Source organism: Corvus cornix, chromosome 9 (genome assembly GCF_000738735.6).
Source record: "Corvus cornix cornix isolate S_Up_H32 chromosome 9, ASM73873v5, whole genome shotgun sequence".
Taxonomy (NCBI): domain Eukaryota; kingdom Metazoa; phylum Chordata; class Aves; order Passeriformes; family Corvidae; genus Corvus; species Corvus cornix.
Genome location: NC_046339.1, coordinates 21,446,488 through 21,587,699, shown reverse-complemented (window position 1 = coordinate 21,587,699; position 141,212 = coordinate 21,446,488). Strand labels below are relative to the sequence as shown.

The following is a 141,212-nucleotide window of genomic DNA, read 5'->3' as shown; positions in this document are numbered from 1 at the left end:
GTGGGCTATGTGGTACTCTTTGTAGGTGGGCTGAACGAGAGAGTCATGAGATACTTTCCCTTTGTCATGAGGATGTCAACTGAGTGAGCCTTCAGTCACTCATCTAGAACTGGATGAACTTTAAGTTCCCTTCCTACCCAAACCATTCTATGATTAATTTTTCTATCAGCCAAAAGTGTGCAGCTGATACGACAATGAACTATTGTTTTTTCACATTGAATCCTAAGCAGTTGGTGGAAAATACAGTTGTGATTTTATATGGAAATTAGAGATTCTGACCATTAATAGGACATCCTTGGAGTGCCAGGAGCTGGGAGGCAGAAAACACCTCCACTATTAACAGAGATCTGAAATTACAGTTGGAAGTGATTTACACGCCTGAGTTTTCATTCCTTCCCTTCCATTTTGTGACAAAAGTATAATTCAACAGTTTTGAATACTACTGTCTGCTTAAGGTATTAACTGTTTTGTGACTCAGCTATAGATGCAGGGCATGACCCTGAAGCCAAATGCATAATTGCATCAATATTGCTCACACACTTTTCAGTGGATGCAGGATTGAGTGAGCAAAAATAATCACCTTGTTTTGCCTGCCCCAGACACCATAGCAACAGAAATACCGTGCTTAAAATTATCATTGGTTTTTCCTTCTATCTTTTTGTTCCATATGGTGCACCCTGTCAACTGTCTTAACATCCAGTTCCATGGATGCCAGCTATCAGTGTGACAGGAAATGAAATGTGCACAAGATTTGATGACTGATGCTGAGTTTCATGAGCTGTCTGCTTCGTTACTTGGCATGCCCTGAGGCAGCATGTCCATGGCACAGCAGGGCTTTCTGACTTCCTGCATGGTGAGCTGTGCCCTTGCTCCTGTGGAGGGAAGCTGCACTGCTGTGGGCTGGTAGTGCTGGGAAGAAAATGAATACAATAATGCCAAGTTAGGTGGGCCTATAAAAAAACAAAAATCAGCTTTTCTTTTGGTCACACCACCCCTGGAAGAATTTGAAATGTTCCTGCTCCACAGTCCAGATCCTTCACAATTCTCTCATTGCAACCCCAGCTCTGATACTGAGATCTGGCATTAAAAGCAGCACAGTGCAGCAAGAGTGTGCGGGCCAGGAAACCAGGAATTGGTCTCCAAATGGACATTGGAAGTGCCAAGTCTGCTGTAGGGTATGCTGGTTCATGACAGTGTATGTCACTCATCCCAGACAATGCACAGATTGACTGGAAGGCTGCAATAGGTGAGAATTCAGTGTTGTGTATCATGCATGAAAAAAGGTAGGGGAAGGTTTATCATTCATGAATAACGTGGATTGATTCACTGAACCAAAAATGGTTTTCATCTACAAATAAGATCATTTCGTTCACTAGAGTGACTGTGCTACAATTTTACAACAGGATTGAGAGCATTTTTGATTGATCACTTCAAATCAATTGTGTTGTTGCATACAAATTGGTACAATCACATTTATGACTCTTCTACATCAGTACACATGGTATGTTGCTCTGTATCATCGCATATTTGTTTAATCAGGTTAATATTTCATCTGCCTCATTGGAGTGATAATGTGATGAGAAAAAACAAATTACTGAAAATGATCAGCCCATTCACTTCTGTTCATAGAGCTAGCTGAGGGATTTAGTCTTTTTTAAGCCACCCAGAGATTCATTCTCTTTTCTAAACATTAGGTTTTGCAGAAAGAAAATAAAATCTCCTCTTTAGGCAAAACCATTTTTGGCACCACAGAACTCACTTGAACTTTCTGTCCTTGAGGAGAGCTGGTAGAATTGGCTACAGAAATCACTTTGCTTCCATGGGCTTTTTGCATCCTCTGCTTCATTTGCCTTTCTAAGGACTCAGCATAGAAGATCTGCTTTCTCCAAGTCAGACAATCATCCCAAAATCCTAAGGAAATGGACTTCCCTGGCTGTGCCTCAGTAAGGAGAGCAAATGGAACTGTGCACCACCTCAGGGAGACAGAGTTCAACAGTTCCTCAAATTTGGATGACACAACTTTGCTCTTTTTGCTGGAGGAATGGTCTCTCACCCCATCAGGCACAAACATGAAGATGTTTTTAATCTCTCCAGTTGTCTGCCTCGTGGCAGGTGTCCTCATCATCCCTACCATCTTATTTGTGATCTTCTCTCGGTTTGACATCCGTCAGGAAACAAGGTACATGCTGCTGGGAAATACTCTGCTTTCTGATCTGATCTACCTGTTGGTTTACACCCTGTCAGCTGCTCTCAATACAGCACATCTACACCTCCCAAAGGAAGCTTGTGTCCTCCTCTTATTTTTGCTGGCAGTGGCTTACTGTGGAGGACTGTTCACAGCTGTTGCAATAGTCTTGGACACGTACATAGCTGTTTCATTTCCTTTGCGCTACATTGTTATTTTGCCTCCTTCACGAACTAAAAAAATCATTGCATTACTATGGATGTGTTCTGGAGCTTTCTCTGGGATTTTCTTCTGTGTGCTATGGACTACGCACAGCTTTGTGCCCTGTGTCCTGGAAACATGCTCAGTTCCAGTAATACTAATATTAACTCTGAATGGGACTGAAACTGTGAAACTCTGTTTCTGGGTTTCTACCACAGTTATCTTTCTCTGCCTGTCTGTAATATTTGGTTGCTATGCTATTCTGTATTTTAAAACCAAACACTCGGGTATATGGGAGAGCATCTGCTCCAGAGCCAGTGTGACATTCTTAATGCACAACACTGTGTTATTTTTTTACCTCTTTCCACTCTTGGCTCTTTTTATAGAATCATTCTTGAGTGTTAATGTTGCCATCAGACTGCAGACAGGAATCCTGGTCTCCCTGACAGTCTGCAATGTCCTCATGATTCTTCCTAAAGTTCTGTTTCCTTTTCTGTATGGGCTTCGATACAGAGAGATCTCAGCCTCTCTCAAATCCATTGTCAGGAGGAAGCAGCTTCGCACGGTGTCACCTGCTCCACCACCATCCTGAGGCAACGCAGGGCACAGCCACAGCGGAGGAGTTGTCCTTACCTTGTTATCGTGCAGGACTGATGGAAATCATGCAGCTTCTGAAGTGGAGAAGCGATCAACCCGTGGTAAGAAGACAAGGGTTCATCACTGCCTCCTCCGTGCCAAAAGGCCACAGATCTTTCATCATGACACAGCTGAGAATATAGTGAATGCTACCCTGGATGAAGTTCCAAGTTTTGTTCTGATGTGAAAGGCGGGACTTTTAAAAGGAGATCTTGAATTAAGGTCATTTTCACCCAGCTGTTGCAGGTGCCTTTCTGGAAAAAGAAAATTAGAAGTAGATAATGCAAAGCAAAGGAGTAACTACAGGTCTTGTGACAGCATCACCTACAGCAGAGGATCCTTAACCAAACACACTGTGAAAACAACAACCATTTCTTTCATACATGGTATATTCTTGCAAGTTTGGCAGCCAAAGTCCTGTTCTTTAAAACACGCACTGAGAGGTGCCTCTGGAAACTGCTGCACTCAGTGAAACATCATTCCTTAGCTTGTGCAGTGTGCTGGTGTATTCGCTGCCTTATGCAGTCTGTCTGACAGTCTGCAAAACATTGATGTTTGATAAAATCTCTGTCTGCTGGGAAGCCAGCTTTGATCAGTGTCTGCTGGGCAGCCCAGCACATGACACTGCCAGGTCGTTACAGAGGTGGGTGAGGGAGGAAGAGCAGGGGGCAGCGGGTGGCATTCCCTCCCTGCTGGGCACAGAACTGCTGTGCCTGCGGAGCTGAGGGGGTGCTGTGGGAGCCTGGGGTAGCCCAGAGCCCCGAGTCCCTGCTGGAGCCGTGCAGAGCTGACCCAGCCAAGGCTGAGCCCAGCAGCTGGGACAGCAGGGCAGAAGCAGAGAGGTGCCAGGCTGGGTACAAGGGTACCCACACCGTGGCTCAGACAGGACCTGGGGCGAGGGACTAAGCATAAACACCGTTTCTGAGTCTCTGCCGAGGCAACTTCCAGTTCTGCCTCCCAAAAATCTTCTCCAGCAGCTTGATCTCAGTTTACAGCTACACCATGTCAGAGCTGCTGCTGGGTACCTGCCACCAAAGCCTTAGGAAGGTCAGGAGGAGAGGCTGCAGAGCTGGTTGGTATATCGGGGCAAGAAAAATGAGATCCTGTAAGAGCCTGTTAGGTTTTCCAAATCAGCCACCTACCTACAGAAGACAAGTGAAACATATTTCTGACTTTTGAAGAAACCAAAATTTCATTAGATATAAACATCAGTGTGGGAAATTTAAATTGCTGTTCTGTTCCTTGGACTTGAGAAAAGAATTCTGTATTTCTAAGGATAATATTTATGGAAAAATACATTGGACTTTAGAAAAAGGTCCTTGATTTCACTCTGTGCAGTATTTTCCTTGTGCAGACTCTCTCCACCTTCTGTTTGCTTAAAGCGATACACAGAAAGTGCTGAATGTGGCTTTTGGCTATTTCACACTCATCTGAAGAGTTCCACTAAGTGTGAGCCAGGAGGAGATCGGTGTCTGGTTGCATGAAATGTTTTTGGCAGAGAAGCCAGTTCGAGCAGTTCCTGCTGATCCTCTCTCCTCATTCCCGAACTGCGTGTTACTCTCCTCACATTGCAGTGTCTGCTCTCTCCTGTTTGCTGATGCAACTGCTTCTGGGGTTGCAGGTTAAAAATATCTCTTCAAAGAGAAGTGGTGTTTTCATTTTAACTGAGATTACCTCAGTTATCTGTTTTATAGGATGTTCTGAAAACAGCTGCATCAGCACAACTGAGGGTGTAACAAATTCCAGTTCAGAGGTGGGGGGAATGAGCAGGGACATCTTAGAGGCTTTGCTGCTAAGGGATACTTCTTGTGTGAGAAGTATCTCTAAGGTAAAATTGTTGCAAGTGAATAAACTGGAATATTGCATATTTGCTTTAACCATGGTTCTGTGCTTCTCAATCCTCTTCAATAAAAGGATCAAGAAGTTGCTTTTTACTGGCTGCTTTTATTTTTGTCCAAGATGAATGTACCTTTGACATCTGTCACAGAAATTATGTTTGTATACCTCATATTCAGCCTGTAACAGGGGTCTTCCATAACACTAGGAAGGATGGGGAAAATGTCTGCATACTGGGTCAGGTTCTTGCGGCTGAACCCCTTTGGCATGTTGGAAGATCAAGAATGGAAGAGGTACTTATGAATCCCCAGGCTCTCATATCCTGGGCCAAATTTTTATGCCAGTGCTTAATGACAAGGATGCTGATAACTTGCAGGTTGTTTTGCCCATGCAAGGTCCATTCATGTTTACCTCTATTGGAAATTTTCATGATAAGTCATAAAGATCACTGTGTAAATAGCATAAAGGTAATTCCATATGGAGCCATAGGTGACTTTGTGTAACAGCAGGTTAGCAGTACTTGGTCTTCCTGCTGACCTCTGACAATTATGAAGGTATAATCTCCTGGGCAGGATTCTGTTGCCAATTCTGTAACTCTCTCTTACATACACATCCCATGGATATATTTAAATACAACTAGAAGTTTGGAAACATAAAGAAGGATGCTGAAAGACAGAGCAAGTGTGTGGATGCTAGGAAGGGCTGGCAGAGGAACTTTCCTGTGAAATTTTCTTTCTCATGAGAGGGCAGTTAGAGAAATCCAGCTTCTCACAGCTTCTCTGTGAAAGCTTTCGTTCTCATGCGAACTGGATGGACAACAGTTTGAGAGAATGTAAACCATTTTTACACCTGCAGGTTGTTATGAGAACTGTGAAAATTATTTTCCTTCTTTAAGAATAATATTTGGAAATGAGTGTCTTACTGCTCAACCTATCACCTTGAGAGGTGGTGGGTCAATAGGCCGGTCATGTAATTTCTCTTTTGCGAACCATGCTATAAAAGGTATGGGTGATTAAACGAGGTCGCTTCAGCCATATCATCTGACCTGGACTTACGTCGTGATTTTCACCGTCTCTCTGGGGATAACAGCGACACAAGTGAATCAGTGATTGCAGCAAGTTTATGTATGTATAAAGCCTGCCCACAGTGATATCACAAGGACCAGGCAAACAAAACACTGCTCTGTGGAGATGATCTTCTAAGAAAGATCATTGCAAGCTGACGTTAGTTCTCTTTAAAATGGTTTAACATTAGATAGGTACATTCTTCTTAAGTGACTGCTTGTAAACAACTTCTTTCCATGGACTCTTACTGTGCTGTTTGGTACAAAGCAGCGGGTTATAGCGTGCATACAAGAAACACATCATGTGCCTGAACCATTTGCCTTTGGGATTTCCCCAGTCTATCTGAATAGGATCAAAGGGCTCGCCAGGGCAACGTCACAAGCACTAGGTTCCTACAATGCTTTTCATAAATGCCTCGAGTTTTGTCTTAAAGAATGTTTGGCTTCTGCATTTTCCAGAACCTCTCGGGTGTAGTGATCACCAGCCTTGTAAGGATGTCTCCACATAAGCTCTGGAAATTCAAACTGAGACTGTTTACCAGAGCCCAGTAATCGACCTTTCCCAGGTCACATAAGTGAACTTCTTGGACGTCACGGTGGCTGCCCCGCATTTTAATTTGAAACGAAATGGAGAGCAGTTGGCTTTAACATGTGATTTGGCAGCTGGGGGCAGTAATCCTGTAATGAATTGCAATAGCATGAATCACTAAAGGTATTCTACTTTATAGCCTAAATATATTCCTGTTAGTTTTTCCCCTCTTTTCTTGAGCCAAGATTGTCACAACGTTTACCACTGCTCTCTTCCCCCTCCCAGCTGGATTTACAGTGCAGTTTGCTGTCTGTAACCTGCCGACTGAAGGGAGTCAGACCTGCATTCCAGGAGCTGGGGCTGTGCTATACATCACTGCAGACATCATTACATCAGAGATAGGTCTGTGCCTCAAATGAGATCAGTTTCGCTGTCAGGAGATACAGAGGATCTCCACCCAGGTAAACAAGCACACAGCTTTGGATTTGAGGTACAGTTCATTGCAAGCATTTGAGTAATCATTCAGTTAAACTAATTAACCTCCTGCAGTTTTAGTAATTACTATCGGAGTGTCTACTTCTGCTCCATCAGTTGGCTGTGTCATTTTCTACTGGAAGTGTAATATAGAAATAGGGCAGAAGGAAAGTGGCATTTGCCTGGTTGCACTGGGGGCAGCCCCGAGACCGCCAGGGCTGTGTCCCAGTGCTGGGGAACAGCACCGGCTCCCCCGAGACAGCTCAGGCAGCTCCTGCAGGGGAGTTGGCTCTTTGCTTCGCTGGTCGCTGTTTTGTACATCGAGATACTCTGTGTTCCTTGGGCAGAAACTGTGATTGTGGTCATTCCCTGCCGGAGGCGGGTATCCACGGCAGATGAGAAAGAGCCTGTGATAGGAAAAGGAAATTGCAAGGTTACTTGAAACTTGATTTCTGTTGTCTCCTGTCCCCACCTCCACCTTGCTGCTGGCAAATGAGTGCCCAGCACAGCTGGTTCTTGTCATTTTTTCACAAACCTTGTGATTTTTGTTGTCTGTATAAAACTACTGATTTCCAATGTTTTTGTTTTTCAATATACTTCAAGCCCTTCAGATTGCAACACGAATCCAGAAGGTACAAAGAGCAGAGAGGCAAATAAACTCAATTCTTCATGCACTGCTATTAAAACGTCAGAATTTCTGAGAGATTCATGAGTTAGGAGAGGGAAAGGAGCCAAGCTGTGGTTGTGCTGTCTCGTGTTTGTTAATGAGGGCTGTTTTGGCTTATGATTGCCCAAGGTTTGCACATGTGACTAGGAAACTACCTTAGGAGAGACAAGAGGATGTTTTCTGCCTTTGAGATGTGGAGTTAAGAATTTGTTTTAGGAAGTTTATTTGAACAACTTTTTTCCAACTCAGTGATTTATCTTTCTCAAGAAAAAAGTATACAAGTTTTTGCTATGGACATTACAGGAAAAAAAACAGCAACCAGTTCCTGAGAGCTGCTGGTTTTAAGGACGATTCCCAGTAGGAAGAACTAGTCAGCTTCAGCAGCTGCTATAATTAGTTTTTCCAACAGGTAAAGATACAGAAATGCAGCTCCTCAAGGGGAGAGGGAGACTCCCCATTCATCCACCTTCTCTGTCCCTCTAGACCAGCCAAGTCAAAGGTAACTGTTCTTCAAAAAATCCTTTTGAAATTAAATACTCTGCTTGGAGGGTATTTCTTCATGCCCTCTGAAAAGCAGAGTGGGATGGGAGAGTGTGGGACAGCATGGAAGTGTGAGACGTGCTGGACCTGCAGAATGACAGGAATGTAAAGAAGGAAGGGGAGCAATTAAAAAGTAGTTGAAAATGGAAGGCCTGTGGGAAAATTAGAGTGAGAAAATATGGGGATTGGCTGGAATTACAGAGATGAGTTCAAGGCATGGGGCAAATTGCAGAAGAAACAGGATTTCTTGCAGTTTTTCTGAGGAAAGGATGCAGTGGAGACCTGTTGGAAGGCTGCACCCACCCCACAGGCTGTCTGCCCTGCTCAGCCTGCACCAGGACTGTCTGCAGGCACTGCCACATCACTGAGCTCTCTGGCATTAGTGTGCTGAAATTCAGGAATCCATGTTTTTTTCTCAGCCTAAGATGACAGAAATATTATTTTTAATACTGTATAAGGCAAAAGGAGACATTACAGAGAGGGAGGGAAGGCTGGAAGGAGTCACTGATCTCCACTTGGAGAGATTTGTTTTGCACAGTGTTTTCTGTCTTGATTTAATAGTGAGTTGGCTCTTTCCAGCAACTAGGCAGGGGAGGGGGGACGGGAATATGTTCCCAGTCTTTGGCCAAGAGTGTCCCAGGGCGTCCCGGGCGTGACCTCTTCAATGTTTGTTTTTCTTTCCCTGCAACTGACCTAGATGCTGGGACTCGCGACTTGGGCCCTCCTGGCCCGATGAACATTTGCCCCTTCTGGTACAGCATGTGATAATCTCAGGAACCAGGCTGGGAACAGTACCTGGAACTGTTTTTCTCTCCAGCAGACCGTTTTGTACGATTGCGTTCCAGGAAACCAAAACGCGTGAGAAAAATCCTGTGAGTGCACTGCCACCCAGTGGGGATGGAGGCAGGGATGGAGCAGTCGGGCTCCGCTGCTCTGCCGGGGCGCAACAACCGGGAGAGGAAAAGGCCTTCCAGGCAGAACAGTCACCCGACACAGAACAAAGAAAAGGGAAACTAGGTTTTGGTCTGTTTTATTTAGAAAACAGCCGCAGTGAATGTTCAGTGGAAACAAATTAGCGTTCATTTACATTTGCAGCCTGTGCAGTCTCTTCCTTGGGAATGAGAGCAAGGTTTGCGAACTGAGGTGGATTCTTTTTGGTCATGCAAAACTGAAAAACCCAACAAAGTATCTTCAAACAAACAAACAAGCTGGTTCAAACTTAATCTAATGTGCCAAACACTGCGGGGAAAAAGCACAGCTTTGGAAGACACAACATTATGTTCCACCAATGTCACAAATATTTAATTCCAAAAGCAACTTCTCTTTTTTCACTAGTAGGTATTGCAAATCCAACTTAACACAATAAATAGTTGACCAAACTCTGGGACCAGACTGAGACAGTTCAAGCACATTTCAAGGTAGATATAGCTGGGAAGTTACTTTCCCACCTACATTTCTTTGCCTGATTCGAGGTATTGTGTTGGCAGGAGTAAACTGCAGCTGGTCCCTTTGTTTTTCCACGGAGGGAAGGAATTAAGATAATTTAAGGATATACTATACAGGGGAAATGCAAGGACTGAGCATATATACAGATACCCCCCAGAGGACCTGTGGTGGTGTTTCCATTCATTGCTACCTGAAGCTAAAAACCATCCTCACTGCAGTCTGTGCCACCGGGCACGGAGGCACTGGGTTTCTCTTCGCTCAGACAGAAACTGCCCCGGGCACAATCTTACGGATGTGCGTGTAAGACTTCCTGAGGGTAACGCTCCCGTGGTGAGACACCCCCCGAGGCAGGACACACTCTTCTGTCAGCTTCTGAGTTTCAGGGTCCCAGCAGAGCACTGTTGCAATGACTTCGTTCTTTTCATCTCGGCCCCCGGTGATAAACAGCTTGTTGTTGCAAGGAGAAATCCCACAACTGGCTCTCTCGTGGGTGAACTGAGTCACCAGGCACCACGTGTCCTCCTGGGGGCTGTAGGCATAGAGAGCTTTCATTGCCCCACCTGGGAAGGAAATGGATATTTGTTTGCACTGACCATTCCTGAAGCGAGTTTAGTTAAACCATCCACTTCAACAAGACTCTCTTCCTGACATTCGTAAGAACGATTTCTGCCCCAAAGCCAAGAAAAAACAAGGTCACAGGATACTTTATTGTTTTGAAAGCCTGAGCTGCAGAAGGCCACTCATAAGGCTGTGGAATTTAAGGCCAGAACAAACTGCTGTGATCATTCAGTGTGACCACAGTGCATCTAGCAACAGACCTTTCTCATACCTACTGCTCCAGCTAAGGACACAGCTTCAGAAAAATACGATCTTGTTTAAAAGAGCTTAGATCACAGAGTACCAGCTGTGGTAAACCATCACTGTTAGAAATGGGTATAGGATTTTTCCACTCACTCCTCTAACTTCATTGTCCATCAAACTTCCTTCTTCCTGGAGCTGGCTGCTCTCAAAAACCCTTCCTTGTTTAGGGTTTGTCAGACTGAATCAATAATCTTCCTATGGGTTTGTTAAACACAGAGTGACCTTCCGTTTCTCTGTGTTTCCCAAAACTGAAGTCATTCATTAAACTTTTAGTACACCTTTTCAATCTTGCAGTGTCCTTTTCTCTTGAAAAAATGGTCAATACCTCAATTCTTAAGAAAGGCTATGAAAAAATATTTGCTCCTGAGACTACCAACAGCTAAATGGTTCTTATTCTGAAATTTGCAGGGACTGAATGTGTCTTCTGTAGTAGCTGTACAGAATCACAGAATTGTTAGGGTTGGAAGAAACCTCTGGAGATTATCCAGTCCAACCCCTATGCCAAGGCAGGGTTACCTGGAGTACGTTACACAGGAACACATCCCAGTGGGTTTGGAATGTCTCCAGAGAGGGAGACTCCACAACCTCACTGGGAAGCTGTTCCAGTGCTCTGCCACCCTCAACATAAAGAAGTCCTTCCTCAGGCTGAGGTGGAACTTCTTAGGTTGCAGTTATGGTCATTGCTCCTTGTCCTGTCCCTGGGCGCCACTGGAAAGAGTCTGGCACCATCTTCTTGGATAGGGTTGGGGAAACCCTGAAGCCATGGTCTTACTGATGAGGTGCAGCAATGCCTGGGATCCTCCCTGCTGGCAAATTGAGCATTTATCTGTGGTAGTTATTATAGATGCTGAGTTTGACAATACTGGTCCAGTACCTGAGGGGTGATCAAATCATTGAGAGGTGACTTAATTGGAACAGACTGAAAACAGACATTGTTAGTTGTAGTGATTCACCTGGCAGTTGGTAATTCATCAGTCTGGGTAATTTGATTGCTTTGGATGCAGTAACCAATACCCTTTTATCTTCTTAACTTCAGAAGGGGCTGATTTCTACCCAATTGAAGTAGATTTGTTTCTCAGATAAGTAAACAAGATATTTATTCATGGATGTTCCTGGCTGAAAGATGCTGAATGAATGCGTCTGGAGTATCACATCCATTTTATCTGGAGTTATATCAGCTAGCCCCTAAGTCATGTGCCTTCTCTCTCTGTCATCCTGTACAAACAGGGTGAGGTCGACTCCTGTGCTGAGGACAAGCATGAGGTATTTATGTAAACAAAAGGGGGGGAGGGGTGTGTATATATATGTGTGCACACACATGCAGATTGTAAATCTCCCTCCAGAGCACCATTAATTATTTGGTGAATACTCCAGCTCTATGCCAGCTCTCAGCACCATATTGATTATATTGCAAGTGGGAAATTCCCTGCTCCAAGGCTGAGAGAGGGAGGGGAAACTTTTCAGAGTTCCCGTTTTGGAAACAAATGTTCTTCTTCCCTTTTGGTTTTTCCAGCACCATCTGGAGATGTGTGCAGGCCCCCTCCTCCCTCCATAGTTCAGCTCACCACCATCCAACTCTTGTTCTTCCATTTTTTCTTCCAATTCTGATGGTTGACTGAATTAACCCCCGGTACAATCTAGTGAAGAGCTTTGGGTCTTTGGGTATCAGTGGCTCTGCTCCTATGACCTGCTCCTAGTACTCTTCTCCCTGCATAAATCCTGTATGCAGTGGGTTGTGCAATGCCCCTGGAGAGGAGACGGGACATGATGTAGCCATGAGATCATGCCCTTGCCACTATGAACACATTTTTGGATGGCTTTAAGCTGTCTCTGGGCTACCTCCAGCTTTCCAAGATAGCTACCATGCTAACAGGGATTTTGACTTGGTGACCTTCCCCTACTGCTTGTGAATGTCCTGGATTCCCATCCCTCGCTAAGCTCAATGGGAAGAGCCAGCTGACTCCATGACTACACTCCATGGAGCGTGTGGGTAAAACTAACACGGAAGCACAGAGACAAGCCCTGCTGGGGTGTAGACAAGGAGAGGCACTGGTGCTTCACTTACCCACCACATAAATGTGGTCACGGAAGCTGGCGGCGTTGATGCACTTGGCCTCCACGGGCATGGCAGCCTTCAGGCTCCACGTGTTGGTGGCAGGGTCGTAGCACTGCGTCTTGTCTGTCGCCAGCTTCCCATTGGGGCCTCCCCCAATCACGTACAGCCTCTTCTTGTAGCTGGCTGCAGCAAAGGAGCTCACGTTGACCAGGAGGGGAGCAGCCTGTGGACCAAAAATAATCATTAGTAACCATCTGAAGCAGTCAGACTGATGCCTGTGGGGAGAGAGCCTAGGGAATTTTAAGTCAGACATCCCTTTTTAAGCAGGGTTCAGAAGATGATGTTTCTAAGGATAAGGGAGAAATATGTTTCAGCTTTTTCTTAAGACTGCAAAAACATAATAAAATTTAATAAAATTTAATAAAAATAAGCTCTGTTCAAATGCTGAAATTAAAATTACTTTAGCAATAATTCAAAAGCTAGGAAATGTCAGAAGTACCAAAGATCTCCTTTACATACTTACATACATTGCAAAAAAGCACAAGAAATTTGTTCATACTGATCTTTCTACTTGCAGCTGTGATTGTTAGAGTCATCCACATTGCTTTGTATAATCCAGAGACAATGGGTTGTATCTGCTGTTATGATACCTAATCTCATTACTGTCGTGGATTAATTGGTTGCCTAATTCTCTCCTCTCACTGCTTGAAGTACAGTGAGTAGAACTGGGGGGGGTTTTGCTGTTTACCTTCAAACCTGTAGTTTCAACTTAAAAGTATAACCCACACCATATATAATGCACAGGTTGATATACACATTTTATATACATATAAAATGTGTCAGAGCAGTAGTTTTCAGCCTGTGCTCTGGCTCATGTGTACTATATTCTTACTCCTTGATTTACGGACTACTAACTTTAAAAGCCAACTACGGAAAGGAAAGCCAGGTATTAGATGTCTCACAGGAACTGACAGACTGGCAATCCAGGGATTTTTACCTTCTAAAGGGTATGCATATCTATAGAAAAAAAAAAATTTATGCTTTTTAAAGACCAGAAGTACTTCAAAGAATTATACAAGGACACTTTTAGGAATCCAAGCCCTAAGATTTTCTGATTTAAATGTTCCAAATGATTAAAATGTTACATGATGCAGCCTCTTACCTCTGACCAGCAGTTATGAAAGGGATCATATGCTTCCATGCTGTTGATTCTCTGCATGCCATCGAACCCACCAATGACATACACTTTGCCACCCAACACTGCCATTTTATGTCTCCAGCGCCCAATATTGAGATACTCAATTTGTATCCATTTGTTGATGGAGGCGTTGTATTTCCAGACATCATGCTTTGTTTCTTTGCCACCTGTAGTGTACATGACATATGTAAATATGATAGCACAGTTTGTATTTAGTTAAAAACTCCAATATGTTTAAATTTAAGTGTGTTCTCTCACAATGGAAATCATTATTACTGATTGTTAACTGGTCCTGTTACAACAGAAGAAAATTTCTGAATTTAGTTTATGTAACAGTGAAGGAAATGGAACAATTTCTACAGCCAAATATTGAGTGAAGACAAATCACTGTTCCTCACTTTACCAGACCACAACCACTTTCATTTTAATACCGAGTGCACAACCAACCACACAGCAGGGTGAAATGCAGGAGATTTTTGTGCACCACGAGGGCTTTGCAGAACTGCTGCAAAGGGACAAATAAACAAACATGATTTAAGTAAGGTAGTGGAGGATGCTGCAGCTGGTAGTGCCAAATCCCTTGAAGACAGTCCTGCACTGGAGAACTGCCAGGTTGTGCAGGGCAGATCCAGCCAGCCCTGTGGTTTGCATCATAAAGCAAAAGACCTGACTGAACTCCTACCAACAATAGTCCTGCACGACTTGGAGGTTTTACTATTCAACCTTGGGACCATATGGCTGGGATCTCATTTTTGTGCCTCTCATTCTGGTCTCTTTCTCTACAGACCTGGGTGTGCTTCATATTTATAGCTTGAAGATCAAAACTGGACCCTGCAAACTCATGCTAGAGCTGACTCGCAAGTGAATCTTTGCTTGTGCTAAAGCAGAGAGCAGTGTTTTAAACAAGCACTGTTGTTTGCGTACAGTTTCTGGTGTAACTGTAATACAAATGGATCTAGTTAAGCCTGAACCCACATTTACAGACTGAGCAGCTTATTCCATCATCTGCAACCTGATTAAACATTTGCTTCACTGGTGAATATACTGAAAAGAGAATTCATATTCCATTGAGAAAATGTCTGCCTTCATTGGTATTCTGTACTGCAGCCAGATCACTGCAAACTGATGGAGCCTATCTCTCGGCCAAATAGCAGATTGAATGGGAGATAATTAGCATGCTAGAAAGAGTCGTTTGTAATGCTTTTGTCTCAGTATTTTTCACATGTATGTGTTGAATTTTATTTGCACTCAAATAGCTGAAGTGGCCAAAGGGCCTGAATGCAGCATTCATGGCTACAATGGGGCTGAGAGACTGCAGGTGTTCCCCCTACTCTCCCTTGAAATTTCCCTTTGACATGAGGTTGTGCTTTCCTCCACAGGCTGAAACTCATGTAGTAGCTTGAGCTGGACCAGTGGGTGAATTTGTTGAGATCACCAGTGGGTGATTTTTGAGAGAATTGGAGGTTTATTTTGTTTCTGTTTTTCCTCAGGAAAACAATTCTTCCTAATTTGAAGAGAAATTGTACCTAAATTAGTAAAAGTATCAGAATGGTGAACGATAGTTCATGTCATTTTTAGTTATGCTACAAATGTAGTTTTTCAGGCCATCCAGTCAAAGCATTTAAACTGTTTTGGGGAAATCATGATCTAACAGTAGTCATAATCTTGTGCAAAGGTCTTTCCTATTTTTCAGATGCTAAAGGAGCAGGGAAGACTCCAGACTGTACTCCAGAAGATATGGAGGGAAATGAGCACATGCAAGGGGAGATCAAGTTAGGAAAAATTAAAGTCAAGTTAGAGAAGAAGCAAAGTACAGGAGCTAAAGAATGAAAACAAAAGTAGAAGGACATGCAGGAGGAAGCAGATGTTTAATCAGGATTGAGACACTAATAATTGGTTTAGCTGAGAAAAAAACGCTAACAGCTTTGGTCCACTCAGCCTTTTATTTGTGTGCAAAGGGCAAAAAGGTGAAAGGCAAAGAGGGAATGGAGAGAGGGAATCAGAGATATGCAAGTAAGCAGAGAAGGAAGAAAGAGAACCTGTGAGAACAGAAGCAAAGGGAAAGCCAGCTTAGACTCACCACAGCAGGGAATGTTAGCCTGGCCTGGAGGTAGCCTGGATAGACCGTAAAATAAAGGTGAAGAGACATTGGAAAAGATGTCAGAACTAAAAGAATGCAAAAAGCCTTGAAAAAGAGGGAAGGGTAACAAATTGAAGGCAAATGGAAAAAAGACCTCTCAACTCAAGGGGGTGAAGGTGAGGGGAATATTCCCTAGTTGGAATGTTTGACTTAGATTCCTCTCTACAGCTAACTTTTAACAGAGGGACTGATGCCAGAAACTCTCTATGGTGGGCTGAAAGGAAGAACATTCTGTATTTGTAGTTATGGGAGGAGTAATCAAATTCTTATCCCAGGATAAAGCTTTAATAAATGTTAAATGGTAATGAAGTATCAAAAATATGTGGATTCCCAAAAGAAAGAATGCAATGGAAGATATTTGAATAAAGGCAGTAGACCACTATTCACACTTAAGCAAAGCATTCACACTGTGGCCTACCCTCCTCCTTTCTACTCTTCTGTTTTAAGGGAGTATAGAATTTGGTGGCTAGCTTTGCAGAAAAGAAAGTATTCTACCTACAAAGGCCCTGCTCTGTATCATGGTCTGTAATGCGACAGTGATGGACAGCGTGCTGTCACTTTTCCTCTGGAAGCAGAACAAGATCCTCAAACTTGTTTTTTGACAGGCCATCAAAAGCAGCTCTCAAACTGGCTAACAAGCTTGATTTTAACCTTTTTGGTTGTCAGAGTAAAATCTCTGTAGCTCTGGGATCAAACCCCTGTGTGGAGCTCAACTGTATTTGTGTGGGAAGTTAAATACACCTCCTGAAGCTCTTGGGATGATGATCAGCCCATGAGTTGTTCAGCCCCACACTGGGTATCTGGACCATGGGATTTCATCTGGCTTTGACAGTTTATACTGCCAAGGTAACAGCTACGGGTGGGCAGTCCTAGAGTTCTCTGTGATGGCAGCTTTCAGGGGCAGCCCAACATCAGTGACAGTGCCCTGCAGGTTCTTGACTGACTTTTGCAGAATGACTCAGATTCTGGCAGGATTTTGCTTATGCATATGTAGCTTCAAATGGACTTGTCGTGAGAAGATGCTGAAGCAATTTGTCACTTTATGTTTGGTAAACTGTTCCCAAGAACCTTTCTGTGACCTCAGTCACTGTTTAGGGTGCTGCACACAAGTATCCAAGCATATAGATTAATACTGGTAAAAAGGAATCCTGTGCTCAAATCAGAGCTAGGCAGTGTCCTTACACAGCCAGTGCTCTCTGGAGCATGGCCAAAGCCAAAGCATTAAAATGTAGTGCTTAATTTTTCTAAAGCTGCCTCAAGCATGGTCTTGAAAAAAGCTGGAAATAATTGTGAGAACCCTTTGCTCCCCTCTTGCACTCCCAATGTCTTGTACCTTACCCGATATGTAGACTTCATTTTTTAGAGTAATGCATGCAAACTCCACCCATTTTTTATTCTCACTCTCCGGCTCCTGCTCTGTGATTGGTAATTTTGCTACTTCCAGACGGCTTCGCCTCAAAGGATCCAGGCAAGTCACTTCTGCTACAAATTTCTCTTCCTTTGTACAGCCCCCTATGATCATAAACACCTCAGACTGGAACTCGTGCATCCTGGGCTTGGTTCTTTCTGTAATAATCTAAACGCAAGTGAGACAGAGTGAGTACACAAGGCACTTACATCTACAATAACAGAAAGGCCAGGTGACCTTTTTTTTGATTACCTGTTTTTCAAATCACAGCAGGCTTACATCAGCTGAACCAATTAGCCAATGCTTTGTAAGTTGAAAGCCTGAAAAGCATCCTAGAAGCATTCAATAGAGGTTGCTCTATCCTTCTTTCAGCAGGATTTTTCCAACTGTGGACTTAGTTGCTTTTGCCTACCTACTAGGACCCTTTCAGATCCTTTTAGGAATTACCAGGATGGCACCAAGAAAGTCACTTGCCAGGTAGGTGTTCACCAGGAGCAAAGAGTGCAAGGGGTGCTTGGAAACTCGTGTTCTGCTTGGAGGAAATGCTTGCAAACAAGACCCACAGGTTAAATGCTGTGTCAGGAGGCATCTTGCTTAAAGTTTTACTTCTCTTTCTGCTTTTAACATGTTTCTATAAATCGGTATAATTTATCTATATTACAAAATATTATCTACACAGACATGAATCTTGCATTTTGACTATGTCTAGAAAATGATTAGGCACATTCTGATTTTTACAGAACATGAGTCGCAGAACTTGCCAGCTTCCAGGACTCTGTTTTAACCTGTCTGCCACCACTGCCAGGCGTCAGCCCCGGGGGAGGGCAGCTGGCAGCGCTGCCTCTCGCGGCTGTCCCTTTGAAGATGAGTGTAATGCGTGTTCAGCCCGGGGTAACGCTCCCTTTATCTATCCCGCATGCACCTGACAGCACTGCTCAGTGGGACAAGGCTTCCTCAGGGAGCTCCCACCAGACTGGCCGGCACTGCCCCAGGTCACCGTGCAGAGTCTCATGCAGTCCCCAGCACAAGGAGCACTTGGTCTCTCCCCCCTCGCCGTGCCGGTGACACATCCGCTGTGAGTGATGGGCCCACAGCTTGCTCCTGCCCTCCTCTGACTCTGACTGAGGAGGTACACCTTTCTTCACACACTCACGTGCTTTGCTTCTGTTGTGAAATCTGACCTCTTGGTTGCTCTCCCCTCTCCCCCGTACTTTCGGCAAGGAGATGTGACTGATACCTAACTTTCCAAAGGGGACAGGCAATTGAAGAACCGGAGCTCCATCACAGCCTGCACTGAGCAGGCAGGACAGGACTCGACTGGATGTCAGGATTAATCTGTCTCTGCGGGTGCAGGGACCTCTGCAAATGGCACATGGGCAGTCCTCTCCTCCGGAAAGAGACTGTCTTCTTCACAGGAGGAAGAATGTTTCCCTTTATGAAACATTTTCCCACATAAGTAACAGGGGAAGATGTTACATATTCACATTTGAAAGTCATTACAGATTGTGGCACAGTTCGGTGGGAAAATTATTCCTCTTTTCTTAGGCTTGAAGTAATAGCTGAGAGGGCGAGGTGTCAGGGCTAACACCATTTGCCTTTTTACTAGGGAAGCTACCTGGGCTCTTCATCTAGCAAGAGTGAGCAAGAGTGCGTGTGAAGGGTCAAGCTCAGATGTTCATAAACAGGAAGCCATACACTTTGTCTTTAAACAACCCGCCAAAAGCTTCTGAACTCTCTAAGACAGCAGGATAAATTCTGAGGCCCATTTTGACTTTTCAGTAGCATCAGTTAGTGAAACTTCAGTGTAAGTACCTTTTTCTGCCCCATGGCACTGCTCCTTCCAAAACGATTTTTGAGCTGAAGCATGAGACTTTTACGAAGAGTGGCTAATACCTTCCTGTTTTACTCACCTCATTGCCTGACAGATGGTACATTCTTGCTTCTTGGAGCAAAGGAAAGACATCTGGACACTGTCTAATGAGTTGATCGGCTTCAACAGTCTCTACAAAATACCAAGGGTCCAAGAGGGGCAGCCGGACGTTCTCCAGCACGTACGGCAGGAGAGAAAACCTTTCTGACTCCTTGTAACGGACCCAGTTCATCACAGTTTCGAACACCTGTGCCTCTTCCGTGACGTAGAGGTCATCGCTCTTCAGTGTGCTGCACAGGATGTCCGCTGGCAGCTCCAGGAACTCCTCATAGTTCAGGACCTGGGTGAAGTTCTGGATAATGTAGTTCTGCACTTGTTGCTTCAGGCTGTGCAGGGAGTGGGCATCAGCCAGCCTCAGGATGCCAACGCAGTTCTCTGGCTGGAGCGCTTCGGTGAGAAAACTGGCACAAGCATCTACCATGCGAAGGAACTGTGGGCAGAAAAAGCTTGTATAAGCACAGAAGGGTTACTGAGCGACTGCATCACAGGAGAGCTATGGAGCAACCAGCCATGCCCAATACAGCAAAGAGCCTGGGGAGACAAGAATTAGATCATCTGGGGACAGGTATCTCCCAAGATCTGCAGTCTGAAATGAGAATTTCTTCCTTCCATTGTTTTTATTCCTCTGCATGCAATTGCTCCTTTTCCCTCATGCAGAAGATGCAGAAGACCTGTGACAGTCATGAATTTTGTTTCACAAAAGAGTTTCCTAGCATTCCCTTCTCCTCCATGAGATCTCAAAGCACTAGCAATCATGGAGTTACAAAATACAGATAAGGACCCCAGGTTTCTGATTTGCTTACCCTGCTTCATCTTGCATGTCAGCTCAGACCAACTAGAACAGAGTCTGGCTGACTCAGAGTGAAGGTGGCTCCACTGTCTGCATTTATGCTCCCACCCTCCAAACACCAAGTGTATCTGAGGCCTTGTGAGAGTGGCGCTGAGGTCTGGGAGGTTTGGACCAGCATGCTGCCCCAGGAGGTACGGGCAGCAGTCCTAGGCTGGGGTAAGTGGTAGGAAGAGATTGGCCATCAGCAATTCTTTTGAGCTTCCTGACAGACAGGGTTTTCTGGGAAGAGTCTGTTGTGGGGGAGGCCTTCAGAGGGTCTAGTGACCTTTGTCATCACCATCGGCTGAAAAAAATATTGATGCACATTTTACACACAGAGTCTCCTTAATCAGAGAGCTGTCTGTGTTTGCATTCAACAAGGCATCACAACTACTCATAAATTTCCTTGGCAAAGTAATCCCACCTGAGTGCCCCAAATGCACATATTCTGGGCCACAGGTGTCTGCGGGGTATTTCCAAAAACTATGATCTGAGTTGGATTGCTGATGATTATTCAGGAACTGGGAACCAGTTTTGGGTAGAACTGATCAGTTACAGTGCTTCATCCTAATGGGTTTTCCGTCACCTCTGTGATTTCAGATACAGATAATTGCCACTGAACAGCACAATAAATATGGATCAGAGCTAATGTTGTACATTGCCATTTGTGCTTTTTGGGTCGTTTTTCCATCCAGTGGCAGCAAGCAAACCGTTTTAACTCATGCTGTCTCACGGGGGAAAGTTGCACAACAGTAATTGAGGGGCAAAGAGGAAGCGAAATATTTTTAAACACTGTAGTATGTAGATTTGTTTCAGTAATTAGATAGAATCTTCCAGACCCATCGGTGTCGTGTTGACATATTTAGACTGTTTATCAGAGCTGAGCGATTGTAGACGTTGTGTACAGACTGCCTGGTTCCTGTTTTACATTTAGATGTGGTCAAAAGTTTAGAGAAATGCAACTGACTGATGAACGAGGCTATGTGAGGTCTCAGAATGTGTTGCCGCCATTGTGATAAAAATATGTCAGCGGCCCGCGGTGGCACCGTGGCACAGCTCGGTGACCCCTCAGCACCTGCCACCTTCACCCTGCCTGCTCTCCGGGCTAGCACAAGGCAAGCACTTTGAACTCACCAGGGCATTTTCTTGAGGATCTGAAAGGGCTTTGCCACCAGGTAGGCTTCAGACCTGAGGCAGGTTAAGCATCAGCATTATTAAGCTTATTAAGCATAAGCATTCAAAGTTGTTAGTAATGAGACACAAAAAAAACAAACCTAGGATTTGCCAAGGTCATTCATAGAGTCATGTCTGGGAATAGACCCCAAAACAACGTTCTCACGAGCCTGCAGCAAACCTCTGTAGAGCTCTCTAATTATTTATACATGGCTTGTTAAGAGCGATACTGACGAGGTGACAGCAGAGGTTTTCTCCCAGGCGGTGCACACTGGTCTCACGGCCAGCAGGCCCCACTGCCTCGCTGGGTAGCTGTTTGTGGCCAGGCGAATGCAGAACTGTGAGGTGTGGGTGTGAGAAACGGCCCCGCTGAGGGCTTCACCAGAGAGGCTGGGCTGCTTAGGAGCGAATCAAGGCAGGACTTTCCCTGGTTCTGCTCCTCATTTCTGCGCTGCACTGTCTCCCCACCACTGCCTTCATTTAGAGATTAAATTCCCCCTAAAATTCCCCGAAAACTTCCTGGGCATATGTCAGTCAGTCTTAGAAGAGCAGGTGGGTGACTCAAGAGAGCATCAGAATGAAGACACCCCTGGGCCTCTGCTTCATCTGCTCTGATTATTCTGGCAGAGCTCTGAATTTTCTGCTTGTCCACTGAGTACCCCTCCTAATGCCACTCCAGGCACTTTAAAAGCCCTGTTCCCTGGGAACAGTTTCTTCAATAAGTTAGTCCTTCTCCCAGTATCCATTTGAATCCAGGTTCTCACTTGCTAGAGACATCCCATATGCTTACTTGGCCTCCAGCTGGCTTTCACTCTGAATAGTAAAATTTATTCTCCCCATATAAGTCCTTGCTTGTCCCAGCTTTGATTCAATGGTCTACTGTAAGCAGTGCCAGCAGCCCTGCCTCCGGCTAGAACCCCCAGAAAGGGAAGGGAATGGTGACTGAAAGGGGTCTCATTCATAATCCCTCTCTGTATGCAGCACACTTCGGGGTCGGATCCTGCACCCTGCAGCTGGTGGCCCTCGGCCACCGGCTCTGCTGTGGCTGCAGGGACAGCATGTCCCGGCTCAGCAGTGACACCTGCACCCCGAGGGAGCCCCGGCCGGAGCCAGCCAGGCGGCTGAGGGGCACAGCCACCCTTGCAGGGCTGCTCTCCGCGGAGCTGGCGGCTTCCCGAGCCTGCCAGCCCTTCTCCCACCGGGAGCTGCCCTGAAGGCCTTTGATAGCAAATCGTGCCCCCTTGTCAGGCACGGTCGGCTCTGCACGGTGGCACCGGCCTGCAGCAGCCACCCTGCCTCTTCTCTGCTCGGTGGCCTCAGGATGGCTGTCACTATTGGAACAGTATTTCCCTTAGAGTGCCTTGTTCATGGAAAGTGGTTTCAAGGGGTTCAAGGGGTGCTTTGGGGATCAGTCAGGCCACCAGGCTGGTGGTGCTTCAGCCACACCCTTGAGGGTAGAGCACCCCTGCTCTGCTTAGAGGGGGCAGCTCAGGGCATCCTCCACTGTTCCCACTGCATGTGGCATTTCCATGCCAGCGGGCATCACAGCCTTCGGTGACAATACTGTTTCTTTTCATCTGCTCAGAAGCCTGCTTCCCTCTCACCATTTCTTTGCTTCCACCACAGTAGTTGATGTGGTCCCTCACCCAAACGCTGCTGAGGGAATGGGTAATGCAGAGGTTCCTAGTGGGGCAGGAGCAGTGTAGACAGGTCTGAATGTTGCTGCTGAGTTACAGTGAGGGAAGCAGGGCTCCCTGCCATGGCCCTGGGAAACAGCTGGGATCTTGACTCTTCCCAGAGGTGAAAGGATGAGCAGCTCTGCAGGCAGTGTGGGTGGCAGAGGGTGCTGGGCAGGATCCAGGGTGGGCACCAACCTTGCAAGCGCAGTGGCTGGGCAGCCACCAGCCCAGACAGAGGAGGTGACTATTGAACTCATGTTGCAGCTGTGCTTTAGGTGGAAAAAATTTGTCTGGGTCACTTGAGGATGAGGCTTAGCTGTTCAGCAGCTCCCTGTTCCAAACCCTTCACCTGCTTCCCACCAGAGGAAAGCACACTGCAGCAGGGATGTCTGTTCTCTCCAAATAGCCCTCCACCTCTTCCTGCTGTCAGTTTTGACTGCATTTGGTCAAAACTTACTAGAAGGGAGTAAGGGAAGGCATAATTATGTAAAACTTTTTCAAAAACAGTTTCTAGAGAAAAGTAGATAATTTATATTGGAATATTTATACTGCAATATCTAGAACTGTGCAAGGTATTTATTCTTTGCTTCTTTTCCAAGTCTGCAAGATTAAAAAGACTGCCACAAGTTCTTGCCAGTCAGATAAAAAGATTCTATTTTGAATTTGGATTTCTCACATGTCACTAATTTGAAAGAATTTATCAAACACAAATGTTACAATAAATTGCAGAAATAATCTTTTCAGCTGTTGATATATCCAAATGAACCATTTGACTCTTTCAACTCTGTTCTTCAGCATAAATAGCATGGACAAGCTGGCAGAACTCTAGTTCTGTCAGCTTGATTTAGTAGATTACTAAAGATTTAGTAGTTACTAAATCTTTTTTGCACAAAACACATTTTCAGCCCAAACCCTCACATTGATAATGTGGCCTTATAAATCTCGATAGTATCCAAAACAACCACTGTTTTTAGCTGAACATTCCTGGTGTTCTAGGTTTATCTATTTTTTTCTAGTTTACTATTCTTGCTTATAGTACCCTCAAAGTTTTATCCTTATTCTCACAGAGTTTGATGGTTTTCTTCAAGCACCAGGCTTGGGAATCATATTTAATCTTAATTTTAATGAAAAATAGGGAAGACACATGAAAAAACATATGTTTATACTTTTGGTAGTTCCAGAAGGGAAAAAAAAACAAAACAAAAAGCTGAGGAATGATCCTAAGGAAAAAAGGTTGAAAAGAAAACACAAGACAGAAAAGTGTCCTGAAAATGAATACTACCAGTTGGTAGTGTTGGTGTGCTGAAAATGTCAGTGAGTTACTGCACTGCAGGCCCAGGTGACATTAAAGTTACCTTGGGGAGCACTTTGTGAAATTTTTCCTCATATCCAATCTAAACCTCCCTTGGTACAAGTCGAGATAATTTCCTCTTGTCCTATCACTTTTTGCCTGGGAGAAGAGCCTGACTCCCACCTGGCTACAACCTCCTGTCAGGGAGTCAAAGAGAGCAATGGGGTTCCCCCTGGGCCTCCTTTTCTCCAGACTGAACACCCCCAGCTCCATCAGCCCCTCCTCATGGGATGTGTGTTCTAAAAAGCAGAGTTCTAGAACTCCAGAGCAAAATTCCCATGTAAGATGCAAGAATCTGAGCTCCCTCATGAACCACGATGGTCATGGAGTTGGGTGTTTCTTGCCGTCCTTAATGAGAGGCCTGGACACACACGCACATTGGCACTTGGCAGGTTATGTTGGTTACAATTTGCTAGCAATTTGCAGCGTGGTACCAGACACTGCAATTTGGTAGACCTCACAGATGATTTACAGGACACGTGAATACCTCACGGACCAAAGACTGAGTAACACTGCCCAAGTCTGACTTCCCACAAGACCCAGGCCATGACTAAAACCTTTTACATCACGAGTTCTACAAAGAAGCATGCTAACTTTGGCTGCCAAGCCTCCATCTCAAGGCAGGGGAGACAGAGAGGCAAAGTAGCTTCCTGCTGTGGCCAGCCATGCCAGCTGCTGCCCACTAATACTTCTGACTGGCCTTGACAGGCTGACCTCAATTTTGGGGAGCACTGCCAGGCAGGCAGCACGTGGGAGAAGCTCTTGGAGGCAGAGCCCGGCTCTTTCCCTGTTTGCATGGCACTCAGCACAGCAAAATTCCAGTACATGGCTGCCACTGCCTTTTTTTACCTTCGTGTAAGTAAATATGAAGCAAAATGCTTCTGGAACCCATGAAATCAGGGAAGTTTGCAGTGTGCTAACCAGGGTAAGACATGGTGTTGCCTGAGCAGTCAGATTGGGTCAGTGCACTTGACTTATCTGTACCTGAAAGAGGCTGGCAGCTTCCAAGACTTTCTGTACATTTTGCTTTGTGATGAGCATCTTGCTGGTGTAGGTATAGTCCAAGAGTATATTCATGGTTTCTGCATCAACCCCTTTTAGTATTATCTTCTCCTCATATTTCTCTCTTAAATCATTGCAGAACATGGCCCTGGAAAGAAAGACATTTATCTTTTACTGCATTCCAGTCAGGATGAGGCATTCTGAAAACATTGGGCTATTTAGATTTCAACACAGAACACTCTGATTGCTTCATGTTTTATGCAATTACTCCTGTTGAAAAGAAACAAGAAAAATCTTTTTGTTGCTCTTCTACCTCTGTACTCATGAGTTTGATAAGGCATGCACACATGATGGATACCTCTGAGCTGTTCTCTATGGCAGACTGGGGGCTCCATGGCAGCAAAAGGCAGCTGGGACCTTGCCTGAGTGGGCCTAGTGCCCGTGTCTGGACTGGTGCTGTGCAGCAGTTGTGGTGTCTCACCTGCTGGCCTCTTACTCAGTCTGTTTCTAGTCCAGATGCAGCTTGTTAAGGCCTGGCATTCTCCAAACTTCGTTAACACTTAGCACATGTACTTTGTACCCCTTGGCAGGTCAATACCCTCCTGCTTCCGAGCTGCAGGACACTGCTGGGACTGTACTCTGAGGCCAGACCAGATCCACCTGGCTGAGAGCCTCACTTCTCAGCTTCCCAACATATCTTTGACCACATTAATACCAGCAGTGGGCCAGGGGAAAATGGCTTATGGATTTTCTTCTGATTTAGAGTCTGACTCTTCCTCTGCTAAATTTTAGGATTGTAGAGTTGGTACTGCTTGGCTAGACAAGCAATTGAATATGCATGAATTGGTACTACTGTTAGGCAGAAAGTGCAATGATTTCATACATGTTGATACCAACTCTTCTTTGATGGATAATACTGCATTGGAAAGGTGACCACCACACATAGCTTTGGCACTAGGCAGATATTTAATGTGGGGTATAAATCAGAAATTCTCTAAGGTCTATTTAAATCCATTTTTCATTGTGACAGCTGCAAGACAAACACACACATCTTCCTCCGCATTTTCAGTTCATAGATTTCAGTATTTCTTCCAGTGTTTTTTGCTTTTACTTAGGATTTTGATCAGCCCCTTCTTGTTCACTGCATTCAGAGAATGAGATGTCACATCATTTGGAATCTGTCTCAACAGATCAGAATTACATGAGTCTACTTGTAACTGCATTGGTGAAAAACATGTGCAGATCTAAAGTGTAATTAGAAGCGCTCTTTACCCTGCATTCCAAGCCCTTCTTTATTAGTCATATACAATGTTGACAGGACAATGCAACCTGGGAAATGGAAAGAAGTCCCAAGACTTAGGCCATACTATTCTTGTAAAAGAAGTGCCTGAATAAAGCTGTTTGATTGACACATCTTACTGGAATCAAGATGTAAACAGATTTTATTGCAAAGCAGTTAGGCATGATGAATGGCAAATGGATGGAAGATACCAGCTGCTACTTGCTCTAAGAACTACCTGCTCCTTACCTCAGCAGAAATTTTATAGCAAGGTTGTAGTTACCTCAGTGTGCAAAACTGCCTTTAGATAGGGAGGCCTAAATTTTGAGCAGGAAATTTGGGCAGAGAAGTTACTTGTCAGAAAAATTGTTCTGCCAAAATTCTCATTTTTCCTTTCACTCACCTCAGTTCCTTAGAGGTTTTTGCTTCACTGCCCTGCCTCATGGTCCAGCTTCTGCTACTACTGAAATCAGGATATTTCAAAGGCATTTAGACAAATGCTCCTTAACTTCAGTGGCCACGAGTAGCTTCTCTCCCTCTGGCAGTGTCAAGTGACGTATGAGGGGATGTGTGGGCAGGTGGCCATTTGAAAACAGCAGCTCTCTGTTCCCACTTCTCCCTGGGAATGCGCTTCAGCACGGAGAGGCAGGTTGGCACAGAACAGCTGCTTCAATTGTGCGGGATTCACGGGTGCCGGATGCTTCATCTGAATGACAATGGGCCCATGGAGGGTGCAGGTGTTGTCTGCTCTTCTTCCTTTCATCTCTTAAGCTGGTGACTCCAGTCTTGTATTGAACTGTCGGGGAGGTGAGAGTCTCACTTCCGTCCCACAAACCAGAGCGTTTGATGGGGTCAGTCAGAGATACCCAATATTACACTTCTGCAAGGCTGCTCAGAAACCAGCCTCAGGAGTGTGGTGGTGGCTTTGTACAGGGGTCTGGTCAAAGTGCTTTGGCCTATCTGTCTCCTAATCTTTGTAATTGGTTTAGAGCTGCCATCCACTCCCAATTTTGTAGGGTGTGGATTCATGTAACATGGCTGTGAGCTGCAGAAATCACACATCTAAAGTGCTGTGCTTTTGCACCTGTACTCTGCTCTAGATGGTGGCTGGGCTAAATAGGGCAGTGCTGGACAGGAGAGCTGACTCCGGTGGCCTTCCTTCTGCTCAGATGGAGTGGTTCTCATTCCCATCCTGTGTGCCAGCCAGAGGGAACACCTGACACCACTCAGGCTGATGAGGCTGAGCTTCTCCCCTAGGGATTAAAAAGCTGCCTCTGAATCTTTCTGAATTTACCCTCAGGAGGCTCTTAATCCTTCAGATGTGGCTACTAATTCCATTGTCTGTTTCCCTGGTTCTTGTCCCTGTGTAATTCTAAACTGCACCTTTGAACCAATATGTACTCTAAGAAATGCACATCTGAAGTGAGGGCCCAGTGCCAAATTTAGATACCCAAAAATGGATAAATTTAGAAAAATTTCTGAATTTTTTCTAATTTAAAATTAGAGAAATCTCAATAAAATAAATGAGGGGTTGCAGTTTGTGAAGCACTTTTTAAGCACCCACCCACACTGGAATGCTTATGCTTGGAATTATGAACCTGACTTCAAACAATCATGCTGGAGCTCAAGGATGCTCTGGAAAATGGCTTCAACCTCTCCCAGCCCCATTCTCCCATTACCTTGGGCAGTGCAGGATTAAAGAACTACTGTTCCACCTTAGTCAGCTGCTATTTGCCTTCTCTGCTTTGTTACCATCACACAGGCAAATGGAGAGTTAATGTTTTTATGTCTACGGGTGCAGGATGTCACAAGAACTAGTCTATCTACTCTTGAGCAGCGCTGAAGAAGGACTAGAAGTGGTTAGCTCTGTTGAACTGTCTTCCAGTCAGCTGCTGTGGATTGCCTGCACTGTGGCACCCAACGTTCAGGAAGGGGGTTGTGTAACTTGCTCCTGCAGGGGAATGAAGCCCATGAGTCACTGGGTCCCTTTGCTTTGCTCCGGTGCATGGCTGTTAGAGGTCCTGTAATAGCATGGAAAGTACTCACAGGAACAGTGTGATTTAAGAATTCCTTCTTTCTCTGGGGCCATGCAGCTTCTAGCGAATTATGGCAAGATGAATGAAGCCTCCTTGTGAGCAGCAGAAGCAGTGAAGCTCAGTTCCCTGCAGACTTGCGTCCTCCTTTCCCTCCTCACAGTAACCTCAGCTTCCCCTTCCTGAGCCCTCCATTCTCCCTCGTTATTCCTCTCACACACATTTCGGGGTCCCTCCCAGGATGCTCAGCTCTGTGCTGGCTGTGCCCAGTGGAGCAGGGCAGTGTGGTTGTTCTGAGCATTGTGTGTGCTGGCTGGCCGGGACACCCTGCTCATTACCCTGTGGAGCGCCAGGGGTGCCAGTCCAGCATCTCTCCTCTCCTAGCTGCAGACTTCCATCAAACTCACAGGAACTTCAGGTTTGAGATTTCCATCCTGTGCCAAACATGACTGAAACTAACCCAAAGAGACATGACAAGGGGCACTGGAAGAGAGGCCAACAGTGAGATGTAATAAATCTCAGCTCTGTGGGAAGCCAAGCCAAAGAGAAGCACCCAGAGGGGCAGACCCTGCACACGTGTGCAGTTGCCTTGGGATGAGATGACCTCCAGGCAGGTATCCCCCCTCCTTCCAATGGACAGGCTGTAGCTCAGGGCTCAGTGGAAAGCTGGCCAACAGCTGTTGTCATAAAACTATCTTGCCCAATTTTAACTGTGAAGTCCTTCTGATTGCAGTACCTTTCCTTATAGAGGAATTGGGGTTTTTTGTCAAAGTATCATTATGATAATTTTGATTTTAATTTGTGCATCTGCTGTCCATTCTGCACACAATGCTGGTAAGAAATACTTGAGCGTCTCTGCTTTTAGCTGTACATTTTCTCATCTGCAATAAATATAGCCTCTCTGTAGAAATAATACCTGTCTCCAAATATTCACAGACACAGTCTCTATACTAGATTAGAAAAGCAGAACTGCTCTTCCAGGCACTACCAGCAAAGCTTACCAGACTCCATTAAAATTAGCTTTCTGCTCATGTCACAAGTGGTCACAGGTTCTTTTTTCTCGTGTTTCCTCTGTAGCTGTTCAGTCATCTGACCACTTTAGCAGTAAAAGAAAAAAAGAAAAAAATCCCAGCCATGCAAATGTGATGGTCTAAATGATGTTGTCTAAATGATAATGGAAAATCTGTGCTAAAACTGATACCGAGTTCCCCTGTGTGTCTAAAATTTGTTCTTGTTGGCCAGTAGCCTCAGAATGTCTATTGTACTGAAAGAATGAAAAGTTCAAGCGGACCAGAAGGAGATGGTGAAGTGGCAAAATTGCTTTCAAGGGGATATTTCCCATTGCAACTGATTTCCAGTAACCCTAGGACAGACTGAAAATTCCTTCTCTTTCCTCCTCAACAATTTAATACAATGTATATTTTTTACCCCAGAATGGTAACAGGAAAAATCAGCAAGTTCCAGAAACCCACCCCTATTTCAATAAAAATAGCCTGTTATCTGAATAGGTATTCCTTTTTGCCCAGGTCCCAAAGGGACAAGACAAGCGGCTAAAGAAACTTGGTTAAAACACCCTTTTCTCACGCACTTGACTGCCAATGTTCTGTCTTCCTTTGCACGCCTCCAGCAGACTTTGTGAGTGCTGGTATCAGAACTCCAGCAAATCCACAACTTGGCACCTGCCTTATTTAAATCTAGAACTTTAAAAAACAAGCTGAAAGATGTAAGGAATTAGAGGCTCAGTGCAAATTTGCAGACTTTAGCACCCAGTTTGCACTCCTTGGAGACGTACAGTTCAAGTCTAAGAAGCAAAATAAGTTTATTGGTTTTGTTTGTTACAAACCTTACCTGAAATAATTGCTTGCTGCAGCAAGGACCACTCGGTGACAGGAGAATTCCCTGCTGTCCACGCACAGGATGACATCTGTGAGGGAATTTTCAAGCCGAAGGTTCTCCAGGCCATTCTGGAGCACCAGAGAGAGACCCGTATCGTCAAACTTGACCTTTTCACAGCTCGAGACTTCCACCAGGTCCCCCATTTTCATCGAACACTCATTGTCCAAAGAGATCTGGGGCTCCTCAGAGCTCTTCTCCAGTGTGTCCCCCATTTTCTGGCCAGCCCCGTCTCATTCTGTTGGTGCTTCGATCTAAAAAGAGCTCCTCAGCTTCGGGCGAATCACACTGCAGAAGTTGGGCGGATTTCCTGTCCAGAGGTCTCTGCTTATCTGTAGCTGTCACACACACATAACAGGAAGCCTTGCACTTTCTCATCCTGTTAACACAAACAAAGGGTGGGTTTTTTCAGTGATTTTCAGGCAGTATCAACATGTTTAGAAAGGCCTTAAGATGCCTCTGGATGTGAGAAGATTACAAGTGACAGGGACAGCCTGCTTCCCACCCTCAATCCAGTCCCTCGCTGTTATCTGGGTCTGCTGGTTGTATTGATAGGTGCACCACATGCTTATCAAGCCACTCCTAGTGGACTGGGCTGCTAAGGGAAAAAGTGTAATAATTTGTATTTCTTTCTGCAGGTATGTGGTTATTAATAACTGAGCTGGTTTGGGGTTTGGCTTTGTTTTTTAATAATATGCTTGCATATTCAGAAAGCCCTAAAGTGGATGTTTCTGTCCCTCATGACTTGTTAGCTGGGAAACATTGCATGGCTTTTCTTTAAGGCTAAATGGGCACAACTCTCTTAAGGACATGGAGCAGCATCAAAGATCTCAGAGCTGAGTGTCTTCAGGCCACACTGCTGGGCACAGGGATGTGGTCCATGCAGCCAGTGCCATGCCATCAGTTCTGACTAGCAGGCAAAGCTAAGGGAGAGAGCCTGGGGAGCAGTGTACCCATGCTCATCCCCACCATCCTCACTGCTGGGCATAGCTTGAGTCACAGCTGCATCTGACTTGTCCCCAAGACAGACTCGGACAGTGGCGGGACCAAGGCCTGCTCACCTGGCAGTGGGGACACTGCAGGGGAGCTCTGGGGCTGACCCTCCAGCATGACAGGAGCACACAGTGCTGAAGGTTTCGCTTTCACCTAAGGATGGACCAGATCTACTTGGACATCACCTAGATGAGAAGCTGATCCAAGCTGAATTAAAAAGCAACACAGCCTACTGAGAGTAACAGAGCAAATCCCCGGCTTGCTTAGGAAACTCTCACGCTGGGAAGTAGAAAAGCTTACCTCTATCTCCCCCTGAGAGGAATGTAGGGTCAGCTCCTCACCTTGGTAGCTTGAGTGCTAACCAACCTTGCTTTTGTGATAATTACTTCTAGGAATCCTTGTTTTGCCAATCCGCAGGTTCTTACTGTGTGTTTGGTTTCCTCTTTTGTCTCCAGCTTGTATAGCTGAGCTCAGAGTGTTATGGGAAGCTTGGCTTCCCCCTCTTCTAGAAGGAGGTGAAAGCGGGTCTGCGAGAGACGGATTAGAAGATGAAGAGGAAGGAAAGCAAAAAAATCTCCTTCCTGCTTTCCTCTACCTCCTTGTAATGGGGTTTTCTTCATTTTGTGTAGTCTGTGCTGCCCTTTGGCTTTTTCCTTTCCCAGCTGATGTAAATGTGTTCCTGCTGCCTTTTGCGCTAACTTTTGCTAATGAATGCTCCCTTTTCTAAAGCCAGCCCCTTCTTTCCTAAGTACTCCTGTAGGAATACCATGAGAAAATTAGGGAAACCTCTCAAAAGTACTACGTGTGCTTTAAAAATCAGAATACTTTAACCCTATCTTGGTCTAGGTTCTCTTTGTTTATCATCAAGACTTTTGACCTTTGGGAATTCACCTTATCAGGCTTTTCTCTGACGGTGAGAAGCTTCACATTGTCCTTATCTGTTTAAGCAAAGCTGAGATTCCACAGCAATCATTTGATTCCAGTTGCTGAAGCTTTAAGCAAAGCATTACTAATTGTGAAATTGAAGTAAGACTGTGCTGGCTGTGAGTGCTGGGAACGGAAACCCTGCAGTAACTAGGTCGGTCGATGGCTGTGGTATTGTGAGTGCGCTACACAGTAACTGCACTGCAGGAGTGACCTCGGCAGCTCAAGGAACTGTTGACTATTAGTAGCAGCGATCATTCTCCACAGTCTGTCTCCTTCTGTGCCATTGCTAACCCATATGGTGTATTTTTAATCCCTAAAATTGTTTTTTTCCTGACAAGCAGCTCCCCTCCTTTCTTCTGCTGCCACAGTGGTGTGGTTTAACCCCAGCCAGCAGCCCAGCCCCAGGCAGCCGCTCACTCACTCCCCCACCAGTGGGACCAGGGAGAGAATTGGGAGGACAAAAGATGGAAAACTAATGGGTTGAGATAAAGACAGTTTAATAGGCAAAGCAAAAGCCACACACAGAAGCAAAGCAAAGCGGGGACTCCATTCGCTGCTTCCCACGGCAGGCAGGTGTTCAGCCCCTCCAGGAGAGCAGGGCCCATCACACATGATGGTTACTTGGGACGACAAACCCCATCACTCCAATTGTCCCCTCGTCCTCCTTCTTCCCCCCACAATACATACTGAGCATGATGTCATACAGTCTGGAATATCCCTTTGATCCGTTGGGGTTCCCTGTCCTGGCTGCGTCTCCTCTCAACTTCCCGGGCACTTCCAGCCTTCCCACTGGTGGGGTGGCACAAAAAGCAGAGGAGGCCTTGGCTCTGTGTAAGCCCTGCTCAGCAATGACAAAGACACCTCTAAATTATCAACCCTGTGCCCACCACAAATCCAAAACAAAGCCCCACACTAGCCACTGTGAAGAAAATCAACCCTGCCCCAGACAAAACAAACACATTCCACCCCGTACTCCGTATCATTCACATCATGCTTGGGTCCCACACTATTCAGCACAACTTCATTCTCCACCACCCCACCTCCCACCCTTGGATATAATACACAGATGTCATTCCCTTAGTCTATGGATCACCCTTGCACAATGTCCACAAAATGTCCTTTGAGTTAATCTAGTTTGCGACTTTGGGCTCAATCTGTTCTGGTGGCTACTTGGGACAGGAAAGGCACTGTGTAAGGTGGAGTTCCTGGGCACCAAGGCCAGCTTAGATCAGGTCACTTCTGCACTGCAGCTGCTTCTTGGGAGGCTTCTCCTCCATTGATTTGGGTGGTTCCTCTTACAGTAATTCCTGTAACATACAACTCAAATCATGGCTTACAGCAAAGGTGTATCCATTACGATCTCCACCCCAGGTCCTTTTGGACCAGGTTACAGGGTTTAACATTGCAATGAACTCCTCCCCTTGTCCCCAGCCTGGCTGAAACAAGGGGTTCCTTCTATAGCCCACCATTGGCATAGTCCACACCACAGTCCTCTATGGGCTCCAGGGGCACAGCTGATTCACCATAGTCTTCACCATGGGCTGCAGGGGAACCCCTGCCTCCCCTGTTCCAGTGTGGGGTACCACCACAGGAGGCAGTCCTTGAACTTCTCCAGCATGGGTCCTTCCCGTGGGCTGCAGTTCACAAGCTGCTCCAGTGTGGGTCCCCTCTGGAATCACAGGTCCTGCCAGCAAACCTGCTCCAGCACAGGCTTCTTACGGGGTCACATCCTCCTTCAAGAATCCCCCTGCTCTGTCATGGGGTGCTCCACAGGCTGAAGGGGGATCTCTGCTCCACCATGGACTCTGACTCAGGACACAGTCTGTTCCACCCCAGTTTTCACTGGAGTTCCAGCGTGCCCAGTGCAGCAGCACAGACACTGCAGTGACACCCTGGCCACCTGCCAGCCCAGGCCCATTACCATGGCTGTCACCAAAGTGCTCCCAGGCACAACACAGTGAGGTGATCAGCAGCACAGCAGCAGCGACCACCAATGAGCACCAAAATGTAATTTACAGGCAGGCAAGCGAGCCCCGTGGCAGGCATAGCAGCCTGCTCATTACTAGCTAAACTGCAATAACAGCTATAAATTCAGTCTAGTACATCCCAATGAAAATCTCTGCCCTTTGTGCCGCACACTGGGCTGCCTTGTATTCAGAGAATCCCTTGCTCAGGGATTAATCTGCAAACGTAGTAGCTAGTTTCACTTTTTGGACTAGCACGAGGACAGTGCTGAGGTGTTGTGTCTTTGCAGGTATGAGGGAACAACAAACGCAGCAACCAGGCAGCTGCTCTGGTGAGGTGCTCTATGGCCCAAGACTGCAGTAGCAATGTGTTATTTAATCCTGGGGCAAATCCAGCTTGTTACTTCATGGTAGAAGCTTCCAGATACATTCTTTTATTTGGCCTTTAGAGACTTGTTCTGTCTGCACTTTTATACTGTTTTCAGTAAAGAATTACCTGCTGGCTAAATGAACACTGAACTGGTGAGAGCTGAAGGTTTGTCTGTTCACAACTTGTTTGTCTGTTGTCTTTACCTTAGGAATACTGAGCTGACCTAGTATACTCTGTATCAGCTTGAGAGAACGGGCTAACTGGCTGGAATTACTGTGTAAGTAATCTTGTTGTCATAGCAAGTTTACAGAGCTCTGTAACATCACAGGCTGCTGCTGGTACCTATGAATCTGTACTGCTGGTACAGCACATTTGAGCTGAGTTCAGAGGCTGCTTTCCATTCTGCTCTGACTTCCTTACCTTTGCGCCTTCTGTTCCCCCTTGACCGTGTTCCCTGTTTAAATGTTGGTCTGTAGCCAATACCAGCCCATTTTCAACTGTCTGTTCCTGAATCCAGGGTCTCATCACTGTGGCATTTCAGCACTGTAAAGTTTGACCATGACAGATTAATCTGCCCAGACTAGCCAGGAGTCCTGTTTCCCATCTTGTAAAGTGAAAGATTCAGGAGGTCCCAGGAAAGAGTCGTGGACTTGCGGCCAGGATTAAGAGGAGGGACAGAAGAAATCTCACCTGGGACACCCACCAACGATGGATCAAGAGCAAAGAGCTGAGGCATTCTTTAAAGAAAGGCAGAAACATAGGAACCTATTTCTGACAGCTCTTGTTACTTGTTTTTCTTCCCATGTCGTTGTACTTTAGCTAACAGAGCCCTTAGGGACCAGATAAGAGGAACCAGCTATGAAACATGGCAGTGTGAGGCTGTCTCAAGGAAGAGGCCAGAAAAAGCCTGGCAGGAGGTTTTCTGGAGTGAGAAAGAAGATGCTCAGCCATCCTGGTATCACAATGGGATCTGGAAACTTCATACTCTAAGTAATGAGCAGGTTGCTGAACTTGTAGATGGCAGTGACTTCATATTTCTGACCTGGAGCTCACACAATGTGATCCTTGCCATTTGTCTTCTTCCTCCTATTCCAGACCATGTCCATTTTGTCGCCACCAGTGATACTCCATGTGTGTTCTGTGACCAAGTGGCTTCTGTTCCAGGCTATTCTGCCTTATACTTCTTACACTCCAGATAGCTTGCAAAGCTGAAGCCACCCAACAACATGTTGACAGCTACATCCCCAGGGCTCAACATGCGTCCTCATGGCTGTGGATGGCAGCGTTCCTTCATCTGAGAGAGCCTGTTTAAAGGTGCTGGCCTCCAAGAGGGGAAGGACACAACAGCAGAAGAAAGGTCTTGGCAAGGTTTTGACTTCTTCAAGTAGAACAACACTGCAATTGCTTCCACTGTGCATCCCAATAAGCACTGCAGAAAACACCTCACAGTGCAGAGGACTCTGCTGGGGAGCAGAGACTTCCTTGGTGTGGGAGCAGGGGTGGGCACTGCAGCTGGACATGTATCAGGGCTCATCTTACTCTCAGCTGTTTTCTAGCACAGTGCAAAGCAAGATAGCTGAGGCCTGAGATAATCTTGTCAACCCTGGAAAGTTGCTGGATTTCTGTCTGTGTTTTCAGTACATTGGGATAATGTTCACTAGCTTAAAATAGCACGTTCTTAATTTAGCTATGGGAGAACAAATGGGATTCTAGTTTTTGAAAATACATACAGAACTTTTGGACCAGATTTTCTATAAACTGCAAACTGGAATCTTTGTTTCATTGCAGTTTACTTCCTCTGCTGAACCAGCACCACCTTCCATTTCAAAAACTACTGCTTGAGCCTTCTCATATCCCTCCCTCTGGGGAGCTGCAGTTGTTCAAAGTCAGCAAACAATGGTGATTCTGTGAAGCTGGCCTGTCTTGTCCCCTCACTCTTGAAAATTGCCTCTTATTTAGAGAAGATTGCAGCGTTACCCTGCTGTGGTGCATTTATTACCTGTCCATCTTTTGCTCTCTCAGTGTTCCTGCATGTATTTTAAGACACTAGGATGTTTCTAGAAAAACTGCTGCTTTCATGTATTGTTTTCTTCGGGATAGTCAGGCATTGTGCTAACAATCCAGATGAGTGACTCCAAACTGTGCTTTCAGCTTGTATAAAAGAGAGGTCCCAGCTGACCAAGCTGTAAATGCCACATTATTTGGGTTCAGTATTTGAAGTCTGGTTGTTACATTGCTCCCATGTGTGTTACTGGCTATGGAGGTCACCCTGACATGTGAATGGGCCAGTTGAGCTTAAGAATCTTTGATCCCCTGCTCATTAGCTTTTGAGGGAGTGGTGGAGGAAGGCTGCTATTTAAATAAGTGTTTGTTCTATTTGAAGCAGCTGAATTGCAGTCTGGGGGTGCAGTATGGTCACTCCCAAAGCAGCAGGCAGAACAAGCTGAGACATCACTTAGCACTGTATTTTAAGATTTTATAGCCCAAGATGAGATGCATCCAAATGAAACTGGAAGGGCCGAGGCCTAGGAATGTGGCTGTAGGTAAGAACCAAAAGAAATGCAGTAGGTGCCAGCCATGGCAGTTGAGAACCGTAACAAGCCTTCCCCAGTCAGAACAGTGTTTTCCTTCTCCCTGGAAGAAGGATGTCCCTTCGACAACACCTTACACTACTGCAGGTTTTTCATGACAACAGTGTTCCTCCTTTTCCGTCTCAAGATAATCTGTCTTTGAAACAAAATAGCAGCAGTTACTTCCATTTCTTGTTGTATGTGAAGAGGGAAAGAAGTTGCTAAAGTTAGTTTCTAGTAGGAAAGAAGAGCCCCATTTTCTTTAACTTAAGAGTTGAGTTGTTCTCTAAAAGATTTTGCCCGTGTTACTCACAAAAAGGCTTTGTCATCAGCATCAGACTCCCTCTTGCTTCAGTTTATGTAACAAGATGCTCAGGTCACTTGTCTAGTGCTGTCTGCTCTGCCACCCATTAGAATTTATTAGCATCTTCTCTGTATTATTAGCCAGTGGCTGTTTATGCACAAATAATTCTTCCTCTAAGTAAATTACACCTTTGACCTCCATAATTGGACAGCAGGAGCAAGGTCCATGCTAGAAGAAGTAGAGGCCTGTTGTCCTCAGTGATATTTTGATCTTCTATTTTTCATGCACCTCCATCTGCTGCTGTGGCTAGGCTCTGTCATCCAGCACACAAGGTAAGGAACACAGCCTTGGCAAGAGTAACAGCACTATAGGTCAGACACTTGTTCCACAGCGTAACAAAACCTGACCAACTAAGCGGCTCTTGAAATGAAGGAGAGCTGTTCTGCTTGGCAGGAGCTGGGAAATGGAGGGAACTGCCATTGCAGTGAATTATGTGGAGGTCTGTGTTTTAGGGCTATTACAGGACCTCTAACAGCCATGCACCGGAGCAAAGCAAAGGGACCCAGTGACTCATGGGCTTCATTCCCCTGCAGGAGCAAGTTACACAACCCCCTTCCTGAACGTTGGGTGCCACAGTGCAGGCAATCCACAGCAGCTGACTGGAAGACAGTTCAACAGAGCTAACCACTTCTAGTCCTTCTTCAGCGCTGCTCAAGAGTAGATAGACTAGTTCTTGTGACATCCTGCACCCGTAGACATAAAAACATTAACTCTCCATTTGCCTGTGTGATGGTAACAAAGCAGAGAAGGCAAATAGCAGCTGACTAAGGTGGAACAGTAGTTCTTTAATCCTGCACTGCCCAAGGTAATGGGAGAATGGGGCTGGGAGAGGTTGAAGCCATTTTCCAGAGCATCCTTGAGCTCCAGCATGATTGTTTGAAGTCAGGTTCATAATTCCAAGCATAAGCATTCCAGTGTGGGTGGGTGCTTAAAAAGTGCTTCACAAACTGCAACCCCTCATTTATTTTATTGAGATTTCTCTAATTTTAAATTAGAAAAAATTCAGAAATTTTTCTAAATTTATCCATTTTTGGGTATCTAAATTTGGCACTGGGCCCTCACTTCAGATGTGCATTTCTTAGAGTACATATTGGTTCAAAGGTGCAGTTTAGAATTACACAGGGACAAGAACCAGGGAAACAGACAATGGAATTAGTAGCCACATCTGAAGGATTAAGAGCCTCCTGAGGGTAAATTCAGAAAGATTCAGAGGCAGCTTTTTAATCCCTAGGGGAGAAGCTCAGCCTCATCAGCCTGAGTGGTGTCAGGTGTTCCCTCTGGCTGGCACACAGGATGGGAATGAGAACCACTCCATCTGAGCAGAAGGAAGGCCACCGGAGTCAGCTCTCCTGTCCAGCACTGCCCTGTTTAGCCCAGCCACCATCTAGAGCAGAGTACAGGTGCAAAAGCACAGCACTTTAGATGTGTGAATGGGACATTGGTTGGACTAAGACTTGAGTTCCTGAGTCTATTCATAGCATTTGCTGAGTGGCCTTGCGAAAAGCTCCCAGAGTGACCCCAAACCATGGGAAATAAATCTAGTCTCTGATTGATGTCTAAAGCAACGCTGACTTGTATTCTCATAAGGCTTGTTGATCTCAGCCAGCTCTGTGCACACATACCTAACTGATGAGTTCACACTCTGAGTGATGGTCCAGAGCTGTGACCGAATTTTCCTTTGGTTTTTCGACTGCGTGAAGCTTAGAAATGCTGGCCCCAAAATCAGTGTGGTCCTTCCTTACCTTCCTTGTGGTGGGATTCTGCTAATTTGCAACACAGATAACCTTCCTGGGTTGTAAATCCTCTCAACCTCCTACTTGGGAAGACCACAAGCGGAGAAGCCAATGTGATGGTCTGTGTGCTCTGTATCCTCACCACTTGCTGACTTGCATCAGGCTGCTTTGTTTGCTTCCCTGCAGGACTGAGTCTATCAGACTAGAAACCCACACGGACCCAAAGCAAAAGAATGAAGTCCAATCTAAACTTTCTGAAGCCAAATGAGATTTTTTTTTTCTGGAGATGGTAACAGGAGAAGGGAGCAGGACTCTTTGCAAGAGGGAGTGACAATCTGTGTGGTGCACACAGCAGATCACAGAGTCAGTCATTCCTTTTGACCATCATATGGTACAGCTTACACTGCTGGCTGACATGGGGTCATTTACTAGCTTGTCTAACTATCAAAAAAAATAGGGGTGGCATTGGCAAATATTGCTACTCTTGGAACATAAGTTTATCCCTGGGATAAACTTATCCCAAAGTTTCTGTAATTAATTCTTGTGTTTCCTATTCTGACATAATGAAGGGGGTAATCAGTTGGTTCACTGACAGTTGACTGCTGAAAGTTGAGCCTTGTTTGGTCTAGGGGAAAGAAGCAAACTGGAAAGAAGCAGAAATCTACATGTTTTCAATTAATAAATACATAACTTTTGGTCAAAGTGCAATTTGACTTAATACATCCACATACAAGTGCTCTCCTGTACAAAACCACTACCTACATCCATCTGATTTTCCAGTTGACTCTTTTCATCTGCAGCTACTTTTTTTAGCTCAAACCTGACATTCAAACTTGCAGTTTAACGGTGGCAAGAATGGTGAATGTCTGGTGAACCTGAATGTTAGTTTAAGAAAACAGACTGTAGTTCTCAGTTAGTTCCACATCATTACAGCAACTGAAGCTTCATCAGGTTTTAAAATACTGTTAAAAAAATTGGACTTCTGCAGTTTTTCAGCAGGGTGTCTTACCTGTCTCTTTAGCAAGAAGTTTAAACTTGTGTGAACATGGTCTTTAGGCAGTGTTGTTAGATAGCTTTCAAGAGAATTCAACATTACTTATAGAGGAAGGGTCTTTAATCTTAACTCTGTATGAACCATAGAATCATAGAATGGTTTGGGTTGGAAGGGACCTTAAAGATCATCTCGTTCCAACCCCCTGTCACAGACAGAGACACTGTCCACTAGAATCATATGGTGTGAGCCAGGGAGCTTGGGGATGTGGATAAGCCCCGCTTCACAGCTTCCAGCTACATGCAGCCTACGGAAGAATTGAGTTGGCAGATTGTTAGCTAAGTAGCTGAGCAGGTGGGAAAATATTTATCTGAGCAGAGATTATGCTGTAGAAAAGTACATTTTGCTAATTATTACCAGTAGCAAAAACCGTTACTGCCTTTTACGTAAGTGAATTATGAATGACCTAAAGTTAGAAACAGTGTAGGTGAGTTGTTACGATCTGTATGCAAATAAAGGTATTGCGTGAAGTGCAAAGATTTCAAATATAAAAAGAGGAAGCACTGAAAAAGTTGTACTATTTCCTGTTGAGGAAGGGAATTCTCTGAGTGTGCTTTAACTGCCTGCGTACCAAATTTGAAGGAATTCTGGTCTTAGGAGCCTATGCCTTTGCTAGTTTGGTTTTTAAGCTGATCAGAGTCATCTTAGCTCAACACAGCCGTAACTGCCTGCCTCTGAACATCAGATTCCCAGCAGCAGTGGCCAGAAAAGCACATAGAGTTTCCAGAGCCGGCCCTCCTCCTCGTGTGCAATGCAGGCCAGGCAGGACAGGTGCCCAGGCTCTGCTCTCCGCAGACTCCCGGGCATCGAGGGCAGCCCCGCCTGGTCCCTCTGCATCTCCAGCACAGCGCAGCTCCCGCTGACCACCCTGCGGGTGGGTGTCTGAGCGTGGCCCCAAGCTCCTCGTGGGGCACAGCGGCACTCGGGCACTCGGGCAGGGAGCCGAGGGTGCCCGCGAGCTCTGGTTTTCCTCACGGGAGCGTGCAGGGAAGCTCCAGGAGCAGGGGGCGAGGTGTCCTTACAGGAGCCGCGGGACCGCGGCTCTGCAGGGCTGACATACCCCGAGAGCCTCCAGAGCCAGTGCCGGCCTTGGCGCTGGCATAGCCAGGGGCCCGCCGAGGTGCTGTGAGGGCTCCTTGGTGGCTGGCAGGGCTCTGCGATCCATCAGGGAAGCTGTCTGGAATGTAGGGCATTGGGACAGCCGCGCGAGGCCAGCGCGCAGCTCGGGAACACCGCAACGCCTCGAGGGTGGAAACTGTGACAGCTCCGGCAGAGCCAGGAGGCGGAGCCCGGCTCGGAGCTGAGCGCTACCGAGCAGCAGGGAGGGAGCACAAGTCCGCCTGACTGTGTGTGAAATTTTGGAGGTGTGACATCGGAGAAAGAGGAGACCAAAGCCATCTTAGAGTGGAGAAAGCAGGGAACTTTTAAAAGTTTGCCACTTCCAATTATGGCGTTTTAGCTTTAGAAGTGCTACTGTAATTTTTGTGCCAACCACTATTGATTTAAGAAAAATTTAATTTTTCCCTCAAAATTTTCTCCTAAAAAGAGAATGGAGAATTTTAATATTCCAGTGCTATTTCCATAATATCTGCCCTGGGGAAAGACAGGAGTTCTTCAGAACTTCATGCTCTTATTAGTGTGTTTCTGAGTTAAAGGGCATTATTAGGTTTATTAAATTTTAGAGAAAAATATGAATAATATAAATATAGCATACATTTTTAAAAAATGAGACATGTATTTGCCTTGTTTTGCTTCCTGCTTGTGGTAATGATTTGTTCCTCATTTCAGTCTCCTCTCCTTTTAAAATTAAAAAATATTGTATCCTATACACAAAAATGTTAATAAAAAAGTCCAAGAAAGCTTATCATACCATATGGAATATTTTACATAATTCAGGTTAATGCATGCCAGCATAGTCTAGCAGCTATCCGTGACATGACAAGTCAATTTGTTTTTTATCAGCAGCTCACTGACAAACCGATCTTAGTTTTACAATCATTTCTGACTAATGATACTGCTTATGAAAACATGGGTAAGGAAGGCTTAGGATCAAAGAGTAAACTGCAGATTTCACAATGTTTCCTTGGCAAAGCAAGGTGTTGATTTAGCTGCTGCATTGGAATCTGCAAACCATCATTACGAGTGTTTTTCTTGGGATTACTTTGGCTAACATTTTCTTTCCTGTCTTCGTGTGACAAATCTTTGTCCAAGACTAGTGATCTGAAGTTGCTTTAGTCTGGCTGAGCATTTTAATAGAGCTAAGGACTTTGTCTAGAGAAGGACACAACTCTTTTCCATAGGATTATTCCAGGTCCAGAAACAGTCCCATTTTATATCTCAGAACAGGTGCTCAAAAGCTTGTTTACAAAGCAGGGGGTGACCAGGGTGTTGATCTGAGCTGGGATTTTGAGTGCTGTTCCAAAGCAGATGTATGGGCACAGCAGCTATTCCACATCCCTCCCCAGCTGTCCATGCCCAAGGCACCCACCACTTTTAGACAAGGCAGCAGCTTTCAGGCTGGGAATGGTGAGTCCAGCCAGTGATTTCTGGATAGTAGGGGGCTTTTACTCTGCTGCTCTCCTGTGTGTAGGAAGCAGGAAGCACGGGATTTGAGGACAGAATTGTCAGCTGTCCTTCTGGCATCCTTTATTCCTCCATCCTTGGAGAGCCAAGTCAGGCTGGAGAGAGATTGCTTTGGACCCCTGTGCCAGTAACAGAGGAGCAGCTCAGTGTGTATTAGAATGCAGATGCTGAGCCATTCAGCAGCTCTGGCTGCAAGCAGAGGAGGAAGAAATCACAGAGCTCCTGGTGAACTAACTCTTCTGGATTAACTTTACTGATGAAGCTTTGTTGATGAACAACGTGAAGGGGTAGACAAGAATATAAGATAGCAAATATCATCTAGATATCTGCCCAAGAACCACCCCAAAGGCACAGCAGCCCAGACCAGTGTGAGGACCTTGGCACATAGAATGGGTGGTCCTACAACTGCAAACATGCTGTCCACTGTCACTGTTAGGGGTAGCAAGGGTATTAGTCCAAGCTATCCAATTTCTAAACTTTCCATTCCTCAGTCTATTGCCAGAGGGGCACCAGAAGCAGGTGGTGGCAGGGATCTGCAAGCCTGGAGGTCACTTACAGCTCTGAAAGTCTGAGATTCTCTATTCTGGGAGACTGACATGCATCTGCCCATTCAAAATACTGTTTATTTGAAACCTGTCTGTTTTCTTCACTGTCAGACTAAGGTTTTCATGGTTACTTGGATTGGCGAAAGGATTCATTTAACTTGTGAAATGCCTGAAGGTCTTGGAGGTGAAGAGGTGCAATGCTCCTGTCTATTAATTGGTCCTGGCATTGGCAAATGGTTTGAGGAGCTATTTAGTGTGGCTGAAGGGCAGAGCTGGAGTTCTGCCGCAGGGTGTTCCGTGGCAGCGTGGCATAAAGGGAAGGCCTGTGGCGTAGGGATGTGTGAAAAAGTACTGTTGTGAGAGAATATTTAATGCAAACAGTTGTGGGGCTGTGGTTGGGCTTGAGGTTACGGGGCTGGGTGGGAACACAGCAGTAACACCACGTGGGCTCAGGGAACTGTTTTTGTAGGTCCCTACTAATCTCTTGCTGGGTTAGTGGTTGCATGTGTCTGTCTGCCATTCCACAGGAACAACTCCCTTCAAGTCATCACCTGTGTGACCAACAAGAACTCAAACATCTTTCATTTCTTTGTTTCTTACTGCTCCCCAAAGTGAGGAACCGGACAAACACCAGCACAACACTCTATCTCCCCAGCTAGGCACTGGTTTCATGGTGTCTCGATACTCTGCTGTACAAAAGAAATAGTTCAGTATTTATGGCAGCAGTGATGCAATTTTCATTCTTCTCAGCTCTGCAATTACACTCCCATAGTCATCTCCCAAGCTTGGAACATGGGAGATACTGGGTGGAAAAAATTAGACACATACTTTCTGCACAGGAGGACTGTTGGCATGGGCCTTGTTTTGAGGTGCTTACAGCAGTGAATGAGTGGGAATCACTGGGATGAGTGGGAAGACAGGGGACTTGCATGGGATAGGAACATGGGCTGGCCTAGGACCAGGGTGTACGGGGGATAGGCAATACTAATTGCAGTGCTAAATGTGTAAATGTATTACTGATGTTTTACACAGTGGCTTTTGTGTGTACTGGAAGTAACTGACTGTCATCTCAGAGCCTCCCTGGCTGAGCAGGAGTGAGCACTGAGCGTGCAGGCAGTGGGACAGCACCCAGCTGGGCACGGGGCATGCAGGACCAAGCACAGCACCTGGCTCTGAGGAATGTCCATTCCTTCCCCATCCTCCTGCCTCGCCACAGCAGAGACACCCAGGGAAGCACTGCCAGCCTGAACAAAGGGCTAGGAAGAGCAGCATAACTGTCCAAAGGAAAGGGGGATCTACAGAGTCAGCCAGGAGGGAGAAAATGAAAAAAATAACTGGAGGGCAGTAGTATTTTTTTGCCAGGGCCCTTCCTATGCAAGTGCCAGTGCAACAACCCATGTTGCAGATGACATTTCCTGGTGCAGGTGCCATTTCAAACAGGTGATGGGAAGAGGAGAGGCTGAAAGGGACTGGTCCTGGAAAAATGCCTTCCAGCCTAAATGAGTGTACCTGCTGATTATCCCAGCAGAGCAGCTCAAGTCAACATGACCCACAGGACTTTTGGTAGGATAATGAAAGAGTCCAGAGTAATGGGAAGGATTTTAGAAAATTTAGGTGTGTTGACTGTATTTCTGTGAGATGTCTTTTATCATAGAATAACAGAATTATGGAATCATAGAATGGTTTGTGTTGGAAAGGACCTTAAAGATCATCTCATTCCAAGCCCCCTGCACTGGGCTGGGACACCTTCCATTTGACCAGGTTGCTCAGGGCCCCCTGGAACATTGCCAGGGATGGGGCAGCCACAATTTCTCTGGGAAACCTGTTCCAGTGCCTCAGCCACCTCACAGTAAAGAATTTCTTCCGTATATCTAACCTAAATTTCCCCTCTTTAAGTTTGAACCCATTACTGCTTGTCCTATCACCACAGTTCCTGACCAAGAGTTCCTCTCTGGCTTCCCAGCAGGCCCATTCAGGTACTGGAAGGTTGCCATGAGTTCTCCACACAACCTTTTCTTCTCTGAGCTGAACAGCCCCAACTTTCTCAGCCTGTCTTCACAGGGAAGCTACTCTAGTCCCCTTATCAATTCTGTGGCCTCCTCTGGACTTCCTCCAACAGTTCCACATCCTTCTTCTGCTGGGGGCACCACAGCTGTGTTCAGTACTCCAAGTGGGGTCTCACGAGAGCAGAGTGGAAGGGGAGAATCATCCCCTTGTCACATGAAGAGACTTGGCTGTACTTTCATCTTCATTTCATCCAGCCTTTTTTTTTTTTTAATGCTATTTCCATACACATCTTCCCTTTTACTTACTGCACCTTAGTGCTTTTTTTGGCATACTCAAAAAGCAGATTCTGCAATAGTTACTGAACTCACTCTTCTGCTTTTCCTCACACATTCCTAGTAACGTCACCTTTCCTTTTGCTCAGCACTATTTGTAATCCTGCTGAATGGTTTCTGCCATTACATTTTGTGCATACTTGCATCAGGCTCTGCAGTGATGTCACTCAACAACACCTCTTTTTTTTTTTTTTTAAGCTTTCTGACCACTAAAACTTTTCATAGAAATCTCAGAATCTGTTCTCCCTCCTTGTACGGAAGGATTTGTTTCATCTCTGCTCCATTTGTTGCACAGCTCTTCATAACGTTCCTTGTGTTGGTTACTAGTTGCCAGTGTGTACTCATCTTTGTCTTAACCCAAATGTGTAAATCCTCTCTTTTACCCAGTGATACCCTCCCTATGTTGCTTTCAGGGTTTTTAATGTTGTCCACAGTTTAATGTTGCTCTCTTCTCTCCGATCAGCGATCAGGGTAAGAGATGCGGTGCTTAGACTGTCCTCTCCCTTCCTATTCTTTCTTCTTCAGCCTCCTCCTCTGGTCGTTGTGGCTCATCTTCACCTCTTCCCTCGTTCAGATCTGAGCCCTTCCCCGGACTGTTTGGCATAGGTGTCCAGGAGCACTAATCATGGACTTTCTTTGGGTTTTTCCCCGTGTATGAACTACTTGAAAACCTTTGGGTTTTCCTTAATTTTAGAAAAAAGCTACCACGCTCCCCACAGCAGAGGAAAGTTTCCAGGCACAAACTTCCCAAAATAGCTAATACCTTTACCTGGAAGAATGCACGGACCATTTAGGTGACCCAGTGCATCGGTGCAATGTGTCTGAAAAGTGCCCAGCAGTGGTATTCAAATCCAACACCACCAGAAAAACACATGAACATTGGTGGATGCATGCCAAAACCTTCACACAGGCTTCTAATTTTAGGTTTTAACCTTTCCAGTGCTCTGAAGAAGCCTTCAAAATCTCCAAAATCACCGACATGTTTGGAAAACATTGGCCTAAATGCTTTACAAGTCCTTTACATTGTTAAAAAAGTATTAACAAAGCTTTATAGAAATGAGTAATATTTAATAATTGGTTTCAGCTTCTCAGACAGCATGCAACTGCTTATTTTGAGAGAAATGCTTGGCACAGCTTGAGAAAAAACAGCCAATGCCCCTGCTAGCAGAGGAATGAAGAGCAATAGGATGTAGTGGCAACTCAAGTATCCTTAATTTCAGACATCCTCGGTGACGTTGGCTTTCAGAGCTGGAAGTGCCTGGATGTGACCACATGCATACATGAGCACATTATGAAATGATTGATTGCTCAATGAGTATTTTGAATTAGTATTTTCTTTTTAAATGCTCCATTTACCCTCTTCACTCAAGATATTTTTGCCACGTGCAGTTTTTATTGGAGTAAACATAGTCCCTTCAGATAGCTCCTTCAAGCCAGTTCAGAGGTATCTTGATCCTGTTTTGATTTTTTCCTTCCTCTGACTCATTCCTTTAATCCCAGTTATGTTTTCTCAAGTGAACTCTATGTATTCATATTGACCCCAAGAGTTACAAACTCAAAGAACTGGGGCAGACAAGAGGAAATACAGGATAAGAAATCTATTTTAAGCAAAACATTTTTCTTAGGTCATATACTTTTAGATTTAATGTCTTTGTAACAAGTAAGACTTCAGGTTATTAATATTTCCTATATTCAGTGAGTGAAATACATTATTGCAACAGACCTGTATTGTAGAAGGTGAACTTGCTGCTGATTTTCTCTTTGCTGTCTATGTTGTTTGGGGTCCCTTTTGCTTTTCCAGGCAGAGGATGAGAAATGGACTGAACGCTCTCACTTCTAATGAAGTCTATTAAGCAGTTCTACGTTTTAGCTCTCAGGAAAATGGTTGAAGGTTTAAGATCTATGTGGAAACATAGATCAAATGGACATTTTCCAAAATCAATTGACATTTTCAGTCTATTTTCATAACTTAGCCTTTTAATTTTTAATCAGTAATTCTAACTGTTTTGCAAAGCTGCAATTTACCTGACCCCAGGAGAAAGCAGAGCTTGTTTAGCCTATGAAAATCTGAGCCTAGTTTGCTCCGGAGGGGGTCAGTCCTGGACTCCTGAGTACACACTGCTGCTCTTCAAGTTTCAGTGACAGAGAACAGTCAGCTACTGCCAAGAGCACACGGCTGGGTACGCTTCCCGGGAAGGGCCCAAGAGGGAATATCCTGGAGTCAGAAGATTGGGAGGTTCACCAAAAGGTAAAGATATACTATGCCTGGGATTGCTATCCAACATTTAGGAGAGTAAAGTAGTGGGGAGCTTATACAAGAACCTGTATTTCTTCCTTTCCCTTGGCAGTAAGGGGCCAGAGGGGGAGGTCATCTTTCTAGGAAGGAGAACACAGCCAGTTACCTGCCTACATCAGCTCCACGACGTTGCATAAGGCCTCATTTAGTACCAGGTAATGATCTTAATTTAAGCATGCACACCCCTGCCTTCGCCTCGCTACTCTGCATTATGGGCTTGCAAGTTTGCTTATGCTAAAGGGCAGAACAGAAATAAATTTCCATACTCCCAGGCATGTTCCACCAGCCTGTGTTGGAGCATGGGCCAGTGTCCAAATACTTTGGATATGAAGTGAATTTGGGCTCCAGGACAGGCTCAGACCTGCTCATGAAATTGCAGGGCGATGACACCAGGGTCCTGCTTTTACATTTGCTCTTGACTGGCTGCCACCACTGCGACCCCCAGCTGTGACAGCAGAGCTCTCCGTGTCCCAGCTTAAAGATGACCTTGGCTTTCCGTGGTCAGCAGGGACAGGGACACTCTGTTTTGTGTTACTGTTGAAGAGGAACTGGAAATTCTGAATTAATTGGGTGGAGCTGTGGCTCAGGTAGACAAAGATTCTATCTTGGTTAATTTTTTTCATGTAATAGTTTTTGTTTCGGTCATGTAGGCTGAACACCTACCCCGAGACAGGGTGTTGCTTTCAGTTTGGGAGACGGCTCTTGCTGGAGGGCTTCGGTAGAGCTCCCCAGAGCTGGCACAAGGGACTGTCCCAGTGGAAGGTGCCATCCCGATGCACCGCTTGCTTCCATGCACGTGAAGCTTCTGCTGACGGGGTGGGGTGGGGTGGGGTGGGGTGGGTCGGGTATACTCGGGGGGTACGCGGGGTGTTCTCCCCCCGGTCCCGGCACCCCCGGGGGTGTGCTCTCCAGCCCCGGCAAAGGGACGGCGATGGCAAGAGCTCGCAGCGACGGAAGGCGCTGCCGTCCATTGCTGCTGCCACCGAGGCTCTCCCGTTCCCGCCGTTTGTCCCCGACTCCTCCCGGGACGCTGACGGCCGCCCAGCAGCGCGGGCCCGTCTCCGGGCGGGGCGGCAGAACTACAGCTCCCAGGGCCGCGGCGGAGCCGGTGACATCATGTGCGGTGCTCGGAGGTCACATGCCCCGCCAGCCCCTTTGTTTTGAGCGCGCTGGCAGCGCGACCGCCGGCGGCGGAGAGGCCGAGCGCGCTGCACCGCTCCGCATCGCACCGCTCCGCATCGCACCGCTCCGCATCGCACCCGCTCCGCGCCCACGCACCCGACTCGACCCCGGCGGCGGCTCCCGCGGGGCGCAGCGCGGCAGGGCGCGCTCCCGGCTGTGAGTGCGGGGCGGAGGGGCGCGCTCCGGCTGTGAGGGCGCGGGGCCAGGGGTGCGATGCCCCGCGGCGGGCCGGGAAGCCCCGGGGAGGGTGGGGAGGCCACTGCGGGACAGCCGGGGCGCGGGGCCGAGACGCGGGTAGGCCGGCACCGTTAGTCGCGGCGGCAGGGACAGCGCGTCCGCGGCTCTGCGGGCAGCGCGCAGCGGCGGTGCCACGGTGGAGGAGGGCTGTTGGCAGCGCCCAGAGCCCCCGCGAGCCAGGGCCGTGCGTGTCCTGTGGTGTGCGGTGGTGCTGCGTTGTTGTTCCCCCCCCAGCCCCGTGCGCGCACCGGTGTCGGCAGGCGGGCGCTGCGCTCCCGTCCCGTCGGGCAGAGCGGGCAGGGGGCGCGCGGTGCCCCCGCGCCGCCCCGCGGCCGTTTCGTAACGCGGGTCTGCCGCGAGCCCCCCGCGGGCGCGGATTGGCCGGGCGGGGCGGGGGGAGGCGGGGCCGCGGGCGCGGATTGGCCGGGGCGCGGGGGGGCCGCGCCGGGCGGCCCGGGGTGAAGGTGAGCTGGAGGGCGGGACGGAAGGAGCCATTTTGTGCCGCCGCCTCCGGCCGCGGTTTCCTTGCCTTTGCTCGGTTTCGGCGCTGCGCTGTTCCTTGCGGGAGCGGCTGCAACGCCCTGGGATGGAGCCGCGGCAGCTCCCGCGGGCTCCCCTGCCCCGCTGTGCCGGGGCTGGGCACGGGCGGGTCCGTTCTGCAGCTTTCCCGGCGGGGTTCCCGCTCGCTCGGGTGGCCGGGGCCGCGCTCCAGCCCGATGGGCACTGCCCGGTGTCAGGTGTGCTGGCATCTGGCTGAACCCCGAGAGCCTTGGGGACACTGAGGCCGGGGCTCAGGCTCTGGTTTGGTTTAGCAAAATCTGGATTACTTCTGAATCCTTCCCAAAGGGGAGGGATTGTGACTTTTTCGCGGTTTCTTCCCCATACATGAATAATACTGCGCAGTGTGCTTTTTTCCCCACTTCAGTGGATGTGTGCCTTTCTGAGGGTTGTTTTGGCTTACAAAACGGCACATAAAGGGTTCTGCACTTTTAAGGTGTCCCTTTTCGATGCTTGTTTTTGTTTTGTTTTACATAGTAATTATGACTCTCATTTCCAAATCAGTTCCTGTTTTTTGCTGGGTGACTTTTGAGGGCACTTAAGGATTTTTTGTGTGTGTGTCATTAGCTTGGATTACTATTGAATTTTGATATTCTTTCTTTTTTAAAAGTCACAATAGTGTCTTACATGAGAATAAAAACTTCTGCAGTTCAACTAAGTCTTACCATGTCAGTCAGTTTGATCACTATGAATTCTTGCTTACTAGTTAATCGGTATTCTTAAAGACTTCATCTTAGACATTCAGATCTTCGGTATCTGTTGTAAAACAAGAATTTTTATTTTTAAAAGACTTCTTTAAAACCAACAGCCTTTTGGTCTTTTTCATAAATCACAAAAAAAGACGAAAGAAAGCTAAATGTTGTGTTTGTATTTTATTAGAGGGAAGGGTTATGCTTTTTTTTCCCCACCCCCGTCTTCCTTTCAAAACAAAAAGAGCACGTGCTGTGGTTTCGCCAGGCTGCTGCCGTGGGGAGTTTGTTCTCTCTGACTCTGTGCTAACCACACACCTGAGGTGAAGCGAGCCTGCGACCGCCTTATCTCCAATCACAAAATACGCGGAACTGGCCAAGCCTGAGCTGCAGTTCCCAGGCCTCGGAATGAAAACACCGTTGCCATAGTTGGGTTTCGTTTCTCAGGGGTGTTCGGCTTGCTTGTATTATACCGGGGGGTGCTGCTGCTCACACCGCACCAGGTGACAGCGGGCAGGACCCGTCTTGTGCTGCTGGTTTCTGCCCTTCCCCGCCCCTTCCCAGCTCCTCCTTTTCTCCCCTCACAGGCGGTCAGCGGTCCAGCCACGCCAGGCGAGCGCCGGTGCTGGCAGCGGTGGGCACGGGCCGGACGTCACCTCCACTGGCAGCCGAAGAAGCCCAGCACAGCCTCAGGTACTCGGAAATTGCACCCCGAGGGCAAGCTCTGGAGGCAGAGCTCAGGCACAGCTGGTGACAAGGTGTTGCTGAAGGGCCTCGCCCAGGGAGCTCAGTGACACACAGGTCACAGAAACCCAGCTGCTGGCAGAGCTGTGGGTGAAGGGAGCGGGGGTAACACACAGGACGGTTCGGCAGTAGAGGAAGGAGGAGTTTAGTGCAACATAAAAGTATTTTGCAGAAGAGGATTTACTGATAGAAGGTGTCAGGGCAAACGTTTTATGAGCTCTTTTACCAGCCTCTGAATTGGGCTCGCAGGGTATTTCTGAGGAACAACTTGTGTAGACAAGCCTACAGTGTAGGTGAAGGAAATAGAGGAACCTGAACTCATGGTGAACCCAGCTTAACTCAGAAATATGTGTGTGAGGTAACATCCATGTCAGAGTTATGTCTGTGTTTGTAAAGCACTTCATTTTGGAAGTGTGATCTTTTTTTCCTTTCCAGTTTTTCAAACGGGCAGATTCTGAATGCTTAAGATCCATCCTTGTTGACCCTTGCTCAGACAAGCAATCCAGTAGATTTTGTATTATTTTTTTCTCTTTGATCAAATAATTCCCAATACTTGTCTTTGGGAAAAAAAAATGTATTTTGCTTTGTTTAAACTTATTGGAGTTTTAACTTCTCTAAATGACTGGAGTTTTACAGTGCAGGGCCTGTAGGCAGGTAAGGCTTATAAGTACCTCTGCATACAGGAAAGGTGCTGACAGGTCTGTCTTGCCGTGTTTCCCCAGCTCAGCCTCAGGCACAGGTTCTCCTCTGCCTTTCCCACTTCGGGGCAGGCTGCTGGAAGGTGACATTTTAAAACTGCCAGAGCAAGATTTGCAGGAAGGCAGCATGTATATGTGATAGAGCTGAACATGTGACACTGTTACTGATAGGCTTGTGAAATTGTTTTGCTGAAGCAAACCTGCAGAAGTAATTAACTGGGCAGAAATTGAAGGAAAGTACAAAAAACAAAACCAGTAAGTTCTGCAGTGAAGTGGAATTCTTTCTCCTTTTTAGTATCTTATTTGTGAATTTATGATATTTATCCCCTTGATTAGTTTTTAATCTGGATTTTTTTTTTATTCTCCCATCTCTTTAAACCATTAGGACATTAAAAAAAAATCATTTTCTGACCACTAATTTTGTGATGTTCCAAGCATAAGGAAGACATTGCTTCCTTCAGTGAGCAGTTGTAACCCAGAGCCCTTGTTTCTGGTTATTAGTGATTGCATAATACAGTGCTGTCTTAACTTCTCACATAATGAGAAAGATATCTTGAAGAATTTTTACTTAGTTGCTGTGCTTTGCCCTTTTATGCAGTGTGTCAGGGTCTTGCTTCTCATTTCAGGCTAACTTTCTTTGGAAAAGGTCCATTAGCTTTTGTGAAATTCATCTGATTTAAATCTGTGAGACTGGAATTCAGCCTTCAGTGTTTATATTTTTATTTGCATTGTTATATTTCCCTTTGCTAGTGCTGCTTTGTTTCTGCCTACTTTCTCATGCTAGTAATATGTAGTTAGTTGCAGATGAAATTCAATTTAGGGAGTAGGATTTTAGCAGCAGAGCTGGTGAGATGCTGGGGGCGGTTGTTGGTGTTGTTTTGTGTCGGGCCTGTGTCATTACAGGGTGAAGTAATTGTGCAATACAGTGGATAGAATGTCAGCTACAGATCAGATTGTCCATTTGTGTTTCATTAGTCTCTCTGAGGCAATCAGTTATTAGATAGGCTCATTGCAACAGTGTTTTTCGGGCATCAGAGTGACAACTGGTCCTATTTTAAGTCAAATTAAAGTATTTTGTAGGGTAAATGAGCCCCATACCAAGAATCTACCGTGTAAATGTGTGTAAAAAATTTTGTTGGGAACATGATAGTTTTAGAACCTCTTTTCTCAATGAATAAGGTACAGCACACATTCTTTCCTTGCTCTTTGTTCAGATGGTGCCTTTTAAAGGTGCTGTGTAAAAAGGCTGTTTAAAAAAAGCTCGTTTATTGTGTTCTATTTTAAGTGATGACGTGGCCAGTCTGGGACTGGGTAATTGCAGCTCTAAGGATGGGAGCTCATCAGGAAATGAAGTTGCCGTGAGGAGCTGGTGTTTCCTGACTGTGCAGTCTGGGAAACTGAATAAAGCCTTTGGGAGGCATGAAAAAAATTTCCATAAATTTGAAAATAATTCAGTTTGTGGCCTTTTAGACATACAAATAAATATTACAAGCATTTGTACCAATGCCAGGCCGGAGAGGATGCTTTGCCTGCCTCTTGCTGCCTCAGTATGTCTTGGTGTACATTCATCCAGGTCATTTTTAAGCTCAGGAAAGGCAAAAAGCCCTGTTGTGGTAGATTGGTTGCTCTCACTACCTCTAACATGCGCTATTTGCAAAGTCAATGCATTTTCTTCACTTACACACTTTAATATTGGCATGTGCAAACGTTTGAGTATTTGATTTTTGCAACTTCAGTGCTCTGATAATGTGAGTGTGTGTTTGCATGCTGGGAGGAACCTTTACACTTCTACTTGAAACTGGAAGGTGTTCAAGCAAAATCTTCTGCTAATAATTATTTGCCTGTAGTGCTTTGGAAACAGAAAATCTCCCTGTCCTCAGCAAGTTGCCCTTTGTTCATATTTCCAGTAGTTTTACACAAACAAATCTTGTTCATCTTCTGTTTTGTGTGCTAGTACATTAATTTTTAATTGAGTAACGGATTATCAGTGAACTAATTTGTAGATGTTACGAATGAACAGGTAAAAACTTACAGTCAAGGTTATTTGTTGAGATCACAGATTGTTATTTAACACTAGTGTTAAAAGACTTCATTATGATAGACTTCCTAATGAAAATGGAGTGATTATTAAATTTTTGCTTTTGGAATTTCAGTCTTTCCCACCCCCCCCCCCCCTTTTGACTAGTGCTGTTATATTAGTACTTTGGAGGCTCCAGCTGAAATGAGGATCCCACTGAAAAAAGGGAAAAGTTCAAGCTCTGGATCATTATCCAGGAAATCTTTGGCTTCTGTCAGCCAGTTGATTTGCTGGAGCTGAGATATTGAGGTTTTTTATCTTGCACACTAATGCGGTACCAGTGATGCTGGAACGTTCAGAAGTTGCCATCCAGGACAGTTGTTTTCTGGGTATATTTTGCATTTAACATGTGGCAGGTAGAGCTGCACTGCCCTGGGCAAGGTGCACACTGATTTGCCCTGTACCACCTCCCAAGAAAGTTCAACAATTTCAGCAATTCTTAGGGTGAGCAAACAAGTATCTTGTCTAACTCCTGTGATGAAGCCAAGAGTCTGCCAGACTGAATACTGAAGTGTTTTAATTTTTCAGACCGTTACACTGAGAAGGAGAACCTCTGCGAATTTTTCTCAATGACTCTATAGCCAACTGATGTAACAATGGTACTAATATTGGGACGCAGACTGAATAGAGAGGATAGTGGGATACGAGATTCCCCTGCAACCAAGCGGAAAGTTTTTGAAATGGACCCAAAATCGTTGTCAGGCCCTGAGTTTTTCGACTTCTCCTCGGGATCATCCCACGCAGAAAGCATTCTCCAGATCTTCAATGAATTCCGAGACAGCCGGCTGTTCACAGATGTCATCATCTGTGTGGAGGGCCGGGAGTTTCCCTGCCACCGTGCCGTCCTCTCGGCCTGCAGCAGCTACTTCAGAGCCATGTTCTGCAACGACCACAGGGAGAGCAGAGAGATGCTGGTGGAGATCAATGGCATTTTTGCTGAAGCCATGGATTGCTTTTTACAGTACGTGTACACAGGCAAGGTGAAAATCACGACGGAGAACGTGCAGTATCTCTTTGAAACATCGAGTCTCTTCCAGATCAGCGTTCTGCGCGATGCCTGCGCCAAGTTCCTGGAGGAGCAGCTGGATCCTTGCAATTGCCTGGGCATCCAGCGCTTCGCAGATACGCACTCGCTCAAGACACTGTTCACCAAGTGCAGGAATTTCGCGCTGCAGACGTTTGAGGATGTGTCCCAGCACGAAGAATTCCTAGAACTGGGGAAGGACGAGCTTATTGATTACATTTGCAGTGACGAGCTGGTGATCAGTAAGGAGGAGATGGTGTTTGAGGCCGTGATGCGCTGGGTGTACCGCGCGGTCGAGCTGCGCCGGCCGGTGCTCCACGAACTCCTGACGCATGTCAGGCTCCCGCTCTTGCACCCCAACTACTTTGTTCAGACTGTGGAGGTGGACCAGCTGATTCAGAATTCCCCAGAGTGCTATCAGCTGCTGCACGAAGCCAGGCGATACCATATCCTTGGAAACGAGATGATGTCTCCCAGAACTAGGCCACGCAGGTGAGGAAATGTTTTTAACCTTTTTTTCTGCAGAAGGACATAATTTGATGTACGGATGTTTGATATATACATGCCTGGAGAAAAATCTCTTGCAGATAATTTTACTTTGCTAAATTCTGGAGCTGCTGCAGTTACGCTTCTGTACTTCCCCACATGTGTGAAGCTCACATGTCTCTTGAGAATGTGCATAAATGACTCTTTTTGCACAGAGCACTTCATTGCTCTGAAAAAAGGTAAGTGAAGTTATATTACCTTGCAAGTAAAGTATAAGGTTAATGTTTGCTAGGGGAGATCTTAAGGTACTTCATATAATAGCAGTGTCTTGAAGAGAGCTTACTGTGCTGTGGCAGGTAAACCACTCCATTTCCCCATCTTTCTTTTTGTAACAAAGTCATGTAAATGTACAGCACACCACAAAGGATGTGGATGGGGGTATTATGTATTCAGAGCATTTCCTTGCTACATCACAAATATTTTACAGATGGAGTAGCACATGTATTTGTATTAGACAGAAGAACAACTGGTTCTTAACTGCAAAGAAACCAAATATTGTATTTTTAAAGAATCATGAAACAGTTCCTGAAGTATTTCATGCTCATTCAGTGACATTTTAATAATTCAGAATTGCTGCCAGTTAATAATGTGTTGCACAAATAGGTGACTGAGGTTGCAAGAAGAAATGAGGAAGAATCCATTAGTGGCATTTATGAGCAATGGCTATTATGATTCTTTTTTTCTTGAAAAATATTTTCCCAGCCTCATGTCAACAATAGTAGACACAATAGTTTAAAGTTAACTCCAGCTGATTTAAGCTGTTTTTTATAAAATCGTGTTATGTTAAGGTGATGCAATGATGGTCTAGACAAAGAGATTGTGTTAGGAGTTACTCCTCTTTGTTTACTCTTACTCATATGTGGTTGCTGTACAGTGACTGTGCAGGGAGCCTTTATTTTTTTGGCAGGTGTTAAAGGCTTGCTTAAGGGGAAAAAAAATACTTGGCAATGTTTGCCCCATTAGTGGCTTTCCAATTTCCAGTCCTGCCATGAGAGAAGAAACTCTTCTTAAAAGTCCTTGCAGCCCTGCTCCCAGGCTTTCTAAGCTGTGCACTGCTGTGGGGAGTCTTTGCAAGCGTTTGGATCCCGGCAGTTTGGAAACTGTGGCAGTGATTGTTTCTGAGTCTGGGCCTGAGGGAGGGACCATGGGAATTCAGACAGTTGGAGGGGGCTGCAAGCTGCAGTATTTGGTTTAGTGTTTGTTCTGCTTTTCTTATTTAATTGGCTGAGGAAGGCAAATACACTCAGAAGTTTTGTCAGTGTGTGGGGTGTATGTGCTTGAGAATCTGAGCATCCCCAGAGTGGTCCTCCAGTTTGCAAATGAAGTATCTTGCCTAATACAGGTGATTTCTGAAGCAAGGGGGATTGTTGGTTTTATTGCTGACTTTATTAAACTGCAGTGGGAGTTTGAGTAGGCAGGAACGAGAGAAGTAATTTACAAAGAGAAAAACTGGCTGGTCTCCCAGCAGGAATTTTTTCCCCTTTTCTATATTACATTCATGGAATAGTTCTTTGTCATTTGTTTCTGTTGTCTATTTGTTTCTGTTGCCTATAGCAAAACGAGATCATGTTTTAAAATAGTTGCCAGGTCCCCCTTCCCCCATGTTTTCATCGCACCTTTTCTGGGCATTTTGAGGGGCCTTGGGGAGGGGAGGACGATGGAGAGCTCTTTTTCTTTTTTCTTGCCTTCCTGCAACGTCTCTTCTATATAAACTGTTTCTAAAAGGAGACAGGCTACAGGATAAAAAATTCCCACATCAGTGATTTTACTGAAACTTTGGGAAATAAATTGTGATTGCTTGTATGGCTATGGATGCACCTATGGCTGCAGTGGGTTCTGCTTGTTTTTCAAAGAACAGACTACATTGCAATTCACAAGTTGATTTTTTTTTTTTCTTTTTGAAGCCATTGAAGAGTTACGTGAAGTAAATAAATGTTTGAAGTGTGGCATAACTGTTCCGTTTGCTACTAAGGCATCGTTGGCAAATGCAGGTCTTTGTGAGAGAGCTTTCAGTTATGGACTTGTAACGACACAGTGACATCTTGAGGCTGTCCCTCCTGCTCCCTGTGAGGCTGTCCTGTCCCTCCTGGTTGTGTTGCACACGAAATCTCCAAGCTGAGACCAAGCAGTGAGCAGGAACACGTTTCCGTACCCAAAACTGGAGGGGCTCTTCCTGTTGCATGCTTTGAGTTATCTTCAGACTCCCATCAGAGCTTCTGTTAAGCTGTCTGGTAACAATCCATGAGTGTCCTCTTTGGCTAGAAGTTATGATGTTTATACATTTTGACATGTCCTTTTTGATTGCCTTTGGAAAACTTAAATGTAGTCCCTTATTTTTCCCACTTAGAGATGGATTTCTATTTCACTTTACATTTTGTCTGCTGCCTCATTTACTACCCAAAATTGATTGAACAGTGAGAAAGAAAAAGGTAGTGATCTACCAGAATTTGTGTAATTTATTTTCTGAACTTACCATGGTTTTGAATGTAATTTGTTTGAACTACCGAAAGTTCTTCTGTCCAGCTCATGTTGTGCTGGTTGGTGTTTTCACCTCATCAAGAGGTGTGTGTGTAGCTCAGGACCCCTGGAAAGCCTGCTCTTGGGAATGCATGGAATAGTATGACACTGTTGATTGTCTTCCACTCCCTCTTTTCTATTTAATGCACCTGTTCTTGGTGGGATAATGTCTCCTGGAGTCTTTAGAGCCTGTTTCAGTGCCTGTGTTACTTTGCTCACACTGTTTCTTCTGAGGGCTACAAGAGAAGCTTCCTGGTCGAGGTCACAGTTTTTCTAACCTTCATTTAAGTATATCCATAGTTCTTTTCTGGAATTAGCCTTTGCCTGGATGTTCTTTTTGTGTATTCCTACCACATTTTACCTTTTTAAAAAATGGATGTGCCCTCTGTCATTTTGAGGAAGAAAAAAAAAAAGTGAAACTAACCATACAACCTGCACAATGCAAGACTTTTTCTAGAAAATATAATGGAGAAAAATTTTCTTAAGGGAAGAAAGAATGTGGTCATATGGGTACTAAAATGTTAGGAAAATTTTTTGTTCTCCTTGGATTTGAAATACTGTGCTAAATGAATATTTTCTTGAAAAACTCCATCACAGCAATTCATAAAGAGCTCTCTCGGAGCAAAGATTTTCAGTTCATATATTTTTAAACCAAAGATTGATAATCTGGCACAGTCATCTTTTCAGTGAGTAAATGGAGACCTTAATTCTAATCTATAAAGTAATCCACAGACAAACCTCTTTGTACAGAGTTAGCTGGTGTCTTTGGGCTTGCTTCTAAGGCAAATTAGGAGATGAGTGTCTTGCTTTTATGGAAGTTCTTTTCCTGGGTAATGCTTTGTTGGCACAGGAACTTCTCCTCTCTTACCCTTTGAGAGATTCTTTTCGGAGTTGTTCCTCAAAAAAGCAAAAACCAGTAAACAGTAAATATACAGAAACCAAGGAGGAGCATGACTTCAAAGCTGAGCAGCTGACAAGAGTTTCTTCTGACAGGTTCAGGTGTGTAAATGCCATTTCTCAGACACATCTCATTTATATCATCCTATAGGATGTTACCATTTAGCATTGCCTTTACCTGTTTACAATATTCTGAGTGGAAACATGTATGGAATATTTCAATATGGTGTGTGGTGACAAGGAGATAGAAGGGCTAACTAGTTTTATTCATGATGTTTCAAAACAGGGAAAGCCTCATCAGGATTTATAGGTGAATATGTGATAAGTTCATGTTAGGAATTTTAGGGACAGGTCATGCAACTTTTACCTCAAATCCACTCATAACTCTTTCTTACGTTATTATTGAGAGAAGACTGCAGTACTCAGCAATGATACGAATGTCTGTTCTATGAGATACCTATTCACAGTGGAATCATAGTACAAAGCACAACACAACAAATAGGCTCATCAAAAATAAAATCAGTCCTGCATTCAGTTTTGCTTAACTGACAGCAGTCCTTGAAATAACTATTGTCAGTGCAAAGTACTTTATTTTAAAAATGCCCTGAAAAGATAGGAGTTTGACAAACGCTGACAAGAAATTATAAGTCTGAAAGGAGGAATAAAGGTGGTCGCGGTTTGATTTGCACATCAGAGGTAGTTGGTTGATTCTCTACATTCAAATATGGATTAATTTTTGTTAGGTAAGTTTTGTTACTGCTGTGAATATTGAATATGTATAATGCAGAAGCATCTGGTTAGTAGAAGGAGGATGAGTGTGTGGAATAGAACTTAAAGGTCTATTTGGGGACATTGCAGACTGTCTAATGCCTTATTTATTCCTGAGTTTTATAACACTGAGTTTTAGTTTTTGGTTTTAGGTTTGAATTTTTATTTCAGTATTCTTTAATGTTTCCTCCTATCACTGCTGTTTTCTGTTTTACTGTGCATTGGCTCTAAGGTCTTTTTGGTTTTCCTTATTTTGGTGACTACATTCCTTCTGCTTTTAAACACTTGGAATATTTAGGGATGTAAAGTACTATTAATTTTGTAAAGCTCAGGAGGGGAATGAAGTCTGATTTCATTGTGAAACAGACTGCTCATCTCATTGTCTCCAGCCCTGCTTGAACTGTTTTGGATCTAGGTGTACAGTCAAAGGAAAAATATTATTAGAGTAAGGGCTTTCTGTGTTATTTAATTACATGGTTTTTACATAGAACATTGTGCAGTGCAACTCCACCACTTATGCAGGGCACCTGTCAGTGTGGTAACTTGCTGTGTAATGAGACAGCTGGAAAGAGTGAAAACCCATTTGCTAAATGACTTTCTTCTATTTTCTTTTTTCATTGTTGTGGAAGTTAAAGCTAAATAGTATTTTTTCTGATTTTCATACAGTTTTGAAGACAATGTTGTTTCGCCTCCATGTACTAAAAAATATCTCCTCCATCTTAATTTTCTGTGTTCACTTTTTTAGATCAACTGGTTATTCTGAGGTGATAGTTGTTGTTGGAGGATGTGAACGAGTTGGAGGGTTTAATTTGCCATACACGGAGTGCTATGATCCTGTGACAGGAGAGTGGAAGTCACTGGCAAAACTTCCAGAGTTTACCAAGTCTGAGTATGCGGTGTGTGCTCTGCGGAATGATATTCTTGTTTCAGGTGAATAATCGTAAAAAATTCAAGAGTTCTTTCTTTGCTTGGTTGGTTGGTTTTCATTTTGTGCTGTTTGTGGGGTGTGTTTGTTTTGGTTTGCTTTTTAAATGGTGTGGCAGATCTTTGTACTGTGAACTTCCAGAAGCTCAACTGAAAGTCACTTTCTGCTGTGAACACCAGCCCCAGCACAATCTTACTATAAACAAAAGTGTTTTCTGGAGTTTTTGTGTGGCATGAATCTGCAGTTTTTTACAGCTGATTCCAGGACATCAATTGTATTTAAAGAGACCGGCTTACGGCTGCTTTAAAATACAGCAGGAGCCTGTGTGCAGCAACAGCTGGGAAAACTACAGACAAAAAATCCCAAGCAGGCTTTTCCCAGCAGCATATTCAGTCCTTCAGCAAGCGACAATGACAGGGTGCAGCTGATGGTTTAGACACCAGTGTGTGTTGGTTTAACCAAAGAAATCGTCTCCTCGGGTGTGTGTGCCTGTCATTTGAACAAAGTGTGAAATGAAAGAGATGCTCACAGGGCAGGCAGAGGAGCAGCGGGCGGGAGGGATGTGCCACAGGCGTGGGATTTCAAGGGTCTCACCCGGGTAGTGACACTACAGGAAATCTGAAGAGCTTGGGCAAAAGCCATTAAAATGCATTCCAACTTCTAGAAATAATCTAGTGTGATCTCAGCATTATGGGAAAGGAAAGCATGAGGAAAACAACTTACTGTGTGATTTCATCTTTGAAAGCCACTGCAACTTACTTTTTCAGTGTAATGTATAAATACTGGTAGATCCTTATTACATCCCAAAAAGGGATATGAAATTTTCATTGCCCACTCTAGGGCAGCATGTTAATAGTTAGCATTACCTATTCAGTAATTACTCAAATTGGCATATGTTTCATTTTAAAGGTGGAAGAATCAATAGCCGGGATGTATGGATTTATAACTCTCAACTTAACATTTGGATCAGAGTTGCCTCCTTAAATAAAGGCAGATGGAGACATAAAATGGCTGTTCTTCTGGGTAAAGTAAGAGAAGTATATTTTACTTTTTTTACAATGGGAATGTTTGCTGTATATAAGAAAACAGTGGAGAAAACACTTAAGCATTACTTTGTATTTAATATCAAATTATTTTAAAAATATGTATTTTCAAATAATTATTTTAAACAATTTAAACAGTTAGGCTCTTCATCAGACACTACCCATGGACATGAAAATCATCTTACTGCTCAGTCATTTATTTTTTGAAGGTTTTTTTTTTCATCACTGAAGTGGCTTATTTCCAAGAAGCAATTTTTCGGGAAGCAAAGAAGCGTCTTGATTTGCCTGGGCTTCTAAAGTGCTGCCTAACAGTTACTGTAGTTATTAACAGAAACTGATACTACTCTGAATGTCAGCAGTTTTATTTAATGTTTTATATTGAAGTTAAGCAAACACATGGATTGTGGAAATGGGAGGTTTTTCTGTATTTTGAAGGGATATGTGTCTGTACGTGAAATCCCTAGTTGGGACTCACTTAGTGAAAGTTAGAAAAGATGTGCATGTGGTGTCACTTGATCTTCTTAGAGATGAAATGTGCAGCTAAGCAAGCAGAGGGCAGAAGGTAGACACTAATAGTAAGGAGCTCTGCTTCCTAAATATGAAAGAAGAGACAAGAAAGTAGAGTTTACGAACTGAGAGGAGGAAATACTTCTGTAAGCAAGTAGGGAAAAAGCAAAATGCCAAAAAGCAAAGATAAACTCAGCTGGGTGTTTGCTGCTGCTGTTGTTGTTGAATGTTATGTAAAAAAAGAGAAATACAGAGAAATGCCTTTTCTAACAAATGCTATTCAAATAGGAAGCTTCTATTGCAGTATTAATAATACTATGCTTTGGTGTGTGTTTGCAGTGTCATTCCTCATGTGACTGAATGGAACTCTCCAGGGAGTCCTTACCTTTTATTTTTAGACCATATTCTTCTCCTCCTATGTATAAATTAAAAATTTGAGGAATGCATCCCTTGACAAACCTAGCAAATTAGCTTTAAATTAATTTAATTTTATATTTAAATGTAGTACCTGCTGTAAACACGAAATGATGGTGGTTTCCACCACTTTGTGCAGGTGTATGTGGTCGGAGGATACGATGGGCAGAACCGCCTGAGCAGTGTGGAGTGCTACGACTCGTTCTCCAATCGCTGGACCGAGGTGGCTCCCCTAAAGGAGGCTGTGAGCTCCCCAGCTGTCACCAGCTGTGTTGGCAAACTCTTTGTCATTGGAGGTGGCCCTGATGACAACACCTGTTCTGACAAGGTCAGTTACCTGTGTTTGGTTGCATCTTCTATCCACAGCAAACAGCATTGCTGGTTTAAAACCAGATCCTACAGGAGATCTGCTTGAACTGTTTTCTGCTGGATGGAGTGTGGGATTATTCTAATAAAAAAATACGGAGTAGAAAATGTTAATTGAGTGATACACTGTTACTGTGGTCTTTTCTCATGGATACATTGCTCGTGTCATTGGCTTCACAAGTTCTGTGAATTCTTAAATGTGAGTGTTCAGAAAACAATGTCAAATATTGTGCATATATATAAATTATTGATATATGGATCTGCATTTACATTGACTCTGTTTTTTTGGGGCGGTACTGCTGCTTTGTCTCTCCTTGTGTAACCTGTGTGGGCATGCTAGGCTGTTACTTAAGTTGGGCTTTCAATCTGAAAGGGTTGTCCTTCCTTCCAGGTTCAGTCGTATGATCCTGATACCAATTCCTGGTTGCTCCGTGCAACCATCCCCATTGCCAAGAGATGTATCACGGCTGTGTCCCTGAACAACCTGATCTACGTTGCTGGTGGGCTCACCAAAGCCATTTACTGCTATGACCCGATCGAGGACTACTGGATGCATGTACAGAACACATTCAGCAGACAGGTAATTACCAATCAAAAACCTGTAGACAGCTGAAAGGTAGTTTTTGATGTTGTTATCTTGGCATTAAATAAGCATACGTTTGCTTAACCCTGATAAAATTGCATTTCTGATTCCATTCTTGCTTTACCTCTTCATCTCCATAACTCAACCTCACAGAAGAGGAAGTTTCTAAACCAGTAGCTTTTCAGCTGGGTGTCACTGTTAGCCATTCCAGACTTTGCTTGAGAGCTGGTACTGTTGAACAACAGTATAGTGGATGATGATTTCATTGTATAGAAATTATCTTCTGTTGCATGTTTTCCTTTAGACTGAAGGAATTAATTTCCTTATAATTGATTAAAGCCTTTCAGTGTAACAGGAAATACTGAAGGCTGTTTTTACAGTGTAAAAAAGCCCCACTGTATAGCACAGAAACCATCTGACTTCAGCAGTGAGAGCTCTATCACTTCCACATACGGGATACTGAGCAGGATTTGAACATGTGTCCCCTCAGTAGTGAAGCGTGTGTGTGTAGCAGTTACATTTCCCCATGTTTCTAAAACACCAGTCACATACTCTGTGGTATTACCTTAAGAGAAATTTGTTCTTTTTTCCCAGCCTTCCCTCTGTTGCTCTGTTTTAATCTGTGTTCTCTATTTAACTGAGTATTTTTTCCATGCCTGCTTTTAAGGAAGAAATAAAATCCTATCTCTGTTTCAAGTAAGACATAGCACTGTCTTTCCTTGTGCACTCTTTTTAGTCATGCCTTTTTTCCTCTCCCCATTTACATCCCTCTTCATTATCTGTTACTCCTCTAAGTTGCTTCTCCTTGTTCCCATTCTTTGCATTAATAGTACCTACTGTGGTCCCTCTTCTGAAAACCTTTGTTCTCTCCTCCTTTCCCTATCTCAGATCTTTAAATGGTAAGTACAGTGTTCAGTTGTATTCCATTGTTTCCTTTGTCTGAGCTACACGTAGTAAATGCTTAGACCTGAAATAGTCTTTTCTGTAGGCTTGTGCTGCTGCTTTCCCTAATTTTTGTCCTTTCTGCACTGGCCCTTTCAGGAGGGAATAGTATAGGCCAGGCTGTTTACAAAAGGCAGTCTACAATGCTGCCCTCCTGCACTGGGGCAGACGCGCATGAATCTAATCTTGCTTTTGAAATAACTGGGTATTCCCTTGTGTTTTCTTGAAACAGGAGAATTGTGGCATGTCTGTGTGTAATGGAAAAATCTATATCCTTGGTGGAAGACGGGAAAATGGTGAAGCCACAGACACTATTCTTTGTTATGACCCTGCAACGGGCATTATCACAGGAGTAGCAGCCATGCCCAGGCCAGTATCGTATCATGGCTGTGTGACCATTCATAGATATAATGAAAAAGGCTTTAAACTGTAATTTTTTTTTTTCTTGAAAAAAGAAGAAGAATGAATCCGGTGGTCTGCTGCAAGACAGGCTTTTTAAAGATTCCTGAAGTGGGAATTCCCTGCCTAAGTGTCGTATGAAAATTATATCCTGTGCCTTTAGAAGAAGGGTTAATTTAACTTACCAAACAAGTCTACAAACCTATCCAGTAACCAGAGTTCAGTTATATCTGCCGTGGGCTCTGATATGAGAGCAGTACGTTGTACTGGTGGTCGGAAAGTTTGCCCTGTGTGTGATTAGTAATTAAAATCTTGAAAAGCTTTTTGGGGAAAGTGCCTTCAGCATTTGTGCCTGTGTCTTAAAAGCAATATCTGCAAGGTGTTTCCAGTTCTGCTAAATGGGAAAAATAATATCGGCAAGTAAATCCCAAAGAATCATCTAGGATAATTATCTGCAATTTAAAAAGCTCAATTCTAATTCATATGCATTGTTCTTACAAGTGGATTACTTGGCTTAACCAAGTAGATTTTTTGTCAGGTCACGCATGGGTTGGAATTTAAAAAAAAAAACAAAAAACAAACAAAAACCCACCAGAAAACCAAACCAAAACGCCAACAAAACAAACTACATTGGACAAATACGAGAATCTTTGAGGAATGCTTTCTTCTGAAGGAGAAACTGGTGGTTTGGTGAACCACTACAACAGTCTGCGATGATGGTAATGTACCTTAACCCTGTGGAACTTATTCAGAGTGTTGATAAATATCCAGCAAAGAAGTACAAGGCTACATGACATGGAAAACCAGTGGGTTCAGGCATGCATCTGTGAGGCAAAGTTTGAATCCCAGTTTTTACCTTTTTGAATAGTATGGGTGAAGGCTGAAAATTACTGGGTTCACTCTTTGCTCACTGCAATGTCTAAACTATTTAAGAAATAAAGGATGTTGAACTCTGGATTCTCCCAGTTTTCTGAATCACATTATAAATTACCTGATGACAGAGGTGGGGACTTGCCTTTGTGCCCTACAGCTATAAATTAGTATTTTGGCCATCTCATCTGCAGAGATGGCAGAGTATCCACCAAGTATTTCTTGGCCTTTCTTCAGACAATCACTTACTGTAGCACAGTTAAACCACTGTATAAACTGCTTGGCCACAGATAAAGAAGTTCTGGAAAGGTCCCTCCTTTCACCAGAAAAATATCTGTGGACCTGTCCATGTAGCCATATGACGTGTTTTGGAAAATTTTGAAGCCTAGGAAGCACCTGTATTTTGATGCACCACCATTATTGGGTTAGGTTTTTTTTCAGTAAAGGTATTTCTTTATGTCCTCCCTACATTTCTCTACTAGGACTCCTTATTTCCAGTACACAGTTGTACAGTTGAGGCACAAAGTTCATAAAAACTGAAATAGCACTTGAGAGTTGGAAAATGAATATTGTCTGTGTACCAATTTCCTGTAAATCACCAAAAACCTCAGGAACTGCCTTTCAAAGGAATTCTGAGGACAGCAGCCAGTAGGGAAGTTGGTCAGTGCCAGGGCAGAAAAACCCCATGAAACCCCTGCAGAGCCAGCCCTGGCCTCAGGGTTTTGGTCTCTGTGCTTGCTCAGGAGGGTGAAAACAAGCACCATCTCTGGAACGTTGTTTGTTCCAATGCACTTTCCTCATCTGTTTTCCCAGAGTATTTCTTCATGAGATGGAAATTCTGACCCTCAGTGAAGCTATGCCAAACTGGGAGTCACCATTTTCAGTAACATGGTCATGACTTTTAAAGAGCACTGGGAGCTGCACTTTGGGATGCATTAACTTGTAACCTCAGGAAAGGACACAAATTTAATTTCTGGCTGAATACCAAACACTGTTTTGGATATGGTAAGAATACTGATAAAATACAAATCATTGCATATCAGTGATGTAATCAGGAGGTCAATCCCTGAGCATGTACATTCACATTGCCCTAAAAAGAAAATCCCTTGGTGTAATGTAAGACAAATGAATCAGATAAATTAATCCTTTTCTAAGTTTCATCTGCTTCTGCTCACCAAGTTTTACTTTGGAATGGCAATTTCAGTACCTGTAAATAAGGTCTGTTGATTGCAATGGTAATTGCCCTGTAACTGATTTTTATGTACTAACAGTGTATATAGCTTGTGCCATCATTGTAAATGAAAATGTCAAAGACTATAGGAGCACTTAATTAGAGATGCAATTTGAAAAATATCCTCCTTTCCTTTGATTTCCTCTTGTTTGTATTCAGACTTGTAATGTTGTCATGCTATACTGTTTTTAAACAGTCCTTATTCTGTAGGTGTAGAACAGTGTCATTTAATCTCTGTTTATAATACTGCACTACTCTGTAAATAACAAGATAGTGCTTTCCATGGTTTTGAAGATTCATTTTATAGTTTAGTTGTCTTTTCTTAACAATTTATGTACTGTTACTGTTATATATTTTTGAAAATGATAGTGTTTAATGAACCAGTAAATGCAGAAGTGTAGATGCAGAGAACTTCTGCTTACAGTTCTTGAGAACTTTTATCAAAGCTGAACAGTTACAGGTGTGGAGCACTGCTAAATGTCAGTTACTTATGCAATGATTTCCTTAAAATGGGCAGTGAGTTTTTCTTCTTGCTTGTTAACTCTGTAAATAATTTGCACTTGTGGCCTGCTCTGTAATGACAATTATTTTTAGATGTACTAGAAAAGAAAAATTTGACCTTGATTTAATGAAAATGTACCATTTTTCTAGAAGGATGCATTAATTTGGAAGTTGCATTCCTGAGCCACTTGTTCTCCAATGCATTTCACTTAGATATAGATGAATTCCAAGATTTAAACTCTCACTCTTATGCATATCTAGATGCTTGCAGTTTATGGGCTTGAGCAGCAAGTTGGTTTTAGTTTTTTCCTTTGTCTCAGCTAGGAGAGAAAATTATTAATGTCATCTACTATAATAAAAATATTTCTATCATAAATGGTAGTAGGTTTGGTAGCTCTAGAGCACCGGCACAAAGATGTAACTTCAGTCCAACCATACGTATGAGGGCTCAAGCATCTCCAAGTCACACCTGAAAAATAAATTCTAAGAGTTGTCTTTACTCCACTAAACAAAAACGAGTAAATATTTTTCTTCTCTGTTTTGATGTCCACTTCTGTCCTTAGCAGTGTGATGTTAATTGAAAAGACAGTTGATGCTTTCTTGCAGCCAGGCTTCTGGAAGGTTCTGAATCACTTACTGATCACTGCACCACATGCAGCCTCTAGCCCTTGGCTTCTGGCTGAAGCATTCCCCTTCTACAGCCATCAGCCACTGGTACATTGCCTGGTAGTCATGTAGCTGTACCTGTAGGCTCCCTCCTTGGTAGTGGTTAAGTAGGCATAATTTGTAAAACCTCTTCCATGTGTACCGTCAGATAAATCATTTTATATTGTGTGTCTGGTATGCATTTGGGAGATTGGGCACTGTCCTTTCCCCTCCAGCACCAAGGGGTCCAGATTGTACTGTTATTTTTTCTTTTAATTGGCACCAATGCAGTTCTCATCAAAGATTGCTTTGTTTGTACTCTCTTGAAGCAGAGATACTAAAGCAGATTATGTTGATACAGACCCTTATCATAATTTACTGAAGCTTTTAAAATAGTATTTTTAACATTGCAAAGTTTTGAGAGAGGCTGATGATGGAGGAAGAGGAAATGCTCACCTCAACAGAGATTCAGAGGAAGCTTTGGTCACCTGTGCTTGAGAGCAAGGATGCTACTGCCTGTTCAGTTTCTGCCTCAAAATAGTTGAGTTCACCTCATTATCTTAGGTAAACACTTTGTTTATCCTGTTTTTCTTTGACTTGCTGCAAGGACAGAACAAGAAGCAGGCCCACTCACTGCCTGTGACGTGATGTTTCCCCTTGCCCGAGGCACAGTGGGGTGCTGGTCAACAGAGTCCGAGCTTAGTCCGCCTCCAAAGAGCAGAGACAGGAGAAACGCATTGGAGTGGGCTCAGAGATGGCAGGAGGAGAACCCTGAGTGTTTGGGGGTTGTAGTTTGGCTGGGCTTGCTGAAACCAAGGTGTTCTGGATGCTCGTAAGTTTGCAATTCCAGATGCTGAAGCTCAGGTGGTAAAAATGTTTCATATTTGTAAATTCACTGAACTCAGCTGGAGCAATAAAGATACAGATATGCTTATGTCCTGCTAGCAGCAATACTCAGGAAAGCCAGGGGTTCATTTTTCTGAATCGCCCAACTAGACAAGTAGATGTGAGGTTCTTTTTTACCACTGAAGATGGCAAAAACCAATTCAAGAGCATTAAGAAACTCACAAGGCTTGATGACTGTGAGGCACAATGAATATTTTCATCTGAATGTAGTCTCATGTACACAAGAAATTACAAATGAAATTATTTGTTGTGCCTGGTTAAAAAAAATCTGAGCACCGTATACTCAGAAAAGGAGCCTACAGGGTAAGATGAACTTTCTAAGGAGAAACCTGCTCTCTGGATGGGGGCCAAGCAGTGTTTTGGGTTTTGTAAAATTTGTTTAACACACAAGTTTCCTCAGTATGGAATTATTTCAGATGGCATTAATTAAAATGGATCGTGATTGTGTCAGTGCTGTGAGCATTGCCACAAACCAGCAGCCTCCCACCAAGCCCCAACCAGCTGTGACTCCATGTTCTCTGCATGCTGCCTCTGTGTCAGCCCTCTTTAAGCAGCATTGCACTCAAGTTCATGATAACATCACTGTCTAAGAACTGTAAGCTATTTACAGGAATATTTCTTTTTTTCTACTGTAGAGATCCAGTCTATGCTTATATGTTTATGTGCACATCTGTATGTGAATAATTTTGTGATCACTTTCTCATAGTGCTGTTACAAGTGATGCACATAAAGGCCCTGTGTACAGCTTTTTAGTAATTAGGGCTTAGTTTGTATTATTAGCTCCAAAGAAAATAATGTGTGTTAATTTTGAAAATACCCGTGCCTTGAATTCACCTGTATTTTTATCTATTGTGAAAAAGAGCTTGGATTACTCCTCCCAGTTTGTTACCTTCATTATGACTTGTCTTACTGTCCAGACTGTTAAATGTCCTCGTAGGAGAAATAAATATTGCCATTCATTAATTAGAACAGTTAAACTTCTTGTTTAGAATATGCATAGAATGCTTCCATTATTGCAGTGCTATGGCAGATTTAATCTAGGGAAATCAGTGTTTGTTTTTTTCTATTTTTTGTTTCCAGCACACCTCAGTGACAAAGGACTGAGTTCAGTCTTTGACTTCCTGTCCTTAACATGTACAGTTTCTTGTATTAGTCAGTAGCCTCTGTAATATTTCTGAACTCTCTGAAGTCATCAACCTCTTGTTCAAGATACAAAATAAGAAGCAATAATGTGGTGCAGCATGGCAATAAGCAAATCAAGAGACTTGAATGTAATGTACTGTTTCATCTGTGTAAATGCTGGACCTATGAGTCGTTCTCCTTTTGGTGCACCTGTAGCACTTTGGAGTCAGATTAATAGGAACTACTTGCCCATGGAAAGAGAGTTTACCTCCTGAACTATTACTCATACAATATTTTCACATGAAACCATATTTGGATTTTCCTGTTTTTGCTGAGGAAAACAGCAGTTCTTGTTATTCCTTGCCAGTTCCTTTATCTACTGAAACATAAAAGCTGTAGTTCCACAGAGAGCTGATCTTGCCCTCAAGAACAGCCTGGTGCAGCACAAATGACATTTGAACAGGAAAGCTCAGACCACTTACTGTGTGCCAGAGTCAATGTAACGGAGCTCGCATATAACATTAAGGTCTTCAGATTGTGCTGACAGTAGAAAAGTGATTTTGTAATGTAGCACAATTGCAGTAACACCTGTTATATTTAAATATACTTCTTGCATAATTCTTTGAAAGTTTTTTAAAGTTCAGTGTATCTAATAAACATTTGCCTTTTGAATAGTTCACTGTGGTTTATTTAGTTCAGGAGAAGTTTGGGGTGGGGGGGGGCTTGGTGGTACAAGGAGGACACTCCCTCCTGGTTTTTTGGGGGTCATTTACCTTGTTGGATTCCGCCCCTTGTGCAGTCTCTCTCCGTTGATCTGTGCTCCTGTCTCCCAGTCCAGGTGTTTTCCCTCTTCATCTTTCTGTCCTCAACACGGAACTTGCTACCAAGGGGAATAAAGGCAAGCTGGAGGCTTCACAGAAGAGTAAACTTGAAAGAAAACTGGCAAAAGTAAAAAGCAGGGGGTGGGATGTTGAAATATTGGTTAGTACTGGGTATTGTGATGGGAAAATGTGAATGGACTTGGAAGACAAAACCAGCATGGGAAATTGGGAAAAAGTAACAAAATATCAGGAAGGTGACTGGCAAAACGGGTTGGAAATAATCCTGTAGAAGGTTTATTCTCCTAAAATTAGACGCTTGGCCATTTCAAGATCCCACACACACATGGTAGAGCAGGGGCAAGACTGGTAGAGCACTACTGAAAATGTGGCAGGCTAGCAGTGTCTGCTGCAGTTCTGCAGTCTGGCCAGGCTTGGGTACAGCCCCAGAGTGGCTCTTGGCTGGAGTGCCAAAAGCAGCTCCAATCAAGTTCAATGCTTGCAGAAGCTCAGCTTACTTCAGAAAGAAGTAATCTGCAAAAAAAAAAAAAGAAGAGAATCCACAGACTGCAAAGCAATGGAAATATTTTTGAGAGCTGGAAAGCCCATCTTAAGATATTTTAAGTCTTAAGCATAGTCAACTAGTGGCACTATTCTAGCAACAGCTTCTTCCTCTTTCCATTAAGCAGAAATAAGGAAGAAAATAAAATTGAACTACCTTCTAGTCACTCCTGGTGAGCAGGATACTATCAATCTGCCATATTTCACATTTGTTGCCTGGCAGAAAGGCTAGTAGGGTCAAAAAGGATAGTAGTGATCCTGAAATCAGAAGAAAAGAGGACTTTAAGGGTTAAGCTTTGAACATTCAGCATAAACTTGCTAATCAGTGGCCTCATAAATAAGTTTGCAAATCCATGAGTGAACAGGTTAATTTATGCTGGTTCAGGGCTCACTGCATGAAGCGTGAGACTGCCACAGGCCATAGCATTAATGCCATTAGCTGCGCCCGACAGAGGTATTGCAACCTGGCCAGAATCAAGCAGAAACCGTGGCATTAACAGCACTCATTTGTACTAGTTTAGCTCTGATTTGAGAGAATACGAAGTATTATCAGCACTAAATATGGTATAAAGGCTTTTTGAAGCCTATCTAAGGGTAGGCCAGGCCTCCCATCCAGGCCCATGCTGTGGGCTCCTACTATCCTGCACCTCAATCCAATCAGCCCAGGACTCCTTTCTTGGGTCTTTTCTTTTGCTAATCATAGAAACACAGAATCCATTAGGCTGAAAGGACCTCAGAGATCATCGAGTCCAACCTATGACTGAACATCACCTTGACAACTAGACCACAGCACTAAGTGCCACATTCAGTCTTTCCTTAAAATACCCTCAGGGAAGGTGACTTCACCAGCTCCCCGGGGAGCCCATTCCAATGTCTAATCACCCTTTCTGTGAAGAATTTCTTCCTAATGTCCAACCTGACTCTCCACTGGCACAGCTTAATGCTAAGTCCTCTCATCCTGTCCCTTGTTCCCTGGGAGCAGGGCCTGACCCCCACCTGGCTACAACCTCGTAGGGAGTGATAAGGTCCCCCCTGAGCCTCCTTGCTCCGGGCTAAACACCCCCAGCTCGCTCAGCTGCTCCTCCTTCGGCTCGTGCTCCTGCCCCTTCCCCAGCTCCGTTGCCATTCTCTGGACACACTGCAGCACCTCGATCTTCCTTTCGTGAAATATCCTCCACATTAAGTCTTCCTCAAATCTTTTTACACGCTAAAACACGGTCGTTCCAGGCAACAAGTCAGGATCAAGTCACTGCATTCATCTCTCTATATACAAACTCGACCGCGTCGCCCATCTCGGTTTCTCCGCTGCCGCGGGCGAGCTCCCGCCCTGCCCACAGCCTGTGCTCGCCCGCCGCGGGGGTGGCGCGGCCGGAGCTCGCAGCCGCCCGGGGCTCGGCCGCTCCGCCCTGAGGGAGCCCCCGCCCCGCGCGCGCCCGGCCCCTCCGGCCGGTGCGGGCCGTGAGGCGGCACCTGCCCGCGGCCGCCCCGCCCCGCGCGCGCTGCCCGCCTGCGCGGGCCCGCCCCGGCCGTGACGGGCGGCGCTCGGCCTGCGCTCATGGCGGCGGTGGCGGCGGGACGGCCCGGCGGGGGCCGGCGCTGAGCGCCCCGGGCGGCGCGGCGCGGCGGGCGGGGGCGGCCGGTGCAGGCGGCGGGGCCGGACCGGGCCAAGCGGCGGAGCGCGGTGAGCGGCGGGGCGGGCGGAACGCGGGAAGGAGCGCGGCCGCGGCGGCGGCTTTGTGTGCGCGGCGGGGAGGGGAGCGGCGCCGCCGCACGTGGGACCGGCCGCGGGCAGCGCTCCGCCCTCCGCGCCCCGGGCGGCCCCGACACCGGCACCGCCGACACCGCCCCCCCGGCGGCCTCCGCGCCACCTCACGCCTGCGGGTCGAGTCCCGCGGTGCTCCTGCCTCGAGGGGACTCGCTGCTCCCTCACAGGAAGGGTCGTGGCTCGGGTTGAGCGGTTCTGGGCGAGGGACAGCCGGTGTGTGACCCCGCAGCGGGGAGCCCCGGGCTCGTGCCGAGGCACCGGGACCCGTCCGCCGGCCCCAGTCACCGGGGTGCCCAGCATTCCCCCTTCCAGGGACGGTGGTGCCTGCGTGGAGGGAGCCCCGCTCTCCTGTAGTCACGCGCCAGACCACGGTGATATCCCGAGCATCACTCACGGGGCTCTTTGGCAGCCCTTTGCCACCGGGGCACGGGGACTCTTTGCCACTGCAGCCCCACTGGGGCTGTGGGCACCCAGGCTGTGGTGAGCCACAGGCGTCAGGAGGCATTTGAAGCTCCTGGGCTGTGCAGAACAGAACCAGCTCCCAGCTGTGAACCCGTGCGATGATCACTAGCCCCCACCAGAGAGGTGCCGCTGCTCTTTTGCATCACAGGCCTCCCCATGGTGAGAGGTTGAAGCCTGCCCAGAAGGTCACTGTGGGAAACGCTAATGCTTTTATATTTCCTGTCAGTGGAGTAGAGAACATGTCTGGGATCAAGAGAGTGATCGCAGAGAAGGACCCCGACTATGAGGAGATCACCATAACACATCCCAACAAGCGGCACAAAGCAGCCGAACAGTCAGGTAGGAGCTGTGGAATGGGAAATTCTGTGGACGTGCATGCTGTCTGTAAACCGGTCAGGAAAAGGCTGGGATAGGAGTTAGGGGACAAAGGACAGATGTTGAGCAAGGCAGGTAGTGATACCTCTGTGTAGCCAAATGAAGATGTATCATATGTGGAGTCATCCCTACGTGCTATCTGGACCATAAGTAAGGCATGAGGATGCAGCCTTTGGTGCATGATAGGAGATGGAGCACAAGCTCTCCACTGCCCCAGCACTTTGGTTCCTGTTGCTTACTAAAGTATTTACAGTCCATCTTCCTGTGCTGAGTTGTGCTCCAGCCTGTGCATTTGTTCTGTGGCTGGAGTCTGCTCTGGGAAAGATTGGCAGGCTGTTTACATTTTGGGGGACAGAGGTCACAGTACAGCATGGGGAGGAGAAAAAAAATTCCATGACCCTGCAGGAGGGGTAAAAGAGACCCACGACCCTGCAGTACATGCACTGGCTGTTGGAAGATAACAAATGTTTGCAAGAACTGGCAGATGAGGCAGAAACGAGCTGCTTTGATGAAGTGTAGAAAGAATAATTAGGGAGTAGGAAAGGGCTTTGAAACATGCAGGAGAAGAGGAAGAGGAGCACGACTGAAGGAAAGGTGGATAAAGAAGTGTAGTGGAGTGAGTGGCTGGATAAGTAGGTTTGCATTTGGCAAGCTTGGATGTGCTTGCTTTGGGAACCAGCCTGTTGGCAGAGTGCCTGGGACAGGTTGCAGTCTCTCTGGGCAAATGAGAGTAGAGCTTCTTGCCCTGGGGGCAGGGAGTAGGCTAGTGTATTTTGGCATAGCACAGCTAGTGAGAGAGGATCGTGATGGGAAGAACTGACAAACAGGGAGGTGAGAAAACTGAGGCTGACTGTGGGCTCTGAAGAAGATCCAGGAATAGAGCCGGAGCTGCCAGTTGGAGAGGGACATAGGATGGCTTCGTGGGTGATGTTTTGGAGGATGGTGTACAGCTGGACAAGTCTGAGGAGGCTGAACTCTGGGTTGAATGTGGGCAGGTCCTGTCTGCCACGTGGGGCAGGGGCCCTGCCAGTGGGGGCCCAGTGCAGCTGTGCTGGAGCTGGCCATGTCACCACTCCCAGCTGCCTGCCCTGCCTGGCTGCCAGAAGTCACCACCCTCTGTTCTGGCATGTCCCAGGGACTGCAGGCAGGTTTTTAGTCTGCTTCTGAAACAACTTTGCAGAAGGTCTTGATGATGAGCAGGCAGAGTCTCAGGGCCTTGGAAAACTGTCCTTGCCAAAGTGAACTTTGCATTCAGGAGATTCCTCCAAATTGGCTTCTTTTTTCTTCTCATGGAAGATCTCCAGCTTTCAATACTAGAATTCCTTAAGTACACAAATTTCACTAACATGATCCTAATGAGGGACTGCGGTTGACACTAAGCTGCGAAAAAAATGAATATAAAGTGTTCTTGAAAGCCTCTGTAATATAACCACAAATCCTAAAGTGCTTAAATTGTCATGATGCTGGCGTGGCATGGCATCAGCCTTGGGAAGAGATGCAGTTACCCCTCTCTGAACCATACCTCTCATGCCTTAATCTGTTCAGGTTTATTTTAAGTGTAGCCTTACATGAGAATTTCCTCGTCATGGTGCTCATGGCTGGAGGTAAATTATATCCCTCTGGTTTTTAATTTTGCCTTAGTCATAGAGATTTAACCATAATTGTGTTTTAATGTAGGCTTGAACTACTTCTGGTCCTAAAATAAATATATATATATACACACACTCACAAACACACACATATATATATGCATATATATGCGTGTGTGTGTATATATGTATGTGGAAAGAAGGAAAATTATTTAGGATACCCTGGTTGCATATAGAGGCATCAGGTGCCTCACTCCTGTTGTAGGTACCTGATCAGACAGTAAAACTATGTATGCTATCTGGAAGATGCCAGCAAAGCTTTTACTTGCTTTTCTTCCTCCTCTCTATGGGGATATTAGAAATCTCTTCAAACAGATATGTACTTTTTAGGAAGACATACACTTCCTCTGAAGCTCAAGCCAAAGTCTTGGTGCTGTTGCCTCCTATTTCATGTAGAAACAATGTGAGATTTTTCCAGGGAAAACCAGACTCTTTTGCTGATCTGCTTTATAGAGGGGTCACTCTATTTCTGACACAGGCTGGAGCACCTTTTCCAGGCTTTCTTCTAGAAGTGTAATTCCTGCTTTTCCAGGTTCTTATGTAGAATTTGATAAAAACAGAACTTGTTTGAAACCCCTTGATGTAATGGAGGTGGCTTAAATGAAGGTCAATATTAAAGTCTACAGTAGGTGTTGAGCAAAAAGAATAGTTCTTCCTATGTTTACACATGTCCTAGAAAAATATGATAATACACCAGTTCCATTCTTAGCCACTAATTTGCTGTAAGGTATTTGCACAGTTTGAAATCCTAAACTACATACTTTCCACTAAGGTTAGTAAACTCCTTCTGAAAGGCTAAATTTTTTTGACTGCTGTGCTGGAAGAGGATTTTGTAAGAGGTAGACCAGCTTTTGATAATGTAGTTTCCTTTGTGCGTAATAAACAGCTTGTAGGCACTCCAGAGCAGGCTGCACTTCATGCCAGGGCTGAACATATAAATATGAGTTTGTTTTATTCTTGCTGTGTGAGGTGGTGTAAATTTCCTGGATGTGAATCTGGCCAAGGGGAGCAGAAAAATGTCTGTAGTGTTCCAGCTCGCTCCGGCGCTATCGCAGCGGCGACTGCGCTGGGCCAGCACGGTGGAGTTTTACTGTTTACAGCTTTACTGAGGCAGAAGTAAACAAACTGGCCCTGTTCTTCCCATTTTCTGTTATTTGTCATCTCAGACCTAAAAAGGAGAAAATAGCTCTCCACGTAAGCCAGCTTTTAAAGATACATGTGGTTTTTGTTAAGACGTAACTTTTTTTTGCAGGAAAATGATCCGTCCCCCTTATGTGTGTGTGTGCTGGACTTACTATCCCTTCACTTCTCACTCTGTAGTGATTTCTGATCTTTCTGTTTTCAAATAGAGCCTCAAAAATAGGAATGTAAATACTTCCTCCTTCTTTATTTTCCATGCATGGCCTTGTACAGCTCGAGATGTTACTGTGCAGAAGATTGAGACTATTATAAAGGAACAGTTTGCTGTTGAAATGAAGAGTAAAGAACATGAAATTGAAGTTATAGATCAGGTATAAAGGTTTTGTTCTTATAAACACCTAAGATCCTGGTGTTCAGGGCCTGGGGGATTGCTGCAGTGCTTGTCATTACTCTCTTTCCTTTTTGCAGCGCCTGATTGAAGCCAGAAGGATGATGGACAAGCTGCGTGCCTGCATTGTGGCTAACTATTATGCCTCTGCTGGTCTCCTCAAAGCTGGAGAGGTAAAAACTACTTTGGGAATAACAAGACTTCAGGGAATCTTTGCCAAGGAAGGCGTGGAGTTCAGTGGTTTTTCAGCTGGTGTTTGGTGTTGAGATGTGATTTAATGAAACATTGGAATACAAGCTGCAAATGGGGTGGCAGTGGGAGAGGAGACCTTTGTATCACCTGCTGGGCCTCGGGTGCTTGGCAAAGAGGAGTCTTCAAGAAGCAGTTGAGAAATTGTTCAGCAGCCCCTGGTTCTGGTTTCTGAAATACTCTGCATTTTTTTTCTCATCCTCAGTTTTTCCCTGAGAGCACCTTGTTTCTCAGACACTGCACAGTTTGTCCTTGCAAAGCCCTGAAAAGTGTGGAATATGTTTTCCTATTTCACAGGAGGAGAGTGACAACAGATGCGTTTGGGGACTTTTCAGGAAAAAAGAAAAATAATAAAGATTTCAAGATTTCTTGAGTCTTGGGCAGTGCTGTGAAACTATCCTCCCTTTGCCCTGGCAGTCAGTCTGTTGATGGGTTGGTGAACAGACTGATGGCAGCAGTAAAGCAGGAGATAAATCAAGGAGATGTCACAGAGTGATTAAAAATTCACAAGATTAAAAAACCTCAAACCCTGTTAGTTAAACCCCAGTTCTGAGCACTCTGCCCTTAATGACTGCTAATTGCAGAGTGTTCATGACTCGTGCAGGCTCCCAAATGACATGTAGTTCATTACTGATGTAGGCATTTTGTTACCGTCTTTTCAATTCAAGTTGATCTGATTTCCAGTGATTTTTGGAAGCTGTAGATAGGTGCTACAAACATGGTTTTCACTCTAGTCCCATAAGAATTTCTCTTCCAAGCACTTGTTCTCAATGCTACTTCTGGTTTTTCTGTTGTGCTTTTCAGAGGACTTGGAGTGAGGTAAAAACAAAAAGGTTCAGCTTGTTTTTCCCTCTCTGAGCTTGAGTTAAGCAACTGGAGTTGGAAAAGGTTGTGGTAGCCTTGGGAGGCTTAGAGATCTCTCTGCCCCCTTTGATTTTTGTGTAGGCAGCTGAAGAATGTGACCTAAGTTCTAATCTTTGAAAGTGCCTTTATCCATTGTCATCATCTCTCTGCAGGAGCTGTACTGTTCCTTGTTCTTCTTGTTCTGCCATGGAGGTGTTCGCTTTTTTCACACTTTCCAGAAATAATATATTTTGTAATTGTTTTGAGGTATTCACAAAACTTGCTGGTGCCTCCTTGCTTTATTTAGTTTTAGTTTTTATGAGCTTATGGCTAGTCTAGCTGTATCTTTAATTGCATTTTTAATCTTTTTCTAAAAGCCCTGATTTGCACACAGGTTAAATCAGTTTCTCCTTTATTTTGAAATTGTTGCTGATTTTCAATGTTCAGTTTTCTTCATTGTCTGTTTTTAATTGTGGCTCATGTATGTTTGACCAGGCAGTGAAAGATTGTCTTGTTTCTGCTTCTGGTAGAATAGGAGTCTTTGTAGTTTAATTCAGAACTTCTGGGAAGATGATTTGCAGCTTCCTGACCTGTTCTCATAAATATATACAGTTCTCGAACCCAATGCTGCTGAGTTTGAGGCTTGGGATTGCTCATGATTGTGGTTTATTATGTTTCCCCACAACTTATTTGACAAGACGTTGGTCATTTTACTTGACTAGAGGTAAAACAAAAGATGTTCTTGGTGTGGGTTTGGTTTGGGCTTTGGGTTTTTTTGGACAGGATGTGTGTGTGTCCCTGCCCTTGGATATATGGATCTAACTCTCCTAAGCTGGCAGTTGAGATCTGGTAATTGCTTCACTTGTGCACATAATGGACAGTTGGAAAGGAAGTTCTGGAATGATCCTTGAAAGGCCAAGGTGGGACAATGTTTAAAACTCCACTCTTGCTACCACCTCTCAAGGGCAGTTCTGCTGCTCTGTAGTGATGCTGGTGTCTGCCTCCCCCTCAATCATGTTGGCAGAATTCTGAGTCAGGGAACTTAATGTGGATTGAAAATAAACCTGCAAAGGAAAACAAACAAAAACAGTAACAAAACAAAAAAAGCAACAAATAAATCCCAGGTCCGTTTCTTGATTTGTTTTCTTTTGTGACATGTCCCATGAATAATTGTTCCAGCCTGGCTGATCCGGGTGGTTTGGGCAGGGAAGAAGAAGCCTCTTTGAGCTGGTACTGCCTGTAAGAGAAGCTGCCAGTGCCACTCTGGTGTGAGTCTGTGGCTGCTGGAACTGGAGGGAGGCTGTCAGTGCTCTGCTGCTGCAGAGGGGTGTTCCTGCCTGACTTGGTTCATCATGGAACCGAGGTGACAGGGAGGTCTGGTGCTTTGGTCAAGAAGTGGCCAAGGGACACTTGTTTTGAGTTGATGAATGTTTTTCTTCTACTTCTGAAGTAAAAAGCAAATGCAGGAGAAAAAGAAGGGCCTTTGTCATGGTAATGAAAAAACCAGAGATTTAAACACTAGCCTGCCCTGTCCTCCCCTGTGCAGGTTTAGGAGGATCTAAGATTAGCTCTAAGGTGTCCGTTTTGAGGAAAGTTTGCAAGCATGCCTAAGCACATTATTATTTATCCCCTGTTAAGCTTTGGGAGCAGACAGGGTGTAGCTTGCTTCATAGGTGTTGACAAGACTGCCAGTGAGTATCCAAGCTAAAGAGCCTGATGCACTTATCTACCCTGCTTGCCTGCAAGAGCCGGGCAGCTGTGGCCTTCCTGTGTGTGGTGAGACTGGAGGTGTCTGCACAGGAAGAGGAGAGGTTATTTTCAAAGGGACACTCTAGGTAGTTGAGTAGGCTGCAGTTCTTCCTTCCAAAACCAATTTGGGGTACTGTTTCTGTAGAACCATTTTAAGCTTTTCTCTTCTGCAGCATATGCTTTTCCTGCAAGGCAGATGATTAAATATTTGCTTTTTCTTCATTCTTTGACTTTTTCTCTTCTGGCGCAGCTTTGTTTTTATCTGGGCTGCAGGGAAATAGTGACCAAATCTTCCTGACCTCTTCGTTGCAGGGGACCAGGTCATGCGATGCAACAATTCTTAATCACCCTTCAATCAAGAAATTCTTGGAATCTCCCTCTAGATCATCGTCTCCAGCTAACCAGGGCTCAGACACTCCCTCTGCCAACCACTCCGAGAGCGACTCGCTCTCTCAGCACAATGACTTTCTCCTGGACAAAGACAATGGCAACTTGGATGCAGACGAGCGGCTGACAAACAGCCTGGACCAGAGACAGAGCAGAAATGCTGGCCGGGTAAAGTAAAACTCGAGTGGTGATCAAGTTGTTGGAGGTGTGTGCTCTGAGGACTCGGTGCTGGCACCAGGAGCTCTTCATGTTTTCACCCACCTTGCTGAAGATCTGTTTCTTACCCTCTCCAACCACTTGCTCCCACTCCCTCAGCCTGGCTTTGCTGTAAGGCCAACTGAAGTGTCTGTAACGTGGGTACCTCCTCTTACCTCAGTCCTGCCCAAAGCGAGCTCAGCCGGCTGGGGAGAGCTGTGGGGTCAGCAGAGCTCTGCCACCCTCTTGGTCGTAGCCTCTGGGGAAGAAGGTGCTTCACAGCCTGAGCACAGAGCTTTGCTGTATGGATGCAAGTCAGGTCGGGAGGTAGAGCCTGCAGAGGAGAGCAATGTGTGTCGTTCTCAGCACTGTTTTCAAGAAGTAATGCTGCTGCCTGGCTCTGGGTGCCCATGGGGACTGCATTGTGTAGAATGGTTGATCCACTGGAGGGGTTTGGCCTCCTCAGCAGCCTGTAGTGCAAACAGTAACACTGGAGGATTAGCTCACCCTGGCAGCGTGAGTTTGTAGAGCTTGGGTGCACAGCTTGGGACCAGACAGGACAGAATTGTTTTTTCTCTTGATATTGCTGCTTGCTGTTGTGCATTATCACCATTTGCTTAACTGAACCAGTCTGACCCAAGTAAAAATACATCCTGTCAATGTTCCTTCATACTTTTTGGGGGTTATTTTTGACCTGGATCCAGTCCCTCCCTTTGTGGCTCACTGTGCAGCCACACAAATGCTTCATCTGTTGGCTGCAGGTAGCTCCACTGGGGAGGCTCACTCAGTGTCTGCAGGTGAAATGTGCCTTAGTAGATGAGGTGAAACTCTTCAGTTTCCTTTCAGTTCCTTTAAGTGGTCAGGCCTGCCAGAGGAGTACAGCCAGGAATGGGTGTATCAGTGAATGTGGTTGCATTCCGTAGCTGAATAAGTTGCACTAACACATGGCAGAAAGAGGAGTGATTCTACCTCCGTTAAACAGCATGACTCCCTTGATAGCAGGGCTGCAGTTTGCTGGAGCTCTGCCCTGGGTCTGTAGCAGAAGGCAGATGAGCCATATAGAATGTGGACCCACCTACATTGTAAACCACCAGACCAGCAGAACTTGTTTCAGTGCCAGGGGCATAGATGGAGCAGTTGTATTGCTTGGGGGTAGCACATTAGGACATCTTTGACCAGTGCAGAGGAGGCTGAGGGAGTGATGAGGAGCAGGAGCCATCCCAGCCTTCTATGACTCCTTGCTCCACTTTGAGGCATCCCTGACTTAAGAGAGGAGGGGAAATGGTTCCTTAGTGAATCCAGTGCTTCCCACGCTCGTCTGGCGAGTGGTCAGTGGAGTGCATCCAGTGGGCTGCTCCGTGGTCACTTGAGAATGGTGGTCCTGTTTTTTCCAGACAGGCACTTCATCCAGCAGGGTTGTAGAAAAGCCTCTCAGTCCCATGCAAACAACACTTCCACTTGTGTTGACATAGTGGGTGGTCAGATCATTGTGAGAGTGTTGGCCACTGCTTAATAGCTGGGGTTGTGTTACAGGGTGGTTGGATTTATTGTGCCTCGGTACTGCCATGGATTTGTGGGTTTACCTGGATGGCAGTGACAGTTTATGGCTGCTCTCCCTGTTCAGTTGGAGCTGAATTCCTGTCTCAAACCCAGCCTCGATTCTTCACCGTGAGGCAACACCAGAGTGTCTCAGAGCAGCAGAGACTGGGACTGAGAAAGATTTAGATTTTCAGCCCCACTCATGGGTGATTGAGCTTTGTTCCTGATTAGTGACCACCATGATGCCATTCTAGCTGTGCCCGGTTTTATTTCAGATAGTGCAGGGGCAGTGCTTTTGAAACCCAAGCTGAAGTCGTGGCTCAGCTCCATGGGATGTCGCACCATGTCTGCTCAGTTAAGCCATGCAGTGTGTTCTTGGCTAGGAAGGAAGCATTGTTACATGCCTGACTTGCTTAAATGTGCCTAGAGAGCAATTTAAGTATTTTTAGGGATGATTCCTTGTTGGTCTTTCATTTATGCAGGGTTTTGTTGTTTTTGTTTTTTTTAACAACACTTCACTTTTCTAGCACCAAACAAAATGATGTTTAAGAGGAATGTTTGGGTTTTTGTTTGCCTTTTTTTTCTTCCCCTACCCTCAGGACAGTTTGGGTGTTTCAAGCTCTCAAAAACCAGGACAACGAAATGCCGGACTGTCAAATGATGAAACTTCACGACTTTATGTGAAGAAAACGATTGTGGTTGGCAACGTCTCCAAGTTAGTATCCAGAGCCTGAGGGATGGTCCTTTATTTCAGGATTAAATTGAATAGAAAGTTACATTTAGGAGACAAATGAAATTGCTAGGCTGTCGCAATATGAGCTGTTACCCTTGAATAATCACTGTACCCAAGGCAGCCCTCCTCTGGTCTCAGCATAAGTTTTTTTGTGGAAGGAACAAGTGTTTTCATAGTTATTTTATTTATAAATTTATATGTGTACAGAGGTTTTAAGATCTGTTTCTCTCTCAAGGAAAGTCTTTCAGCCTTTTTTGATCAGGTAGAAGTCAGAAGTTTTCCCCCAAAAATTTGGAAAAGCAAGTTGTCCTAATTCAGTGTCTTGGCTAATTGAATTAGTTGGCTAATTCAGTGTGTCCATAGGTACAGTGTGGGGGTTTCTGAAACAGAAGAAAAACCCCAAGAGAATAATGCACCACCAACCACGATGAGAAAAATTCAGAATAGTCTGAATAAATTAATTCATACATTTTTTATTTATATGTAAAGGAAGAAGACAGGTAAATATATATAACTTTTGATCCTCTAGGAAATGAGTGAAGAAAGGCATTAGTTTTAGGAAACTGGACAATTCCAGGCTTTAACTCTCCCGTCTTTGCTCTACTCAAGTCAGTCTTTTGCATAGACTATATCAGACATTTGCTAATAAAACTTAGAGTCAGAATTGCTTCTTGAAAATCTACCTAGGGCTGGACCCAGAAATAAGTATTGACTGAAGCTGCTTAAAATTTTATAAGAAAAATTGTATTTTTTTGTATTTATGGTAGCTGAGTTGTTGATGTTGTGTTCTGGTGTGGTTTTGCTTCCTGATATCTCAGAATAGGACAGGATAAGGAATTTGACAGTGGTAGAATGTTAAAACTAAGTCTTCTTAATTAAGAGCCAAATGTTTAAACAGGTAAATTTCATATGGCAGTTGTGCATTAAAATAGAGGAAATGTGTTAGAAACTTAGAGTAGATTATGGGACCTGTATCTGTTCCTGGATGAACTGTCAGAGTGAGGACAAATGAGCAGAACTGTACCGGGGGCAAGGTTCCCACAAGCATTTTAACATCCCCAATTTTTTTGCCTAATCTTTCCTGGAGTACTTTTTGCAGTATTTGTCTATTTTATCTTGTGTTTGTTATTTAATTTCTTTGTCAGATACATTCCCCCTGACAAGAGAGAAGAAAATGATCAGTCAACCCATAAATGGATGGTTTACGTCCGAGGCTCTCGGAGGGAACCCAGCATAAATCATTTTGTCAAGAAAGTTTGGTTCTTCCTCCATCCCAGTTACAAACCTAATGACCTGGTAGAAGTGAGGTAATAAGGAATTATTCCAGTCACTATTCCAGTCTTCATGCTTGCCAGGCTTACAGTGCCAAGTTTTTTAAAAAATTAACAACTTCTTTTCCTGGTTTAGTATTCCATGTCTGTGCTTAACTTGGCTTACTCCAAAACAGTAGTAAAAATAAATGAGGTTTTTTTATGTAAATGTGCCAAAAATGTTTGTTGGCTTGGGTTTTTTTTTAAATTTCCTTCTGAGAGAAAGCATCCAGTTGTTGCATTTCATGCTATTCATGTGGGTTGTACCTCTCCTCTATGTGTTACATACGCTGTCTGCTGCTCACGTTAGACTTGGTGCTAAACAAAGTGTTTTCTACCACCCACCTATTCCAGTGTGGAAAAGGAAGAGGAATCTCAAAAAGCTGATTTGCCCATATTTTTAATGCCACAAGTGTGTTTGGGCATGAATATCCCACTCCAAAATATTTCTCCATGGTAGTGAGATCAGTGGCGTTGGCTTCATGCTTTGAGGACTTTGCCGTCATGGTGCTGGTGCTACAGAAATGGGGCAGCTTCCCTGTGCTCTGCCAGACCTGTATTCCACACCTGTTTTGCAAGCTGTGACCCTGGTGCGGGGTAGGTTCTCTCTTGACTGCTGCAGGGAAATGCCCTGTCAGTATTTCATCCTTCTTCCTTGGACAAGACTGAGGGAGGATGCCTTCAAAATAGTTGGTGTCTTCCCAAAGAAATTATTCTCCACAGGATGTTCAGCTGCCTCCTGGAGGGAGGAGTGTGGGAAGGACTGCTTAGGTACAGAATGGCAATTTAATGCTGGCAAAATTAAACTACTGAAAGGCAACTCCGGGAAGACTTACCTGAGATAAGAAGTGTTGGTATGGCTCAGTAGTGTTTCTGAGAAGACAACCCTGACAGGACAAAAGCAAATTCCTTTGTAACATATCAAATTGCATTTGATTGCTCTCTTTTTGTGCCTTTCTCAGTTTTAAGTGCTGGTTATCTTCTGTTTTAACCCCATCTGGTTAATTGATTTCTGGTGTCACAGTCCCATTTATCATAGTGAACATTAATGTTCTGGACTAAAAATTGCCTTTAAACCTTTGGCATTTTTTTCTGTTGAAACTACATTTGCATTTACAATAACAAGCTGAAATACAGAGTAACAGTAAATGTTACAAATCCTTCCTTTTCAGCTTGGAGAATGACAGTGATTAACTTTTCCTTGGTGTCTGTATGTTGTTCTCTTGGTGTTGTATGAAACATGTGCCTTTTTGCTACTAGATAGGGAGCAGCAGAAAGTAATTGCAAAATGCTGCATTGGAAGCTCACCTTGCAGTGAGCTGACTGGGGTTTTTTCTAACCAAGTCTTTTTCATTTGGCATAGCACAGCCCTTTTCTTGTCTTCTTTTTAAAAATATGATACTTCTTTCCCACGTGTCTCATCCAACAGTGTTTTACCATTTTCTTTCCTGTCCCCTTGTGTAAAGTTAAACTATGTTTTCAGCTGTCCAAAGCCATAAAATTCTCATTGCTGTGATTAGACCCAAAGATAGCTTAAGTTGTCAGCTAGAAAAACAGTCTTTGGCTTTCTGAAAAGGAGGGAGTAGAAAGCTGTACCACTTCCGCATCAAAATGTAATCACCGTTTGTTTCCAGAGAACCTCCATTTCACCTGACCAGGAGAGGCTGGGGAGAATTTCCAGTGAGAGTGCAGATACACTTCAAGGATAGCCAGAACAAAAGGATTGATATCATACACAATTTGAAGGTATTTGAACAAAATACTTGAGAGAAAGGCATTTAAATGAGCTCTTTTGCATAATCTAGAAGAGGCTCTGCTTGTGTATGTGCTTTTGCCTCTCTGTGTTATGAGTGTCCTCCTGGTTATTTTCATATGAATAGTTGAGCTGGAGGATCAAAATAGATCCAGGAAAGCCTCTTACCTTGGCTGTATGGAGTTGATGCAGTAGCAGGGAACCCAGCCTTGCAGCAGCTGAAGCTGCTCAGAGAAGCAATGTTTACCTGTTTTTTCTGTACAATTTGAGATTTTCATCATGTTTTCGCTGGCTTTAACCTAACGGTGCTTTAGGGCTTTCTTCCTCCTGGTAAAGTGGCTACCATGTCTGTTCTGTTCCTTTAGCACAGGCACATATCAGCTAATGATGATCTTTGTTGTTAGAGTGGGCAGGGAGGGCTGAGATTCCCTATTCAGCCTATGTTCCCTTTGAAAAGAGCTCCCTTTTCCAACTCATTCACCCCTGTAACACTTGGGATTTATAGTATGCAGCTATTTATAGTCCTGGAAAACTAGGCCATTGCTCGTTTTCCTTTTAATTAATAGTCCCTGGCATGAGTGGACTTAAGTCCTGAGCTGGGTTAGTCTCCTGTTTCTTTGAGCAGCATTAGTTTTATTTGAGCTCTGCCTGCATTAATGAATTTCATGCTAAATAAGGTACCTCATTGCAACCCTAAATATAGACAGTAGAGGAGGTTGAAAATATTCCCCTGCAACTTAGGGACTTTTAATGCAGGTGGTGAGTAAAATGTGTTTGGGGAGATACGACCTGGGGAGAAATTATTAACACTGTGATGGACGGTGAAGGAAGCTCAGCCTACAGAAGAAAAATGAGCCAGTCCATGGCACACAGGAGCTCAAATCAGCAAATCTTTGCTGTTCCCATACTGAGCCTGTGGCTGCCATGAGGGTGTGAGAGTGAGCTGAGCCCTCCTCCGTGGCTGGCACCTCGTGTGCCCCTGCACTCTGGCACATTGTGCTCCTCCCAAACCCAGCTGCTTCTATAGGTGTCTTAACAGATGCCTCTGGGATGTTATGCCTCTTTATCAGCTGATGGCTCGGTGTGAACACTTACTTAATCAAGAACTGTAGTTTAAACATAGCTTTTGTGTTGGTCAGTTGAAAGTTCAGAGTTTTTCTCATTATTATTTCCTTATATTGACATCAAGAATAAAAAAATGACACTGACTGAGGACTTCTCTTAGATGGAAATATTCCCTCAGCAATCTCATTTCCTTCAACTTTTTTGCTCCTTTCCACTTTAGTGTGGGCCTTGGGTCATGGTTGAATTTTTTGCAGAAGAGAGGGAAGGCACTTATCAGAGCCCACAGATTTCTGACTTTATGGCCTCAAAATACTGAATACGCTGCTGCTCAACTTAGATAGTTTGAAAATTCTTTCAAACAATTTGTATTGTAAGTTCTAGCTAATATATTGCTTTGCCCTGGCTAATATATTGTATTGTCTTACCCAGCTGGACAGGACCTACACAGGCCTGCAGACACTTGGCGCAGAAACGGTGAGTCAGAGGGTCATGGGATGGATGTTGTGCTTTGATTCCCTTAAAGATGTTTAAAAAGAAAAGATTCATGGGACTAAGCACAGAGTCAAACCCATTTGATTTCACAATTTCTAGAATGTAGATTTTGCTCTCTTGTTGAATGAAAGGATTGTGACACCTTGTCACTATTCATGACAACAGTATTTTTTTCTCCTTCCTGGTTCAGGGGACACCGTTTCCAGCTCTTCCTTCACAAAGAACTTGGCTTGTACTGGAGCTTTAAATTTTATTGCTTTGTGAAGCTTTTGGTGCGAAATGTTCTGATTTGCGTTCTGATGTGGTGCAGAGCTTACACATAAAGAATTTAAGTTCAAGGGATCATCCAAATATTCTGTTGAAATTTTGCTGTATATTAAGTACTTCTAAGTTTCCATATCTGTCAAGATTCAGGACATTAATGGAAAATGAACTCTTAATTAATAACCCATAGTTCACTGTATTTCTGAAATTTTCTTGATATTGTTTTCCCCTTGTTGTACTGTAGTGAATGGAAATTTTTATGGTGAAATCGCATTACTTCAGCTTTTCAGTTTGTGGAGAAAACATTAATGTGAAATGTCTACTGTGATTAAAGAACACTTTTGAAGAGTAGATCATGTGGTGTGTTTCTCAAGGCCTTACCAGAAAAGGCAGGCTTCAGTTTTGTGCCGGTCTCTACAGGGGTATGCAGTCCTTTCTTTAGTGGGTTGCTTGGAGCTGGGCTGCATAATCCTTCCAGTGTTTACAGTTCAGATTTCCCCATGGACTGAGACATGCTATTTTACTGTGGGGATTCAATGTTGCAAGATTTTTGTCGTAGCTCAAGTACTGATGGACCTTTGGGAACTGTCCCTGAAATGAATGGAAATGTTATGTAGAGGTGGGGGAAACAAAGGGAGAGGTTTTTAGGCATTAAAATAAATAGACATCGTTGTTCTTGGTTTTTATATCTTTACCTAGCTACCAAATACTAATGTCCTTTCTCCTATTTTTGGAAGGTAGTGGATGTGGAGCTACACAGGCATTCCCTTGGCGAGGAGTATCTCTTCTCCCAGTCTTCAGAGTCTGACCTTTCTGATGTTCCTACATCTTTATCACTGCCACTGAGTATCCCAGCACCAGTCAAAGCTTCTTCACCAATTAAACAATTGAGGGACTCCAGCCCAGATGCTTCTGTGGACAAAGGTAAAGCAAATGGGTGTAGGTGAAAGGCAAGTTCTTGGAACTTTGGCTCTGCTGGATACCTCCTCTTAATTGCTCTTATGCCTTAAAGGTTGCTGGTGCTACATGCTTGTTGCTCACCCTAGATCATATTTTCCTTAATGTGCTCTGAAATGTAATGCAGAAATTGTTACAGATTATTTGGTTTTGGAGTTTGGTTCGGTTTTGTTCCGGTTTTTTATCTGAAGTTTGTTGAGCAGGCTCTGTTTTGCTAAAATGTAGTGAATAGGGAAGAGCAGATGTAGTTGGAAAAAAGGCGGTTGAATAGCACTTGTAGTTTTGGCTTTGGCAGACTATTTTCAGAGGGGCTTTTAGGTTTCTGAATGTTTTAGGGACTGTGTATACATTTAAGGAATTGGTCTAGTGGTGCGTTCAGTTACATGTTAGTGCTTAACATGAGCTGACTATGAGGGAACAAAAATCCCTAGGTAACTGCAGTCACTGTACTGTTGGGAATAGAGATTGAAAAAGTCGTGTTTGTTTGTCTCAGGGATGATGGCATCTCTGCACGTCGGGGTCTCATTTTCCCCTTCCTCTGTAAGATCAGGAAAGTCAGGGTCCATTGCAGTGGAGCAGCAGTTGAGGCCTTAGGATCACTTGGATTGCCTGGAACAGGCAGTGTTGGCCCCCTGGGCACGCTGCTAGGATTTGTAGTTTGAAGTAGGAAGAGCCGTGCCTCTGTTGGCATTGAGCTTTGCTTTCTGGAACACTCGGTGTCAAGGCTTGCACGACAAACCTTGGTTACCTGGGCTGAGATACTGGGGTGTGTGTTACAGTTTGTTACAGTTTACATTCTTTAGTGTGAGAAACCTGGACACAGCAACGCTGTATTTCAAAATAGTGTCAGGTGCAGCATGGTCTGATGCTTTTCTTGATTTATGCTGACACTCCTGTGTTCAAGGAGTGGCTATATGCTGGTTCTGTGCATGGTTGTGCTTCCTGATAGGCACTGTGATGCCACTGGTGGTGTTCAAGCTCAGCAAGAAGAATGTCTGCTGTATAAATGTGGTCTTTTCTTGGGGCCAGAAAAGGACAAACTCAACCAAATTTTAAACACACAGGTTTTTTTATTCAAACAGGAAGATTTGTAGCATCTTTAGCTGAGCAGTGCTACAGCCAACAGGAAGGAAGTAAACCTACCTTCTTTTTACACTGGCAGGCAGTGGCTTCTCTCAGCAGCTCCAGGTTAATTGATCTCCTTCTACACCAAATAAAGTGGATTCCATAGCCCAGCTCAAAAGGCAGTCTCTGGACTCCTTGACCTCTTACTCCAGAAAATGCACTGCGAGATTCTCTGCAAAGGAGACCCAGCCTTAGTCCTGTGGAGCCCTAACCAAGGACACTTGGGACTAGCAGCAGCTTTTGTTCAGTGGAAGGTCATTCCAAGAAAGTGTGTAAGAGGTGGCTGATCACCTGCCGCAGCTGAACAGGGTGTGCATGTTACCATTTTATTCTTCTTGTCCAGCAGATCCAAGAGGCCTGTGCAGGAGCAATCCCCTACCTCACTTCTCCCTGTTCAACGCCTCCCACCAGTTGCTTTTCCTTCCTTCCTTCCTTCCTTCCTTCAAGAGCGTGTTTGTCGTACCTGAGTTATGCTTGTGTAGAGAAGCACAGTAAGGAATTAGATGTATCAGCCTAAGAACTATTTCTGTTCTTTTCCCTGTTTTAATCAGGATTCTCTGGGAATGCTGAAACCGAAAGACATGCCGCATTTTATTCCCTGCCATCCTCGATAGAACGGACTCCCACCAAATTAGCCACACAGAAAGTTGCCTTTGGCTCTCATGGAAATTCAGCCTTTCAACCCATTGCAGCTAGCTGTAAAATAGTGCCTCAAGGTCAGAGTCCAAGCCCTGCAGAGTCACCAGGAAAGTCCTTCCAGCCTATCACCATGAGTTGCAAGATTGTATCAGGTGAATGTTAGTTTACTTACCCCAGTGCCTCCCCCCCGGAAAATAAGAGAGTGAACCAGTTGGACTTTTGTTTTGTGTCCTTCCCTTGATTTTCTTCCAGTCTTTGGACATCAGACAATAGGAAACTCTAGAATAAGGAGCTAAGCACGCTTCTTAATGTTCAATGAAAAACAAATACAAGTGTGAAATGGTTCACAACAGATCAAAAGCAGGATGAGAGCTGTTCTTGAATGCTCTTAAGTATGAAATAGATAGTCTTGAAATGGACTGCTACCCACAGAAAGGCCCAGGCAAAAACACATCTTACTTGTGGAATATTTTTATGTGGGAAGAAGCCATTCTTCTCCTTCCTGCTTTCATGCAGCTGGGATGGATCAAGAATAATTTTTTTCTTGACTACTGGGCAAATAATTAGTTTTAACCTTGTAGACTCAAATAGACCCTCTTGTGCTTGTCATATTGCATCAGATGGAGCAGCTTTGCTCTTTGTCTTCGAAAGTCCACCTTGTGTTGGATTAAATTGCCAGCTGGCTGTGGTGAGCAATGTTACAGCTTCTGAACCAAACCATGGCCAAGGTGCTGCTTTGTTCATTTCACTTGTGGTCCCTTCCCTGCCTGGGTGTGCTGCCAATCACTGGATGATGTTTTACATCAGAAAGTGTTAGTGTACAGCTCACTGTGGCACATGCTGAGAAGCTGCAAGGTGACCTGTTGCAGCTCTTCATTTTCTGATGTTCAGGGTAGAGAAGGTGAAGCACCAGCTCTCAGTATGTGTGATTTCTGGTGATCTGCTCCCAGGTAATTTTCTTAAAGTGTGTCTGGTATGTTGTTTTGGTTTGGCTGTGTTGTTGTTTTTGTTTGGGTTTTTTTTTTTTTTTAATTAAATTTCAGTATTGTTCCTTGACATCTTAGAATTGTACTCAGGTTGATTTACACTTTAACCTATGCCAAGTACTTCATTCTTTCATTATAAGCTCTTCTCTTGATCTTTTCCCAAAGCTTCCTAGAAAGCAGGCATTACAGGGGCCATCCTATCTTTCCTAAACTCCTTGGACTATTCTTTGTTGATCCTTGCTATTTAAATGTTTCCCTGCTAAATATTTTTCCAAGTTTCTGCTGTCTGCTGAGAAGGGCTACCCCTTTCAGATTTCAAAGCAGTTTATAAGACATGGGGATTTTATTTGATGAGCATTTATGTTCTGTTTTAATTATCAGTAACTGCCAAGAAAGTAGATTAACAGGCAGGTGAAGCTTGGTGTTTGCTGCTCTTTTCTCTGATCACTTCCTTGCCTGTCCTTTTCTCTGAATTTCTTGTTTACCTCTTCATGCAGCTTTTTTCTTCTCTAGTTTCTCTCTCTCCTGGCCATGTTACCCAGAAGTTGCACATTTTACAGATTGATTTCAAGGGTTTCTGCTGTAGTGAGAGCAGTGAAGGGACCAGAGCAGGGAAGGGGCCCAGGTGTTCCTGCTGCCCGAGGCTGTTCCACACAGCCTTTTTAGGGGCACTCCTTGGTTCCCACTCTGAGTGCCTGTACCATGGGCTGCACAAGGGCAAGAGAGCTCAGCTCTCTTTCTTCATCTCCTTGGGTGCACTGGTCTTAGCAGTGAGAATGATGGAGGTAATATCCCTCAGGATTCGGGGATGGACCAAATGGCTTCTCAAGTTACCTTTAAGCCCTGCTTGTCCTGGTAGGCAGAGCATGTCCAGGGTAGGTAGGAGCTGTAGTGCTTTATATGCCTTTTCCTTTCCTTCTGTCTCTTCTTTCCTTCTCCAAGTCCTGTGACCTCACTCAGGCTGGGAAATGCATCCTCAAAAAATGTTCCTTCTCTAAGCCATTTTCAAAAGTACTACTATTGCCATGTTTTTATGTTCTGACAACATTTACAAGCTAGAAGCATTGGACTTTTTCTCTTAAGGTTCTCCAATATCGACCCCTAGTCCGTCTCCGCTACCTCGTACCCCAACGTCCACTCCGGTGCACATGAAGCAAGGCTCTGCTAGCTCAGTCATTAATAACCCGTATATTATTGTGGACAAGCCTGGACAGACGGTTGGAGCTGCAGCCACAAGCACAGGTGTGTAGTGTGACCACAGAAGGCAGTGGCTTAGTCTTACCCATTCAAGTTTGTTCTCCCTTTAAAATGATCAGTATAACAGCAGCATTTCAGCTTGTGAAGATGGAAAAGCACTCAGCAGAGAAAGAGGAAGGTGTTGGTTTGCACAGCTGGCCTGCGTGCGTGGCTGAGGGTGTCTCGGACTTGAGCACAGCTTCCTTTAGGAAGCAGCATAGTGTGAAGCCAAACTGAATTCACAGATACCTCTTCAAAGAGAGCCTGTTCTTTTCAGGTGAAAAGGTAAGGGGAGAAAGTGATGTAGATCATGTTGCACAGATTTAGGCAGAAACAGTGCACAGGTGGTTGGGTGACAATGGTCGCATGGATGTGGCAAAGAGCATGGAGAGGTCGCAGTGACTGGCAGATCAGTCTTGGGGTCCCAGTGTGGGGCACAGTAGATGTGTTGAACTGCAGAGACCCTGGTTACCAGGAGAACAGCCATGCTGGTTTTTGGTACTGCTCTCAGCTTCTACCTGTTCCAATTCCAGCTGGTTTGGATTCCTCTTAACTGGATTCCCTCAGTGGTGACAAAAGCCTGGGGTCATAGGGAGGGCTGAACTGCAGGACACAGGTGATGGCTAGAGGAGTCAGTCAGTAATCTTTGTGTTGGGGCTGGAGGAAAGGTCCCTCAGAAGTCATTTATTTGTTGTGATATATGGCCAAGAACTGCTGTCTATTTTAAAACAGACTTGTTTGTGTATGTCTGTGCTTCACAGCATCTCAGCAGGGACGCCCAGGGCCAAGTGAGGAGTGCAGCATCCATGGAACACAAACCGTTTGTTGGGCATGGCTGGAAAGCACAAAAATTACTTTTACTAATGCTTGCTCCCTTTATCTGAGGGATCACAGCTGTCATGTTCATTTTAACTTCATCACAGAGGGAATTGGTATGGTAATTGGTAGGAACTGTGTAGCTGTATCTGAATTTTTTAAAGTATGTTTTGGGGCTTTCTTGGCAACACTGATGCTGTTTCACCAAGAGGGTTTGATTACCTGGGGGTTTTTGATTGATTGGGGGATTTCTGCCTCTTACTTTCTATTTCTTCTTTACCTCCAGCCTGACTGTCTACTCTGTCTAAGTGGTTTATCATGGTTTGGGTGACATTTGGGCTCTTCTAATAGAGGTTTGTACATGGAGGATAGGATGTGTAGATGCACCAGGTCTTTTGGACATACAAATGTTAGTGCAGTTATTGTTACAGCTGCAGTTTCCCACCACAGTTGAGATGTAAGTACAGAGCAGCCTGGCAGAGACTGCCTGCTGCCTCTCCATCCCTGCACTCCTGTGCCTCCCCTGTATCCTGCACAAGTCAGATCAGATCAGTGGCAGAGCAGAAAACTGATACCTCCCCTCCCCAAACAGCTTTGTTGTGAGAGAGCCTCATCACCAGACCCTGCGTGAGTGACCAAGAGGGTCTGTGGAACTGACTTTGGCAACAGCAGCCAGGCTGGATTGAGCATAATGCGTATTACAGAAAAAGTCACTGGGGCACTTTTTGATAAGGCTGCAGATTGTATTTGAGAAAAGGGGTGAGATCATCATACTCTGTGAAAGCCAGCCTTCCCAAGCCTTCGTTCTCAGAAATGGCTGCTCATTTACTTCTAAACTTAAGTTTAGAACAACTGTAGGAGAGACTGGTTTTTTGCTTTCATGTGTGTAATCCATGGCTTTGGTGTCTCTTGAACAAACAAAACTGACAAACCAGCCCAACAGCAGCAGTAACAAGACTGCTGAGGAGCAGTCTTGTGTACACACTGATAATGCAGGGTAAGTTTACCACTGGACCCCCGTCCATCTTGGGGGCCAGGGGAGTGCTGTGGCACATGTCAATCTGTTAATTTTGCAAGAGCATCTGCCACAGAGGACCCTATGCCTTCGTTACTTGTTTCTGTTTCTTCCTTTACCCTCCTCACTCTGTCCCTTGCTCTTGTTACTCCTCACTTTGTCTCCCTCCTTTTCTGGCCTTCCTTTTCCTTCCCTCTCCAAGCCTTCCTCCATGCCAGTGTCCAAGGCTAGTATGGGTTCAGAGGGCTTCTGGGAGGACTTTGCATCTACAGCAGCAAGTTCTGTCCTAATTTCACATATTTGCACACGTTGCTGATATCCTCAGCCACCCAGGAAGGTTCCTGACCATTTGCTTGCTGCACACAGAGCAGTGAGTGGAGAGTACCTTCTCTGGGCCATGATCTCTGCAGGTGGAAATTCGGTGGTGGATTTATTTTGTGCCCATGGCAGTTCCTGCTGATGTACCTCATGGAGAATGCAGATGAAATGAAATGCCTTGTTCCCTGTTAGAAGAGGTTTCATGTGTGCAGTGGCCCCGCTCCCAGCCCTCACCCAGCATCTACTTTATTTCCTGCTGCGCAGGGAGCCCGACCAGCAAACTGAGCAGTGTCTGTCAGGCCTCTCACGGGACTGGATCTCCTGTGTCAAAGACCCATGGGAGCAGTTTTGTCACCTCAGCTGTCAAGGTAATGTTCTCATTAAGTGTGTACTTCCCACTTAAAGTTCAGCTTCCTATTAAATGGGACTTTTTTGTATTAAAAATTCCGCACTTCAGGCAAATTCCTTAGATTGTCATTTCATGTGAAGGTTTACTGTGTCTAACAGATGGAGCCATAGGAGAACATGGTGGTTATACAAGATGATAGTGTCACTTCATGCAGCTCTAATTAGGCTTGCCTACATATCTGTTAAAGGCACTGCTCTTTTACTTTTCTGCAAGGAAATCCATGGAGGGCACAGCTCCCAAAATGCTGTATCTTTCAAAAAAGCTCTTCTGTAGCTGACTTTGATCTTCTTTACTTTGCTAGTGACAGATTATGATTAAACCAGAGGTGCCTACTTCAAAACCTTCACTCTATTCATTATTTTTGTACAGCAGCTGTTCCTAGCAGCCTGAAAATAACTCATGTAGTGGTTTTACAACTGCCTGCATTTAGAAAAATGTTTGCGTAAACAGTGGAGTAACATTTGGATGTGTAAACAAACAGCAGTAAATACAGTTCATGCTTCTGATCTGCAAAGCCCAAAAGGTACAGAGCTGAACTGTCTCGCATAAAATCTCTCCCACATCTTGTGCTAGGAATGATATTTCTGGCAGGGAAGTGGCGTCAGCGAGGCTCTGAAAGCAGCTGGTGGGTGTGCTGCTGGAAACAGGAGCGTCTCCAAGCCACAGTATTAATGCAGGATATGGTGGGGGAAGGCTTGCCAGTCAGCCTGCAGAGAGCAAATCACTTCACATTTGGAACTGAGATGCTGCCTGTGTCTGCTGGGGAAAAAGTGTTGCAGATTGTTGTCTGAAGCAGTTCGTTTGGAGTAGCATTTTAAGTATCAAGTGTGCAGCTAGCTAGTCAGATTTTAAAAACCTGTGTGCTCAGATGGATTTCACTTAACTGTGTTGAAAATAATTCATTATTCTTTATTTTTCACTGATTTGGGACAGTTTTTACTGAAAAGTTTTCAATGAGTCAGAGTAGGCCCATATCATTAGTAACAGTTGAATTCTGTATTTCCAGGGCAAAGGTAAAAACTGAAGATATTTTTAAAAACCCATTTAAAAAAATCATACTTCTGTAAACAGAAATGTCATTTGATTTGTGTCTTCTGGTTCGTGGAAAAGCTGTAGTTTTATGTTTTTTTTAAAGAGAAGAGTGTATCTGATAGTTCAGTGGGATATTACAGGTTGGTGAGTTATGCAACTCACCACTTTTCATCTCTTCACTGTGTGCTAGTTTTCTTTATTTTTTTTAGCGACTTCAGGCTGTGTTTCTCCAGCCAGTCTCAAATGCAGCTGCTGTTGGGAGGACAGGTTATGCCTCCAGCCTCGTCTTCACACCTCCCATTGGCTACCAGTTGTGCAGCTATGTGGTGAACCAGAGCAGACAGCCAACCTGCTTGAAAACTAATGTTTTTCCAGCCGTGTGTGTCAGTACAAGGAAGATGTCAGGAGTTGCAGGGCCTGATTTCTGGTTGTGATCCAACCCAAGGATGGGCCAAGTGATTGTAAAACCGTGGCTTTGGGGGTCACATTGATTGTAAAAGAGAGCAATTATATTGTAACAAACTGCCTCAAATGCACTTGACTTCTCTGCTGGCCTCAGACCCAAAAGTGCCAGGTGCATGATTTTGCAGGTGTGGAAATGTCTTTTACTCCATTTAGTTACATAGCTTTGTTTGTTTGGTGAGTTCTGTCTGGAAGGATTGTGTGTCACTGCATCACTCCAGGTAGAGGAGAGCATAGATTCCTCTGAGAGAAGAATGTTCCCCTCCATAACTTGTTTCTTCTCACGCTGTCTTCTCTCTCTGAGATATAGAATCACAAAATGGCTGAGGTTGGCAGAGACCTCTGGAGATAACCACTCCACCTCAAACCAGGGTCAAATAGAGTAGGTTCCTTGGGAATGTGTCCATTTGGGTTTTGAGTATCTTCAAGGCTGAAGAGTCCACAGCCTCTCTGAGCAACCTGTTACTCTGTTTGATCACCATCAATAACAACAAAGTTTTCCTTATAATTTCCTGTATTTCAATCTGTACCCATTGACTCTGTCCTTGCAGGGGATACTATTGAGTGGTGTCTGGCTTGACCTTCATTATACCTTCCTAGCAGGTATTTGTATGCATTGATAAGATGCCCCCTCAGCCTATTTGAACTTTAAGTGAAATACTTTTATATAAAAAATTGATTAGAGAACATGAGTCGGTATTTTTGCCTGTGTATGACTTGGTAAGAAACAGTTACTGCTGTTGGAGATGTAACTTTCCAAATAAAATTTGCTTTGTGGATTATATTAAGAAAGTCAGGCTCCTTGTACTCCAGTGTCAACTGATTTTTGGAATTGTCTTATTTGCCCAGGTAATTTGGCCTGCCCAGATGGTCCGTGCTGCCCTTTATTAGCAGTCACTTGTTTTCTTTCTTTTATTGGACATTTCACTGATTTTTGCACCATGTCTTCTTGTTTGCAGCAGGAGGATTCTCTTTTTGCCACCATGCCACCCCTTTGTCCCATTGGGAGTCATTCCAAGGTGCAAAGCCCCAAATCGGTCACTGGAGGACTTGGAGCTTTTACAAAGGTATTCCTCCTGACTTTTGTGCTGGGACAGGCAGCCTGGTAGTGTCATTTCATGCTGACTTGTGCCACAACCCATGGAACTCCAGTGCCTGTAAAACTCTTACTGGAACCAATGTATCTTGCTGCTAAGGGCTCTGTAGCATCTCTCAAAAATGTGTCTTGTTTTCTTTTCTTTCCCTGTGGCTCTGCTGTACCTTTCCTTTTATCACCTCTTCCATCCTTTCTGGGGTTCTTTTTGAATCACTGTTATGTTCAGGCTGATATTTTGAAAGCTATTTTTAATGGGATGTACTAGAAGTAAAACTGCAGTAGAAGCAAACATCTTTCAGGAGCTTCTTTAAATATTATAACAGTGATTTGTGAATCTCAGATGTTGCTTCTTCTGACTATGTTTCCTTAAATATTATCACATGGAATTTAAAATTGTTGCTGGCAATGTTAGGTGATCCAAGTAAAAGGTGGAAGAAAGCTTCCTACCAGTTACAGTACCTACAACAATCTAACATGAAAAGCCCCCCAAAACAGGCTTTTTTGTGTCACTGCCCTTAGGGATTAGATGTAGGGCTGTCCCAGGGGAAACATAAAACATTTACGCAAGAGACTTGTGTATATGTCAGCTATAATCATTTGCAGTGTCTATAGCTATTGGTTGTAATGTTGCAGGATAGAAATAAAAAACAGGTTCAGAACATGAATTTGAAACTTTTAAAGTGTCGTGGCTCCATGCTGAGATGCAGGGTCTGAAGAAGTCAGCTCTGCCCAAGTCCCTTGTTGGGATGACTGGTACCTGTAACACTACCAGCAATTGCTGTGACTCTGTGCCTGCCCTCCCCTGCAGACAGGCTGCTCCACAAGTGATTTTCCGTGGTTTAAGGGGTTTGCTTTTCTTATAACTGTTTCCTCCTCTTGCCAAGGTGATAATCAAGCAGGAGCCCGGGGAGCTGCCGCAGCAGGCGGCGGTGCCGGCGGCAGGCACGGCGGCACAGCCCTCGGTGCAGCAGTACGTCACCGTCAAGGGCAGCCACATGCTGGCCCTGTCCCCGCAGAAACCCGTCGTGAGCACCGGCGAGGGGACGGTGCAGTCCAAGGTATGGGGCACGTGGGCATCTCTGCTGGGGTGGGAGCTGTCTTGTGGTGCTACTGCAACCCTTGGTGCTTCTTCCAGGGGAGCAGGGTCATTTCTGCCTCGCTCCCAGGTGGCAGCACCATGGTTAGCTGCGTTCTTGTATGCAGAGGGGCTCGTATCCTGCTTCCGTGTAGTCCTTGGGAGGGGAGCAGGCTGAACAAGCACTGTTGCATTTTATTGTGTACAGGGACATCTCCTGCTTCTGTACAAGCCATTGTGACAGGGGGGTGGAGGTGCTTTTGAACTGTCAACCCAGAAAGCTGGCTGCCCTCATCAGCTCTTGCTGAAACTCATCCAGGTCGTTCCATAAGAAAAGGTGAATTCTTTCCTAGGAATGCAGGCCTGCAACACAAGAGAACAGCACAAACAGGGAGCAGGGTGGAGGCTGAGCCAGAACTAGCATTAGGTGAAAGCAATCCTACTTGAGTGGCAACTCAGCCATTTTACTGTAGGAGTCGTGCCAGTGCAGTCCTGCTTTGACAGGAGTGACACAGCTTCTGAGAAGGCACAGTGCAGTGACAAGATGACAGATGTGTCAGAAATTGTCTCCATTCTTGCCTCTTCCCATTTTGGACAGAGTCAAATGACATGCCAAGCACTAGAGATTACATACAGAACTTCCACATTTGCATAAGTAAATACTTCTTTTGCATTTGCAACATTTCCTTGTTCTTTTTGCTGCCTTTCTTGCCTGTTTGAGCAGGTATGCAGAAACTCATGTTCCGCTGCAGTTACTGTTAACACATAAAATTGAAGCACTTTGTGGGTTCTGCTTTGAGGCTGTAGTTTTCCCAGGGAATCTGTTCCCATGAATGCGTTGAAACTGAATTTCTGCATCTCTTTAATTCACCAAGGCAAATTTTATCTTCAGCTGGAATTAAGCCATTGCTTGTAAATCAGAAAAAAAGGAATTGCCCTGTAATTTTAATGAACTTAATCTTTTGTGGGTGTGCCGAGATCCTGATTGTGTTTAACAGTTTATCGTTTTACTTGGGATTGGCCTCTTGCCAACTTAATTTTGTTCCTGAATGAAGAGCTTCTGTTTGTGACCATGCACATCCTGAAGTATCTGGAAATGGGGGTCGTGTACCAGCTAGGATTCCCATGATGGCTATGGCCAGCAGTGCACCATCCCATCCTTGTTTGTTGCAGGTTGTTGGTGTTCCCGTTGGTTCAGCGTTGCAGTCAACAGTGAAACAAGCGGTGGCAATAAGTGGTGGCCAGATCCTTGTGGCAAAGTCCAGCTCCTCAGTAGCAAAGGCTGTTGGTTCGAAGCAGGTTGTGACTCAAGGTGTAGCCAAAGCCATCGTGAGCGGAGGCGGAGGGACAATTGTTGCTCAGCCCGTGCAGACTATAACAAAGGCACAAGTTTCTTCCACAGGGGCTCAGAAAAGTACATCTCAAGGCTCAGGTAGAGTAATTTTGCACCTTGTTAATAGCTAGTGATGGGTCTATATAATGATTTATTCAACTGCAAAATAACTATGCATGATTGAAAAACTTGAAAATGAGTATCTCTACTACTTTTCACGGAGCTCTGTTGGAAAATTCACGCTGAGATTAATAATAAAGAAAATGTTAATTCATTATCTGTAAGGGGGAAGAGAGAGCACATGTGCTTTAAAACATGCAGTGTTCTGGGAGTGGAGACTGGAATACAGGCACTGGGGAATGTGCAGGAGACCTAGCAGACTTTCATGGAGCCAGGTCTCACATTTTTGCCTGGCATTATGGTCCTTTCCCCATTAATCCAGCCAGCCCAAGCCAAAGTGTCCCTATTTCATCCCCACATCTTCCCCAGCGGTTAGAGGTACGGGAGTATGGGCAGAAGCATCCTGTCTGCATCTGCACACAGCTGCTTTAGCTGAGCACAGGCTGGGGCTCTGGGCTGTTGGAAAGCTGCTGTGTGGTGCCAGGGGCTGGAGGAAGCCTGCAGACCCCACGGCTGTGCCACTTTGGCCTGTGGCCACAAGTGGAACTGCACGCAGAGAGATTTTTTCCAGACCTATTAAAAAAAGTGTCTGTGCATCACTGGTGGAGTTAATCTGTGGTTAGAGCAGCTAAGGAGGGATTACTGAGGGCTAGTTGCATGTCACTGAGTGCTTCCATCCTGTGCAGATTTCAGTGCATACTACTTTTTGCAAGCAGCTCTTTTATTTCTTTCTATTCTCTCTTTCTAGTGATGGCTACACTGCAGTTACCAGCCACCAACCTGGCAAACTTGGCAAACTTACCACCAGGCACCAAGCTGTATCTTACCACCAACAGCAAGAACCCTTCTGGGAAAGGAAAACTGCTGCTGATACCCCAAGGAGCCATATTGCGAGCCACAAATAATGCTAGTTAGTCTTGCAGGGAAATCTAATGAGTTAAATAATGTAATCACTGCATAATTAATATGTTTGGCATTTTTGCTATAAAGCATCCTGGTGCTGTGGAAATCAGTAACGGGATAGGGTTTCTTTGTTCATGACAACCCATATGTGGTGGTTTTTAAGTCTGAGATCTCACAAGTGGCTTTTGTTTTCAGTGAAACTGCTTTTCATGCTGTGCTCTCAATGCAGAAACGTGCTTTTGTTAATAGGCCAGTGAATGGAACTCCGAGTGAAATACCTGCAGAACAACACAGCCTGCTGAGATAGTCCAGTGGGCGAGGTTTTGTGTGCAGTGTGCTGCTGCTGTAGGGAATGAGTACTGCAGGCTTTGGACTGTGTAGATGAAAGGATTTGCTGTGAGCCTTCTCTAGAATGCTGTCCTTGAGGCTGGCGTTGGGATAGGAGATGGATTGGGGGAAAAGTTTTTGCTCCCAATTCTGATTTGGCCTGCCTGAGGTATTATTCAGTTCAATATAAGGCTATAAATACCTAGCAACATAGCAATAGAGTACATGTCTACTGAAAAAGTAGATACTCTTGCTGAAGGTATTTTTGGGATGTAGAACTTGTCTTGGGAGCCCCATTGCTTGAGATTTAGGGGGGCAGCTGGGGCAGTTCAGCTTTGATAATCTCATTGGCAGCAAGGAAGATCAAATGCTTGTGATGTTTATGACAGAGCCATGAGTATTTTTTTACCCTCGTTTCTTACTGAGAGACTGCAAAGAATTTGCTGTTCAGGCTGTTCCTTCTGGAGATGTAGCAATATCAAAGTGTCACTGCAATTGCCACAGTTTGGTATCCATGATCCATTATTCTATTAACAAAATTGCATTGACAGCCAGTGAAAGTAAAATTAAGAAGCCAGTGAAATTCAGAGTATTTCCAGAGCTTTTGCTGCAGATCCATAACCTGCAAAAGAGTGATGAAAAGATTGTTCTTCTGTTGGACAGCATTTTCATTTGATAGAAAGTTCAAAACAGCCTGAAAGGAGCTTTGCTTGCCCACCAGCCCTCCTAGTTTTCCCAATAGCCCCTCTTGTTCATGGCATTAGCTGAGCTGTAAGAGAGCACAGCAGCACAGCTGAACTCTACTGAATAATGTTACTTGGCTGCAAAAGACATGGCACCAAATGTCTTGCAAAGTCTTTTCAAGTACCTGTATATACAGGGATGCTTTAGCAGCTGACACTGTCTTTTTACCAAAGGGTCAAGTCTTTTCCTCTGATTACAGGTCTTCAGTCTGGTTCTTCTACGAATAGTGGAGGAGGAGGAGGAGGAGGAGGAACCCAAAGCACAAGCAGTAACTTGTCCCAGCACCTCACCTATACATCCTACATCCTGAAGCAGACACCCCAGGTCAGTGGCACAAGCATCTCAGTTGAAGCACATTGACACTTCATGCTGCAGTGGTGTTAGGTGGATGTCCTGTGGTTCTGTAGTGTGTGAAACGTTCTTGGATTCTGCTGTCTGGATCTTATTTGACTTTTCTCCATCAGAAAGTGTTCTGCAGCAAGAAGGCTGTATCCAGCTCTTAGTGCAGGAGCATCCAGTGTAATTAGCAGTGCATTGTTTCAGAAGATGAAATGTTGTGGCTACATTATAGCTACAAGCTTTTATCTGTTATTGACACTCCTAGATTTCTGTTGACTCTTAACTGTGTTTCAAAGTGCTGACCTCCCTGATGTATTTCTGGAGCAGGGCACCTTTCTGGTTGGCCAGCCTTCGCCTCAGAGCTCTGGGAAGCAGCTGACTCCAGCATCAGTTGTTCAGGGCAGTGTAGGAGTTGGATCATCTTCCACACAAGGACAAGCCCTAAAAGTGATAACTGGACAGAAAACAGCTCTGTTTACACAGGTAACGTGCAAGTGATGTGTTTCTCTCTTACTAGTTTTGTCAGATAAAATATAGGAACCACAGCCACACATTACTGAGAGCATTTCCTTTCACAGTTGTTTGGTTTGATGTGGGTTTTTGTACAATTGTGGTGCTGGCTGTACCACGATGAGGAAAGCACACAAAGGCTTACTTTCATCAGACTACAGATTTCCAGCTTTCTCTTCTCAGAGGGGGCCAGCTTGCAATCTGTGTAAACTTGGGGTTGCTGCTTTGTAAACGGGCTCTGGGATTTCTTACTGAAATGGAATTGGAAAAGTGAATAGAGTCAGGTAAAAAAATGTGCTTAAATACTTCAATGCTAGAAATCGGCCACCTGCTAAAGCTCTTAAAAATCTTGGGTTTGGTGTCCCTCAAAGGTCTTTCTGAAAACTACCAAGTAGTCCCTATGAAATTCAAATGCCCCAAGAGTACTTGCAATTGATTATCCAAAATTCAAGATGGATAGACATATATTTGCAAAGTCAGCACTGATAAAGTTGATTCCTGAGGTGATAATTTTGTTCCAGCGATTATTGCCAGAACTTGATTTTTTTCAAAAGTGTTTTGAAAATATTTTCTAGTAACATAAAAAGCATTTATCTTGTTTGTTTTGTTGTTGTTCTGTTTTGATTTGGTTTTCTAAAATAATTTAAAACCCAAACTAATAGACTGTTTTCCTTATGCTGCATTCTTTCTCAAAGGCTGCATCCAGTGGACAGACATCACTGGTGAAAATATCAGATGGGTCTATAAAATCAGTGCCTGCCTCATCCCAGCTCTCCAAACCTGGCACCACTGTGCTGAGAGTATCAGGAGGTGTCATCACCACGGCTGCTGCTCCTGCCATGGCCCTCCCCACAAATGGGGTGGCCCAGGTGAGAAACAGCACTGTCAGTATTCTGTAATGCAGTGTTTGCACTCTTGCCACAACAGTCCCAGGAAAGGACTTGTACTGTTTTGTCCCACTGTTGGTATTCTTCCCAGCCAGCTTGCTGGTGGATCTGCTCTTCCTTGTATCAAGCAGCAGTAAGCAGACTGTAGGTGCTCCTGAGACCACAGGCCCTGCACAGTGCTCGGTGCCCAGGCTGCTGCCAGCAGGCATCTGCGCTCCTGGCTGTGTGCAGAGGGTGTCACTGCTCTCCACCCAAGGGCAGCTGTGTCAGTGCAGCCTGGGAAGGAGCTGGTTTGGCATGGAGGGAGGCAGGATGCAAAACATTTGCGTTCTAAAGTGAGTGCTCTTGTGGGTGGATGCAGCCATGTATCCAATTGATGCAGGCTGTCCACCTGCAGTGGAGCTGCAGTTCATGGAGAGGGGAGGAGGCAGCAAAATAGTGTGTAATTCACTCTGAGCCTGTTTCTTTCTGTTAGCCCCTAATCTGTGCCTCCCAAATACCTGTGGAGAGTTGCTGCCATGCTGCCACAGCCTTCATTCTATATGTGTGGGGGCTTTCGGATATGAGCTTGAGAATCTCTTGCTTCCTGACAATGGATAGATAAATATTTGGGTTTGCTACTTTTATTGCTTCTATTATCTTGTTGTGCTTATTTTTGAACCACCTGTGACATGAAAAGGGATTTGTTATCCCTTTCTGCCTCTTATGCAGCAAACAGATAATGCAGGTTCCAGTTCATCATCTTCTGGAACTCCTGCAGCAAAGACATCTGGACAGCAACACCAAACCTGTGTAAGCCAGAGCCAGTCTACTTCATCAGTAGTGAATAAGACTGCGACTTCCAGTGTTGTAAGTGTTGCTTCCTTGATGACTACGCCAACGCCTGTGACGGGAAAAGCTACAGTATCAGGTATTAAACTCCCTTCACACCTTTCCTAGAGAAAGTTTAGAATCCAGGTGTGAGTTCTGTAGATGTCTTCACTGTAAATGGAAGAATATAGAGTCACCTGCATTTGTGAGTGTGTAAGTGTCATGCTTTCTAAAACATCTTATTAGCATCACTTCTGGCTTAGCCAAGGAAGTTTCTAATAATTTGGCATCCTTTCGGTATTGACTGTATCTGTTGCAAATAACAGCACAAGTTGCCCTTTGGTGTTGGAGAGGGATTTTGGTTTTCATGCCAGGTTCTCACTAGAAGATGCATTCTCCCTATCAGGAGCACAGTGTGTCACTGAGTGGGGAAACTATGAAGATACCAGCAGTACTACAGATTTGATTAGTTTGTGAAACTCCACTGTATGCAGAGAAGTTGCATGTGCAGAATTTGTCTCTGAGGATTTGCATCTGCTCTGTTGGGGTTGAAAAGGAGAGAGATGTCGATTAGAGGGAACTGAAGCCTTTGAAGTCAAAATTCATTAGATACGGTGAAGTAGGCTGGATCTGGATCACTCAAGTTAATAAAATGAGGTAATAAAAATGGACTGCCCTTATGTGGAGGGGAGTTCTCCGTGTTTAGTTTTATTGTATTCCATCATCTTTCATATCAGGGAGAGCAAATACAGCAGGTTTGAGAGTTAGGAGTTAAAACTGGAAATTTTTGTTTAGATTAATTTACCTGCTGGCATGTTCTGTTCACTTGAAGTGGTTTCTTATAAAGTGAAAGCAGAGTGAAAATACAGAAAAGAGAAAGTAACTGACACTGAGCTCATCTGACAGTGTCTTTTTGAAGCAGCTCTTCTTGTTTCCTCTCTACTCAGACTTTTAAACTTCTCCTTTCTCATGAGTATATTTTACCCAGAGCTTGAAAATAAACAGCATAGACTTCTAAGACTGACAGAACCCTGCAGGAAGCAATTCAGTATTTTTCTCTGTGCTAGGAAAGTGGCCAGGTGGGGTTTTTTGTAGGAAATAAGCCATACTAAACAGCTTTCAGATTAAAACTCCCATTTATATATGAGAATGGTGTCTAGATTCTGTTTGTGGAGTTTTTTGTAACCTGAGGCATTGACTTCTTCGTGGAAAACTCTTCAAGAATCTCAGAAGGAACAGTGGCTATAAAACATGTTATTTCAATGTAATAACAAACAAAAAATCAAACAAAACTGTTGAAATTCTGAACATTTGTGTTTTTAAAGGCAACTTTTTAAAAAGGATTTCAAATTTTCCCTTGTTTTGTATCAAGCAATGTCTCCCACCCACCAGGCTGATAGGGTATGTTGAAAAAGTCCCTTCTTACCAGCCTTGCTGTTGGGTCCCTTGCTGTCCTACCCTGACACATCAGTATGTCCCACACAAAGGACACTCACTAGGTGAGCCTTCCTGCCTGGAGGTGAAAGCCTGACTGACCAGTGCTGGGGATCCCTAAAAACCAAAACATCTTCACCAGACCTTGCATGTCTAGTACTTGGAAGGCCAGCTGTGTTTCAGTACTACTACTACTACTGCTAATAATAATAATATAAAGAAAATGGAAACTTTAAGTCAAAACAAATCATAATTACAAAATTGCCGTGGTGAAACTAAGAAGTTTATTGTTGTCAATGTTTTAAAATAGAAGCCTGCTAAATTTCCACAATCTGAAGAAAAGTTAGCTACAGATTGAATACAATTACATGGAAAATAGCCAGTTTACCAGTAGAAAGGATGGACATAGGCCCAAATCTCAGTGTTAGACTGCTGGCTGTGGTTGCTTGGGATGTCATCACAAGGAGATGACATCTCCTTGTGGAGGAGAGAGCTGGCAGACAAGTGATGAGTACTCCTCACCCATGGAACTATGGCGCAGCTTGGAGTTGTGCTGGTATCTCCTGAAGTTGCTGAGTGCTGCCATTGATAATGCTGTTAATATCTGAATGTCCTGCTTGTTCTTTTGGCCTTGACTAAAGTCAGGGATTTCGTTCGGTCTCCAGTTTAATGTACTTCACGGCCTGATTAGCCATCCTTATGGGTGTGTTCAGTGCACGTTGCAGACAGACACACGACAGTTCAGCTATGTCCTTTGTCAGACCTGCTGCACAGCAGCCTTGGGCTTGTCCCATAGTTGGAACAGGGTTGATTGTGCTCTGCTGACTGCAGTGGATGCTGCTAAGCTGAACTGCAGAGGTGTGAGTGGCACTGGGATACCTCCCTGAGAGCAGCTGTGTGAGTACAACAGAGCTGTAGTTCACTGGCTTATCACAGCCTTGAACACAAGGTCTGGTCCTGACAAGAGTGTTTTACTCTGCTGAGCCTGCTTCAGTTGAAAGGTTTGTTACATCAGCTTTGCTTAAGATTCCTTAGGTAATTAGGAGATTTGCTTTATAACTCTGAGAGTGCTGTGCAGTGTGTAACAGTGTGCACACTGCGGTGCAGCACTACAGAGTTTGAGCCATCACTTGTGTCAGGGAAAACTCATCCTGGCAGCTCACCGAACTGTGGCTTGTTAAGAGGATGGCAGTGCTAGGTTACATGCCATCCTGCTTCAAGCAGAAAGGGAGAGAAGTAGCTGGAGATAAACTAACTGGTGTGTTTTATTTAACATTTTGTCTTCCGTTCTTCTTGCAGGGTTGCTAAAAATCCACTCAAATCAGTCTAGTCCACAGCAGGCTGTTCTGACAGTTCCCAGCCAGCTTAAACAGCTCGGTGTAAACACAGCTTCTGGAGGTGTTCAGACAATACTCATGCCTATGAACAAAGGTAAAGGGCAGAGGAGGATGACAGATGGTGTTTGAAAATCTCCTTTGACACAGGGTAGCACTTGGTCACTGTTGGCATACATGGTCTGAAGTAGAGATAGAAGAAATTGTAGCAAGGAATTCATCCCTAAACTTTGTGCTGCAAAAAAGAGTGTGTTGCTTCTGAAAATTTTAATTTGTCGAAGTGTATGAAATTTGATTTTCTTTTTCTTCTTTGTTGCCCCCCTCCTTTCTTTTTTTCTTTTCATCGCCAGTGCTACAGTCACTTTCTACCAGCAAAGTTTCAGCAGTTTCAGCAGTTACAGCAGCAAGTACAGTTGTCCCAAGTCCCTCCACGGCATCCATTGCCAAAGGTAACAAGGGATTTCTTAGTAAGATGAGTAGTAAAAATAAGCTGATGCTGCTTTATGCAAGTGGCCTATGAAAGTAGACTCCGTGACTGTGGGTTCCTTTATTTCCATTATTAGTAGAGTTTAAATCAAGTTAAAATGACACCTGGGGACTAGGAATTTAACAGTGACTTCCCCCTCAACAAATCCCACAGCATAGACAAGTATGGAGAAAAATGAGAATGTTCTAGAAAGCTACAAGGTGTAGCTTAAACACTTATTGTTTCAATCCGTATTTGCAGAACTGCATAGAGCAGTAAGTATTTAACCACAGACTGCAGTTCTCAGACAGATGGACTGGAGGTTGCTTTCCAGCAGCACTAGCTGTAGACAGCACATGTCCCTGTGCACACAGAGGGGAAAGAGGTACCTACAGTCCTTCCCAGAATAAAGCACGGGGCGGAGCTGACACACCTGAAGTCCAGTTATGGCAGAACTGTCATGTCTCTCTCCATCCCAGCTGCATGACCAGACTGCCTGGTTATTTGGGTTCGGCACGTCTCTCACTGCTTCTGTCTCACCAGAGGTCTGTCCTAGACATGAGAAAGTTCAGGTGTCAGAATCAGTGATGTCTTCTAAAAGTTGTCACTTTGAAATGTCACTTCTTGTTAAAACTTGGTAGCTTTCTATGCAGCTCTTTGTTTGCAGATTGGCCAGGCAGTTCAGTTTAGATCAGGCAGTCATATGCAAAACAGCAGCAAATGATTATGCAGGTTTTCTGACAAGGATGAGAAGTGAGTGTGGAGATTTGTGGGGGGAACATGTTCTGGTAGGTCCCTTTCAGCAGAATTGAAGGTCAAATTTGTTCTTGCTTAGCAATGAGAACGTAAACAATAAATGAAGTGATGTTATGTAAGACCTTTAGTCTTACTGGAGTCTCACAAGACTGTCTGGTACTTTTATCAAGCTGGCTGTACTTTTTGTCTTAAAATGTGTTCTGTTTCTTTGAAGTTAAGATGGAGCCTGATTCAACAGGACAAAACTGCAGTTCTGTGGGTACCCAAGAAGGCCAAGCAGCAGTTAAAACAGAAGAGAGCTCTGAACTTGGGAATTATGTTATCAAGTAATTGTTCATTTCTCTATAAGGATTTCTGATCTTTGAAGTATTGAGGGAATGGAGATGGTCCTAGGGATGCCTGCAGTAGTGTTACTTTGACCTAGAAATACTTTTTATAATAGATTATAATTAATACATATCTATTATATATATATATTTATAATTTTATAACTATAAATACTTTATAATTTATGATTTTATAATTTATATATAAGTATATATTATAATTTTTATAATAAATTATTAAATCTTCTGTCCCATACACTGCTGTATCTGTACTAATCCTCTTGGGTGGCATTTGTTTCAGACAGTGTTGCAATGTTTTATTTGTGAATGGATTTGTATGCAGGGTTCATGAAAGAGGAGAAATTATTTGAAGATTTGCAGTTGTTTTGGGCTTTTTTAAAATCACAGACTGCTAAAATCTCTCTATCATCCTCTGCTTGTATATTGCCATTGCATGTCCTTAGTCAGGTCACACTGCCCAGTGAAATGCAGCTCTGAAAAGGGGCATCTGAAATCAGTAGAGCTGTCCACCTTCTAGCCTTTCAAGTCTTGCTAAACTCATATACTTCTGTAATTACTTAGTATGAGGGCTGCTTTGCTTCAGAATTAGAATTAAATAATAATGAGTATTTGATCACTGGATGCTGTGAAATCCAGTGCCTTGTTTGTGATGCTTTTGCAAGTACTTCTTAGTGTTTTTTCACCAGAACTCAAACTGCAGAATTTTCTCTGCATATTTCTTGCAGTGTGTAGGATGTCTCTTCTGCTCTTGATTCCTCCAACTTTCCTGTCTCTGTGTTTTGAAAAGTTTTGTTATCTCGGCGTATCCCTGAAGATACTACCCTGATGGAGAGTGTGTAAGAGACAGGAATAAATGTCCAGTCACTACACACTGAAAATTATCTCAGTTATAAGATAACAGTTGGAAAATACAGTTCCTGAGAGTTAAATAGACTATGTCTGGTTAAGTAAAGTCCTGTAAACAGAAAGTTTCCTATGCAGTATCCCGTGTTTCCTACTGGGACAACCTGCACTAGTTACCTCTCAAAGTAGTGTTGCAGCTTGCGAGATAATGCAGGGGTTTTCTCCAAGCCTGTCTTCAGTTTCTTCAGCCTGACAGATGCAGCTTCAGATGTGGACATTTTGGCAAGAGGAGGGGCTGTTGGAAATACCTTCACTGGATTGGGGTATAAGAGTTTATCCTCACACCGCTGTTTGTAATGCCTTGGGGCTAAAGGCTTTAAACCATGCAGTGATTTTAAAACCTTTTACATCTGATTCATTGCTTCCAACAGCAGTCTTCACTGTGATTCTTTTTATCCCTTGCAGCATAGAATATTTGGAGAACATCCAGCAGCTTTTAACAGCAATAGTGAAGAAGGTTCCATTAATTGCTGAAAAAAGTAAGCAGTAAATGAAAAGGCTTTGCTCTGTATTGTCAGTGTATCAACAGAATGCCTTGCATACTCCGTAGCCGCAGAAGTTACTAAAAGGTGGAATGAAATGAAGCCATTCTCCTAGAGAGCTTACTCCAGGGGTTATTCTGAAGATGCTTAGAATTAGGTTCTTCCAGTAAAGTCAAGTATGTTGTTAGCAGCTAAAATCTTTCATCTGTTTTTTTCCTTAGAAATAGATTGCATTTCTTCACATAATGGCTGCAAGTAGGTCTTCTTTTTCCTGGTTTGTCCTTAATGGATGTGCTTTTTTCTTTTCTTTTTTTAAATTTAACACTAGGGTTTCAGTGAGCTGGCAAATACAGTAACATAGCTTAACACTGAAATGTGCTTGTTATTGGCGTTTTTGCCTTCTTTTTTAAACAAAAGGGGATAGTTTGCAGAGAAATATTTTAATCTTGTGTGGTACTTTATTATTTCATTCCTCGTACTCATGTACATAACTGAAAATGTTTCGACTTTCTCTGGTAACTAATGCACTTTGAACAAGTGGTAGTGGAGACTGGGTAGAGCAGACCCTTGCAAGCAAAGGCAGCAAAGTAGGAGTGAGAAGCACAGTAAAGCCTTCATCACATACAGCTCTTGCACTTTTGCCAGGAAACCTTTTCACTGTTGTTTCATTTTTATGTTGTAATTTGTTTGGAAAAAAAAAAGCAAAACAGTTTTCCAGAAGAAGAGACTTTGACTAGTGAGGCAGACTTAGAGGTGTACATAATAGAGCTTGCAGTGGGAAAGAGGCTTAAAACAGCCCATAGCTACAGGTGTCTGTGTATATGACCAAGAGGGAGGCTGGTTTTGCATCCAAAAACTAGTGTCAGTGTCTCTTGGACAGAGCAGAGCATGTGTAAGAGTTAGTTGCAGTCATTGAGCCTATGAGCATGAAAGGCATTTCCCTTTCCCTCTTTGCTGAATAACATCAAACCCAGAGTTCATCTTACTTCACTTACTGAAAATTTAATAGTGTTTTTGATTTTGTGGTTTTTTAGGTGAGGATGTAAGCTCTTTTTGTGCCGGTTCAGTGGAACAGTATTACAGCTGGAATATTGGGAAGAGGAGGGCAGCCGAGGTAATTCTCTCATCCACTGTTTCATAAGCAGTCACTAGGAACACAAGAAGGATTTCTGAATTATGGAACCTTCCTTGTCTGTTTTGTTTCCTGAATAAATCTGACTTTAAATGGCAGCACCCCTTACTGCAAGGTGCACTGACTTGTGTTCAGATGGTGATCCAGTTTATTGTTCACAGGTTTTCTCAAGCAGAAAGGATGCTGAAGGTCATGTTTCAGTTTATTTATAGTAAGATGGTTTTTGAAGCATTTTAAAACTTTAAATTTTTTCAAAGGGGTAGTACTTTATCCTCATCTCTCCTCTGTGGCATGTTACAGTCAAGGGAATTTTACCCAACATATTTTATCTGTCTTTTTAGGGGATTGTGTCTGTTTTCTGCAGGATGAGAACTGAGGGATCTGACATAAGCAGTACTACTGCTGGAATAGATTGTCAGTTCACCAAAGATAAATATTTCAGTTAACCTGGACCTTTTGTATTGTGGTTTCCCTCTATTTCTTCACAACTTTGCCATCTTGCTGTGTAGTTTTACAGGGAAGATGTTAACTAACACTGAATTAGATCCTCTGCTGTTGCCAGCTTAAATGATCAAAGAGTTCAACCAAATTTTAAGAACATATTTTGCTCTAGTGGATTTCTTGCACTATGCCATCTTTGGTGTTACTTGGGAGATGAGGCATTTCAAGTCAAGACAAATGTGACAAGGCCCCTGTAAATGTGTGTCCCTTTTCTTGAGATTTTTTTTGGATGATAAAGCAAAGTCTAAATGACCTGTCAGAAGTCACTCTGACTTCTGAGAAAATCATGTTCCTTTTCTGTTTCCCTTGCAACCTGGATTATGTTTCTGGGCTGTAAGTAAGCTAACTGTAAATGTTCTGGCCAGTGTAATGAGCTTTCTCTTTGGTTGGTCACAGTGGCAACGAGCAATGACAGTGAGAAAGATCCTACAAGAAATCGTAGAGAAGCATCCCAGGTTTCACAGTATCACCCCCCTGAAAACAAAGCACGTGGTGCACTGGTGTCGATGCCATGGCTACACTCCCCCTGACCCCGAGGCCTTGCGGAACGATGAGGACTCCATTGAGGATGTGCTGACACAGATAGACAGTGAGCCAGGTGAGTGTGGAGGGACAGGAAGCTCCTTTCTGCCAAAGACACTGTTTATTAAATGCCTGTGTTCAAGCACATCTGGAGAAGGGGATTCTTACTGTCTTTGCTTTAACTTAATTCAGTCTGGAATAACAAAACTTGGAGATTGTAAGGGCAGGCCTACAAGTGGGGCTGTCCCTTGTTCCTGTCAGTCCTGATGTTTCTCTGGGGCTTCTCTTGGTTTTTATTTGGGGCTCTTGGAGGCTCAGTGTAGATAAATCTCATGAAAGATGATTTTTTTCTCCACAATGTAATCATTTATAAGTGGATACACAAAGTTAGCATAGGGAGTAATGACATTTCTGCCCTTGGGTAGGCTTAGCCTCTGTTAAGACTTACCATGCAAACAGTATGAATGAGTTCAGGTACAAAACAAAAAAAACAAACCTGGCAGTGGCAATGTGGAGCTCAGTGGGAGTTAATTTATCTCCAAAAGTGAGGTGAATTGGCCCGTTGAAGCTTCATGCTTTGTATTACAGCTGCTACATTATTCCACTAGCACAGCTCTAGGATCCCCACAGTTCATTTTAGTATATATTAAAATCATGTCTTTAATTTCATCCTTTCTTCACAGTTAAGCTATCTTGTTTCACCTTCAGATAATCCCTTTCCAAAAGCTGAGTGTTCTTCTGTTCTGATCGTTCAGGGATTTAAGGTATTTCACAGAAGTGTATGGTATTGATTATATGTTGTAAAGTCTGGCCCTGCATTGCAGTTGTTGAAGGTGGAAAGGAAGCCTGCATCTACCTTATAATATTTTTATTTAAATCACTGTATTTGTGTTTGTCTTTGAAGAGCAGAATCTGTTTACTGCATAGCTTTGCACTGAAGGTTTTACCAGCTCGTGTCAATCATGCAGAGAAGAGCTTACCCTTCTGCCATTCCACTGGGAACCTGTCTTCTGATTTTTTTAAGCAGCATGATAACGCTCATCACAATGTAAAAGATGATTTTGCACTACATTGTGCTTGCATAGTAAAAGCTCCACTTCTCTAAGCAAGTTGAAGAGCATCAGACTGATTTGCCAGTTGCCAAAAAGCTTAAAAAGCTTCTGTGAGAATGTTTGGGAGACTGACATAAGCTTGTTTTGTATGAAATACAGCCTTCTTGATTGGTGTAGGAGCAGATGTGGGAGAGAACCATGAGTGTCATGAAGATATAATTAGAAGGCTCTCAATGACTGTGTGCATTTCTATTCATCCTTATATTTGGTAGGCACTACAAAAATAACTTGCAATTACCTTAGTTTCTTACCATATTTTGAGTGTGCATCTGTTTATAAACAGCTTTCCCTAACCCATCATGTGTTAATTGATTGCTTCTATTTCAGAATGCCCTTCATCTTACAGCAGTGGTGAGGAGCTGTGCCGAAAACTGGAGGAACTACAGCAATTTCTGAAACAAGAACCGGAACATGAAGAGGAAGTAGATATTCTCAACTTCAGCGAGCCATTAAAAATAAACATTAAGAAAGAACAGGAGGAGAAACAAGAAGAGATGAAGTTCTACATGGCTTCCTTGCCTGCATCAGAGTTTGTGAGGGACACTGCTGAGAAGGTAATGAATGAATCATAAAGCTAATTAGAATTATTGTGAAGCTAGTTGTGGTCTTACATTTATTTAGTTGCATTTCTTTCATCTATATAGGCCTCAGGACTTTTAAATGAATTTTTTTATAAATGCCCTGGAAAAACGGGACCTTCTGACTCAAGACACGCAGCTGCCAGTTCTGGCAGGGGAAAGGGAAGAGTGCCAGCTGGGAGCTCACTTCAGAGTAGCTGTTTTGCAGGGCTTAGTACAGAAAAATTATCTTGAAAGGCTAAAAGCAAGGATAAATTGAGGGATGAGGAGCACTAGCACTGAATTCTTCCTGTCCCATCATGCAGAAGATGTGGTCTTGTTGCTTGGACCAATGCTGTGTAACAGCAGTTCCTGAAAAGGGACTGTGGTAAAACTTAGCAAATTTCTCTACTGCTTGAATTATCTTCCTCCTATTCAGTTCAGGGCAAAAGAGAGGGAGGTCTTTTGTCTCAGCAGCAGGAGCGAGAGAGGAGACTGACTTCGCTTGTAGGAAAGAGTGCTTGCTGTTGTACCAGAGGAGACGGGAGCAGCAGGAGGGGTTTGCATGGAGCAATTGTTGGAGAAAGAAAGGATCTCCGCCCCCACCTCACCTGCTGACACCAAGGGACAAAACTTTGGTTCTGCAGTGTATCTGGTCTCTTGCTATGTAGGTGACAAAGGCATGGGTACAATGAGAGTGGATCTGAAAGATGAAACACTCTTTTGATGTGGAACTTCTGTGCCAGGAGTACTGTTTAAAGTGGTTTCAGTGGCCATAGCTGGGTGCAGGAAAGATGATGAGTAGATGGATTGAAGATATGTACAATTTTAAAATGGAGCTTCCCTTCTCAACCCAAAGATACCCAGTGCAGCCTGGGTTTTGTGTGGACACTGAAACAAAAACTAAAACCTGCTTTTGTTTCTTCTGACTTCCAGAGGCATTTCTACAGGCTGTGCTAATTTTACCCAGATTTTTTAAAAATTAAGCCTGAGATTATACTGCTTGAAAGTTCCGTAGTGTCTACTTGCTTCTCTTTTAACTACCCTTTGTAGTAGGGTTTTTTTCTGTTAATCTTATCTAATTGTAGTACAACGTGAGTTGTGTTATTTGATATAGTAATTTTTTTTCTCTTGTATTTTATAGATAGGGATTTCTTTTCAACCTGCTGAGGTACAAAAGAATGTTTATGCATCTGTAATAGAAGATATGATTTTAAAGGTAAGAAATTACTTCACAGGAAGGGCTTGTCTGTAATTGTGTCAACTCAGCAATTAGAAAAAAAGATGGAATATCTTTATTAATATGCATTTATCAAATCAAAGTCTGTCTTTCTGCATTAATAGATAGATACATAGCTGCCCAAAGAGGGTCATACACTTCCGTGTGGGTTTTCAGTTTTCTAACTGATTTGTTGGCTTGGACACAGAATAGTGATTTGCAAATTCTCACCACCACTAAGATACTGACTCATTCTGTAATTTTGAAAGTACCCCTTGCTTTGTCCTTCCCTTCAGAACTGGGGGGAATCTTTCAGATTGTTTAAGACTTGATTATTTTATACAAGGTTAGCTATATTTTCCTAAATACTGCCCAGTTCCTTTGCCCAGGTTGTCTCTGCTGGGAGACTGCTGAATTCCTGTGGACAGTAACAATTCTGCCGTGTGCGAGAAACTGTTTCTCTATCCTCATCACTTCTGGAAAAACAGAGAAATGGTTTTGCACCAAAATTTGAACAGCAGAGATCTGGAGTTCTTGGGTTTGGACTGAAGGCTAACAGAGATTATTTCTAGCAGCACTCTGGTGCATTTCATGCCGAAGATGATTTTTGGGGTTGTTTATACAGACTGCAGCTTATCAGAAGATGAGTTTTACAAAAGTTAATTGATTCCAGGTGGCACATGCACTCATGTGCGTGCCTGTGCTGTGCTTCCTGTTACCACAGTTGAACTCTGATACAGATACATCCATTTGTAGACACAGATTGTAGCCATCAGGTTGCTCCATTCTAATTGTAGTTGTGCCAGCTTTCCTCACTGAACATTCCAGAAACCTCTCCTCTGGTCTTGATACAGCACAGAAAGCCAAGAGCCTTAATTAGCTTTTGACTGAACCTTGGTTAAGCCAAGTGTTGGGCATATGGCTGCCCAGGCTGGGAGGTTTCTGTGAGCGTGTCTTGACACAAGCCTGGTGACCACAGGGAGTGGGCTGGAATGCAGGTACTGGCTCCCAGGAGAATATCTGCAGTCTGCCATGTACAAAACCAGCTCTGGTGGGTGAGAGGAAGGGTCCTGAAATGCTCTTGGAAGCACAGGCACTGGAACATTGGATCCACTCTGCTGGGCACGTACTGCTCTTCAGGTCTGGAGGGAAACCAGGCTGGGCAGTTGCAGCCTGAGCTCTGGGTCTCTTTCTGTTAAATAAACTCATGCCTTAAGTGATAAAACTCACTTGGGTGTCTTGAACTGCCCTGTGCTGATCGACTGAGGATTGAAGCGAGCCAGGATTTCAGCTGCTCTTACACTGGTACTTGAGCAAATAGCAAGTTCCTTTGCTCTTTTTGTCATGCTGTGTCCTAATGCTGTCTCTTGTCTCAGGCCACTGAACAGCTGATGAGTGATATCTTACGGCAAGCGCTCGCTGTGGCGTACCAGACAGCTCCTCACAACAGGTACAGCACCAGGGCTCCTCTGCCACCACTTACACCAGCACTAAGGACTTCAATGGCTTCAGGAATTTAGTCAGGCTTTGTGTGGCTCAGACCACGAGAGTGAGGGAATTTATGGACTATACTCTGAGAAGACCCAAGCCTTAAGAGAGAGTTTGTCATTTTGTGGCTCCCTAGTGGGAAAGGATGGGAACATAAACATTAAAAACCAAGGCAGGATTCTCTGGTGTTGCCATGCCTCAGAGGCAGATGACCTGTTTCTACAGAGCCACGCTGGAAGGACCTGCTCACTCTTGCCCATCTCAGGTTACTGTGTAGACAACTTAGCTGTGGCTTGCCAGAACTTAAACAACCTAAATAATCTCTTTATTTTACTGATACACACTTTTCTGCCTCAGATGCTGAGTGATTTTTATAGAATCATAAAATTATTTGGATTGGAAGGGACCTTAAAGATCATCTTGTTCCACCCCTTGCCATGTGCAGGACACCTTCCACTGTCCCAGGTTGCTCCAAGCCCCATCCAACCTGGCCTTAAACAGTTCCAGGGATGAGGCAGCCACAGCATCTCTGGGCCACCTGTCCAGTGCCTCACCACCCTCAACAGTAAAGAGGTTTTTTCTAATACCTAATGATTAGGCCACATTTTGATTTCTGTTCAGCAGCATGACTTGGGATAGCTTAAATTGATTTAAAAAACCCAAACACTATGAGAAAACGCTCAGTTTAAATATTCACTTGTATGCAATACATAAATATTTACATAATATATAAGAAAGTATGTATATATGTTGTATATAGAAGTACATACACAACAACTGTGCTATACAAGTTCAAGAACTCATGCTTCAGTACTTGCTTTTCCTACCCCAGTGCCCAACAGGTTTCCCCCAGTCATCTGAGTGGCTTTTTTTGTGCTGTGATATTTTAATGCTTTCCCTGCATTGCTCTAACACCTGCTCTTATATCCTTTTTTTGCTTTGATTGTTATTTTTGCTTTCTCTCCCTCCTCCTCCCATTGGTAAATTTATTGACTTGCTGCTTTATGGATATGTGGTTTTTTGTGTATTATAATAGCATCTCTGGTGCATTCCCTGCAGGACTCCAAGAGAGATCACAGTGATGAATATTCACAAAGCCATCTGTAATATTCCCTTTCTTGACTTCCTCACAAACAAACATATGAAGATACTAAATGAGGAGCAATGAAATAGAGCAGAGAAGATGCTACAGGAAAGGTGGATTTATGACTGAAGTTGGGTTGACAAATCCAGTATTTCTGTAGGACACTATTACATACATTTATAACATTGGGCTACTAGATTGTTACCTCCAATTAAAGATGCACCTTAATGCAACAAAACGATGCTCTGTTCCAAATCAAGTTGTTAAATGTCAGTGTTTACTTGGTAAGTGTATGTTCAGTGGCTGAACAAACATTGTCAGTTTGCATCGAGTTGCTAGCTGTGAGAGACTCCACAGGCCTGGTCCCTCTGAGACAGCTCTGCTGGTGAGACTGAACTGGTTTTTAACATGAGAAATTATGTTTTTTAATGCAGTCTACATACAAGTTGGTTTCCCCATGCAGTGAGCAGGGCACTTGCTTTGGCACTCTGAATATGAGAAAAGTCAAAGGCAGCTCTTAAAGGTCTTAAAGCTCATTTGAGTAGATGGGTAGATTAGGGTGATTTTGGGGGAGCAGAAGGCTGATGGCTGCAGCAATTTTGGCCATTCTTGCCTGAGCATGATGTACGTGACTGAGAACACAGCTGGGTAGGCCTGTCAGTCGCTTACTGAGCTGTCACCTAACCAAATTCCTTGCCTCTCTAGAGGAGGTGTCAGATGCCACCTTTCTTAGTCACCTTGGAAAGGGTAGACTGGCACAGCCTCAAGCAAGATGAACAAACCCCAATCAGGCTTGGTAAGATTTGACTGACCACTTGTGCTGCATGGGAAAGGAGAGGAAGAAAGATGGTATTTAGGGTTTGTGGGCTTGGGCTGGCTGAAATGCTTTGCTTGCCCAGCGAGTGCCTCCCCAGGCTGCCAGAAGGTTTGAAGAGTGCTGGAGGGCAGATGACCAGCTGTGCTGTACAAGTCTTAATGTGGTAGCAGTGTTCACTAAGTATCAGCCTAAACTGTGAAGTGCTGTGGGAGCAGCACTGCTTTGGCTTAATTTCTGTTCAACACAGAGAGGCCTGGTAGGATTGAAAAATCAAAGATTTGCTGCTTGTGGGGAGATCCTCTGATATCTTGACTGCAGGAAGAAGTTCTGCTACTAACCCCAGCACTTACCTGTCTCAGGAACACCACTGGTGAGGGAGACATGTCTGCAGCCTGGCTATCAACATCTTGCTGAAGAAAGCTTCGTTGACCACATCCTGACCACCCCACATCCACCACCCCTTTGTCCTGCCCCATGGGTGCTTGCTGGTAGTGCGAATAAGCCATTGTGAAGTTGGTGGGACTCCTGTGGGACTGTCATGCTTTCAGCATGCTTGTTTTGTCTGGCAGTGCTGTCATGGGTGGAGCATGGGCCAAACAGCCAGAACCTCCAGTGCGCTGATCTCAGCTGGGTCTCTGATCTGCTGCATGGCCTTTGATTTAATCACTCTGTGCCTCAGTTTCCCCATCTCTGAGCATGGGGAGCAGGATACCTACCTCATAGGGGTGTACTGAGGCCTCGCTCTTGTTGGTGCCGTGCTTTGACAATACAAAGCCTTTTATAAACATTAAACTACAGTTATCTTTCTTGGCCTGGGGTGGGAGCAGAATGTTATCTTTTGGTGCTTTTTTGGGGCTAGAAGACAGGTGATCGTAACTACAGTAGTGTGCAGGAACTGTGAAAAATGCTTCAGTTAGAGGGTGGTTTCAGACTTGGAAGGAGAGTAGTGTAAGTTTGATGCAGTTGTTAAACTGAAGAAAGCACTATGTACCTCAGATGGGATGCCACCTGTCTTCTCCACCTTAAATAAAACTAGGGTCTGCAGGAAAGCCCCTCTCAGCTCATCACAGCTAACAGGGAGCTGCAGCTCTGTTGAATATAAGAATGGCAGAACCTGACCCCTGAATCTAGGAAATGGGACCAATGGATGAAATCCAAACAGCATTCAGAGAAGGACTTAAATGCCCCCTAGGAAGGACATTACAGATGCTCTGGATTCAAAAGCTAATCCTGGATTGTTCGGGTGAGCTGAGTGCAGGATTGCCTGCGAAAGGAAAGGGCAGAGCTTAGCCCTGACATTACTTTATCAGCGGAGGTCAGTGTGATGGAGTTGAGCAGCAGTGATTATGTTTCAGCTCAGTGTTGAGTTGGGAGGAATCCAGGTAGCTGGAGAACTGCAGGCCCCATGCTTTGTAGGCTGTAGTGAACTTGGGGTCTGTACTGCTTTCAGGCATCCCTGTACACAGCTTTTATGAAAGCTTTTATGAAGGGCATTTTCAAGATCCCTGTCACTATCATGACAGCCTGCAAGTTCTGTGGGAACAGCCTTTTGGGCAAACTCAGTTGTGCTATGATCTGCAGTGACCTCAAGTACTGTGTTTTGGGTGCCACAATATAAAAAAGACATTAAGCTATGGGAGTGCATCCAGAGGAGGGCCACAAGGATGGGGAAGAGTCTGGGGGTGAAGCCACATGAGGAGCGGCTGAGGTCACTTGGTCTGTTCAGCCTGGAGGACACTGAGGGGAGACCTCATTGTGGTCTTCAACATCCTCCTGAGGGGCAGGTACTGGTCTCCTCACTCTCTTGACCAGTGACAGGACCCAAGGGAATGGCATGAAGCTGAGTTAGAGGAGGTTTAGGTTGAGTATCAGGAAAAAGTTCTTCACCCAGAGGGTGGTTGGGTACTGGAACAGGCTCCCCAGGGCAGTGGGCACAGCACCAAACCTGTCTGAGTTCAAGAAGCGTTTGGACAATGCTCTCAGACACATGGTGTGACTTGGGGTGACCTGTGCAGGGTCAAGAGTTGGACTCAGTGATCCTTGTGGGTCCCTTCCAACTCAGCATGTTCTGGGATTCTATACACATGCATTTCCAGCCCCTGTCTCTTGCAGGTTTTTTTTCTGGGATTCTGTAACACCCAGAGCAGCTTTTGAGGATGCAGGAGTTTGTCTTTGGGCATCTGTTTGCAAATTGTGGCTTCTTTTGCCTGTGTCCTGCTTTTCTGTGAAGAATGGAGTTTCAGAAAAAGTCCTGAACCTGGCCCTCAAGCAGGCAGGTACAGACCCCTTGTTCTTAATGGGGTTCTTGTAGTGGAGATCTATTGCTACATTTCTGAGCAACCACAGGTTATTCTCCTAGGAGATGCTATATTATTAGTATATAAAGTTTGCTGAAGAAAAATAAACTGTTAAAAGCAGATAGAAAATGACACATTTGTTTAGTTCTTCAGATGTAGGAAAAGTTTGCAACAAGTTCTTTGCATTTTGAATAGTGGGAGAAAAATTTGTTGGTGAGAAGTTCCTGTGGGAATTGCTTGGAGATAAGTTAGAGGTTGTGGAATTTCACACATCCGTTCCGGTGTTTGTGGAATGCTACAGGTGCGGTGTGTTGAAATGTTTCGTATATTTCTCTGGCTTTCTGAAGAGTTAAAGATCTCTTTACAAATATTGCCCCTATTTGTAATGCTGAGTGTTTAAATCCTTCATGTTATCTGTATTATACTGTATAATTGTGTAATATACGTATGTTTACAATAAATTCTTTTATTAGCTGTGCTAGGATTGTCTTGACTGTCACCTGTCACTCAGTTTCTCCAGATCCACAGATACTTTTGTGCTCTGTGTATTCAGAATGTCATAGTTAGTTCTGTATAAGAATTTGTAGTTGAGGAATTGATCTGAAGGAAAATGTAATTTTTCCCTTTTCTAGTTATTTTAAAAAGCTCCTGGTTTTGGAAGCTGGGGGAAGAGAAGCCAGGAGCTGAGCGCCTCCAATCTTTCATCTTCCAGAGCAACCCGTTTAAATAGCAAGTCATTGGTTTGTGAGGAAGACTTTTGAAAAGCAAGGTGGGTCGAGGTTGGCCAGCTGCCAGACACCTGTTACAGTGGGGATTCTGTAACACGCATATCAAACAAGGAGGCCCGTGGAAAAGAAATATATATGGACGGATTCTTGATAGCTGTTTCAGAGATGTTTATTTCTCCAGCCGCATGGCCGGGGCTCTGCCCAGGAACTGTTCCAGTCACGGGCCCAAGGGTCCTTCTGCCCGCGCAGGGAACACAAACCAACCCATGGGAACGAGGCTGAGCAGGGGCAGGGAAACCCCGTGTCTGTGCCCTCAGGGCCCCTCTGCCAGGGCTACACGGCAGGGGAGGAGAGCCCGGCAGACACCCACCCAGCCAGCCGCTCTCACTCCTCCCTGCAGAACTCGGGAGACAGTAACATGTTTCATGTGGATCAGGGTAACGTACCACAGAATCACTCACTACGTTTGGAAAACATCTCTAAGGTCATCAAGTCAAATAGTTATCCCAGCACTGCCAAGCCCCCACCGTTAACCACGTCCACAAGTGCCACATCTACTTATCTTTTAAATCCTCCCACAGATGGGGACGCCACCACTGCCCTGGGCACATCAAGGTAGGCTGTAGATAAAAACAGGGCCGTCGTGTACTGGTTACTGCACGGGCAAAACAGGCTCGACTTGGGAAAATTAGTTGAACTCACAGCCAAATAGAAGCTGGATGGTGAGAGGTAAAGACAAAACCCCAACCCTCCCCCTACCCCCCTCAACCAAAAAACCGGAACAAAAGCCCAAAATGCTTTCCCTGCCGACTTTTCTTTCTCAGAATGGTGTCTTTAGTCCTTCACTGCTACCTGCTGCCTCCCTCCCTCAGGCCGGCCCCGGCTCCTCCGAGGGCTTCGGCGCCCTCAGCTGCCCGGGGGCGGCGGGGCCACGGGCAGCCTCTCCCCTCACAGAGACCCTCCCATAGCTCCCTCCCCTCACAGAGGCCCCCCATTCCCTCACTGAGACCGCCACACAGGGACTTCCCCCTCTGACCCCCTGCCCCCAGAGACATACCCCTCCTCCATGATTCCCCTTCCCCTCACAGAGACCCCTCCTCAGCTCCCTCCCCTCAAAGATCCCACCGTCCCCCTGCCAGCGCTGGACACCAGCCCGGTTTGCATCTGATTGTTCACAAAGAAATTAGTGTAATGTAGAGAGAAATGTGCACTTTATGAAAGCAAGCAAATCAGTATTGTGCTGCTTGTGAATTTTCCAAGTTCACAACAAGAACTCTCCTGAGCAATGGTGTATTTCCCACGCCAAAGCTTAAATTGAGCATGTGGCAGTGCAGGTATTCACCGCTCCCTGACACAAAACTCACCTTCAGCATCCCAACAGGCCAGGTGTCAGCAGGATTAAACAAAACAAGCAGGTTCAGTGTCACCCTAGAAGTAGTACATTCTAAAGTTACAGGTGTAAAGCCTTCCTTTTTAAAGGACATTTCTTTATGTGTCAAATAACCCTTACTTGCAGTGTGAGTCACAGTCAAAAATCCTTGAGAGACTTGGACATGGGCCCAGAGCAACTGGGAAGACAAATTCTAGTGTGAGAGCAATGTTGGAAGCAATCCTGGCATCACTGCTCCCTGAAGCCCGCAAAACTCATGTAGATTTGACTTCTTCAGAGGAACTTGGTGTGATACCTTTTAATTTGGCTGAGGCAGGTGTTTTTCATACAAATCAGGTAAGTTGCAGACATTGACAGCGAGTGGCATCACCCTGGACCTTATAGTGGTAAGTACCTACTCAGTTTTCCTTCTGTTCATTGAGCAGCAGCTTGTGAGACTTTGGCTTTCTCCTGGAAGTCTTTTGAGGTGTAGCTAGAAGAGCTGTTGCACTGTCTAGGGAAGCCGGTTGTGTCTTCAGCACTGTTACTGACTGAAATGTTCTTGGGAATAACTGTAAAGCAATGGTCACTTTTAACATTCAAAGCTATCACCTTTTCCTGTGATTGGTGTGAGATGGCAGAATGAAACTGAGGTGAAACTTTACAGGGCACAGTGTGGGTACTGCAGAAAGGGGTCTTCAGAACATGGCATCTACATCGAAGTGGATCTAACCTCTGTGCATTCGATAGGGAGTGCAGCACACTGGTGTCGTTGGTTCACCCCCTCTTCCCACTCACAGTCATGGACTGCTTGCTGAATAGTTTGCTTTCCTTTTGAAAAGGTCTGGGGAAAGTCCTGTAAGTGATTTTGGATTCTGCAGAGCAACAGCTTTCCTTTGGAAAGCAGCTATGCTCTCAGACAGGCAGCTGGGCCACAGCTCTGAATGTGCCTTGGAAGCTGTCCTTGCTGGGGGCGGCGCCTGGGGGTAAGCTCCAGGAGTAAGCAATTGACTGCTGATGGCTCTGAATGCATCCCTGACACCTTGCTTGGCATTCAGTGTGCCCTGCTGTCCTGCTCGTGCAACCCGGCAGACAGACATGCAGTGACAAATTATACTGCAAGGTTGAATACCTGAGGGTTGTATTTTACAACAACAACAACAAAAAATATAGGAGAGAACCAATAGCCAAAATACATTTTAATTTATTAAATTAAATCCAGTCCATTTGATAAAATACAAGCTTATTATATTACCAATTTGTTTAAACCTGGGTAATTTTTTTTAAGAAATACAGTCAATTAAGAATAGATAATAGACAATTTCCTTTTTTCTTTTTTTTCCTTGCTGTTAATAAAGTCCAGAATTGAAATGAAATTAAATTGTTTGAACAAAACTGTTAAAAACATTATAAAGAGATTAAACAAGCAGATTGAATTCTTAGAAACATCTAACATGCAAAACTTTTAGCACAGTTTGAATGTTTCAAATGAATTTCCTGAAAAATTAATCTCCTGAAAAATTATTTTGGCAAGCACTGGGATTGCTGTAGGTTTATCCAAGGATGAGTGTGGGAAGAGCCATCCCTTGTCCCAGCCAAATGCAGCTTACTGCAGGTGTTCCCTATTCTGGTGGTTGTGTTCAGTCCCACTGTAGTGAACAGAGATGGCACCATTAAATTCTCACATCATGCAGTGAGAAGATGCTGTCTGCATGTATTCCAAGTACTATTCACATGCCAACAGCTCAAAAATTGTTCTTACGGGAATTATCAGCAATATGTATGTTTTTGCAGAATCCCCGAAGTTCATTAAATTTGCCTTAGACTTCAGCTAGTAGGAAGGTTAAGAAAAAATCCTCCTGTTAAAAGTCTGTTTCATAACAGATGAATGAATATCTGATCACTGTTCAAGTCTGAGGATAGTTTCCCTTTGTTCTGGACAACACACATGTGTTGCAAACACAAAGTAAAAGTTTTTCAATTTGTTTTCCAAAGTAATTAGTAAATCCATTAAATAAGCAGTAGGCTAATTATATTGCATAAGTTATTGAAATAGAAATTGTAAAGTCTTGATGAACAAAGGCTAAAAAAATCGTTTCTTAAAACACGTGTACCTCAGCAAAAGATCAATGCACAGCAGTCTAAAAAAATCAGCTTCAGAACAATGACACTTGAAATGGCCTATCTTAAAAATGACAGATGGCTTACATTCTACATTACATTTTTCTTTAAGAAGAATTTCTAAGTAACATTCGCTTGTGGTTGTTCCTAGCATTAGCATTACCAATATACAGGCAATAATTTAGGAATTTCAAGGCAATATTTTCCACCTTGCATATGCAAAGAGTTAACATTTATTAAAAGTATAAGCATATCCTTTTCATTAAAGGATCACAAATTGCTTTAGGTAATATCCATGTACAATATTTACATTCACCCTAACAGCTGTACAAATTACATAAGTATCTTAGCTCCTGTGGAGGAGTCTGGTGGGTGCCTGACAGTATCCATGCACTCTTCTCCAAACCAGTCTGGTGCACTGCTGTCAGGGCTGCCTCCTGGAGTTCAGTCCCCTCTTGCTTCTGCATCAGCTCTCCAATTTTGGAAATATCCAGCTTCCCAGCCTTAAACGCCCAAGACATTGCATGTGCCGGATTTATTTTATAGTTCAATGACATTGGCTTTCTCCAGTTTCTAAAACAACTCTGGAAGTTCAGACCAGCCCCTTTGAAGCTGTGCTTTCTGGTGATGCCATTTGAGGTGCTGTTCCCAAAACCCCTCAAGAAGCTCAGAAGTCAGCCAGACTACTCCCTGTCTTTCAGTGGCCTACTTAGAGGGTGTTGCTAAATAAAACTGGTTTGGGTTTTAATTATCCATCCCACTTGCGATTGTTTTCCCTCCTACCCTGTGTATTTCTGTGTAGGGATGTTGTCTGCAATCCTGCTTTTGCTGCCCAAAGTCAATCTCCTAATGTGATGCCAGCTGGCATAGCAATGAACCTGCTCCTGTGAAAAACTAGGTCACTCCTTGCAGTGTGTTTTGCCAGCTCTGAACCAAGCGCTTTGCGGTTTGTTGTGTTAACAGAAAGTGTGTGTGCATATCATTAATCACTGGAGCTGCTTTTGATAATGCCGGTTCTTTGATCTTAACACTCCTCATCAAAATTGCATAGTGATACATCTTAACAGAAGCTCCGCGTTTAAGCTGCCTGGGTGTGAGGAGGGTCCAGGTTCACACGTTGAGGATCCGTGATGGCGCCTGGAAAACAGCAGAAGGGTTGGGGGAGAACCTGGTCTTCACCTCTGGGATCTAGTGGGGTGAGGAAGGGAGAGAAACATTAGTGTGACACAGGATACAACTGTCTAGAGAGTTTGAGGGGACTGGGGTATTATGAGGATCTATCTGCTCTCCCTGTGACCACTACACAGGTGTTAGCCCTTGGCTAGGCATCAGTGAGATTGGCCTTGCTGCACAGGTTGATTCAAGGGCAGGCATGATGTTGGGCCAGCGAGGAGGGGTTTAGTTGTAACCTAGCCCTTGGGATGCTGGGCAGGCTTTGGCTGGACTCGGCCTCTGCACGATGAAGAGCTGCCTCTTCACAAAGCCCTGCTGGCAAACACTCTATGAGCATCACAACAAATTCACTGCTGGATGGGTGCTGGATTTAAGTGAGAGAAATTACAGTGGTGTGTGTCTGGTCCTTAGCCTTTTGGAGAATGCCATCCAGGATCCATCAAAATGTTCCGTTGTAATGCTTTATGGGGCCACAATCTATGTCTGCTGTGAATAGAGGTGCAGACCTGGAGGACCCAAAGGAGAAAAACTGGTTACTGGACATGCCAGGCTGTTAAACTGCAAGGACTTGGATAAGGATGTAAACTTCTCACGTCTGGAGGAAAGGCAAAGATAACAATGGTTGCTTTCTCTGATGTCTGTGGAATCAGAATTTCATGCAATATGTAGCTGCTGTAGTTGTACTGAAGCATGAAGGACACCTGGGTGCTTCTGTCATCCCTAATGCTGAAAACTCAAAGGATTTGAAATAGGACTGGCCATAGATGTGCATCCAGCCCAGGACTTGGGGTGAATCTGGCCATAAAACATGAAAGGGTAGAATGCTCTGCTGGGTTTGCTGCATCCAAACAAAGAAAGAAGTGCAAAACTACAGGCAAAGAGAGTATAGGGAAATAGGGAAAGCTATTGATCTCTGGTTGATGTTGTTTCATTGTTCTGATTTTTCCATTCCTCTGGGGATGCATCTGACACACTAAGGAACAAGTGAGTTGTCACAAACAGTATATGCACAGCTCAGTGGCTGGGGAGAACCAGCAGCCTGAGTTCTACATGCAGGCTGTCAGGACATATAAACCTGATTCTGACATGTCTGGCAAAGCCAGGGACTTCAGGTAAGAGGGAAAGTCCTAATGGCCAGCTGAGATGGTGTCTGAACCAGGGAGAGTCTGACTTCTCTTTGAACTGGTGGCTCCTTGGCACCATCTTCATTCCTCACTACACCTTTGCCATGCTGTCTGTTAGGAAGATTCTGATGGTGCCTTGGGGCTCCAGGAGGTGGGACCTTTGCTTGCATGATTCAGAGTACAGCGTCCTTGGTAGCAAGTGTTTGTGTCTGGGATTTTAGTCTTCTCTTTCCCTTCCTCAAGAACTGGGAAAGGGACCTTCAGGGGTTTATCTAGGACCCCCTTCTTTGCATCCTATCTGACAAATTGGAAAACACTGTATTTTGACCCCTTAGGGTCAAAATGCAAAATTAAATTAACAAGGGTCAAATACAAGGTTTAAGTGTTAAATGCAAGGTCTATCCTCATTGCTGCACCTCAGTAAGCAGCCCAGACTAATCAGAGCAAGAAGGAAGTTTTGGTGAGGTTTGCAAATTCTGTTTTGCCTGAGGTCACTGTCCCACTTTCAGCATAGCTGGCTGTACCCATCGTGAGCCTTGTCGCAGCAGTGTGCCAGCAATCCTCTGCGGAGGAGGCACTTGACTGTCTGCTGATTAAACACTTCTTCCTTGTCTCCTCCAAGGCAAAGATTTACTTTTTACATGTGGCCCTGGAGTAGCTGCTATTACCTCTACTGGCACAGCACACTGCAGCTAGGGAGTTCCACCCCAGCCCCGGCTCTGCATTCTAAGTCACTCAGTGCAGCCTGCGAACAACTCCCGTGGTTGGATGGGAGGTGCTGTTCTCTTTCGTGGTCTGATGCAAAAAGCAGCTACAACAGAGCCTTGTCAGTGTGCACTTCCCTTTCTTATGGGGATGGGGAGTGTGGGGGGCCCTGTCAGGGAACACGCTGAGTACAGAATGTCTCCTCATGGGATTTTCACTAGTACATGCATTTCACAATAAGAAAATTATCTTTGATGGTATAGAGAAACTCACAGAAAAAGTTGAGAAACTCACAGGGAAATCCCAAGGAAGTCTCAGAGCTGTGCAGCTTGTCTGTTCATCACAGCTATGTCCTCCTTGGCATTCATAGCAGGGGCAGCTTCTGCCCACACCAGCAAGGGGGAGTTTTGTGCTGTCTGGGCAGGTGCTGTTCCTTAGGCAGTGATCTGCAAAGATTCCCAGGCAAACACCTGTGCCCAGAGGCTGAATCTCACTCTGCAGCCCTAGTGCTCGTGCACACTGACTGCTCCAAGTTAGTGCAGAAGGTGTTAATGGCACCTTACACACAGAGAGGTGATGACACACACCTTTTATATAAGGTATCCAGCTGAGGGAATCATAAATCTTGAACTTTCTGTCATGCAGTTTAAAATTTTGGTCTTGGGTTGAATGATGATCAATTACAGTATGACATTGTCTAGCATGCCTTTCTGAAGGCAAGGGATGGCCACATTACCTAATGGGCAGTGACAAAACAGTAGTCAATGAGGATATGGCTTTATCCTACATGCACTACAATGATCAAATATGAGGAGTTCCTGATGTGTACTGTGGGCATTATTCGCATTGATTTTAGGATTTTTAAAAACTGCTAATTACCTTAAAGTCTGCCTTGTAGCTTGTCTCTTGAACAAAATGGTCTTCTGGGATAATGAAGCCTTGTTTTGACTTTATAGGCTTGGATGGTTTTGCTCCAGTCCATGGGCGATACTCTTGTCTGAAATGAGATTGTCAAGACAGAAGAACTTGTGAAAGACAACATTCTCACAGGGCACTTCTGCTCAGAGTGGTTGCAAAGCCAGAAGGCAAGGTGGGATACAATCAGCTTGCAAGGTTGAACTTGTCTGAGGCATACTGAGAATAAAAGAATTGAGCCTACCAGCCTGTCTCTCTCAGAAAGCTCAGACTGAAAGATGGAACAGGGCATAGACTGGGCTATCTGGATTCCCTGACTTAACTCTTCTTTTATTCCTACAAAATGTGCTCTCTCCTGGAGGTAATTGATACTTCCCTTCTGGATAAGAAGTCAGGGTGACATTTTGCAGCCCACTGACCATTTACAATGTAAAACATTGTCTGGCACGTTGGCCACTTACAATGTAAGATACCTTGGTCTGGTGTGTGGCCCTCACATATGCAGAGAACCTGCTGATGTTCCCATACTTGGCTGTGGCTCTCTCAACAGCAGGCATGTTTGCCAGTGTGTGCTGTGCTGCAAGAGCTGTGGCAGCTCAGTCTGAAATGCACACAGACACCATCTCAGCTGGCAGATGCTTACGCCAATGATTTTCCTTCAGATGGGGGAAAGTGCTTTAAATCCACATGATGATGTCTGAGAAGGAGCTGCTGCTCCAAGAATAAGTCAGCCAAGGGTCATCTGAGAAATGGGCGCAGAGACTGCACTGAGAAAGGGGCAGCACGTTTCAAGAGCACCTAAGAACAGCATTGCAGGGTCTGCTTAGTTCAGCTGCCAACTTCCTTCTGCAGCTTTCCCTCTGCTTCCCTGTACCCCTTGTCACAAACAGGCCTCACTAATGCCCTTGCCATTAGGCCTGGATGCTGCAGTAGCAGCCAACTGAGCTGTCTTGTTGCTCAGAGGAAGACAGAAGTCTGCTCTGTTTGTGTATCTCTGGCAACCAATTCAGGCAGCTTCTGTAGCAAAAGGAGAGGTGATTAGCCGAGATGTGACAATCTTATTTTCATACCCTGGCATGGTTCAATTAATGCATTTTACTATCTGCTTATACACAGGATCAAGGGGTAAGACAGTCCTGAGCCATGCCCAGGCTAGGGAAATAGGCTTGTTTTAATGTGTCAAGCTTATCTTTGATCACAGCCTCTCTGAGTTTCATTTTTCCCAAGCATGCTATTTCCTATATTTATAATAGCTGTGAATTCCTCTTTTAAATATCTAATTTAAAGTGCACAAGTGTGGCGTATTATTTTAGAATGTGTAGTTTGGACTTGATCCTTTTAGTATATTATGGATAATGTCCTATGGAAGACCTTCCTGCTGTTGGAAAGCAAAGCCAGGCCCCTGTCACGGCTGTCTATGTGCATTGCAAATCTTGTTTATAATCAGTTTGTTCTTGCTGTCTTGAGCTGACACCTTCTCTGCACCATGCTGTTTGGGCCTGCTCAGGCAGCAGGTGGGTGCCCATGCAGCTCCCCTGGTGCTGGTGATGGCGTTCCTGCTCCTTTCCTGTAACACCTCAGGATAAGGCAGCATTTTTGAAGAAAGATGATTTTGGCCGCAATGCCCCAGGAAGGCAACCTTTCAGCAGGGAATCCCAGATGTGCATGAAAGCAGAGTTAAATCTGACCTCTGTTCTACTGCACAGCCAGAGGGAGGACACAGCTACTGGGCAAAATACCAGGAAAATGGTACAAAACCATCAGTTACATCCCCACAGTTTCTAGGAACTGGAACCTGCTGCTCCACATAAAGCCCGATTTCCTCAAGAATGCTGGTGGCTTTGATTCCTAACCATTCATCCTTGTGCTGACTGGTCTCCCCGCTGCAATGGAGTGTGTCTCCAGCTTTCAATGAATGACTGTGCTGCCTGTCTGTGCAGCCAGCTCTGTCTCAATGCTTTATAGCAGATCATTTGCTGATTTGGCAGGCCCCCAAACACAGTCCTTTTGGATCACAAGACCCTCATTTTGGCTGGAAGTCAAACCATTCTCCTCTCAGCCTGGATAGTCAAAACTATTTCTGAGGCACCTACATGTTCCCCACAGAATCAGAAACATAAGGGCAGATACAGTCATGGCCCACACCACACCAGCATTTCTGATTTGGAACTGGGATTTTGCTCTGGGGGAACCCAGAACTCTGAGCCAAAAGTGAAGGGTGGAGCAAAACAGAGAGCTTAGCTTAGCTCCTTTTGGGAGCTGAGGTACTTAAAACAAGAAAGAAATATTATAACCTTTGGTTGAGAAAGTGCAGCTAACTAAATTTCCTCTGCCTCTAACCTTGTAGGTTAGACACATGTTCTCATCTCCAGCTGCATAGCCAAGAGTCAGAAGGAACATGAGCCCAAGTACCAGTCTGGTGACTTGACTAGAAACCAGTCTTGGAGTCATGAGTGGAGTCAATCTAATCAAAGCCTGGGGAAGAGGAATGACCTGTTTTTAATGTTACTTAGTTTAAGATGTCAAGTGACAAGATTAGTGACTGTCTTCCTTCCCCACTGTACCCTGTGTAGTGTGACATCCAGCTGCTGCTGGGGATGAACATGCAAGACTGACTGTTGCTGCTGGAGATAATAATCTTCATTCTTCCTGCTGCACCCCTCTCCTCCCCTTGTGCCTAGACAGCAGCAGTTGTCAGGTTACTTTAGGACTCCAAGGATCTAGCATGGAGGGAAAGTAGCCTCCAGGCCCATAACTCAGTGACCAGGCTCTCTTTAGGTTCTGTTTTGTCCTCCACTGTTACAACCTAGAGGTGAGATTTTTGATCTCCATAAATAGAAATGACCCAGTGGTACTTGAAGTACTAAACCATTGGGGTTGTGAAAGAGAAAGGCTTCCTGAGTAGCATGCAGGCTTTAAAGCAGTTGGGATCAAAAGGGAAGGGCTGCTTTTTGTGTACTGCTCTTTCTTTACCTCTAACTCACTCTAGGAAGAATTAAGAAGCAGCTTTTTGCGTGTGGGTTGCCCCGGTGCTTGATCATATAAATCACTGCTTTTTCAACTGTTTCTTTGCTCCTTCTCAAAATTGGTTAATAGAGTCCGAGAAAAGGCATTTCTTTTGTAATGTGTGGGGATGTGTCTGCAGGGGAAGGTTTGATTCAGTGCAGTGTGGAAATGGAGGCTTGTGGCCTGCTGGGACAGTTTAACCCCTGTGGTGATGAGAGAAGGAGCAAGTGGAAGTACAACTAATGTACAGGCTAGAAACCAAAAAAAAAAGCACTAGACTATTAATTACCAGGGTGTTGTGATGAGGCCCAGCTTTGATGAGAGCTGTTTCACTGAGCTGGTGTTTATGTGCCACCTCCCCACCCTGGGTGAGCAGGACTGCCTGTACCAGGCTGTCAAACAGCTGAGACAGCGGGCCAGGCAGGAGAGATGCCCCCACCATCATTCACCGTGTGGCCTTGCAGACTTCAAGCAAGATTTGGGAATGATGGATTTGGGATTGATCCTTCAGTTCTTTCCAAACACAGTGTCTGCTGCTGCTGCAGCTCAAGCTGCTGGATGCTGCGAACTACACAATGACCTATGTGCTGCCTCCAGCTCTCTCCCCGTTTCATGTGCTCCACTAATGTTTTCTGGTTTGTTGAGAAAGCTGTCTGCAAAATCCTTTTTACTTCACTGACCTAGTGAAAATCTAGTCTAGAAGGCTTTTTAATTTCACCAAGGTGGGGGACACTTCTGTTAGGCATATAGGGAGACAGGCAGTGGGAATCCCAACAGTGCTCTTTGCATTGCTGAGGCTGCTGTTTCCGTACAGATTTATCTTCAGCATTGATAATCATACACCACCAATGCCAGAACAGTTGTCATTTTAGTACCTCATCTCTATGTCACAGTTTGCTTCGCATGATTAATTATCAGTGGTGGTTCTGAGCCACTGCATAACATTTCTTATTTAAGAATTGGAGAAAAAGGCTCACTCTGTACAGCTGACCGTAACTCAAAGCTATGCTGCCTGACCTAGTCTGTGTTCATTCTTCTGCCCTCTTCCTTCTCATACTCAGCACACCAGTGAGAATTGAACAGCATAATGAATGTTCTTCCAAATTTGTGGCACAGCTTGGGGTGTCTGTTATTTTCTTTTCAAAGTACATACTACTCTAGATGTCCCCTGGAGAAGCCAGATTGGTGTGTGAGAGGTTTTGGCAGAAGGTGTGGGGTGTGAAATGTCTCCTTGTTTGCAACACAGCTCTTCACAGGCTACTACCAGGGCCATGCATCTGGTTTGCCCAGGCAGAGCTGGGCAGCCAGCAGTGCTCTCCCAAGGGATAGGCTAAGTCCACTTGTTGGCAAAGACCTCCATAGGTCAGGGAGGGTGCTGTGATGTCTCCTGGTAAATGGAGGATTGCAAATGTTACAAGTCATGGTCACAGTGAGAGCTCTGCATGACAAACAAAGTCAGGAGCCCTCCTGGATAATGGAGCCATTAAACTGCTTCTCCTCTGAGCTGTGTCAGACAGCGGTGGGGTGCCCTTCCAGTCCTTGGACGGACACAGTGGCAGATTGTGCCCATTCTCCTATCCAGCCAAAGAGCCCAGCATAAGGACAGAAAAAGGGAAAGGAAAGGCTGAAGGAGGGAAAAAAAACAGAGGGGAAGAGAAAAGACATAGCAGAAAGATAGAGAGACCAGCGCACAGGAATTACAGAGGAGGAAAACAGAAGCCACCTGGATATTTCCTGTCTCAACTCTCACATCCAGCAAGGTCAGGCAGAACCTGGAGCTGTTCATAAGTCACAAGAAGGAAGCAACAGCAAAAGACTTGAATGAAAGTTCAAGACAAAAACCCTAAGACTCAAACTGTTATCTTAGAGTGAGTTTTAGGGGCTTGCTTTGCTCACAGGCAGATGCCCAAGGGAGAAGCACTTACACTGGTGTGACAGGACAGGCAGCTGCTTCCCTTTTATCAGAACTATATTACTGGCGGTGTGTGGGTAGGTTTGAGGGTCTTGACTTCTGCCATTAACCCACTTTTCATTCTTTCACTCTAACCTAAGGCTGAGAGGACTTTGAGTGGAGGAAATTCCTCCTACTTTAAGGAACATCTTTGAATCCCACATTTCAGTTCTACAGCATAGTTTGCATAACACACACCCTCTCTTGAGCCCCTATTCCCAGCCCCGCTATGTCTCTCCTCACACACCTCCATGCCCCTCCAAGCCCTCCCTGCCCCAGCCAGGCTATGCAGTGCACAGTGACTCTCTCTGGATCCATCCCAATGCCTGGACCAAGCAAGCTTACTTCTTAAATACCATAAAAATCAGGGGCTTGAGTATTAATTTCCCCAAGCAGCGAGATACTTAAGAATGCAAAGATAACTGTAAGCCTTGATTATAAAAGATTTACTGCTATTATTGAGGATAAGCTTGCCTTTAAAGATCTTTCTGGATCAAGGATGGGACTCCTCATACATAGTACTATTAACCCTGCCAGCTCAGGTGCGTGCCCTGATCCCATACATTGCTGAACACAAGCGCAGGTATTTTCTCTGTTTTCTGCACAGCTGTAATTAGATGCTTCTCGGTGTGAAGGAGTCACCACAGTTCACTTTGTTTTTCTACACAGGCACTATTTGAAGGCAGATGAATGTACAGGCAGCCACACAATCTGTGAGTGCACCCATAGTTACGGGGGAAAGTGTCATTCCCCTTCATTCTGCAGTATCCCTCCTGGTGGGGGGATGTCTGCTTCATGGTCACGGAATGGCATATGCTAAGTATTTGTGCAAGAAGGTGGGAATTCAGTTTGCTGAGGTATCTTCCACCTACTATTCCCAAAAATCATGAGCAATGGCACAACAGGCACCTTTCCCCTTAATACCTCTTTATGAGGTTTCTTTTCATCAGAACAACATGGCTTGCTCTGGGTGAGCAGAAAACCCTCCTGATCTCAGGGCCCCCGTTTGGTCTTCTTCACTGCTGTGCCTCTCAAGTGCAAATAAGTTGGGTGCTCTTGACTCACACCTACTCGAAATACCTGTCACAGAAACCCCAACTGCAGAGACTGAGCTCTGCCTGGGGCCTGCGCTGTTGTGTGTGTGCAGAAATTTGCAGTCATCTCCCAGTTCGCCAAGTGCCAATACAAGTAAAGCTGATGGGTGGGGGGAAAAGAGGCAAAACAACTGCTCACAGCTCAGGTGCAACGTTTTCACTTACATGTCTGAAGTGTTTTCCAAAAGCTGGCAGGTTACTGAAGGGAAAACTGTTGTCTGTAGTGACTTATCATGTAGCTGAGCCTTGAACAGGGTTCTCCTCCCAGCAATACTGGCCCTGGCACAGAGGCTGTGCCTTCGTCCCTGTTGCCTTCTAACGAGGTAAGAAGATGACATCCAGAGAACAGAGCCAGCTGGAGATACCTGCTGACAGCACCAGATTCTCTTATCCTCTGTTAAGGGAGCTAAGTAAAGCAATTCTCTATTTCTAGAATGTCTGCTAAATGCAGTCAAGACCTAATTGTGTGCAAAACCAAAAGTACACAGCACCTGCAACCTACTGCTGAAGGGAGAAGTCACTTCTGTGATGCCAAAGGACAAACTCTTGGGCAGGTGCAGAGAGGCCACTCAGCACTTTCTTCTGCCTCCTCCAGCATCAGTAAGGTGTAATCTACTGCAACCCTCTGCAGCAGTCTCCGGGATCCTTTCACAGTTGGAGCACATCCCATTTTAGCCTTTCAAGTGCAGCTTATATTGATTTGCCTTGGCCTGTGTGCCTGAGCTCCCATGATGCAGTCTCATGGGGTTTGACTTCATTCAGACCCTGCAAAACTCCAGCCAAAATTCAGGGACTGGAGGGAGACAGAAGTTACCCAATGATCTGGGGACACAGGGCAATAGTTTGTAGGGCAGGCAGTTGTGCTGTCCTTTCACCTTTTATTCAGTTATTTTTTCAAAATACAAAAAATGTTTGCTTGCTCAGGAGTACAGGCATTCTTCCAATACCCCCTCCACCTTCATCTTTATTCTGGCCATAGACAGATTCCTCCAGTCTCAGTCACTTATCCCAGAGGTTTATTTCGTTCTGGGAAATGCTAGGTCATGCTGACCAGCTTCACTATGTACAGACAGTTTTGTGTGCAGCTCTGTTTCCTTCTGAGCTTAAAGCAGAGTGCAGAATGAAGTCTCAGGAGAATTACACTGTTACACAAAAGCATGTCAAATGGTGTTGAATGTTACAGGGGACTCAACACTTGGGTGTTAAGAGAAACAAACACAGTAGGCAGTCAGAATCAAAATTCCTGAATTAAAAAAACCCAAACAAACTACAAAACCTAAAAAAGTCCCAACACCTTACAGAGTTAAGCAAGAAAACCACTATTGCCATTAAAAGCATGGAGTGGACCATGTATCAATGCCAACCCTTCTGCACTGTCCTGCTCAAGACAGACTTGATTTCTCTTTAACACTAAGCAAGCCCAGCCAGCTGCTGAGACCTGACACAGTCACAAAGTACAGGTGGAGGCTACTGACCAGCAGTGCCCACACTGCAGGAGCCAATCCTCCAGGAAGAGCCTCATAGTGTGTGCCTAACTCAGCTGTGCACAGAACCTGCTGAAGCACCTGGAGCACAAAGGACTCAAATGACCCATTTCTTGGGAGAGTGGACACAACTCCCCATGCAGAGATCCTGGTCCTCAGGGCTGCCCCACCTCCTCACTGGGCTGACCTACAGGAAAGGGCTGATACTCCTGCAAGCAGAAAAGGAGGAATCTCCATAATGTTCTCCCTAGCAAGGCAGTGAGACTGTCTTACAAATTCTCTGCCTGCATGTCTCTGTAGGACACTCTCCCTTTGTCCAACACTCCCGAAGACCTCATGGGGTTCACCAACCTTCTCCTCAGGACACAATGGCCCTTCGTAAGAGAAACCCCCTTGCTCTGCCTATACCACAGGTGATATGACTTCTCTGCTGCCTTCTCACTTCTGAGGGTGAACAGTCTACAAGAAGTGGGGCAGATCCCTACTGCCAGAGCACAGTGGGGCTGTGCATGGCCACCAAGGGACAGTTTAATAAACAAGGAGGGTGTTTATGGTCTTTGATACAGAGGAAGATGAAGAATATCAATCCTTAATGGTGCTGTTCAGCTACTACCTGAATATCGGACAAATGTTTGCAGCCTGCAGTGCTGCCTTTGGAAAATATGATAAGAGGAGAGGAGTGAACTGTAGTGGTTTTCATGGAAATGTCCTTGTGGGTTGTGAGTGCTCAGCTTACCGAAGATGGGTGTGTTGTGATCACCTCTTCCCTGCTTCAGACTGCGGGAGTGGTCCTGGGCGCTGCCATCACTGAAGCTACCAAATACAAACCCAAGTGTAACTGAAAATGAGTGTAACTCTGCCAAGTACATGCTTAGTCTTAAAAAAAAAGTCTAAATGAAAATAGACTCTTGTAGCCTGATAAACTATTGTGAACTTTTCTCCTGCTGCTTGTTGTGACTCCTGTGTGCTCAGTGGTACGGGGACTTAAACACGATGTTTTACCAGGTGATAATCTAAAGAAACGATGGGAATTACCAGAATAAGGCAAAAGTGGTTTGATTAATAGAGTTTTCTGTCTGCATCAGTTGTTTACTGTGCCTTTAAACAGCTTAAAAGTTTTACATGAGAACTTTTTTTCTGGTGTGGCTGCCCTGGCTTGTGCCTCCATCCTTGTCATGCACTTTTCCTTCTTTCAGCTGTGAGTAGCTCCTCAACTACCTTGAAATCTTACTTTTTATAAAATTTTGTTTTGGTTTGCATGTTGGTATCTTGCCCCAGCCAATATTTTGTCCTGTGATCTGTAAACTTCTCGTTCTTTGATGACAGAGCCCTATGTGAGAACAGACAAGTCAGAGGGAAGGAAGGTGGGAGAAGTGACTGAGCATTTGAACAGCTATAGGAAAGCTGTGGCTCTAATGCAGTGTAATGCAGCCTTCCTCTGGTGTGAGGCTGAAAAGGCAGGGGAGGCTTCAACAACAAGGTGGAGATGGATGTGTTTCTGGAAGATGAATCTTGCTAGTCTTGTTCTACGCAGGTTTCTCTGAAGTAATTCCTTGCTGCTTTGAAATTGAAAAGTGCTTTGCCTCAAAACCAGTAATTACTCTGTGACTGTCCTGTGAGATGTGGCGAAGGAGAAAATAGCACATAAATTCAAGCACTGCAGTTATCCTTTCAGAGTGTGCATGTTAACTGCACATAGAGCAGGACAGCTGCCTGTGCAGGAGGAGTGGGATAAGCAATACTGCTGTGCAGGCTGGTAATCCTCCCCGGGGCCCCCAGTTTGTCTTAAAAGCACTGTAATAAATAATCTAATAAATAGCAGTGATGAAGAGAAATGTCTCCTAGGTACATAATAACAGGTAGAGGGTGCCTAAATACTTATGAATCAGTTAGAATAAAAATAATTACTCTATTAGTATACCTCATAGGTATATTAAAACCTGCCAAACATCATTATGAGAGAGCATGTGGTAACAACATGAAACTGATACAGTATTCAGCAGCAGTATTGTAGGAGCTGAAATCCCTCTCCTCCCATGGGGGATGTCAGTAAGAACAAAAGTTGGATTTAGGTGCATCCCACCTGACTTCTTGTTCCAGAAAACAAACATCTGTAATCGGTCATACAGTTCAGAGGGAAAGGAAGACATCAATCACATAAGTCACTTAATTTTTAAAGGCTCTGAGACAAGTGGTTTATGACAATTTTTTCCATTGCCCATTAGATGACATAGGGGATATATCCTGCAAATGTCTTCTTGTCTGACTAATCTTTTAAGGCTGTAATTTGGCTCGCCTTGAATGTCACATTCCAGGAGTTTTAAAGGGAAACCGATGATGCTACTAAGGGATGCGGCTGTTGGGCACGGACGGGACGCGGGCAGCTCCGGCTGTCGGAGGTGCCGTGTCTCCCGGCAGCGGGTGGGTAAAGCGCTGCTGCGCCAGGGATGGCATCATGGATCCCACCCCGGCGTGCTCCCTCCTCTCCCTGAGCGCGGGGCGGGCAGCGGCGCGCACTGAGGCCGGCTCCGCAGCCCCGGCACGCAGAGGGGCCGCCGGAGCCAGGCATCCGCCCGGGGCATAAGCGACGCTTTTAGGGACCGCACTTCCAAAAGCAAAGGCGGCTTCGGCGAGAGGCTGAGCCCGCCGGCGAGCCGGCAGCCCCCGTACCCCTCCCTCGGTGGTGGCTCCCCCGCGCCGCGGCCGCCCGCCGGCATCCCCGCCCCGCGCTGCGGAGGAGCGTCCCCCGCCCGCGGCAGGAGCAGCCCCCGGCTCGGGGCGGAGCGGGGCGGTCGCCGGGCCCGGTTACCTGTAGGAGGTGGTGTGGCCGCCGTCCGCCTGCGAGCGCGGCCGGAGCTGCTCGGGGCCGTCGACCGCCGGTCTCCCGCCGCCGCCGGGCAGGGCGCAGGCGGCGCGTCCCGGGCGGGCTGGGGGGCGGCCCCGTCCCTCCCGCCGCCGCCGCCGCCGCTACTGGCGCTGACCCAGGGGAAGTCGTCCCTCCTCGGGAGGGGCCACGCTCTGAAGTCCCGCCGGTACTGGGTCTCCGCCGCGAAGGGCTCTCCGGCGGCGGCCGCCCGGCTCTTCCTGCGGCCGCTCGGCTTCCCGGCGGCGGCGGCGGCGGGGTCCCGCGGGCGGCGCGCCGGGGCGGGCGGGCGAGCGCTGCCCCGCGGAGGGGGCCCGCTGCGCTGGGGCGGCCCGTCCTCCTGCTCCTCGATGTCCGAGTAGTTGTGGATGGTGAGCGGCACGGAGAGGTCGGACTTGTCCAGCTGGCTCCAGAAGCGGGCCAAGCAGCACACCCGGCTGATGCAGGGCCAGGCCATGGCCGCGGCCGCAGCCCCCGCCTCGCCCGCAGCGGCGCCCGCGGCTCCGGCGCCCGCAGCCGGCCGCGCTCTCGGCTTCAGCCCTCATCGGCGGCAGCCCCTCCTCCTGCCGCCCCCTTCCCCGGTAACGACACCCCTCGCCGGGATTACGGCCCGCACACGTGACCCGGCTGCCGGCGGGAGCCCCGTGCAGCTGCGGAGGTTGGCGGCGGTGCGGAGGGGAGGGAGGGCGGCCGGGACCGGACCCTGCCGGGCTGCGCCCCCCGTCTGCCTCCCGAGGGGGACCGGCTCTGCCCGTGCTTCTTCGGGTCCTGGTGTCTGTCGGTGCTTTCGGAGCCGCTCTGTGCCCGGGAGCGCGGT

General features: G+C 44.9%; 5 protein-coding genes across 14 annotated transcripts; 3 read left to right on the top strand and 2 right to left on the bottom strand.

Annotated features, from left to right (window-relative positions):
* The first annotated feature begins 1,919 nt into the window (after window positions 1–1,919).
* On the top strand, window positions 1,920–2,978 carry GPR148 (G protein-coupled receptor 148). The gene has a single exon (XM_010405539.1). The coding sequence runs from the start codon at window positions 1,920–1,922 to the stop codon at window positions 2,976–2,978; it is 1,059 nt and encodes a 352-aa protein (XP_010403841.1).
* A 6,157-nt stretch (window positions 2,979–9,135) lies between these two features.
* On the bottom strand, window positions 9,136–30,716 carry KLHL6 (kelch like family member 6). The gene is made up of 7 exons (XM_010405467.4): window positions 30,365–30,716; window positions 25,187–25,352; window positions 19,151–19,600; window positions 17,171–17,408; window positions 13,657–13,859; window positions 12,504–12,717; window positions 9,136–10,137 (listed from the first exon to the last, which is right to left on the bottom strand). The coding sequence occupies exons 1-7, from the start codon at window positions 30,622–30,624 to the stop codon at window positions 9,836–9,838; spliced, it is 1,833 nt and encodes a 610-aa protein (XP_010403769.1). The 5' UTR covers window positions 30,625–30,716; the 3' UTR covers window positions 9,136–9,835.
* A 19,340-nt stretch (window positions 30,717–50,056) lies between these two features.
* Window positions 50,057–71,211, top strand: KLHL24 (kelch like family member 24). Of its 3 annotated transcripts, none has more exons than XM_039556684.1 (7): window positions 50,057–50,300; window positions 51,398–51,503; window positions 60,827–61,011; window positions 61,916–62,034; window positions 63,110–63,298; window positions 63,728–63,916; window positions 65,094–71,211. In XM_039556684.1, exons 1-7 carry the CDS (start codon window positions 50,150–50,152, stop codon window positions 65,292–65,294), a joined length of 1,140 nt encoding a protein of 379 aa, XP_039412618.1. In that variant the 5' UTR covers window positions 50,057–50,149; the 3' UTR covers window positions 65,295–71,211. The 3 variants fall into 3 exon arrangements, with proteins under 3 accessions (XP_039412618.1, XP_010403766.1, XP_019145053.1); XM_010405464.4 differs by lacking the exon at window positions 50,057–50,300 and adding an exon at window positions 54,858–55,845 and having other exon boundaries at window positions 51,415–51,503; XM_019289508.2 differs by lacking the exons at window positions 50,057–50,300; window positions 65,094–71,211 and adding exons at window positions 54,858–55,845; window positions 64,587–65,087 and having other exon boundaries at window positions 51,415–51,503.
* Window positions 71,212–73,548: 2,337 nt separating this feature from the next.
* YEATS2 (YEATS domain containing 2) lies at window positions 73,549–122,346 on the top strand. Of its 8 annotated transcripts, XM_039556697.1 has the most exons (32): window positions 73,549–73,595; window positions 74,368–74,480; window positions 77,579–77,676; window positions 77,774–77,866; window positions 80,847–81,089; window positions 83,255–83,370; window positions 84,534–84,695; window positions 86,333–86,444; window positions 87,946–87,990; window positions 89,010–89,196; window positions 90,906–91,145; window positions 93,063–93,221; window positions 95,629–95,732; window positions 98,227–98,334; window positions 99,248–99,421; window positions 100,612–100,870; window positions 101,640–101,801; window positions 103,065–103,189; window positions 103,532–103,687; window positions 104,410–104,583; window positions 105,313–105,511; window positions 108,145–108,276; window positions 108,530–108,628; window positions 109,616–109,727; window positions 111,057–111,130; window positions 112,168–112,247; window positions 113,163–113,364; window positions 114,728–114,954; window positions 116,102–116,176; window positions 117,553–117,626; window positions 118,724–118,861; window positions 119,925–122,346. In XM_039556697.1, the coding sequence occupies exons 2-31, from the start codon at window positions 74,381–74,383 to the stop codon at window positions 118,830–118,832; spliced, it is 4,200 nt and encodes a 1,399-aa protein (XP_039412631.1). In that variant the 5' UTR covers window positions 73,549–73,595; window positions 74,368–74,380; the 3' UTR covers window positions 118,833–118,861; window positions 119,925–122,346. The 8 variants fall into 8 exon arrangements, with proteins under 8 accessions (XP_039412631.1, XP_039412632.1, XP_039412630.1 ...); XM_039556698.1 differs by having other exon boundaries at window positions 98,230–98,334; window positions 118,724–122,346; XM_039556696.1 differs by having other exon boundaries at window positions 118,724–122,346.
* Window positions 122,347–125,143: 2,797 nt separating this feature from the next.
* Window positions 125,144–140,921, bottom strand: MAP6D1 (MAP6 domain containing 1). The gene is given in 4 exon segments (XM_039557295.1): window positions 125,144–127,268; window positions 129,962–130,079; window positions 140,342–140,466; window positions 140,469–140,921. Coding segments are annotated over 4 exon segments (705 nt in total). The 5' UTR covers window positions 140,853–140,921; the 3' UTR covers window positions 125,144–127,190.
* Between the last annotated feature and the right edge of the window lie 291 nt (window positions 140,922–141,212).

Bases quoted from the DNA above. Each gene is read 5' to 3' on its own strand.
- GPR148 (XM_010405539.1), top strand. From the start codon at position 1,920: ATGGACTTCCCTGGCTGTGCCTCAGTAAGGAGAGCAAATGGAACTGTG.
- KLHL6 (XM_010405467.4), bottom strand. From the start codon at position 30,624: ATGGGGGACACACTGGAGAAGAGCTCTGAGGAGCCCCAGATCTCTTTG. The intron at 25,353-30,364 runs GTAAGGTTTGTA...CTTTCTTTCCAG, and splicing joins GCAGCAAGCAATTATTTCAG to GGCCATGTTCTGCAATGATT. The intron at 10,138-12,503 runs GTAAGTGAAGCA...TTTCCTTCCCAG, and splicing joins TGACCACATTTATGTGGTGG to GTGGGGCAATGAAAGCTCTC.
- KLHL24 (XM_010405464.4), top strand. From the start codon at position 54,926: ATGGTACTAATATTGGGACGCAGACTGAATAGAGAGGATAGTGGGATA. The intron at 63,299-63,727 runs GTCAGTTACCTG...CCTTCCTTCCAG, and splicing joins ACAACACCTGTTCTGACAAG to GTTCAGTCGTATGATCCTGA. The intron at 63,917-65,093 runs GTAATTACCAAT...TTCTTGAAACAG, and splicing joins AGAACACATTCAGCAGACAG to GAGAATTGTGGCATGTCTGT.
- YEATS2 (XM_039556697.1), top strand. From the start codon at position 74,381: ATGTCTGGGATCAAGAGAGTGATCGCAGAGAAGGACCCCGACTATGAG. The intron at 95,733-98,226 runs GTAATGTTCTCA...TCTTGTTTGCAG, and splicing joins TTGTCACCTCAGCTGTCAAG to CAGGAGGATTCTCTTTTTGC. The intron at 117,627-118,723 runs GTACAGCACCAG...CATTCCCTGCAG, and splicing joins CAGACAGCTCCTCACAACAG to GACTCCAAGAGAGATCACAG.